The sequence below is a fragment of the Typopeltis vanoorti genome, chromosome 21 (assembly GCF_054136105.1).
Source record: "Typopeltis vanoorti isolate ZY-2024b chromosome 21, IOZ_Tvanoo_1.0, whole genome shotgun sequence".
Lineage (NCBI taxonomy): Eukaryota > Metazoa > Arthropoda > Arachnida > Uropygi > Thelyphonidae > Typopeltis > Typopeltis vanoorti.
Genome location: NC_143569.1, coordinates 40,967,818 through 41,111,996, shown reverse-complemented (window position 1 = coordinate 41,111,996; position 144,179 = coordinate 40,967,818). Strand labels below are relative to the sequence as shown.

General features: G+C 35.3%; 2 protein-coding genes and 1 non-coding gene across 3 annotated transcripts; all 3 read left to right on the top strand.

Annotated features, from left to right (window-relative positions):
• Positions 1 to 10,838: 10,838 nt before the first annotated feature.
• LOC150094766 (uncharacterized) lies at positions 10,839 to 16,436 on the top strand. Its single transcript, XM_090411662.1, has 3 exons — positions 10,839 to 10,895; positions 14,754 to 15,866; positions 15,978 to 16,436. The coding sequence occupies exons 1-3, from the start codon at positions 10,839 to 10,841 to the stop codon at positions 16,434 to 16,436; spliced, it is 1,629 nt and encodes a 542-aa protein (XP_090267788.1).
• On the top strand, positions 13,976 to 14,048 carry TRNAK-UUU (transfer RNA lysine (anticodon UUU)). Its single transcript has one exon. It is a non-coding gene; the product is annotated as a tRNA-Lys (tRNA).
• A 23,344-nt stretch (positions 16,437 to 39,780) lies between the features above and the next one.
• LOC150094765 (uncharacterized) lies at positions 39,781 to 138,230 on the top strand. Its single transcript, XM_090411661.1, has 6 exons — positions 39,781 to 40,123; positions 60,771 to 60,844; positions 77,597 to 77,770; positions 95,274 to 95,397; positions 113,502 to 114,610; positions 138,042 to 138,230. The coding sequence occupies exons 1-6, from the start codon at positions 39,781 to 39,783 to the stop codon at positions 138,228 to 138,230; spliced, it is 2,013 nt and encodes a 670-aa protein (XP_090267787.1).
• The last annotated feature ends 5,949 nt before the right edge of the window (positions 138,231 to 144,179 follow it).

Genomic DNA, 144,179 nt, shown 5'->3' with positions numbered 1-144,179 from the left:
CATTGACGACAAAGAACGCTTCCCATTCTGCAGTAGCCATGTCCGGGTGCATCTACAGCTCGCGGTCGGTTAGCCCGCATAACTGAATGTGTGACGTAAACGCATGACTGTTCATCCATATATAAAGTATAGAATTAGAGATTGGGGGGAAAGAAGAAAGGAAGGGACTCGTATGATGACATCATCGATGGTAGCAGAAATGACGGAATAATAAATTATTGGTGGGAAACCGAATTGGATATACGACAAAAAGCTCCTTATCATGTTTCTGGACACAAATACTATACGATACTTTATGAACAGATGTTTGTGATTCACCAATATATACAATCTCTTACATTGCGAAGACTTCTTGTTTAGAAATAAGCTGAGGCTACGATGTTAGTATAGTATATCTATACTAACATCGTAGCATTTACTTTTTTTTTTAATACAAAAATAGAGTTTCTGGAGAGAGAGAGAGAGAGAGAGAGAGAGAGATTATCTTTATCCTCAGTATGAAACCAATTTAAGCCTTCGTGGTTCAGTTGGTTTGAGAGCCTCCGTAGCTATCAGTATAGACGAGCCCTTTGGTCCGAAAGATCTGGGTTCGATTCTTTCATCTTTCAGAACAGGCAAACAATTTACAGACAAGAATATTTGGAGGCCTTTCGTATTACGGTTAAGAAATCCAAGGGTAGCTGGAAGGGTATGGGTGCTTAAGTGTCTGTTAAAGCTACTGATGTGCTTTCAATCAAACGGTAAGCTGGTCTCATACAGCAGTGCTTCCCAAACTTCTGGATGTCAGGCCCCCCTTTCGAAAATTTAAAATAATTCACGGCCCCCGCTCGAAAAAAAATCGTAATAGAGATATATTATTATAATATTTATTGTATTTATATTCAATACAAAACATACAGCGAATATTGCAAAAATCGAATGCAAATATTACATTTTTAGCATCTTACATACACATTTGACATGGCACATTATCTCAGATTTTTTATAGAGATAGATATATTGTTATTGTACATTTGCAGTACAAGCGCATGAAACATAAAACGATTAGTAATAAAGAAAGAATTAAAAACATAAAAAGAAGTTTAATAACGATTTAATGTGATGGATGTGTTTCAATACTGCTACACAAAAAGTCAATATCAGGTAAAATATTTGAAACTGCAATTCTTAGATTTCTGCTTTGAAATGAAACTTATATGAATAAGCATATATTTACTAATGTTCAATAATCACCGAAATACGCAGGAAGCAAAATTTGAGACTGCATCAATGTGTGATTTTTTTTCCATTAAAATATAAAAAATAACAAAAAAGAAATAATAAAAAATAAAAATTAAATATTTCTTCTAAGAGAAAAAAATCTACTTAGTCTTAAAACATTTTCAATTTGTTTTCATTATTTCACGGCCCCCCCCTCAACAAAACCTATCGCCCCCCAAGGGGGCCGCGGCCCACAGTTTGGGAAGTGCTGTCATACAGGGATTCAGGTTTTTTTAAGTTCCTCAGAACAATGGCATGTGCTTGTAGTCCTTCTTGTAGATCTCTATAACAGCAAAAGGTGTACCCTATTATCATCAACACTTCGGCTTGATTTCAATAAAATTCTAATGAACAATTTTAAAAAATTTCACGAAGAAATTTAAGGTTTAAAAGTTAATTTTTTATTCAGTTTTTATTACTTCGAAAACTTCATTTCCGTGGTCAGCGCGCTCATTTTAGTCTACTCATCCATATTATAAATGCCGAGGAATATATTGTTTGTATTTGCACTTGCGTAATGTTGTTAAAATTATTTTAACAACTCGATTCTTTTATGGGTGGGTATGTGCGCGCGTGCAAGCGTCTTAATCGCACTTGAGGAACGATTAACTTGGACTGGTATTTCTGTAACCCTAGATTCCACACGGCGTGTGGTACACAGAACTTTTGAATTTCTAGGTCAAAAATTCTGTTGACAGAATTCTGTTTCTGTTCCGTGCCGTCAGCCTTGGCCTTGTCTGTCCGTAACAAGTTTTTTTTTTTTTTTTTTTGAACGCCTGCTAAGCACGCCACCAAGAGAAACGAAGGATCATACAAACACACTGATAACGACCTCCATTTTTCCAAACACGTGCTGCACTGAGATATTCGTTACGGTTGTAATTACTGGGTAAACGATCTTTACGCCCTCTGGCGGTCAGATATTTTGGATTCCATTTTGGTAAGATTTAATTTTAAAGCAGTATTCGACTTCACCTTGTCACGCTTCGTTTCTCTAAATGAAGGGGCTAAGCAATAATTCTCATCATCTGCGTGTCCTTCAATGGAACACGAAAAATGATTTTGAAGATCTCAGTATCGTTAAAGCATGAACAACATCGTATTGAAGGACATGAAAATCCAGTTATCTTCATGTCCTTTAGATAATGGGATTTGGAAGTAAAGCTCAAAATAAGATGTCGTAGCAAACCCGATAAACTGTCTGCATGCAATATGTATACTAAATAAATAAAGTATTGATCGGGTGACCTTCACATTAAAACAATTTTATTTAAATTTAATAAGATTAGTTGATGCAGAAGAATGAAATCTGAAGGTCCGCATTATGATAATAAACCAGAGTAACTATGATGTTTGTTGTGAGCATATTTTGCTTATTAATTATTATTTTTTTAAATATTACATACTCTCTCAACTTTATTATGTATAAAGTTTTCTATAATAATAATAATAATAATAATAATAATAATAATAATAATAATAATAATAATAATAATAATAATAATAATTTAACAAGATTATTGTTGTTGTTGTTATACATAAATAGATATTATTGCTTCGTAATTTTGAAACAAAGGATTGTTTAGCGAATTTTAGCGAATCAATCACTGTTTCATCTATATTTTATATCTGCACTTATATTTATCTCAAAATTTTGAAACACAAATCCTGAAGGGGTGTTATTAATTGTTGCTCTAATCCGTATTGCTTAAAAAAAGCAAAAAAAAAAAATTAATTTTATGTTTTTGTGGTTGGAATTTTGCGTATTATTGCGTGTATAACACCCAGCGAGACAATGTTAACGAAATGTTTATTCAATCAATTTCCCATCTAGAAGTGGAGTTGTGCACTTTTATACGTTGTATCGTCTTCTCAGAAATTTAATTCTTTTTTTTTTCTTAGAAAAACTAATGTATCATATATTTTACTTTTCGTTTAAAAATAAACGCTTTAAATTATTTAGATAATTCTCTAAAATTCTAAGGATACATAATAAACCTTTTTAAAATTTTCATATAATCAAAGAAAAGCACATGATATAGTTAACCAACGAGTAACTATATCATGTGCTTTTCTTTGATTATATGAAAATTTTAAAAAGGTTTATTATGTATCCTTAGAATTTTAGAGAATTATCTAAATAATTTAAAGCGTTTATTTTTAAACGAAAAGTAAAATATATGATACATTAGTTTTTCTAAGAAAAAAAAAAAAAAAAATAACCAACGAGTAAGGATCATCCAGAAATCAATCGACCGTGAGATGCGGTGATTGATTTTCAATCCAATACCCTTGGAGGGTAATGGATAGCAATGCTGTAGCCAATGAAGTTCTAACTGAGGCTCGGCTATTGCTGTTACCCTCCTGCCATGATCAGAGCTTTAATTAATAGCTCAATAACACCTTATCCCTACACTGTCCTCTACAGATAACGGGGAATATGAAAAGCATTCTTGCTTCGCCCCTTTAAGCCAGTCCTTATAAGGACTATAAGGAAACCAACGAGTAAGGAGGAGATGCGGTGATTAATACCCTTGGAGGGTAATGGAAATGCTGTAGCCGACGAAGTTCTAACTGAGGTTCGGCAATTGCTGTTACCCTCCTGCCATGATCAGAGCTTTAATAGCTCAATAACACCTTATCCCTACACTGCCCTCTACAGATAACAGGGAAGATGTAAAGCATTCTTGCTTCGCACCTTTAAGTTAGTTCTTATCTTATAAGGACCAACGAGCAACATAATTAATGGCTTGCTGCTTATAACGATATATTCGTTTTAGTTCTGTATTGTTATACTTTTTATCTATATCCATCTATATATCAGTACAGAACTAAAACGGATATATATATCCGTTTTAGTTCTGTATTTTTATACTTTCTATCTATATTCATATACAGGTAAACTTCGTATAACGTGGTATACGCGGTTTAAATATGACGCGGTCTACAATTTCTAGTAACCCTTTATTTATTTATTTTTTCATATTTTTCAACGCAGCACTAAAAAATCAAAATTTATCTTCGTTATATTTGTGTCTGCCCATATCGCGCAAGTAGTTATAAGTATCGAATTTATTTTATTGTATCACTGAATAAGGTACTGTACAGAGGCTTTTGCAGTCTGTGTCATTCTCAACAAATAGTGCAATTAGAGACAGATGGAATAAAAACGGCGTTAACTAATAAATCACATGTCCCCTCTCACAGAAACTACGCTGTATAGACTTAAGTAAAACCATATGTTGCACCGAAACACAGTATCTAACTAAAAACTATTGTCCAATTTTTAATTATGAAATAAGTGTTTGTTTTATTGCATTTAAAATTCTGGATGTCATTATGACAGATCACAAAGGCTAACTTAAAATAAAAGACTACCAAGAATTGAAACATGCCATATAATGAATGCGTGAGTTCACCTACCAAGAAGCCATAAAACTCAATCAAGGGTTGAAACGTTTGTGTGAGTTGAGCCAGTCAGTAATGAGAAGGTCCATCGGAACGATAAATGACACCCTGTTGGGAATATGTTAAAACTAACAGTGAATGTTGTTATGACAGTTTCAGATGTTATGGAAATCGATTGAAGAGAATTAAGATTTCAACTCAACACTTGTCGGTTGCTTTTGTCTTTGGGTCGCGCGAAGTTTCCAAATACAGAATTACTCTACTGTTTTATAGTAACGCATCAGGTGATTACATGACAAAACCAATTTTTATTAACCGATCCGCAAATCCTCGTGCGCTGAAAGGGCTCGACAAGTCCACCCTACCTGTTTATTGGCGGGCCAACAAAAAAGCATGGGTTACAGCTAGCATGTTTGAAAATTGGTTTTTCAAGTGTTTTGTACCCGATGTAGAAAGTTACACAAAGAAAAAGAATATGGACTTCAAAATTCTACTAATTTTAGATAACGTACCAGGCCACCCAACAAATTTCAGCCGTCCGAATAGTAAAATAACTTTTTTGCTGCCTAATACTACTTCACTTATTTAACCACTCGACCAAGGAATAATATCAACATTTAAGTCACATTATATTCGGCGAACATTTCAATTAATTTTGGAAAAAAATGGAATCTAATCCAAACATGACACTGCTTCAAGCGTGGATAGAGTTTTCAATATAATTGTGTAAAAATTATTTCTCTGTCCATTAAGGAATCACAACACTCTATGTTGAATGCTTGCTGGAAAAAAATATGGCCTGAAGCCGTTCTGGAACAAAATTTCGTACCTCCAGGCCGAGCTACGTCGTATAATAAACGTCGCACACATTTTTGGTGGAGAGGGCTTTTGCGATATGGTTGAAAACAAAATTAGTGAATTAATTGATGGAGAAACAGATTTAAATGAGGAGGAACTGGTACAATTAATAGATGGCGTCGAACCAAATGGCGGGGAAAGTTCTGCCGAAAATTCTGATTGTGATGAATCCGTTAAAGAATTCAGTTTAAAGAAATCAGCAGAAGGATTGGACTTGGCAAGAAAGTTAGGAAGTTATTTTACGGATAATGATCCTTCAATGGAGCGTTTGGTAAAATTCACGAGACAATTGGATGTTTGTTTAGCGCCATATTATGAACTTAATAAAAAAATTGTTGCATAGTGGAAAGCAAAGTCTTATTGCTGACTTCTTGATAACTAAACCAGCCGAAGTATGGAACGAGAATTATACAAATGATGTCCAAGAGATTTCAAGTGATGACGACCTCCGGCCACTTAAAGAACGTCTACGAAATGTTATTTCTGAAGACAGTGATGACGATTAAAATATGCGCTTTATTTTATTGTGTCTAAAACAAGGAAATGTCTTCAGGAAGGTGAGAGACTTTAAATACTTAGGTTCAACAATGGAAGAAGATGGAGGAGCTGAGAAGGAAGTGGGATGCAGGATACAAGCGGGTTGGAGGAACTGGAGGGAGATGGCTGGAGTGTTATGCGACAAGAGGGTGCGATCAATCTGAAAGGCAAAATCTATAGGACAGTAGTGAGGCCAGCTATGACGTATGCTATAGAAACTGTGGCCCTGAGAAAAAATAACATTAGCAGGATGGAAGTAGCAGAGATGAGAATGCTTAGGTGGATGTGCGGTGTGACCAGAAAGGATCATCTGAGAAATGACTATGTCAGGGGAACAGTGAAAGTTACGAACTTAGGAGCGAAGATACAGGAGGCAAGGTTGAGATGGTTTGGTCATGTGATGAGGAGGGAGGACGAATATGTGGGAAGAAGGGTCATGCAGATGGATGTGCAAGGAAGGAGGAAGCGTGGGCTGCCAAGAAGAGATGGAGGGATCTGGTAGAAGAGGACTTGAGGATGAAGAACTTGGATGTGGTGACAGCCCAAGACAGGAGGATGTGGAGGAGACTCATTATCAACAGTGACCCCACTTAAGTGGGAGAAGCTGCAGAAGAAGAAGAAGAAAAAGAAGAAGGTATTTCTATTTAACCTAACATCCGCGTTATACGAGGGTTACCTGTATTTATTTCAAAATATACTTTTTATATACCCTTTTTAGTTCTATCTCGTTTTACTTTTTATATTCATATATTTATTTCAAAATATGTATTTTTAATGAGTATTATTTTCAACTTATAAATTAAACTTATTTGATCCATTAACTTTTATGGGGTTCGTTACATTGTAGCTTTTTTTTTTTTTTTTTAAGTTTCACATCAATTTTAGGGGTTAAATGAAACTTAGTTTCAGAAATCTCAAACTATTGTGTATTACGTTTCTCTTTATCAGAAGAAGTTTCAAAGTTAGTATACAATAAGTTAAAATCTAACTATATAAGTTAAGATCTCAGCGTTAAGATTTTAATAATAATAATAATAATAATAATAATAATAATAATAATAATAATAATAATAATAATAACTCCAATTAACATGTTTAATAATAAAGGAAGGAGGATTAAAATCAATGTTTGGTAATGACATAAAAGGTAAATAAAAAAGTAATGCCAAATGAAATTTCCGCCATTTCAAATAGAATGATAACATACGGGCATCCTGGAATGAACTAACCTACAACCAAGTGCGTGTGTGTGTGGGGGGGGTCATCCTTCCAGCTGCTCTAAAAGTTTCATTATTTAATTCACCAGAAGGATAACTCCTTTCACTTTTATAAGATTCTTTATTCTTTTCTGCAGCTATGTTAGAGCTGGTAGCAACTCTTCTGAGATTTTCGTGTAATCTGCTTTTACATAATATACTTTGTTTAAATTTGTTTGATACTTAATAGACTATTGGTAAATTGGATAAGAAATTCAAATGGAAAAGGTTAATCCATTCATTTGGGCTTTCCAATATTCAACAGCGTGGAGAACTGAATTTGAGTTCTCCATATTTGAGAGTAACCGTTTACGAAATTTTCGTTTACGTAATCCCGAGCGTAAGAGCTTCAACTTACTGCCTCACAACACATGAATTCCGGAAGAAACTTCACGCGCTTTTTAACCATTCCACCTACTGCAAACAACCTTAAAGGAAAGAACTAGAATTCTAATCGTTTACCCCTTCAGAGTGTTCACTGGACCTACTGAATCTATAAAATCTGTAGTATGAAGATAACAGAAGGAAAAACGTTTAATCTTCACTTTAGAGTGATCTTGCAACCAAGCTGTTTGTTGATGAATCAGTGATACCTAATGCTAAGACTGCAAATCTGACCTGACTACAAGCAGACTGTCACAGTGCTTTTTCAACGCTCATCGTACTACTCTTCAGACTCACTTTATCAGAAAAACCATCTTTGTATTTGTATAATTATAGTTATTATCTGTAGCTATCATGGTTCTGCTTTCTGTATTATTCGAAACCATGGGGGAAAACTGTCGGTGAAATATCACTAAAGTAATAATAATAATAATAATAATAATAATAATAATAATAATAATAATAATAAACTATAGCGGTATGATGCTGTCGTATATGCTGTGCATGAAAACAGTTAAAAATGTGGGTAAAGTAAAGGAGGAATAGGCCCTCATAACCCTCATGTTTGCACAACCATTTGAATGTATCTCAATCCGAAACCATAGAGCGACATTTTTTTGTTGCGCAATCCAAAATCATTGTTATAATACTATAATCTTTTATAAGAGTAAGCCATGTCTATGTATTTCTCACGCTTTAGGAGAAAACCAATATGACCGGGAGTGCACTTTAAAATAATAGATACTACATTTTCGTTCAGTCATTTCAATCCAAGTTAGGACAGAAGTGTAGTGCCTGATCATACACGCAAAAGATTAGCTTCAATAGTACAAACGTTCGAATATAAATGTAATATGCATTATAGAATAAAATTGAAAATTCCTGCACTGTTCTCTCCCCCCCCCACCAGTCATTTGACAGGTTACAGACAAGTATTGATAAAATAAAATAGCTCATAGAATTTTTGTGTACACATTTTCTACCAGAGACGCTCCACTAAACTTAGCAATGCTACTAAGTGCTCCTTTTTTAATAGCATGCATTTCCCCCTCTCCAGCCAAAAGGCTGCTGGTCAGAATCCTGCCGTGGGCATGGATGTTTGTGATTGTCTGTGTGGAAAAACTAATGGTGGTGGTGGTCGACGGTAGATGGCGTTGGTGTAGTCGCGGTTAGTTGTAATTGGTGGATTGAGTGGTGCAAGAGAGCGCTGTAGAGCAGGTGCCCTCCCCCGACGAGTCTATGGACTCCCTGGAGGTGTCAAATAATAATAATAATAAATATTTTGAAATCATGCGTCTTAAAAATATTCGCATATGACGATTCTGTGTGATTGATTTTGTAATGAAATGAGATAGATATCTGGTTCAGAGTAATTCCATTCTATATGCTTTTGGCATAAGAAAATTTGTAAAGTGCTTGTAATCATCGCTTAATTGTGCATCCCGTGCCCAAATGTTGTAAACGTATGGTATATTTAGTATGGTGAACCAAATAAGCAATAAATCCCTTTCTTCTAGCTTTGTATAGGTGAAAAAATTTATGACTTTCTACTATAATAGGAATCCATTATTTTTCTGTTAAATTATTTTATAAGTATTTTAAGGGATTATAAAATATATGACCTAAGATAGTGAGAAAATGATGACGCTACATTTTGCAATATATGCAGTTATCTTTGAAATAAATTTTAGTACAGTGTATATACCAGACAATAACAACTGAGCTTTATAGCATTTAAGCTATTATTTAATCCTTCATGCAATATAAAAGGTCTAAATGAATTTATGTAATTAATATGTGAAAAGATGAGCAATAAACCTGAATATTACAAAGAATTATAAGAAACAACATTAATAATTATATATATGATCATTGATAAGTGCTAAAAATCTTTGTAAATATAATAAATAAATAAATAAATAAAATAGGATTAATTATAAATATTATATTTATGTAGGTATATACTCTTAATGAATAAAAAGTATACTCGTAATGAATTTAAATAAAATATAATAAATAAATTATAGATAAGTGTATTATTAATAAAATGTTCTAAGAGACATGTTGCAAAAGAAGAAATGTTATTATTTATTTATTTTTAAATATTCCAACAAGCTGTTGCTTTTTCTAGTGAACACTGTTGAATAAAGTCCTCTATCACTTAACTGTAAAAAAAAAAAAAAAAAAAAAAAAAAAACGTTTTTCGGATAGATGGCGCCACCGTTAGTAACATGAAAAACATGAAAATGGCAACTGTATTTTAACGTCATAATTAACAATGAAATTGTTTTCAAAATCTTTCAGTTCCGTTTTGATCTTCATCAGTAGTCATTATCTCAGAAAAATAAATAAAAGCAAAGTATTTACAAAAGTATGCTCATATTTATAGAAACACCGATTTTCTCGTAACAATCTTCTGAAATATCTTGTCTAACTATACCCAAATCTTAAAAACACCCAATTAACACATCCTTCCATGAAATATTTGTACGCATTCCAGGAAACAGGTATACTGTTGTTACTCAAGTGTTAAGTAGAAAAATTGTCTATTGACACTTAGAGGTGTTGACGCCAGTCAGGCGAAAGACAACACTGGGAGTTCTAAACAGCCATCTCCCTCCTGTGCTTAAGATAATTAAACGGATCTTGATAATGAACAATGGACAACGACCCTTTCAGGAAACACTAGAAATGATGAAAATCACTTCCTTACTTAAAACTGGATTGTAATCATGCGTGTACTTGCATTTTCACACTGGCTACGGTTCTTGTTGGTATACTGCAAGTTGCTATCACATACACAATTTTAGTTGAACAGTGTACTGTTTAAGAAAAAAATGAGAAAAATAATTTAATAATCGCGAATGAGAAAACAGAGGTTTCTTTCTCATTTTTGCGATATCTGTTATAAAATTGGAGAGAGAGAGAGAGAGAGAGAGAGAGAGAGAGAGAGAGAGAGAGAGACTGGCAAGAGAACCAGTCATGTACTTTTCATGGTATAGCTGTCCGCTTATCTATTAAGTTTGCTTCGTCATGGTAGCAGCTCTGAGTAATTTTCACAACGGGGAGTTCTGACGTAACATTTTTTACTCTTCTTCCAGCTTTCCTGATGAAAACAACTGGATAACAGACACCATGACCAGCACTTGGATATTTGTAGCACTTTTAGCTATGTCGAATACTCAACATTTGGTAAGTTGCTTATGATTCTTCTTTAAATTCAGAATTCAATAGAATTTACAAAGAAATCTACCTGCTAATTTATATAGGTAAAATTGATCTCTAGACTAATCAGATTTACATGACGTCATAACATCTAACAGTGATTCTCAAATTACTTTGAACAGCGCCCCCTTTGTAAGCCATGAAATTGTTACTTATCCGAAATATTTAAATTCAGCTAATAATAATGATATTAATATTAGGCGAAAAAAATAATGTTAATTAATTGCTCTAATAAAGTGCATTATTTTTCTTGTAAAGTCTGTTCTTATCTAGGTGTCCTAGTAGGAGTACACTCATTTGAGAATCACTGATTTATTCATATATGACTTATAAAATCCTACGTATTTTATAATTGATTTTTTACAAGATTATTTATTATCTTTCTACTTTTATCAAAAGTAATTATTATTTTATTCAATTATTAGAATAATTAGATGTTTTTGGAATCTGGTGAGAAATAGTTAAAATGTGAAAAGAAAAAGATAACTAAATAGAATTTATGCAGAGATGAAACATTTTGTAAATATTTCTATATAAAAATATAGCAAATATAAAGTATATTAAAATTTGAAATGTAAAAGATTTTTAACTTCTTGTTATCAAAAATTTCATTAATTAAAATGATGCACCATTTTAGATTTATCATGCCAAAATTAAATATAATCATTTAAGTAACTTTAAGTAATTTCGATATCGATATCGTAGTCGAGTTGGAATGCAGTTTCTTGTCAAATGAATTTCGGATAATTTCATGTACTAAAGAAACTACAATTGAATATATAATGATTAACTCTAAACTTACTTTAACGTCATCATTTTATTCAACAGTTCATATTTATCCCCGATAATGCTCACATCTCAATATACTTGCATCATACCACTTTTTTTCTTCTTTGTAGCATCCAATGAATTATCCGTATTCTCTAGGTTCAACAATTCCACTTCACAGTCGAATATTTTACGGATACTGTGTCCCTTTTTTTTTTTAGTGCATCTCAGACCGGCATATGTTGAAGCTGTTAATTTTTTCTTTAATGATCTCTGCTTGACACCTGGAATCATGCAGTTTTGCTTGATTAAAACAGTTTGTATGGTTAAATGGTTAAACTTTTTTACGCTACTCAGTGTTTGGCGTGACGTTAATGTGGCATCAAGCAGAGTCTGTTAGTCATGGTGCTCTCTTTCAAGACATTGAACCACGAGAAATGTTTATGAAAATATAGTAATAGTAATAATCTAAATAATGACTGAAAATATATTGTTCATATAACATGAGCAAGCGATTTTTGTTATCACAGTTATTCATTTATCCAGTAATTAAATCTAAAAATAAATGTTGTTGTTGTTGTATTCTTTGTAAACAATACAAAATTTACACACGCAAACATATATGTAAGCCGACATTTTAATTTCAACAGGCCAATAACTGAAGGATAGAATAACTATAGGGCTCTACAGCAAAGCACCAATTGCTTTTAGTAAAAGCTAAGTTAAGAAGAATATCATATGCAATGTTTTTTTATATATAATTTCAGTTATTTTTTATTAGTTATGGAAAATCACATCAGTAAATGCCTTCCGTTTTCAGCTTCACGAAAAGGAGCTTTTTCTATTGATGTTCCATGACAGCTGTTAATTTTTCTGCCTGCAGCTCCCTAATTTCTGCATGAATGTTTTCCTTCAGCTGTTGGGTTGTCTGGAGCTTGTTCATATACACATTTTCCTTCAGGTAACTCCATAGAGGTAGAAGAAGTCGGGAGCCGTCAGATCTGGGGAACATGATGGCCAATCGAATGTTGATTTTCAAAATAATATCACACTATTTTGTTTCGTTGTTGGGTTGCGAACTTTTCCATGATTACTTTCTTAAATGTTCACTTAGAATACTCGAAAAAAAAAGAAAAGAAAAAAAAATGAATAATAATAAAAAAGTTATTCACATTTTATATCCCTTTGTGACTGACGGGCCACACTACGTCACACACCAACTCCATAATTTCATCAGGAACGCTACAAGAGAAAAGACAGCTTATAGTTACGGTAAGCTCGCATAATTTGCTTGGAATCATTCTACCAAATCGCGAATGGCTTCTGGCATTGCCGATTTCATAGGCGGAAGTTATTTTATTGCCATATCAACATTGTATATTGAAATATGTAAATACGGATAATAATATGTGCTTTCATATTTGAACTCGAAATCTACTTTATAATTTCCACAATCAAAAATCAATATCCACAAGGACTAATCTTTAAATTATTATAATTTTATCATATTTAATTAAATATAAATTAAGCAGCATTACTGTAAAAGCGAGGATTTGTCAGTGGGTACCCGATGTTGTTCGTTACGTCATAGGTTTGCTTTAATGTTTTGTAATTTCAAACAGGAACACAATACTGGGATTCACCTGCGATACAGATACGGAAGTATAATAATGTGAAAACCCACTTTCTGGTTGAATGTGGGACACTACCCCTATGCGTTTAGTGCAGACGAAACTGTAGACTGACTGATCGAAGGGTGAATAATCATTTGCCACATATGTACTTCTTGTAAATTTTCGTTTGTAATTTGGTCATTGGAGTTCTAATTTCATATTTAATAATAACTGAATTAATTTTAACGAACTGATACGTTAAAATATTAATACATTAAATATCTTCATATTATTAAGAAATTAAAATAAATACAGTTTACTTAGTATGGTTTGCAGTTTGGAAATGTTGTCTGAGATGGTTTCTAGAATTATTAGTTTTCCACAAATTAATTATATAAGCATCCTATAATCTATCTGTAAGATATACTTCAGATATTAAAATATGGTAGTTTTAATTTTATTATAAAATTAATTTTTAAATCCATAAAAACTTAATTTTTTTTATCTCTTCCTTTATTTATAAATTAGACCATACTCATAATGCAGACATGGATTACAGCAGTATAGCGAAATGTGACTTATATTTATGATAAAAGAAAAGATAAAAAAAGTTTCTCTGACTTATTTTTCTATATATATAATATATTAGACATGCTGTTCTTAAGTGCCCGGATGGCTCAGTCGGTAGAGCATTAGGCTTTTAACCTAAGGGTCCAGGGTTCAAGTCCCTGTTCGGGCGATTTTTTTTTTTTTTTTTGTACCCCCATTTTATCAATAAATGAATTACATTTATTGATACCACCGTAATGAAAAGTTCCATGTTTAGTGTCTAAAGCAAGATTCTGGATTAAGTAAAAACAAAACAAAACACAATTATAAAAAAAAAACATAGCCTATTCATGGTAGGTACTATTGGCGTACACATTTCCATAAGTAGTAGATCCACAAGTACACATAAAAACTGTGATTAAATTGAGGGGCAGTCGCAGGAGTTACAATATCAAGAATGAAACAAAAACAGCCCGCACACGATAAGAACATATCAATTTTCATATCATCCCCCTCCCGACATACATTTTACAAAATAATAATAGTAATCATCATTTTAATACTGTTGCCACTGCTACTACTACTAATAAAACTCAGTTTCTTAAAAATACCTATATGAAATTTTTAATATACGTAAACAGCTTTTTTTTGTTATTCAGTCTTCTGTTTATTATTATAGGCATCATTTAATTCAGTGTATTCACATGTCCAGCAAGACTCTCCACGCTTTTTCCTTATTCTGCGTTAAATCTTTTTAAGTGTTCTATCACTTTAATATTCACTTGTCTAAATTTATCCTTCATGTTTCGTCAATCATATTTATACATGTATTCAAACTTCGTTTATAACTTTAAATAAATTATTGTAAACTTATTTATTTTTCCTGTTTTCATAGGTTTTCGGCAAAGAGATTGACAGTGCGCAGGATCTACAGCAAGAAGAATCAGCCAGTCTTCCAGCAGAACACAGAGGAGATTACCTGGGTGGTGATGGTGACTTAGATGGTGGTCCTGAGACTCATGACATTTGGCCTAATGGTCGAGCTGACATGGCCCAGATTAAAGAACTGAATGTGAAATGTGAAAAGAACCACATGAAGGTATATATCGAGTTCGATCGCCCGTTTTATGGACTCGTATTTAGCAAAGGCCACTACAGCGATCCTAAATGTGTGCATCTTCCGCCAGGAACGGGTCATTTGGAGGCAAAGTTTGATATTTTTATGGGAGGATGTGGTATGACTAGTAGTCAGCAAGGTGGTTATGGACATACAGGAACAGATCATCATGGAGGATTATTCATTGAGAATACCGTCATTGTGCAGTATGATCCTCAAGTACAGGAGATTTGGGATCAGGCTAGACGTCTCAGGTGCACGTGGTACGATTATTACGAGAAAGCAGTGACTTTTCGACCTTTCAATGTAGATATGCTCGATGCTGCGATGGTTAATTTTCTTGGAGACAACATCCAGTGTTGGATGCAAATTCAGATAGGGAAAGGTCCTTGGGCTACTGAAGTAGATGGTATCGTCAAGATTGGTCAAACTATGACTATGGTCCTTGCCATCAAAGACGACGAAAACAAATTCGACATGCTTGTAAGGAACTGTATAGCTCATGATGGACATAATCAACCCATCCAGTTAGTAGACGAATATGGATGTATAGTTCGTCCTAAGATTATGAGTTCTTTCAATAAGATTAAAAACTTTGGAGTATCTGCATCAGTTGTGTCATATGCCTATTTTCAAGCATTCAAATTCCCTGATTCGATGAATGTTCACTTCCAATGTGTCATCCAGGTGTGTCGTTATGATTGTCCTCGTCCCCAATGTGCTGGTGATCTTGGTGGAGGTTATCTACCTGCTCCACGAGATCCATCAGCAGCTTATTCGGAACCAAAACCATCATATCAACAACCTCCTCCAGGTTCAAAACTTCCTCCTCCTCCTGCACTTCATCCATCAAATATAAAGAAACCTCCAATAGGACCTCAGCCACATGGGGTGGATATTACTCAGGGTGTAGCCTCATCTCCATCAATCACTCCTCATCCACCAAAAAGTGGATTACATGGAGAACGTCCATTGCAGAGTCATGGTTCTAGTCCCAATGAGTATCCTCCTGTGTTTTTCAACAGACAAGGGGATCAACTTCCAGCTAAAGGAAATGACGTCAAGATCTCAGGAGGTTATGGAGTAGGAGGTACTGGAGGTATGCCACGATCAAATGATGCTCTTGTTAGGAAACGACGTCAATCTTCAGACGTCACAGATATTCAGACACAGAAAGTTATTCAAGTAGTTGCTCCTGGAGATGTGGCATTCAGTTTGCCAACGGACGAAAAAGAAACTGTTGTTTATTCTAGCAGACAAGACTTCGATAGCAGTTCGATATGCATGTCTGTTCCTGGCTTTGCTGCAGGATTGGTCCTTCTCTTACTCTTGTTAATTATATCATCTCTTATAGCCGGTTTTCTCTTTGTTCGAGTGCGTCATCTGGCTTCAAAAGACGACTTATCTTCAGGATTTGAAACAACAGAATTTGTCAAAGTAGCTGTGCCTATTGCTCATTAATGTCTAAGCTCAAAAAATCAACCAACTGTGATGACCGAATAACCTCAAAGAGTTGTGTGTGTTTTTATTCCAATATCCAGCATTCCAACATATAAGGAGAGGAATCAATAACACCACAGTAGTCCCTTTACATGAGATTTGGAGATTACTTCGATTTTTATACTAAGGTTTCTAGATTTTTTTTATTTATTTCTGCCACAAGCAGGGACTTAGTTGCTGTTAAAATAAGAACTATATTTGTCAATAACCAAAGTCAAACTTTTAAACACTTCTGTATTCTTTGTCGACTTTTCTTTCACCTATTCTTCAGCAATCGCGCTCCAAGAAGAACTTCATAGAATGGTCTCAAGACATCAAAAATCCAAGTGGCTGGTTCACTGTTGTAAGGTTAGCTGCTATTCACAACAGCAGTGATACAAACTTCTCTAGAAAACGCATTTTAGCAAGGAAGAAAAGAAGGTTCCACAATCTGAATTTCGAGTGAAAATGCTATTTTTATTGTATATTTTTTTCAAATCTTTCCAATAGTTATTTGTTTATCTCGTTCTAAGAGATAAAGTTAAATAATTGTAGAAAGTATCAGCCTATGAAGTTACTCCAAGTATATGACAAATGAACATTTAATTGACTTTTTTCTAGATACGATCAAGTATATTGAACTGGATGTCGACAATCCTTTTGCCTTTAAGAGTGTGTTTGCGTGCTTAAAAGTTAAAAATGAGAAGAAGGTTTTGTATTAGTATGGTAATAATATAAAAGTTCATTTGTGTTTGTCTTAATATTATATTAATAAGTGTTTTTTTTTTTGCTTCTTGTTTATAAAATATATTTATTTGAAGTGAAGATGTCATATCGTAATTTACGCATTAATAGTGTGATGTATAACGATTAATGTTCGTGACTTGTTAAATTATTCATTATAATTTTAGAGTGATAATAGTTCAGTCACTTCAAGCACCAAACTCACTCTTGATTTCTGTTAATTACAAGAACTCTCGCGGGTAACGAGACTTCTCGTGCATTGCAAATTACGTACTTGTAAATGAGAAATTTGTAACTTCTGGAGTAATCTTTGTAAATACATTTTTTAAAAATGTGATGATGCTTAAAATAAACTGAATAGTTTTAACATTATGTAGTTGTATATTGATGTGTATAGTATTTGGATATGCAACTTGAATAAATACACTTGTTCAAGTGGCGTGGACAGAATTTATTTATTATCAGTTTTTTTTTTTTTTTTTTCTTTTGACGGAGTATCGAAACAATATTTTAGAATTCTTTTTTTCTTTCTTTTTTTCAAGTAGGAGAGAGAGCGGAATAGAGTAATTTTTTTTTTTATTAAATAATTTGTACTTCATTGATTGACCTATCGAATACGAAAAAATAATGATATAATTTTTGAAGATTTTGTAAGTGCTATTGGTGTGCGGTAGATGGCACTGTGTATAGATGATGAATAGTGCTATGTGTTAAGTTGGGGAGATGACTTGTTCAGTGTAGTAGTGTTCCTGAGATGATTCCTTGGAAGCGACAAGTTATAATAATAATATTAATAATAATAATTTTGAGATTAAAAGAAGTACTCCCTTCATTTACGTCTCTGTAATGATTTATAAATTAAAACCCAGGAATTACATTTTTAGTGAAAAAAAAAAAAATACGTATATTTGATGAATTAATAGTAGAGGGGAAAATTCTCGAAATATAAAACAGAATTTAATTTTTATTTTAAAGTTGTTAAAGCTTTAAAATAAAAAGTTTATTTTAGTAAATAACTTATTAAATTTATTAAAATTAAATTAAATTTAATAAATAACTTATTAAGTTTATTAAAATAAAAAGTTTATTTTAATAAATAAATAACTTGTTTTTCTAAACAAGTTAAAGCTTAACTTGTTTAGAAAAGTAAAGTGTATGAATTAACATTCAGAGGTGGCTCTTCCTAAATTATTATTATTATTATTATTATTATTATTATTATATTAAAACAGGCGTACTCTTTGCTCGGAAAAGACTTTTAAATGTCTGCATAAAAATTATTCTTGCTAGTGATAATTTTAATAAATGGCATTTTAGATCAGTTGCGGGCGGTGAAAATTTTAAGTGGGGGCGCTGTATATACAATATAAGAAAAAATAATTCATTTTCCTAATGAGTACCCAATTTATTAATAAGTAAATTTATATTATAAAAATTGCTTTATTAAAAATATTTTACCCTCACTATGAACACCCACCAATAATAAAAGTTTCGTACACAGAAATAACTCGCGCAAGCATACAATATATCTGTAGCTCAACTGACACTACTCAGCGAGCAGTGTCAGTTTCGACATTCCGTCACTGCGTTAGATCGCAGTGCATTTGTTTCGTGTAACGATAATTGAGAAAATATAATTCTTTTCATATTTTCAACAGTGACACTCGTCCTAATTCAGCTTTGGATCTATAATAAATAAATAATTATGTTATTTTAAAAGAATAAAATAAGATTTACCATAAATATTTCACCCTCACCATGAACACACACCAGTAATAAAAGTTTTGTATCTCACAGAAGTAACGCGCGCAAGCATACAATTTATCTTTAGCGACACTGCTCAACGAGTAGTGTCAGATTATTTTCGAATATCGACGAGTCTAGCCGGAACTGACCGAACGTGATAATTCCGACACTGCGTTAGATCGCAGTGCATTTGTTTCGTAATCTAAAGCGTTAATCGAACAATTCCAATTATTAACTATTCAATCAATGTCGAAACATAAGCTATAACCTTTAACATGTTGTATTTCATTTATATAATGTTGTAAGCATTGTTATTATTTATAAACACAAATAAAATTTAATTTTTTTGTTTTTTTCCTTGGGGGTGGTGCAGTGTCGCCGTGCTTATGTACAAACGGCCACCGTTTTAGATTTAAGGTGAGTTGTTTTGTTTCACAAGAAGGTAGCATGATTTTTTCCCTCAGAGAATTCAGAAGTTCTTAATTTCCCTGTTTCGGTAAAACAGACAAAAACCCACCAGAGAGACTACACACGTGCTAATAGAAAATATCTGTAATAAAAAAATTTAAAAAAATGAAGTTGGGTGGTCTGTAGAGTGTAAGTGGCCTTCTTTTTACGAACCTGTCAAGGCAATAATTATATTTATGTCAAGGCAATAATTATATATATTTTATTAATTACCATATATGCCAGCGTATAAGGTAATTAGGTGTATAACCTGATCCTCTCCACCCCCAAAATGTTTTCTTTTCAAAATGTTATTTAGTCTAAGATGTCGACCACAAATTTTATACTTAGCCACAGACAGATTCTTACACATTATTTTTATACACCATTTCATATAATATAGGCTTAGAAATATGTTTTTTTTTTTTTTTTTTTTAATGAAGGTGAATTAGCGGATATAATACGGAAGTTGCAGGCTTTTTCCCATCCGGAAATTCGGGATTTTTATTCCGCATACAGGCAAATCAGCCAGCAGAACACACGCAATTTACTGACGGCAATATTATTTATATTGGTTGGCGGTAGATGGCATTGTGTGTTGACGGTAGTAATAGGAATATTAAGTGGAAGAGACAGTAAGTTGCTGTGTAGTGGTGTAGTGTTTTAAATTCTGTTTTAAATCTATATGAAAAACACGAAAATTTTAAAGAGTAAAAGGAGAGGTTCTTCCATTTGACTTAGTCATGTCACTTCCATATTGGGCAAAGTTGTATATGTAGGATATATTTGTTTGTAAGTAACTTGTAAAGATATTTGAAATATTGATAGAATTCGGATATTTGAAAGCTGTTGTTTTTCAAGATCTGTTCTTTTTTTAAAAAATAATAATAAAAAGAATCGTAGTGTTATAGCTGAAATATAAACAGAATTCGGATATTGCGACTAAAATATAGAAAATACATTTAAAGTCTGCCGTTTTCCGAAATTCGTTCGTTTTTTTTTTTATTATTATTAATATTTATGTTTGTTTATTTACATACATACAGCGTACTCACTAATGCTAGTGAGTACGCTGTAAACAGAATTACAGTGGAATATAAATAGGAATCTGGTATTCGAAGGCTGCTGTTTTCCAAGGCCCATTTTTTAAATATTTATTTTTGTTATTTATTTCTTTATCTTTATAAGTGCAATATTTTAGATGACTAACATCAAGAAAGCATTAAAAAATCGTGAAGTCATAATTACGAAATATTATTAGAAACATGATGAATCAAACATCAAGAATATCAACTTCTTTTAGTGTTTTATGGTTAGTATGATTTTCATTCTTTCTGATTATCGATGCAGACTCTTATTCTTTCTGAATCGAATAGCTGATAAGAAACGAACCAACAAATATTCATCATGTTCTTTCATATCTAAAGAAACCAGGAAGAAATCAAAGTTGTTTCGGGTCGAATTTTTCATCGCTGAGGGCTACTGTGATTATATTCAGCAAATCAAACAGTAGCACGCAGGAGATGCCTGGGGTTAGTTTATAGAGTAATCCTTCTACTTATTCATCAGGTTGTCTCGCCTTCACTGATGATCCATAGAGCAAGTTTTAAACAATTGATTATCCCTGCAGGCGTAACTACTGACGTTACCCCGATGTCCTTTGTGGTAGATTATAGGGTACGGGGTGTCCCATAAAGGGGGATAGGGAGTTCAGATAAATCTTGATGTCTGTAATTATGTGAGTCAGTGTATCTACTTTGCCTAGTTCTGTAGTCTTTAATCTTTCTTCTTCTTCCTCTGGTTTTTTTTCTTCCTGTCAGCTTATGTTTAAAAGTCTGACACCCACAGTCATTTCAAATGCTTATTCAAAATGCACACACACACACACACACGCCATATTTCTGTAAAAGACATTTTCCTTGTAGCGTTCTAAAGTATTATGTATAAGTATGCAACTCAACTTTCATAACAAGTATTGAAATCACACAAGGAGTAAATGAATTTTCGATCCTGTGTCGATGTTTATATGGCGGCCTGTTTAGCCGAGTGGTTAAATTCTTTGTATATTGACCTATAGACTGAAACTTCGGATCCAATTGTGTTGTGGATATTTGCAAATCTCTTTAGGTTGTAGATGATTTTCATCGATCAATGTAAAGCCATCCTCATTACCAAAGTTCTGAAAGGGCTTGTAAAGTTCTTTGTTTGATCGTGCAGGGGGGGGGAGGAGTCTGGGGTTATATTACCACTTCAACAGTGGTACTAAGGTGCTACAGTATGTTTACAACCTATCGTCGACGAGATTGTCATAAAAAATAAATGGTTAAAAATGAAATAATTAAATTAATTAATAAATAATAAATACCACATAAGTATGGGCTTTCACTGTTTCAGTGTTCTTCGAGAATTATTTTATACTTCCACAAGTTTGATACTTCTACAGCGAACAGTCACTCACCAATTCTTCACGTGAACCATTCAGGCTATATATATATTTCTTCTTAAGTTTTCATAAACCATCAAGGTTCTTAGCTGTGCATTTCACAACCGCGACCGTCTCGACGATAAGGTCGCGGTTGGTCCTATGCCTCCCGTTGTGTCCTGTATCTGCAAATGCGTGTTCACGGGGACGGTTTGTCTGTTCTGGGGGTTAAAAATCCGAGTTTCCGGGTGAAAAAATCCCTACCTCCGTATGAGACCGGTTAACTCACCTTTAGTCAAAAGAGATCAGATAAAAGTTCCTCACGTCTTGGACGGGAATCGAATCCAAGTCTTTCCAACCAAAGGGGTTCGTCTATACTGACTGAGCTACGGAGGCGTTAGGCTTTTTTTTTTTTTTTTTTTTAACAACTTGATTATAAACTTTTGCAATTATTTACATCATAATGAATTATATATACAATATATACAATTGTTATACCATTATTTCAATCGAAGTTTCATTTTATATTATATCATCATGTTATAATGTAGTTGTTACATTACTGTTCTCTTAAAATGCCTTGACTTCCTTTACTTATAAACAGGAAATCTCATAACTGGTGGTTACATACACATTACTTTCTATTACATCAATTAAGGTATAATTCAGCCCTCAGGAAAATTGGGCCCTCTTCGTCCTTGCACTAGAACCAGTCATCAGAGCGGTCAACTCCAACAAAGAAATCAAGGGAACAAACATTCACGGGTAGAGCCAAGCAAAAATATTGGCATATGCTGACGACATCACATTAACCCTAGAGACGGAAACATCCATTGACGAGGCAATGAAATTACTAGACGCCTTTGCAAGAGCTTCTGCCCTGAAAGTAAACCTAAATAAATCTCATTGCATGCTAATAGGAAAATGGGAAAAGAACCCTGAGATTCCTCAAGGCATAAGAGCTCAGGAATACTTACCTGTTCTGGGAGTTAAAGTAGGCGGCCCAGAAACGTATGAAGAACAGTGGAAAGAACTCCACGCAGCTGTTGCGTGGAAAATAAATACCATGCGCCCAAGACAACTATCTGTAAGAGGAAAAGCGCGAATATGCAACATATATATATTTATCCTCTCGCATCTGGTACAAAGTGAACAACATCCTGTACCATGGGCAATGGGCAGACAAGATCCACAGGCTGTGCGCCACCTACATCTGGGGCTCCCGGTACGAACCGATGAGGAGAACAACGCTCTTTCACGAATTAGAATCCGGAGGTCTAGGTCTACTTAATATCCACTTAAAAACAGTTATCAACAGAGCGAAGACTGCAGAAACAGCAAACACTAAGTCATACCACGGATATGCAATAGCATTCCTAAGAAATGCCTTCCACACAAAATAATCAACACAATGCCAGAGATTCACGGAGGAGTTCCCAGAATGTTTACAGAGATGGCGGAGGGATACGTATTTGTAACAGAGCGCATCAACACTGAAACCTTAATAAGTCAAAAAACAAAAGCAACATACTACAAACTAAGCAGAACAACCATTCCCATACCACAACATAGAGAATTAAGAAGAGGACAAATCACACTCAGTCCGGTATTAAACAATATCTTCAAGTTCCCAATACATCCAAGGTATAAAACCTTCTTTAAAGTGCACCATGCCAGCCTACCAACCAAGATGTGGATAGTGGCTAAAGGTATACCCCTTGAAGGGCATGCAACATGTCAGTTTTGCCAGGAACCGGAAACACTATACCACCTAATGTTATATTGCAAGGAAGCAGAAGTAACTTGGAAAGCCGTTAAAAGATGGCTTCCCGAAATCAAAGTAATCAATGAAGAAATGTTATTCTGGCTAAAAGGAAAACATATAAACAGAGTGCAAATAATTGTTCTAATCCTAACGATGTACGCAATTTGGGCTCACAGGTGCGACCAAGCGTATGAAAGGGAAGACAGTCCCGGAATAATATCGAAATTACATCACTACATCCAGGAGGAGATCACCAATTCAGTCCAGTCCAGAAGAATGACTACAGAAGAATGGAGACACTTAACCTCCAACCGGACATCAGATGAACACTCCAACCAACAACAGAACGACACCTCACCTTCATCACTCATAGTGGAAATGGGGCAAATCGGAAGTAAATTCGGAAAGATACTAACTCTACCTCCATCAGAGGAAACAGCACCTGAGTCACTTGGAACAGATCTCCTACCGCAGGAAAAAAGAGTGCTCTCCTACTTCATTGCATGTGAATGTTATTTCGCTGTACAGATGTATATATATAATGATTTATCTTGTAGAATATATAGATTGTTAAATATATAATAAGTGTGCTATATAATTATATATATGGTATATGGTATGTAAATATAATTAACTGTATATTAAAAAAAAAAACGGAGGCTTTAGGCTATATACAAGGTGATCAAAATTAAATTATCCCTGTTTAAGGCATTGTAGAGCACCACCCAGTAATCCAAATATGGCGAAACTTTTCAGAAATACGTTGTGCGTCATGAGGAAGCGATATCTGAAAAAAAAAAAAAAAGTAGTTCCAAAAATCAACACCTAGGAGCGCTGTATGATGTACCAAATGTAGATGTAGTAACATTTTTATTCACTTCCATTCTGCATTCACGGGCTGTACTGTTCAGTTTGCTGCTCTTCCCGGTATGCACGAACTTCATTCTTTGTACAGTGTTTTCAATAGTAGAACGCAGCTGATCGGGACTGATATTGCGCACTTGCAGTGCTATGCTGTCTTTCAGCGCTGGCAAGTTACCATGATGATCCCGATAAATCCTGTCTAAAAAATTCCCAGTGCCAGAAGTCACAGGGTGTTAGAACAGATGAACGGGGGAATGCGGTGTGAAATACACAGCTGATCACTCTGGCTTCCGTGAAATGTTCTCGAAGAACCTCCTGTACGGATCGACCGATGTGCGGAGGAGCCCCATCCTACATGAAGATGATCGAATCCACGCAAAAGCGCTGCTGTAGATTTTTCGAGAAAGCGAGAAATTTCTGTCTTTCCTCAATTAAATGGACAGAAATAGAAGAAAATGTAATATGAAGAATAAACAGATGTTGCAATAAACTATTAGAATGCTATGATGAATTAGGCGAATTATAATAATATAATATAATGATAACACACTGATGACTGTTAATTGCATGTTTTCTTCTGACCAGTGCCTGCGCAGTCATGAGGAAATGATGTTTGCTTCCATAGCGCTAGACATCCCCAAAGAGGCTGCTATAAGTTCTATTCTAGTCACTGAATAGTCACTGAATAGAGGACTTTTGGCATAAAAGTCCTCTATTCAGGTTCGCGAATTGGTCGATTTTTGGCATAGGCTAGTGGGGGTTTTCTCCTAGAAACTTGAGCTTATATCCCCATACAATTCAAAAAATCAACTGTAAATTTCACGCTGTTTCAACACAATATCTGTTAAGATTTAGGATAAGATGAAGGCGCCTGTCTGTTGTAACCTCTCTCTTTCTTGAAAGCCTTGATTCATTAATCGCATGAGTTCAATAGCATCATGCTATTGAACAGCAGAGAACTCTCTGATTCCTTTAGGAATAAATTATGTTAGAAAGTGTGTGTGTGTGTGTGTGTGTGTGTGTGTGTGTGTGTGTGTGTGTGTGTGTGTGTGTGTGTGCTCTTTAGATCGAATGATTAATCATAAGTCACTTTCCCAAGAAACAAGAGCCCATTTTTTTTTAAATTGGAGTAACTTCTTTAGGCTTTTTTATAAACAAAAACAAAAAAGTTTCGTACGCATTTTTTCTTCCAAAAAAAAAAAAAAAAAGCAGATTGTCTCTGGAATACATAGAAATAGGAACAGTATTTCTATTTCACATTTTCTTCACATTTTAAGAATGTGAAGATGAAGGGGAGGATAAAAAGAAGAATAAAAGTCTTTTATATGAATAACTTGCATCTAATTTAATTCATCGGTGGTTATACTTTCATTCTCTTGATAACAAATTTCCTAATACTTTCTGACATGTATTAAGAAATTACATAAAAAAAAAAAAAGCAGAAAATGCCCAGTGTGTTTCCAGAAGAAAAAATCCTAGTTGGCTCTGCCAAGGATCAACTGTCTCAGGAAAGATGAAAAAAGTTTCTTTAATCGCGACTAGAATCTGAGCTTTAATTGTCACGGTCTTTCTCTGAGCAGCCTAGCTCTATGGAAGTAAGCAATATTTCCCCAGAACTAAACAGACACTGAGAACAAATTAATTAGTGCGTTATTAACAAACAAATGAATCAGAAAGTTATTAAAGTGCAAGTTGTTAGAGAAAATTTAAGGGAAATTCCAATTGGAGACAAGATGCATGATAACTGCCTGTTATAGTTTGGTTATTTGCAAAGAAGATTAGCAGACGGGACTAGAAGAATAATAGGGTTACAGCTATCGATATCAAAGAAGGCGAAGTTCCAGAAAGAAAGATATAGTTAGATATGATGTGTAACATTGAAGGTTAGATGTGTAACATTGAGGGTTATGTAAAGATATTAATAAAAACAAAAACTGGTATTGGAGGAAATCAAAACCTTTGTTCGAAAGATCACGACAAGGCACAAATTAACGTTATCATTTTGTGTTATACTAGAAACACAAACGCTTATTCTAAAAGGGAGTAAGTTTTCTTCCTGCAGTTGGATAAAAAAAGCAACTGCAGATAATATTTTAATAGGTGTGGATTTGTTGTAACATTTTTATTCAAAATATCGAAAATTTGCAGTCTTACAACCAAGAGTTGATAGATCAGATAAACCAGAATCCTCCCTTGGATGCTAAACCTGATCTTCTTTTCTTGTCAGTTGAAACGTGGAGTATACATGCTAGTAATGTTACATAAGGCAATGAAAATTATCCAATACGTAAGACTCAGATCACTATATCAGAAATAAGAATTTACTGCAGTTAGTAGCAAACGGTGATGCTATTTATTCTATGAGCTAAACAAGAGATAACCCACTTAACTGGAATTGGTGATTAGGTCAGAAAATTCCAATATAGAGAAATAAATGATATGGCGTAACTTCGATGGTCTTCATCTGCTTAATTTAACATTTACAGTCCTCATTAAGATTGCAAATGTTAATTTGCAATAAAATTACAATAACAAAGACAACATCGAAGGAAATCGAATATCCATTAGAAGTACAAAGAACCACCATAACTCAAATCCAGAAGCTTAATACTGACATGTCAAAGAAAAAACTTTTTTTTCTCTGTGATGACTGCCTGTAGAGTTCTGCGGATGTGACATTTGCTTCTAAAGCACCAAGTTGCCAGAAGAATGGGTGGATTATTGGTTCGATTGTAGTCGTCTAGAGACATTTTTTCCAGGACTTTCTTCGTCCAGTTTAGAGTCAGTCGATGTTTGATATGGGCAAGTCGAGTTTCCTAGGAACTCGGAGTTTTAACTCTGCCTCTCAAAAATCGACCATAGAGCACACGCCATTATTGTATGGCCCTAAATCTTTTCATTCAGCCTCTCCTGAAAAACCTTGATTTATTGATAGCTTGAGCTAACTATTAGTGAAAGATTGAAGAATATAAACGGGATTCTGCCGCTTTTAAAAACGTGTGTGGGCTAAAGTAGCTCTGCTACTCCATTTATCAGAATTTAAAAAAAGTACAAAAGAACTTTATCCCAGAAATGGCGCTACTGTATCATTGATTTACTAAGACGTCTTGTGAGTGAGATCACAATATATACATTGTAACTCGCACTCACAAATGGTCTTAGTTAACTGATGTTATGTAAGTGTTAATGAGTAGACCAAGCATTCTTAAGCTTTTCAAAATTCCTATTCTGGTTTTTATCTATTTTATACCTTATTTAGAAAATTAGTGTTGCACTGTGAAATAACGTTTGTTTCTGTAAGTATATCTTGTCCAAGGAAAGACAGTTATAAGTTGAACTTTGGTCTTTGGCAGATATGTTTTTTTTTTATCCAAGAAAAATGAGTTTTAATCGCACATGCAGCCAAAAAGTCGGGAACTCAGCGTAATTCAGATAATTCAGATAAAAAGTATACTTGTGATTGGATTTGTCATTCTCTCTTTCTCTCTCTCTCTCTCTCTCTCTTTGTTTCTCTCTCTCTGTTACTCTGTTATTCTCTCTCTCTCTCTCTCTCTCTCTTTCTATCTCTCTCTTTGTTTTTTCTCTCTCTCTCTCTGTTTCTCTCTCTCTCTCTCTCTCTCTTTCTCTCTCTCTCTTTGTTTTTTTCTCTCTCTCTCTCTGTTTCTCTCTCTCTCTCTCTCTCTCTCTCTCTCTTTCTTTCTCTCTCTTTGTTTTTTTCTCTCTCTCTCTGTTTTTTTCTCTCTCTCTCTGTTTTTTTTTTCTCTCTCTCTCTCTCTCTCTTTCTCTGTTTCTCTCTGTTTCTCCTTCTCTCTCTCTCTCTCTCTCTCTCTCTCTCTCTCTCTCTTCTAAAAGCTTTGATCAGCTACTTAAGATTTTCAAAAAGTTAGGACTGGAGTTCTGCTTATTCTTTGGCAGTAAAAGGTAACAGAAGATTTAATCTATCTATCTCTATATATATTTATTCTTATAATCCAATTCTTGTAAAATAATATCGAAAGCCATTGCCAACAAACTTAAACCCGCTCTGAGCGAAATAATAAATAGGCATCAGAGCTGTTCCATCCCTGGAAGATTTATCCACGAAAACTTACACCTCATAAGGGATCTAATAAGCATAGCCAACAACAACAGTGAAACAATGGGTCTCGTAACACTAGACCAAGAAAAGCTTTCGACCGCATTGAACACCTATACCTCTTCAGCTGCTTGAAAGCTTTTGACTTGGCTCAGGCATAATTCATTCTATTAAGATGTTGTATGACAAGGCACACTTTTGAATGAAAATAAACAACAGGCTTACCATAACTGTACCATACAGCAGAGGTACTAAACAAGGTTATCCACTTTCGGGTCCTCTTTACACAATTGCCATTGAGCCCTTTTTGTGTAGACTCAGCATGCTGCTTAGGACATCCCATCCTAAACTTCCCTATCAAACCATAACCCTCACAGCATATGCTGATGATGTTACAATCATAGCCCACAAAGATGAGGACTTCCATAACATACGAACAGCATACCAACAATACCAGGCAACCTGAGGAGCCAAACTAAACGCATATAAAACCAGAGGACTGTGATGTGGTAAATGGACCAATCGAACCGATTCCCCAATGTCTGGTAACTGGTCCGCAGAGGGAAACAAATACCTGGGGATTTACCTAGGAAACACGCCCTCTTATGTGTATAAGAACTGGGAAACACTAAACAAACGTTTCAAGCAAGTACTAGGAAAGTGGGAAGCAATACGAGCCTCTGCCTCCACAAGAGGGAGAACAATAATTGTCAACCAAATAGCCACCAGTGTCCTTTGGCATATACTAAAGATTCTCACCCACCAGTGCAATTCATCAAACAAATAAAGTCAACCATCTATCGATTCATATGGAACAAAACAAACTGGCTTTCCTACTCCAAGCTATGTACTTCTCTCAAATATGGAGGACAAAACTTGACCTCCATTGACAACAGGATAACAACGTTCTGCACTCAATTTCTCCTTAATACCCTACAACAGGAAATATCACACAAATGTATCACTGAATATATTTTCGCTTCTGCCACTAGAGGTCTATCTCTCTCTCTCTCTCTCTCTCTCTCCACAACCTTAAGAATGACAACCGTCCACGTGCCAGTAATCTAACAAACTTCTACAAAGATGCCCTTCTACGATGGAAGAAGCTAAACCTCCAGCACATAGTGAAGACAGCATCACTTCCTGAAATCCTCATGGAACCCATCTTCCACAACACGATGGTAAGAAACCCGATTACTCAGAAAGAGATTTTCTTTCCTCCATGGAGCTGGGGAAGTGTGAGGATCTTGGGAGACATTCTTTCTCCAAGCCTCACCTGGCGCTTTCCAAAATCGCTCGAAAACCTGGAATACGGGAATCAGGCTGAGCAGTTACACACCGTAAAGGCCGCTATGCATGATAGCATAACGGAAGTGGGGCTTATCCCTCTGAAGTCAGAAGATCCGGCGCCTATCTTTCTGATAAGAACTAACAATTCATGGAAGAAACTTACACTCAGCAACACCAACAAAATCTACAGCACTCTAACACAACAGTCGAACCAAAGCACCTTATTGGAAAATGCTGCACCGTCTCATCAAACACTATTTCAATGAGACCTACCATATCGCACAAGAGCCATTAAACCTGAAGCAGATATTCAGTGGAGAATGTGGCACAATGTATAACCCACTCCAACTATATTGCGAAAATTTAACTCAGATGTCTCAGACAACTGCCTGTTCTGCGACCAATCAGGAACAGTCCGGCATATCTACTTGGAATGCCCAGTCAACACCCAATTAATCAGGGAAACGTCAGCTCTCACCTGTGGTAGTCTTCATACAGAAGAGGAGTATTTCAACTTGTCCATGTAGAGTCAAATAATTATTCATTCTACAATTACCTCTTCATCTCTGTGAAAGCGGTAATATACAGCTTCTACCTCAGACATACAAGACCAGACAGCACAGCAACTTCACAGAGAGAGGTAGCTGACCAACTCCTTGCAGCCTTCAAACAAAAGGTGAGAAGTCGGATCCTAAACGAGCATCACCACCACAGGTGAAACAACACCTTAGATCTTTTCCACCAAGACTAAAATCCACGAAATCAACTCCTGGTTGAGTAGGAAGACTGCATCATAGTCCACTTTCCAGCATAGAAGTGGCATCATCCCCTCCCAAGGAAAGGGGGAAGAAAGATTTTTTCGTGCTTAACATTGCGAATATTAATCAGCTGTCAACCTCATGTAAATATTATTATTAATATTGTCCTATAGTAACTGTTATGTTCTTACACATACATGTTAGATTTTGTTCTTATACAGTATTATGTCAAAATAACTGTTAATGGCTTTAATTAAAAAAATGTAATTCACCTTATAACTGATATTTCGATGTAACATACCTCAACAAGAGTATGAGCATGTAACCTCTTTGTCTGACTGCAGAGAACCAAAAACCGGTTAATGCTGTATTGATGCTGTACATTAGAGGTTTATGTTTACAATAAATAAATAGTAAAAAAAAAATCTTATAATCCAGCAATTAATCTTGTCACCAAACAATCAAATCATAAATTGAGTCGTGGCTTTATACTGGATGAGGAAATTCATAACTATCTAATGACATTCAAAAGTATTTACGTTCTGAGGGTAATACTGTACCCAGACGGTCAGAAAACAGAGATGTTATGTACTCATCCAACCGAGCATTCCTCAGTTATTACTAATACAATGAAAAAATATCATATACACTGCTTGAAAAGAAGTCAACTGACACCCCATGGGCAATGTGCATAGTAACACTAACGAGTCACGTGTTTGTAGCCTGTATAATTCGAGGAATGTGATTCCCCAAGTCAATACAATTGTGTCTGGGTGAAATAGATGTGAGAAGGAAACTCACGGAGTTTAAATCAAGCATTATGATAGAATGCCATGTTGCAGCCTATCAGTGATACATATTGAAATGGCACAGTGAGTCAACTGCAAGTGCTACTCGTGGTGAACGACTCACCACACTCACCGAACGTCACTATAGGGTGCAACGAAGGATAATATGTAAAAACCGACATTCGTCGGCCGATATATTGAATGTGGCGTTCCGGGCAGCGACTGGAACACGAATCTGCTCAAAAACATTCCGAACCGAGGCTCACCACATGGGTTTCTACGGTAGGTCAGCAACAATATCCAAGCCTATTACCCGCACCAACATGCAGCATCGTCTTCAGTGGTGCAAAGAGCGTGTATAGTGGAGAGCTGCGTTATGAAGCGAGAAATCACAATACACCCTTATCGATCAGATGAACGGGCGCGAGTGTGAAGGATTTCCGGTGAACATCTCTTAACAGAGTATGTAACTCCAACTATGAAATTCGAAGGAGGCAGTGTGATAGTATTATTATTATTATTATTATTATTATTATTATTATTATTATAACGGTGTCTCCATGGAGTCAAAAGACTCATCGCGGGAGACCCCACGATGACACACTAACCATTATTCACACAATACCTATCATACTTCTCCTTAAATTCATTCACAGATGAAGCATTCACAACCACTTCTGGCAACGCATTCCACTCCTTCACAACCCTCCAAGTAAAAATCTAGTCCTATGACCCTTGTTAAACACACTCGTATATAATCTCCAGGGATGACCCCTCGTTCTCTCCCTTCTTCCTGCACTGGTCTTAAAAATCTCATCAGCATCAATCCTGTAAAATCCCTTTAATAAGTCCAGGAGAAAATCCCTTTAATAATTTATATGCTTCTTCTATCATATCTCCTCTCCTACGTCTATCAGCTAATTTTTCCAGCCCACAGATCTTTAATCTATCCTGGTAGGGAATAGCCCACAGACCTGCAACAATCTTTGTAACTCGCCTCTGAATCCTCTCCACCATTTCTTCATCACCAAGAAATCCAGGTGACCAGATCTGTGCACAATAGTCCAAACGTGGTCTTATTAATCCCTTATAAAGTGGAATAATAACTTCCTTATTCCTGCTTGTTAGTGTGTTTTTCAACAACCATGTAATTTGATTTGATGTTTTGGAAATCTTTGCAATATGCCCTTTAAACTTAAGTTCTCTGTCCACAATGACTCCCAAGTGCCTTACCTAGTCAACTCCTTGCAGTTCAGTTCCGTTAATATAGTAAACAGCATGTGATCTCATCCTCCCGAAGTGCATCACCTTGCACTTAGCCACGTTAAACTGACAGCCATTTACTTTAGTCCATATCGCCAGCCTATTCAAGTCATCCTGCAAGATATCTATATCATCTGAATTGACTATTACTCTTCCTAATTTCGCATTATCAGCAAACAAGTGGACATTTCCCTTCAAAGTATTCCAAATATCATTGATGTACAAATTAAACAATACAGGACCAAGCACTGAGCCTTGAGGTACGCCACTAGTCACTTGCCTTCTCCTGGACTCAGCTCCTCCTTAAACCACTCTTTGATATCTATCACCAGCCATCCTCTAATCCAAATAACCATCTTCGAATCCATACCCATTTGCTCTAATTTATGCAACAGAGTTCCATGTGGAATCTTGTCGAATGCCTTTGCAAAGTCCAGCAGTATCACTGAGTAAGGATTTCCTTTAACCTACCTTTCGCAAAACCATGTTGTTCCTTATAAAGTGTCATATTGCTGTCCACCAGATCCTGAATTCTAATTTTTACCAATTTCTCCAAAACCTTAACCACCACTCCAGATATATTGATTGGTCTATAATTTGCAACCTCAGTCTTGGAGCCTCCCTTGTGCAGTGGAACTATTTTCCCCTCTTTCCACTCTATTGGTACTTTACCACAACTGAAGCTTAAATTAAACAGCCTGGTTAGAGGAAGCGCTAATTCTATTGCACATTCTCGTAATGGGCCGATATGCCATCTAACAAAATGGCAGTGTTAGCATTAAGGTTCAGTAATATATTAAGCACCTATATTTCGTCTATCTCTATACTCTCATCAGTCAATGGCACATTTGAGATTGCACTATCGCAACCAAGATAGTACACTTTTGCAAAATGATCACTAAGCAACTCAACTATTTGATTTGCTTCGGTTATTTCTCTATCATCAACACTTTTTAAAGTAATCTTTCCATGGTTATTCTTCCTTTTACTTGCCACATAGCAAAAGAACTCCATAGGGTTTCTTTTGGATTCATCAGCTAGTTTCCTCTCAAAATTAGCTTTGGCTTTCCTTACCGTACAGGTGACTCTCTTTGCTTGTACATTATACTGCTCATGGGAATGCTGATCACCGTTTTCTTTATACTTCCTCCACAACCTTTTCTTTATCTGCAACTCTTGCTTAATAATATTATTCATCCATCTTACTCCTACTTGATTTCTCCTTCTGACTGGGAATACACGTATTCAGCTTTCTTTAAATACTCCTGGACAATCTCCCACGCATCATCAACATCTCTCACCTTTAAATTCTCATGCCATAGCATTGATGAAAGTTGACTTCTCAGCTTGTCATAATCTTCAGCATGGTTGTGCTTTTCTTTTTGGATTGGCCTCGGACCTCTGTTTGTGCCCAAACATTGAACTCAGATAGATAGCTGAACATTCTTGACAATGCAATGGTTCCTACTTTCTGGAGTTTCTACGGAATTAACCATTGACCATTATCTGTTTCAGCAAGACAATGCACGATGTCATAAAACTGTTACTCTAACTGAATGATTTGTGGACATTAACATAACAACATTTGACTGGGCTCCACAGAAATCTGATATGAAGATTATTGATCATCTGTGGGATGAACTGTGGAGCCCGGGTGAGGTCAAAGGACGTCTTCCCCACAACAGTTCAGGACCTGATTACATGCCTATAGGAAGGATGGTGCAAAATTCCACTCGATTGCATACTCTTATGGAAATTATGCCCGTAGGATTGCTATAATCATGAAGAAAAATGAGGTCCTACATCTTATTAAGGATGGAGCCATGACTATTGTTTCTCACACTATGGTTTGCGTTAACTTCTTTACATGCAGTGCATGTAAAAGAAAAAAAATGAGCCAAGAAGTGACTGTTTTATATCTGGTCCACACATGAATGTGTGGATCAACGCCTATAGACTACAAGTCCAAGTGGCGGCTCGTGGCTTGAAATTCTGGAGATGCTGTAACTTTCGAAATATACATACACACTGTAAGTACAGTGTATATGTGTTTGGATAAAATATCAAAATTACTGTTAAAAAAAAATTAAACATGAAAAAATATTGTTTATTATCGATAAAATTATACAGTTTGGTATAATTCAAAATTACTTAAAAATAAAATCAATTCCTTTAATTGTCATTAAAGGAATGGATTTTCAATTTTTGGACATTAAATTAAATCTTTTAATTGTGATGTCCAAATATTTAAAGAGACGGAGTAAACACGATAAGCACACTACGAACACTATACTACTGGCGCAAACTGCATGTAAACAACTTGGAACTGCGCGCGTAGCAAATACAAGCAATATGACACTGTGGCAAACACAGTGCTGCTAGCGTGCTTCGCTCTTCTAAGTGCTACAAGATAGATTTTTATTATTTTTTATACAAAATAAGAGAATTGTATAGGATTGTTGATGATAAAATTAAATATTACAAGCAATAAATAAATTAATAAATATATTAATTTATTTATATTTGTCTTGGTCACGCGTCTCTATAGGATCCAGAGACGAGTGACCAAGATGATAGACGGTCTGTGGAATGAACCTTATGAGAATAGGTTGAAGATTTGTGGGTTGCAGAGATTGGACGATAGGCGAAGGAGGGGTGATATGATTGAGACATTCAAATTACTGAAGGGTTTCTATAAGATTGATCCAGAAGATATTTTTGAAAATATGACTGGTGGTGGGAGGACTAGGGGCCATGCATGGAAGCCGGGCAAGAGCGTGATTGACAAGGGTGTTAGAGCTAGGTTTTTTACTTGGAGAGTGGTGAATGAGTGGAATAAGCTTCCAGAGTCTGTTGTGGGTGCTACGACCGTGAATGAGTTCAAGGCAAGGTATGATAGATACTGTGTCAATGTCGAATAGTTGTTCTTGACATGATGTTAGGGCCTCCCTCGATGAGTCTGTCGACTCCTTGCCCGGAACAATAATAATAATAATAATAATAATAATAATAATAATAATAATAATAATAATAATAATAATAATAATAATAATATATTTATATATCGAGAAAAATTGGGGGTGCTGCAGTTTCGCAGTGCCTATGCACGAGCCGCCCCTGACAAGACCTATAGCAAATTAGTGCTGTGTGTGTGGGCAAGAGGAAAAGAGAGGAGGAATCTGTTCGCATTTTGTTTGAACAGCTGAAGGATGTATTCCTTGGGGAAAGCAGAATGGGAAGTCTATTTGAAAGAACAGATGTAAATGGAATGAAAGAGGAAGCAGTAAAGTTGGTATGTTGAGTTTCAAGACAGACTGTAAAAGAATGTAGGTCAGTAGTGGCTGATTTTGGAGGAAATTGGAGGAATAATTATTGCCAATTTAGCAGTAGAGTTTGTGCATGAAAATATCTGTAGAAGAGGCACATGTAAGAAACTGAACGTATGTGAAGGAGGGAATGAAGTGGATTTGTGAGAGACAGGGAGGGCCTCTCCGTCATTAATTAGCTGAAATCCCCTCTTTTCGTGGCTGCAGGAGCCATAGTTGAAATGTGTTCATACCAGAAAAGATCGAAGATATACGTCAGTCCAAGAAGGGATATCTGATCTTGTTTAGATATCTAAGGTAAGTTGAAGGGATGTGAGCTCATTCTTGCGACAGATCAAACAGGACTCAGTTTTGGTAAAATTGAAGTCTACAAGGGTATCCTTGTCCTAATGTGATATATCTTGGATGTCGCAGTTTAGGCTAATGGTTGTAATAGATCTTGAGATTTTAATACTTGAGCACTAAGAGGTTTGTCAAATGAATAGGAGGAATTGAGTGTACTGTAACAGCAAAGCTATGGATAGGATTGGAAGTCTGTGAGAGCAGTTTATTTATATAAAAACGAAGAAAGCGGGTGAAAGAATGAATTCTGAGGTAATCCTGCATTGGAATGGGAGAATCTGAGGAGAAGAAATAGTCCGCTATGACACCAATTGAGCAGCCACTGAGAAAACTGGCGATCTTGTTTCAGAGGAAGTCAGACGATAGGATGCAGTTTGTTAAGTAGCCCCTGACCCAAATTCGATAAAATGCCTTTGAAATCACGTCAGTTTCTCAAGAATTTTCCATGGTTTGAGTCCAGAAGTGAGTGGTGAAAGCAAGATCAGTTGTAGATGACAAGTAACGGAATCTGTACTAATTAGTTGGTAGATCTGTATGTGGTTCAAGGGTTGTTGTTGGTCACCTTCTCCACAATTTTAAAGAGAACAGAAGTGACAGCAGTTGGACGGTAGTTCGCTGGTTGAGTTTTATCACCTTTCTTTGGGATGGGCTAGATGTGGACCTCTTTCCATGTTGTAGGGTAGATGCTAGTTGAATACGATATATTGAAGAGGCAATACAGGATAGAATACCAGATGTCTTGTTTGTGTCCAAGTTATTAAGGATTCTTCGGATTTCTTTCTGGCAGAAGAATATGGATAACATGGAGAGTGAAGTTCATGGTTGAGTGGAGGCAACCTTACCCAGGTCATCAATGCAGGAATTGGAAGAGAAGGTTGATGCTGGTGATTTGGTCTTGTCTTTATTTGAAGTAATTATGCTATCCAGATGTGAGAGCAATGGAAACCTGGATGGGCAAAAGATGCACTCAAGGGACCAGAAGACGCAACAACCATTTGGGCAGGAGTCGAGTTTGCAACATTTGGCTCTTTCAGAATCTGATTTTGATTATAGGTGATGATCTTTAATAACTGTTGCGAGCTGCAGTATAGACGGATTGAGCAGCTGGACTTTTGTTGCTGAGCCATTATGCAGTAGTTTTTTCTTTTGCTGCAATGGTACACTTTTTTTGAGAACCAAGACTTGAATAGTGGCTGAGAATTTGGAGTAGAAAAAGTTTTGAAAGCCTTCATTCCTGTGAAGATGATTTCTGTTATTCGGTTCGAGCAGGAGTTTGGATTAGAAGAACTGAAGCAGTAGTCTGACCATAGAAAGGAGGAATAGAAGTGACAGAGGTCGTTTCATTTGGCACTCTTGTAGTGCTAATGAACACGAGACTGAGAACTGGTGGGTGAAGATTGTTCTGTGGCAAAAAAAGACTTGTATGAGGTTGTGATCTGAGCTACCCTGTGGAGAACTTTCTTGGAAGGGGAGCTTGTTGTGAGGAAGAGGTCAAGGAGGGGTTGTCAGGTATTCTGGTAGGGAGATTCGTGATCTGTGATAAGTCATTGCTAATGCTAACTTACTTTGAAGGGGAGCTTGTTGTGAGGAAGAGGTCAAGGAGGTGTGACAGTAGGAAGTCGAGCTTTAGAGAGATAGAGATAGTTGAATAGGTCTGAGTGAAGAGTGAATAGAGAGTGAGAACATATGAAAATGGCAGGTTGATTTGGGAGGAATATTTTGAGCCATAGCAGATCAAACACTGGGTGATGAGAGGTTTTGCAATCTCTGTCATTATATGTCACTTCTGATAAATGAACAAGTGCCACCCTTGTGATAGAAAGAATTGTGTAATGTGTAGTTTGGGCAGTAGTGGCTGTTGAGGTTGCCAGTTGGGATTTTGATAGGAATAGTAATTCTGGTTTAGATGATTATAAGTGGTGGTGCACATCGTTTATATTGCTATTTAGGCCACCGGTGTTGGTGAAGTGGATGTGGATTTTTTTTTGGTAAGAATTAATGTTCGTGGCGATTTTGGGACTTAATTGGTTGGATTTGTGATGATGTTTTCTATGGTTGTATTTTTTGTTAAAATAAATAAATCAGCTAACACCTTTTATTCCCTTATAGAGGGAGTAGAACAGGTCTTTTAACCCTATCTAGCTTATGAAGACTGAGTGGGCAGTTCACTCCACCGGCAGCCACTAAGAGATAGCCGTCCCAAGACTATACTAATTATGAGTGATACACAGTGAAGAGATGGCTAACAAGTAGAGCCATCTCGTGGTCCCTTACCCTAACACAATAATTTTAATGTCTGAAATAGTGTGGGTTCTACGGTCGATTTTCTTGAGTTTACGGGACGAAAAACCCGACTTACACGGAGCAAACACCATCTTGCCCATAGCAGAGATCGAATAACTCGGGAACCGGTCGAAAAGAGGCTTAGAAAAAGTTCCTGTAGTCGGAGACTGGTATCGAATTCCCAACGCTCTTTCTTCGGGCGGCCTAGTGCCGAGGAGAGCAAGCACCACTTCCACTGAGCTACACAGGCTCTGTAATCAAACTCTCATAATCCCCAATAATCTTTGTAACTTCTTTGCACCCTCTCCACAGTTTCTTTAGCACCTTGGAACTCGGGAGACCAAATCTGAGCACATAATCCATGTGCGGACTTATGATGGCCGTATATAGAGGTCAAATGACTTATGGTACTTATCCTAAAATGCAAGGTTCGCTTCAACATCGCAATTAGCATCTGAGTATTTGCAACTTTTGTTTGACCTTCAAATTCCTATCGACCATTACGCTAGGATCCCTAGTCTCATCAGTTTCTTGTAGCATAACCCAGCTAATATCATATGCCGCTGGAAATCAAATCATTTCAAGTGCATAACTTTACACTCACTAACATTAAACTGATAGTCATTTTCGGTGATCCAAATTTCCCCCCTGTTCAAATGATTTTGTAAGTGCTGTATATCAGTACCATCCTTGATTGCCCTGCCTTCTTCCCATCATCAGCAAACACATCTGTTAGACTCTTACTAATGTCATTAATGTATAGATTGAACAACAATGACCCAAGGACTGAACCCTGAACAAAATAATAAAAGGGAGGAGAAAGGGTTTATTTTTATTTTAAAGTAACTGTCATTTGTTAATAATAAATTTTAATTTCAGATCTGTCTGAGGCGAATGACCATATGAAATCTTGGAAATAAATTTATGTTATTTACGTCAACTAATATTTCATTTTATCAGTTATTGCTATTATGAGTTATGTTCTTGGTGCACAGGTTATTAATTTTTATTTACTTTCGTGGTTTGATAAAAAAAGTACCACGCTTACATTTTTTTTTTAGAAAATAGCTATTGAATATCAGAAAAATCCACAGTTATTAGTTATTAATTAAATTCTCGTAGATTATAATGAAATGTAATATGTTGATTAGGAGTCGCTTTAATTCAAGATGTTTACAATCAAACTCTTCGTAAACGCGGGAACTTTGTAGATATGGCGACGATTATGCGGAATAGTGAAAGGCTTGGTTCCAAAAGATCTAAAACGAAAAAAAAAATAACTTTAAGTGATGTGGAATGTCCAATATGTTTAAGTATACTTATCGAACCGGTTACGATGCCTTGTACTCACGAAATGTGTATGTCATGTTTCCAGAATAATGTACGTAAGATCAACCTGGCTTGTCCTGTGTGTCGAAGACGCATATCGAGTTGGGTTAGAAAAGCAACCCGTGAAAATACTTTACTTAATCAGAGGAGATGGAAGGAAATAAAGAAATATTTTCCTGATCAAGTAAATAAGCGACTTAATGGTACAGAAGACAACTCAGATGATGGTGAGTTAAACTACAACTGTTATACATACGCGTAAATACAAGACTGCAAAACTGTTATGCAATATTTTTGCTGTGTGGATAAAAAATATTGATGTAATACATAACTAAATGATTTCATTGGTCTGTGCTCTTATATTTTTCTCGTACAAATTATACCATTTATTGAGTTATATATATAATTCGTGCTCTATTACAAGTTTCCAAGTCAGGTTTACACGTAGGTGCAGTTTCTACACTTATATATGAAAAAAAATAGGGCTATAATCGGGAAAATACGATGCAGTCAGCAATGTCAAAAGTAGGCAGCCGTTTTTACATGTTTACATTTTAGATATAGAGAAAAATGCGTTATTTTATATTCTCTGTGCAACATGGTTGTTAGAGGAGATAGCATCTGTTCTCCAGACTGTAGGACATGGGTTCAAATTCCACTGTGATATAAATGCTTGTGAATGCTTTTAGGTGGTACATTAATTTTATATATTAATGTGAGACCACCATCCTGCCTATGAACTTGCGAAAGTTCCATTATTGTTTTCTAGAGCTGAGTTGGATTATTTGATTCTTATTTCACCTAGAGTGCTGATGTATTATTAATTGAAAACTTTTTGGTGGGTAGGATTGACTTAATAGAAATTAGAAATGAAACGAGGAAATCTGTATTGTATTTCAGTTTTGTAATTTAATCTAAAACATTAGGTTATGTTCCTGTGAGGATCTTGTGATTCTCGTGTGATCCCAGGATCCTGTGAGTGGTATCCAAATAAGCGAGCTTGCAGATGATGCATTGGATACCATTCACAGGATCTTCTGGAAGAAAACCACCATGCTCCACCATTAGTAAATTTAAAAAGGAAAGACTGTTTTTGAATCTGCAGTGGCACTCAGAAATCAACCTAATTTAAATAATATGGATGCATGAAACTTCCCAAAATTTGGGAAACAATAATCGTCAGAGGTCCCAATTTACATCCTAGGCTGCCTACAAATGCCTATAGAGGATGCACCACCTAGATAGGACTTTTGAGTCACCTACGTGTTTCATTGAGGATTGTGTTGTCTGTGTATGTGTATTATTTGTACTCCCTGAAGATGTACCAGTGACTGAGATGAAATATTGGAAGCATTAAAATTAGTTTTTAATCCTTTCTTAGTGCTGTCAGTGCTCTATTAAACCTCCAACATGACTAAAACATTAATTTGATCTACATAAAATGTTTATAAACACTTATCAAAACTATTACAGAAAAGTTACATTAAAGAAAACATACAAGTTTTTGAACATTTTGAATTTAGTTTTGCAGTTTTGCTTTATGTACATATTTAATAAACAGGATTTGCTGTTTATTTTTTCGTATACTACATTTGTCCCATATTCAGCATACAGGAACTTATAATGTCTGTACTTATGCAATGGGTATTTCCATCATTCTTTTGTAAAGGACATACAAAGTATATTTTTTCCTTTAGAAGGTAAGTTAACAATCAAATGATGTTGCATTTTGGCTTCTCTGACATAGTTTGTAAATTTTTTTCTATTATGGATCAGTTGAGTGAAGAGTGGTATATTGGAGAATGATCAGAAAGGTGATAGGTTAGAACATCATATAAGGGATGCTGTGTGGCAAGATGGGATGCACTTAATATGGGAAGGGTAGAAGAGTGAAATAAGATAAATGAATGTTGCATCTTGAATTGTTAATCAGAATTGGATAGTAATTAAAGTATGTAAGGATATCTGTAAAACTAAGGGGAGGGCATAGTGCATTGTTTGAATATTAATGCCCAAGCTTGTTGTAAGGAGGAGAGGACTGGCATAAGCAATTTGACTTAGTCAAAAATTATAAAAGAACTTACAATGGTATGTAAGAGAAAAAGAAATAGAATTTAAGGGGGATTCACAATAGGTGCAACTTGCACTTTATCGTAATTATTAGACATGATGTTGAGGAAAAAAAAAAATCTTGTACTTATTTTCAGCTGAAAATATCTTATAAAGGTTCTTTACATCTTAGGTAGGATTCAGACCTGGATCTTTTTAAGAGCGTCACTGATACAAATTTAAGTGCCCGGATAGGGATCCCATATTTTTGAAACCAGACACCAGGCCATTTAATAAAATTGAGTGGTGGGTGATAAAAGAAGAATAAGTTTTGCACACATCACACAATAAATAAAATGTAGAGTAAATTAATATTACAACACTTAGATAACTCAGATAACAAAATTTTACATACTGATACAAAAAATAATAATTAAATAAATAGATAAATAAAATAAAATAAATAAAAATAATCCCTGTATTTTGTGTTTTTTAATAAATGAAGTAAAATCTATTTTTATTACAAAACTTAGTGTTTTATTTTGCAAATGATTATTCTAATTTGTAAAGTGAACTTTATGTAATTATTTAGTAATTTTTCAGAAATAATTATGTTATATTATCATTTGTGTATGTACTTGTGAACAGCTAAAGCTAGTACAGTGTTTGACTCTAGATGTGAGCATATCTCTTTTCCATGTAAATAAAGATTCACATGAAAAGGGAGAAAAATAGTAATAAACTAAATATAGTCTACAACAGTATATTGCTTTGAATTGAATATATTGATGTGGAGTTGATCATATGGAATAAATGTGAAATTGGTTAATTTTATGTCTTCTTATATATCCTAAAAGAAAATATATTTTCTGAAAAATATTTTTTATATAAAAAAAAAATTATGAAAAAATGTTTATTTGAAAAAACATTTTTGTTTTAGGTGTTTATCAGAACTTTCCAGACCCCCTCCCCCCCCACCAGAATTGGAATGTGGTTGGGAAGCATGACATCAATATTCTTGTGACATGGGTTACTATTGGATGTGATGAGTACAGTTTCAGTGAATGCATTTAGGGAGAGAGAGGATGTGATAAGCTTTGAGTGACATAGAAGGGCTTTCCTACAATGAGTCCTTAGACTCCATATAGTAGCAACATTATTGTTTTTATGCACTCTAGAAGTGTTCATAATAACAAGAATAGCATTTCTACCAATTGCAATGCTGTGTTGTATTTAAGGATATGCTTGGGAGGAGGATCTTTCTTTATGGTACTTTCACTGTCTCCTCACCCACCACTCAGGAAATGCATTCCAACCACCTACCATTCTCCATGTAAAAACCTATTCCTCTCCCCTTGATCCTTATACAGATTCTAGAGATGGTCTCTTGTTTTCCTTTTGTCTCCACCCATTCTATAAAAAATCTGATCCACATTAATCTAGTAAAAACCCTTTACTAACTTATGTCTCAATCATTCCCCCCTCCCTGTCCACTCAACTCATCAAATTGCATTCCCTGAATCTCTTTTCTTACTCAACATTCCAAAGATCAGAAACCATCTTAATCAATTAGTTCTGAATCTTTTCCAACAACTCTCCATCCTACTTCAGGCCTAGATCCCTTATCTCCTCCACCTCTAAGATATCCAAACCAGTCTTAAACTCACAAATCCCATCTATGCTTTCTGGATTTTAAAACTTTACATTTTGCTTCTTTTACTGAACAGGCATCCCTGCTCATTTGCCCATTCATCCAGTCTTTACAAGTCTACTTGCAATTTTACAACATCTGTTTACTCCTTGTAGTTCTTAACTTTGCATCATCTGCAAACAGCTGTATAACACCAATTAATTAAGCAGACTAACAGCCAATCTCCAATCTACTATACTAATCTACTATCCTACACCATCTGTTCCAATTTAATTGTCAGCTTGTTAACATGATTATGATCATCATCCTTTCAGGGATTTAGGCCCACTGACCTGTTCTGGTCTCATTCCATCTTTTCCTTGATGGTCCCTGACTGTATCTTCCAGCAGGGTAGTATCAAAGTATCTTTTGAGTAGTGTTGAACTGTCTGTTCTTCTTTTGGTATTTGTATATTTTGTCCAATACTAAGCCTGCTTTTAGTTCTTTATGTATAATGAATTTAGTTTAATCCTTTATCCAAGTGTAAGCAAACAAAGTTTGTGCCTGAAGTATCTTCAGGACTGAGGCAACTCGTGGTAAAGATGGACTAAGCTCTCATCACTTGTCTTAGTATCTCCCATAATGCAAAGCACATCTCCTTATGGGCATATATAATGCTATGCATTAAGGGAAGGGCCACTACCCAGACCGGTTTCGAGCTTTATTGAGGTCTCATCAGTGGGAACCAGACCCAGAGGCGGTGATACTAAGGTGGAAGTAAAGTAAAAACTTACAAGTTCTTTATGTATTTCTGTGGGTTTTTTTTTTTTGTTGTTGTTGTTGTTGCCAGAGAATATATATTCCTGTCCTTCATAGGAATTTCATTTCTCCACTTTCCATTCTTTTTTCATTCATTTTTTTCCAGGTTTCTTAGCAATTATCTTTAAGGTGTATATTGAGCTTTGGAGTTCATCTTTACTTCTTGCTATGATTATTTGATCATCTGAAAAAAAAACAACAACAGGATATCAAGTACATTTTCATGATCTGATTTCGATTCTGGTTTTATATTTTACTTTCATTCTTTACCATTTCATTGAGCATAATTGATGGACTCCTCTGTTTATTGATTTCCATTCTGCAACCTTTTCTCATTGATTCTTACAGTTATTTGGTTGTTTGATATTTGTTAATTATTATTGCAGATACTTGATACGTGTTAATTATTACTGATTTACAGCTGATTTGGAATGTTTAGCTTCTTGAGTATGGTCCACAGTTTGTTCCTTCAGACTTTGTCAAAGGCTTTCTAGTAATCTACAAATGCTTTGTATGTTTCTATGTTGAATTCACAATGCTTCTTCATTAAGATTTTTAATGTTATATGCTGGGTCATTACCTGATCATCCTTTTCAGAAGCCATTTTGTTCTTTACAAAGTTATCATTATCATCATCATCATCCCAAGACCCCATGGAGTCAAAGACTCATCTAGGAAGTCCTTTTATCATACACACAGCTTATCATACTTCACCTTAAACACACTCAAATTCTCTGCAGACTCCACACTCTCAGGCAAGGCATTCCAATTATTCACAACTCTGCATGCAAAAAACCTGCTTCTCATCCCCCCTCTGCTCACACCCTCTTATACAGCTTTCAAGGATGACCTCTGGTTCTCCCCTGATCTCCAACTGTTTTCTGTAAATATTGATCCTATAACAACCCTTACCAACTTGAAGGTCTCTATCATATCACTCCTCCTCGTCCTATCCACTGGACTCTGCAAATTGCATCTTCTCAACCTTTCCTCATATTTAACATTTCAGGTATTAGATTAGAAACTACCTTAGTAAGTTGTCTCTGGACCTTTTCCAACATCTTTTCATTCTTTTGAAAACCAGGTGATCAAATCTGCACATAGAAGTTCATGTGTGAATAGATAAAATTAGTTCACATAAAGTTTATCTTCTATATATTATTTGGAGTTCTGATGTTAATAGTCATGTATATAACCTATAGCCAGTATTTAAGATACTTATTCTCTGTGGTTCTCAGTTGCATTTATCACCTTTTTATATATTGGAATGATAATGACCTTATTCCAACTTTCTGGGATTTTTCCCTTGCTTCCAGATATTGTTACATAATTTTAAATCATTGATGAAAAGGATGCCTGTATATTTAATAAATTTTATATTTGTTCTGTCTTCACCAGGAGATTTTCCTGATTTACTTGGCTGTATTATTTGTTGCAATGTTATTTTTTTCACTGTATAGTTAGTAATTAGCATTATATTAGTTTTAGTTTCATTTCTATTTTGTCCTAAATTTTGGAAGAAGTCCAGCCAGGTTTTTCTCTTTGATTATTTCAAGATTTGTTTTCTTTTACCTCCTATTTCATATTTCTTAGAATTTAGTATGCATTTGGTCTCTTCGTCAGTTTCAGTTTTACTGTGAAGTGATACCATGTTTCTGTTTTTTTTCCCATATATATATATATTTTTTTTTGCTATTGCTCTTTTGCGTTTATAATTAATTTCGCTGTTCTCCTCCCAGTTGCTTATTCCCTTCTCCTGTTCCATTTACTTTTTTGTTCCAAGGACTTCTCTTGCTGCATGTAGTAATATGGTTTTTAAATTATTCCACTCAAATTTGATATAATTTTCATTTATTTGTTCTACTTTTTCATTTATTCTTTGTAAATAAAGTAGTTAATACTTTTGTCATCTAAAAGACTAGGGAATTTCTCTTTGCATTGATTTGGTTTTAAACCATTTTGGGGGATATTCTCAATTTTCCTTATAATAGATAGTGATCAGATTCTATTTATCTAAATACCCTGCAGTAGTTAATACTTTTGTCATCTAAAAGACTAGGGAATTTCTCTTTACATTGATTTGGTTAATTTTAAACCATTTTGGGGATATTCTCAATTTTCCTTATAATAGATGGTGATCAGTTCTATTTATCTAAATACCTTGCTATCTAGTATCATATTAGCTATTTTCCTATTACTATTATGTAGTCTATTATGCTTTTTTTTTGTTTGTGTTTCTTGTTTCCTAAGTGAATTTATGGCAGTCTTTATGCTTTAATTTTCTTTGGTAATTTATATTATATAACCTATAGAACATGTTCACCACGTTTAATACAAGTTCTCCAGCAGGGTGAGTCTTGAAGGAATGGAAGATGGAAAAAATTGTTCCACTTCACAAAGGGAGGAGGAGGAGGAGGAATAATACTGAGGCTAAATTGTAGGCTGTTCTATGTATTTGGAGATGTTAAGGTGTTAGAGAAGTTAGTGGTGAGGACTAGGATTCAGAATTGGGTTGATAATAGTAGTATACTTTGATCAGCATAGGGTTTTTTAGGATCGGGGAGAGGTTATGCACTAGCAATCTGCTTACATATTACAAGGTGACAAATTCACTAGATAAAGGAGATGCAGAAAAAGGGCGCTAGCGAGCCAAGCGCTGCGGATGTGATTTGAAGAGCTCCTGATTCAGATAAGTTTTACTAGGAATAATTAAGTATATATGCGTAATTGTTTGAGTAAGAGCAGCTGTAAATGTTGTACGCTACCGGTATTATTAGTGTGGGTGATTTTTCTTGCCTAAACTAAATTACGAAATCGTTATTATTAGACCTAGTAACCTACAGAGAAAAAAAAAATGGCGGTGGCATTGTCATTCCATGATTTTAATTTAGATTTCAGTCGTTTTGTTAAGTGTGAGGTCTGTTATATGTATTCCTTCGATTACATAAATGATTTGTGGATGTTTAGTGTGGATGGAAGAAGGGTATGTGCGAAGTGTGACCTGAACGAGGAACTGATGAATGCAAATATGAAATTGATGACAGAAAGTGTTAGTACCGATTGTGTCGTGAGTGCACGTTTGAAAGAGAGGGATGGTGAGAAAGAGAGGCGAAAAAATGTTAAAAAATCAGGGGAAAAAAAGAGCGATTTGAAAACCGTAACGGATGTTAAAAGGGCCGAAAGTGAGGCAGAAAGAAACAAAATTGAGAGAACGAATGAAAGTAGAAATGGCGTGATGCAGAAATCGCAAGTGAAAAAAATCGAAAGAATAAATGATAGCGAAAAAAGAATGAATGATGGCGAAAGTTGGACGCATATTGGACCGAAAGTACTGAAACAAAGAAAGATGAATGACAGTAAAAGTGAGAAGAATGATAGCGAAAGTTGGACGCACGTTAGTCCGAAAGTACGGAAACAAAGAAAGATAAGATAAATGAGAGTGAAAGTGAGAAGAATGATAGTGAAAGTTGGACGTATGTTGGACCGAAAGTATGGAAACAAAGAAGGATGAATGAGAGGGAAAGTGAGAAGAGGGGGTCGAGAGTTAGAAAGATTTAATGATAGAGAGAATGTGTCACGAGATTAGGAAGGTGAATTGGATTGGATGAGGCAAGAAATGAAATGGATGCGGAATGAAATTAAGAGAATTCAGGTCAAAACTATTAAAAAAAATCATGATGGCATGAAAGAGTTAACGAAAGATGAGCAAGTGGCGTTATATGGTGACTCCATTATTAAAGGTGTACTAGATGATAAAATGCACAAGGTATGTTTTCCAGGCAGCAAAATGAGTAGAGTGATTGAGGCATTGGATATGAGGCGGGAGCGAGCAAAAGAGTTAATTGTATTAATTGGTACAAATGATTTGAGAGAGAACAAAGAGCATGTCAAAATGAATGTCAGGAGACTGCTTGGAAAGATAAAAGAGAATAGTGTGACAGGAAGAGTAGTCAGTGTTTTGCCTAAGTATGATTGTGGTGAAATGAGGCGGAGAGCAAGGATTATGAATGATATTCTGGCTGAAATGTGTGAGGAGATGGGAGTACAGTTTGTTAATGTGTGGAATGAGTTTGAGGGACGAAGTGAGCTGTATGGGAGTGATGGACTGCATTTGAGTGGTTATGGTGTGAGTCGCTTGGAGAGACTGCTGCTGGAAGGTAGAGAAGTAAATAGAGAGAATGACTCAGATCGAGAGGGGAGTGATGTGGAAGAGCAGGAGAGTAAGACAGGAGAGATTGAAGAAGTGGAAATGAATGGGGAAATGAGTGGTATGAGTATAGAAAATGAGAGAATGGGTGTACAAGAGGAGCAGGGAAACGGGGAGGCTCAGGGTGGACAGGGGTACACAGCGTGAGAAAGGTGGATGCTCCAAGAGGAGGTGAGAGCATGTGTAGGCAGGAAAGAAATGGAATGACCTGGAATCAAGAGGAAACAGATGGAATTGCAAAAGGTTCTGAAATGAAGAAGCAGAAAGGGAAATGGCCACAGTCCAGCATGGAGAGATCACATCGAGTGGGTGGTATCAGTGGAACTAGCTGTTGTGTTTGTATACCAATGCTAGAAGTATAAGAAACAAGGCGGATGAAATGGTTGCACTAATTGCATCTGTGCACCCAAAGATTGTCGGAATAAGTGAGACATGGTTAGATGAGGACGACATCCTGACAGGAATAGAGATGGAAAGGTATGATGTGTTTCGTGAGGATAGAAGGGGTAAAAAGGGAGGGGGAGTGCTATTGATGATAGAGCAAGAGTTATGTCCATACAAGGTAGAGATGCAAGAGGGAAACAGGGCCAGTGGTTTTGAGGCAGTATGGTGTGAGATAGAGGTGGATAGAATCAAATACTTGGTGGGATGTTATAGACCTGGTAATGTGGATGGTGGTGATAGTGAAATGTATAGTCAAATAAGCCAAGCAAATAAAAAAAGGGTGAACATTATGGGTGATTTTAATTATGGCAATATAGACTGGAATGAAGAGATAGCAACTGGAAGTAAAGAAAATGAGTTTTTGAGGGATAACTACCTCAGACAGTATGTAACAGAGGGCACACGAGGATTAAGGGTCTTGGATTTGGTCATCTCATCGGAGGATGTAATTATAAATGAGGCGTGAAATCATCCACAAATTGGTGAAAGTGACCATGAGGTGATTGCCAGCAGTGCAAGGATCCCTGTGAAAAAAGGGTATATGTAGAACTACAAGGGGGGGGGGTGATTATGAAGAGCTCAGGAGACAGCTTGCAGGTGTAGCATGGAATGAGGAGTTAGCTGGAAAAGAGATCAATGCAGCTTGGGGGATTTTCAAAAATTATTTAGTAGATGCAATGTCTAAATGTATACCACGGGTGAGAAGGTTAAATAAGGTCGGTGTGAGATGGATGAATAAAGAGATTAAGCATGCGATACAGAGAAAAAGGGCATTGTGGAGGCAGCATAAGAGAAGTGGAAGTAACCAATTTCGTGAGGTCTACAAAGACCAGGCAAGGAGGGTGACTTGGTTGGTGAGAGTAGCTAAAGAGAGGTATGAACAGCAGTTAGCTAATGAAGCCAAAAAGAATCCTAGGGAGTTCTTTCAATATGTAGCCAGCAAAAGAAAGAATGATTATGGAAGGATGACATTGATTGGTGGAAATGGTATAAAGACAGCTGATGCAGAATGTGTAGTGGAGATACTTAATGAGCAGTTCGTAAAGATCTTTCAGTCTTGTGAATGTGACTTCATGGAGAGATTGAGAGCGGTTGATGATGGGGAGGAGAAACTGACTGTAAGTGAGCAAGAGGTATTTGGGGAGTTGAGTAAACTAGATATAAATAAGGCTGTGGGACTTGATAATATATTACCACGTATTCTGAAGGAATGTGCCAGAGAGTTGACACCTGCCTTGACATATTTTTTTAATATGAGTCTTGCACTTGGTCAAGTCCCTAAAGAGTGGAAGGAAGGCAAGATTGTGCCACTTCATAAAGGAGGTGACTGAACTCGAGCATCAAACTATAGGCCTATCTTTGTGTCAAGTGTTGTGGTTAAGTTGTTGGAGAAGCTTGTGAGAACTAGGATCCAGAGTTGGGTTGACAACAATGGCATAATCTTTGATGGACAGCATGGATTTGCTAAAGGAAGGTCATGTTTTAGTAATCTACTTACTTATTACAATAAAGTGACTGCTTCCTTGGACAGAGGAGAAGGATACACAGTAATATACTTGGATTTCGCAAAGGCTTTTGATAGAGTACCTCATGATAAGTTGACAGTCAAACTAGAGCAGATGGGGTTGGATATTAGATTAGTACATTGGATTGGAGACTGGCTATCTGATAGGTATCAACAAGTTGTGTATGGGGGGGTGCGATATCCAGGAAAAGGAAAGTCACTAGTGGAGTGCCTCAGGGGTCTGTTTTAGGGCCATTACTATTTAACTTGTATATTAATGATATTGGCAAAGATTTGGATGGAGATATTCAGTTGTTTGCAGATGATGCAAAGTTGGGACGAACCATGAAGTGTAGTGAAGACGTTGTGGCCTTACAGGAAGACTTGAATAAATTGAGTGATTGGGCAAGCAAATGGGGATGTGAGTTCAATGTTGCAAAATGTAAGGTTTTAAAATTTGGAAAACAAAGATGGGATGCAGAATTTATGCTTGGTGAGTATATATATTGTTGGAAGTAGAGGAAATAAGAGATCTGGGGGTGATAGTGGATAAAGATCTAAAATTTAGGGGACACATCGCCAAAATTGTGAAGACAACACAAAGACTTCTGGGAATGATGCGGAGGACACTGACATGTAGAAGTAGGGTGATTCTTGTTCCATTGTATAAGGCTCTGATTAGGCCACACATGGACTATTGTGCCCAGATTTGGTCACCGGGTTTTCAGAAGGATGAAGAGATGTTAGAAAGGGTCCAAAGGTGACTGACTAAGGTAGTTTCTGACCTCTGGAATGTTGAGTATGAGGAAAGATTGAGAAGATGTAATTTGCAGAGTCTGGTGGAGAGAAGGAAGAGGGGAGATATGGTAGAGACCTATAAGTTGGTAAGGGGTTGTTATAAGATCAATGGTGGAGAAGTTCTACAGAGAATAGTGGGAGATCAGGGGAGAACCAGAGGTCATCCCCGGAAACTGTATAAAGAGGGTGTGAGTAGGGGAGTGAGAGGCAAGATTTTTTCGTGCAGAGTTGTGAATGATTGGAATGCCTTGCCTGAGAGTGTGCTGTCTGCAAGGAGTTTGAGTGTTTAAGACACGGTATAATGAGATGTGTGTGTGTGTGATAATACCTCCCAAATGAGTCTTTGACTCCACGAGGTCTTGTTTAATAATAATAATAATAATAATAATAATAATATACAGCGGTATACAGGTAACCCTCGTATAACGCGGTACTTATACAACGCAGTTTCGATATAACGCGGTCTACAAATTGCAGTAACCCTTTATCTTTTCATACTTTTTCACCGCGTGACTTAAAAATCAAATTTTATCTTCATTAAATTTGTTTCTGCCCATATCATGTAGTTATAAGTGGCGAATTTTAGGGGAAATATCCTTTAGTATGCATGTACACCAGTTGTTTACTGTATAAAGTGTTAATTATTGTTGAAAGTTGTCTTTGTTTTCTGCCAGGAAAGTGCATTAAAAATCATAAGTGTGTTGATCTTCTCAAGCTGAGCACTTCATTTTCTTCTGAGTTACATACAATATGTAATGCTTGTTTTATGTAAAAAAAAAATATTTCTATAGTAATGGCCACATAGAGGGCTTTTGCAATATGGTTGAAAATGAAATTAGTGAATTAATTGATGGGGAAATAGATTTAAATGAGGAGGAACTAGTACAATTGATAGATGATGTGGAAAGTTCTGTTGAAGATTCTGATTGTGATGAATCCGTTAAAAAAATTCAGTTTAAAAAAATTAGCAGAAGGATTGAACTTGGCAAGAAAGTTAGGAAGCTATTTTACGGATAATGACTCCAGAACGGAGGGCTCTGGAAAATTCACAAGACAATTGGATATTTGTTTAGCTTCATATTATGAACTTAATAAAAAATTGCAGCATAATGGTAAGCAAGGTTTTATTACTGACTTCTTGATAATTAAACCAGCTGAAGTATGCAATGAGAATTATACAAATGAAATCATCACTTGAAATGCAAGAGATTTCAAGTGATGACGACTTCCGGCCACTCATAAATAAAGAACATCTATGAAATGTTCATTTTTTTATGTTTTTTTTATTAAAAAAAATTATTTCTATAGTAATGGCCACATAGAGGTCTTTTGCAATATGGTTGAAAATGAAATTAGTGAATTAATTGATGGGGAAATAGATTTAAATGAGGAGGAACTAGTACAATTGATAGATGACGGGGAAAGTTCTGTTGAAGATTCTGATTGTGAAGAATCCGTTAAAAAATTCAGTTTAAAGAAATTAGCAGAAGGATTGAACTTGGCAAGAAAGTTAGGAAGCTATTTTATGGATAATGACTCCAGAACGGAGGGCTCTGGAAAATTCACAAGACAATTGGATATTTGTTTAGCTCTATATTATGAACTTAATAAAAAATTGCAGCATAATGGTAAGCAAGGTCTTATTACTGACTTCTTGATAATTAAACCAGTCGAAGTATGCAATGAGAATTATACAAATGAAATCATCACTTGAAATCTCTTGGATTTCAAGTGATGACGACTTCCCGCCACTCGTAAATAAAGAACATCTATGAAATGTTCATTTTGAAGACAGTGATGACGATTGTAATATGCACTTTATTATGTGCAATGAAGTTTATGTACAATTTGTAATTTTATAAATTTATGCTATATATTTGTTTCATAGTTTATGTTTTCTTAACTTACATGAATTACAAGAATTAAATAAAAATATATTTTTGTTGGGTATGTCATTGTTGTTTATATAATTAAAAAAAAACGATTTCGGAACCTAACTCTACGTTTTCTATGTAATCCGAGTCTCGCATAATGCGATTTATATAATGTGGCATTTCTATGGAACCTAACATCCGCATTATACGAATGTTACCCGTACTTAGATTTTTCAAAGGCTTTTGATAGACTGCCATGTTTTGCTGTCTGTATGGCTAACACATTATCAGGGATTGCTTATCATAAATAAAAACACAAAAAAAATTAAATATTTTCCAACAGCAGTTAATATCTATAAGTTGAAAAGACTGGAATGATAGTTTAATCAAAAATATCATTAGCTAAGCATGTTACGTGCAGTCTCTTCATTATTATGTAAACTCTCTATGTGATTGCTGACATAGGAGAGGTCTTTAATGTTACATTAAATAAGACATTGACTACCAACCACGAGATAATTCGTAGTAGGCGATCTGGCCGAGAGGGCCGACTACGAGTGAGCTCGTAGTTGCTGGATTTGCCTTTTAAGTGCAGCTGAAAGTATATTCATAGTATATAAGTGTAGGCTTCTGGGAGGAGAGCAAAAAATCAAGGCTGGCGTGCATGAACAGAAATTTATTCATACAGTGAAAATCAAATACAAAGTAATAGAACAATTTTATTTTTTGTGATATTTTTAAAAACAACCTTCCACACAAAGTGCTGGCTTCTCTTCGCAGGCTGGACAATAATAACGCATTTCTTGTCATTTTTCAGCTTGGGTACAAATTCGACATGGCTTTGTCAGATGCAGTTTTTTTTCGGTAGGTTGGATACTCTAAATAATGAACTTCTTCCGATCTAACTTTCTTTGAAACTGGTAGAATCTCTTTTCCAATCAATGCTTCGACGAATGCTTCTCTAAATTTTATAACTTTTATGTTAGAATTAGTTACTTTATGAAAAAATATGAACGCATTGTGTATATATATTTCTATAATATGTAATGCAATTTTTTTTGGCCATCTAATGGTTTTTCTTAGAGCTGAGTAGTATGACAGCATTTGATCTGATCGGTCAATGCTGGACATTCCCTTATTATAATCTTGAATTATGTTTGGTTTCATCAGAAAATTTCCATTGCAGTTGGACATCTCTACCATTTCAACAACATGCATGTTAGAAATATAAAGTACTTCTCGTACTTTTTTTTTTCAATTTGCGATTTACCACCTCTATGGGATTTCCCTTTCTGTTATTACATAGTGTTCCACACACATAAGTTTTTCATGCAGTCAATAATTTCGTAAGAGTAACAGAATTATAAAAATTATCCATATATAATATGCACCCCCCTATCGAGATATTCCTCCAGTAAGTGCAAAACAACTGCAGTAGTGTGACCCAAATTATGGTCAGTTTCTTCAGATTTACTGAGTCAATTTTTATTTTCATAACAAGACCATCACACAGTTCATAAATATTTGTCCATATTTGTGTTTGTTATTTTGTATATACTGACAGAAATTTAATCTTCCACGGCACAGCATCATTGATTCGTCGATACAGATATTTTTATCTGGTACGTAGTTTTGGTGCATAATATTATTAAAATGATTCAATATCGGTCTTACCTTGTATAGTCTGTCGGAAGATGGTATTGAGTTATCAGCAAAGTGAAAATAACGCAATAACAACTGGAATCTATTTTGACACTGATATGTGATCGCTAAAACATTATATTATAAAGTGGGTTTCTACTCCAGTAATGCTCTATTACTGGAGTAGAAAAGAACAATGGTTCATTTATAATAAAAGTCCAATAAAAACTGTCATTTCTGTAACGCTGACATCCTTCTATTGTGATACCCTGTGAGATTTTCTTACTCGTGGAAGTTTTTCAATTTCTTGCTCAGCATATAAATTAGTTTGTTCGACCAGTAATGCAAGAAACTCTTCTGAAAAAAATAAGTCCACCAATGTTTGTTTTTCAATTTCTTGCTCAGCATATAAATTAGTTTGTTCGACCAGTAATGCAAGAAACTCTTCTGAAAAAAATAAGTCCACCAATGTTTGTACTGTAAAATCTGTTGTGTCCAGTTTCAAACCACCTTCTCTTGGAAAATAAATTGTTCAGGATCTTGTTGTATTTCGGTCCACAAATAAATGTTTGTATTTGATGTTGTTGCTTGGGAAGTATCAGGATTATCTTCAGGCTCTGGGACGACTTCATCTTCGCTGTCCTCACTCTAATCCTCAGAAGGTTCATAATTGCTACTGTTGTAACCGTCCTCGGCAAAAATCTTGTCAAATTCTGACTCACTTAGATTAGTGTAGTACTCAAGTTCTTCTTGAGTCAGTGGTCTTTTCTTCTTCTTATTATTATTATGGGTATTTCCATGGAGTCAGTAGACTCATCGCAGGAGACCCAAATTATCAAAACCATATCTATCATATCTCTTCTTGAATTCATTTACAGAAGAACTCACAACTGAGTCAGGCAATATATTCCACTCATTCACCACCCTCGGCGAAAAACCTCATTCTCACACCCTTGTTAACCACACTTTTCCTTAATTTCCAGGGATGACTTCTTGTTCTTCCATCACTATCGCACAGCTGAAACATTTCCCCCTGCATCAATCTTATAAAAACCTTTTAGTAATTTAAATGTTTCTATCATATCCCCTCTTCTCTGCTATCAATCAACCTCTGCAATTCACAAGCTCTCAATCTATCAATGTAGGGAGCATTTTTTACATCACTCACCAACTTAGTCGCTCTCCTCTGAACTCCCTCCAAAACCTCCTCAACTCCAAAGAATCCAGGTGACCAGACCTGAGCACAGTAATCCCAATGTGTCCTATGTGCAATCTTGGATACCTCAGCAATGTGTCCCTTGAACTTCATCTTCCTATCCACCAATAAGTCCCTAGCCTCATCAGTCTCTTGGAGTACCATTTGATCAATGCAGTACGCAGCTGGTAATCTTTTAATCCCAAAATTCATAACTTTACACTTTTCCACATTGAACCGACATTCATTATCTTTTGCCCGTTTTGCCAGCTTATTTAAATCATCCTGCAAACTCTCAACATCAGCTTGATTTTTTATTGCACTACCCAACTTTGCATCATTAGCAAACAACTGAATATCTCCTATCCATATTGTGGGGTTATAAATATATATTATAATGAGGAGCGAATTGTGCATAAGCACTGTGGAACTGCAGCACCCCCAATTTTTCTCGATATATAAATATATTTATTAATTTATTTATATTTGCTTGTAATAATTAATTTTATCATCAACAATCCTATACAATTCTCTTATTTTATATAAAAAATAATAAAAATCCATCTTGTAGCACTTAGGAGGATGAAGGACACTGTTCCGCTGTTGTTTATATGCAGTTTGCGCCAGTAGTAGAGTGTTCATAGTGCTTATCGTGTTTACTCCATCTCTTTAAATATTTGGACATTACAATTAAAGGATTTAATTGTAATGTCCAAAAATTGTAAAGCCATTCCTATAATTACAATTAAAGGAATATATTTTATTTTTAAGTAATTTTGAATTATACCAAACTGTATAATTTTATTGATAATAAATAATATTATTTCATTAATAAATAATAATATTATTTCATGTTTAATTTAATTTTGATATTTTATCCAAACACGTATACACTGTACTTGCAGTGTGTATGTATATTTCGAAAGTTGCAGCACCCCCATGATTTTAAGCCACAAGCCGCCACTGATTATAATAATAATTATAAAACAAAATTCTCAAGAAAGAAGTAAATGTAACATACTCGACTAAGTTTGATTCACTACTGACGAATTTACACACACACAACACTAACTCTGCTTTAGCGAAACAACGACAAGTCGAAGCGTGTCTGAGTACAAATTAACTAGTAGTTGTCTACTGTGAAGAACTTTCTGTTACATATGCCAACTACGAGATGACTCGTGAGACCTGTTTTCCAAAAAAAACTTTCTGTATGTTTTTTAGTGATTACTATGCATTATAATTAGGGTTTTGAATAATATGATATCATTAAATCAAGTTAATTGCCGTGGCAGCCAACGTGTTAATGACTTCGAGATGTGAATGATCATTCCTTGACTTCTATTTAGTGTGCCTTTTGAATGAATTACTAGAACTCCTCGAACAACCAATCGAAGTAATTCTCTTTTAAATAAGTCATGGAGAATGCTTGCTAATTTACCATGTGATGTTCTTTGAGGATGTGTACTACAAGTCTGCTTTATTTCTTCCCGTTTGTTTTCATCGTCGTCCATATGTTCTTTGTTGTGGATTTCAAAACTTCTCCCAGTCTTCAAACCAGTCAACACCTTAAGAAAGCTTCGTAAGGTGTTGACTGGTTTGAAGGCTGTTCTGGAACAGATAAGATACCTTTGTAATTAATTTCTGGATTATCACAGGATGTGAATCTTGAGAAAATAAAAGTTTAGTACCTTTTTTTGAGTATTCATTTTGGAGGAACTGATAAAGTAGGATTCGAGGTTTTTTTTTTTTTTTTTTGTTTGATGTCATCATTTTTTAGTATGTTTAAAGCTCTCAAGGTTTTGGTCATACCTAATTTTGTTGAGGATAATGGAATGAGCTTGCTTGTAGGTACTTGCCTGTGTGGGTTTCTTTCCTGTAGACTTCTAATGATAATCCTCCAGTGATGATGTTGTTAACAAGGATGTCAACATTTGTCAATTTTTATTCCTATGCTAGCAATCATATGCAGAGTTTACACAAAAATGGAGAGACTGCATGTAACATGCTTAGCTAATGATACTCATGATTAAACTATCATTCCAGTCTTTTCAACTTATAAATGTTAACTGCTGTTGAAAAATGTTTAATTTTTGTCATTTTTTTAAATTATGTTGCCGTTAGCCAAACAGACAGGAAAACATGTAAAGCAAATACATTTGATATAAATAAATGATTGTATACAAGTTAAAAACCTGGTAATTATCAATCGAGCAAATCTACTCGTAGTAAATCACAAAATGTATTGTCTTGATTGTCACAAAATGTAATGTTCATGATACAGGTACATTCCTTAGAAAAACTTAAATGCAAGAAAGTATCGCTTTCCAACATACTTAATTTCTTGAATAATTGCAGAGATAACTCTGATTCCTGCATTTTTAAGAATAAAAAAAAATATACATTCTGCCAAAGTGCAAAAGATAGATAAGACTTATTCTCAGCTGAGCAAAAAGCATATCATCTACATGATACTCTGGCTAATTTGATATATCCAAATACATGGAATGTCATGATAGCATACATTCAAAGAAGGTCTCAAGAATAGACCAAGATTGCAAACATAGATTGTCAGAAAAATTCAAGTATTTATATAACAGAGTTCACAAAAACAGAACTTTTTGGAATTCTAATAAATTTGTATTAAATTTTTCAAAGTATAATCTTACTAATATAGAAGCTTCAGTTTTAAACAAAGACTTTAATCATGCCATCACTCCAAGACACATCCTGGCCAGCCTGGTTGGTTGAGTGGTTAGCGTATCTGCTCTTCAGCCAACAGACTGCGGGCTCGAATTCCGCCAATGCCAATGGAGATTTGTGATTGCTGTGAAAATACTAGTGGTGGTGGGCAGTAGATGGTGTTGGTGTAGATGATGGTGTTAGTTGTAGGTGGAGACAGAGAGTTGTAGAGTAGGTGCCCTCCCTTGATGAGTCTTTGAGCTCCTTGGAGGTATCGCATAATAATAATAATCCCAAACATAGACATTATGACTAGTGTTGAACACGCCACTAAATTCTGTTATTTCGTGAAAAGGCATTATCCACAAGATTACTTAGCGCTTCAGTTTTATTAAACAATCACATGCCAAAAAATAATTTCACAGCTTTAGAGAAAGAAGCTTTGAGAAGTTTACATAACAATGATGAAATCATTATATTAAGGCAGATAAAGGGAATTCAGCAGTCATTTTAAATAGTGCAGATTATGACATCTAGATTGCTTCCATGTTATTGGATTTTTCCACATATTTGGAAATGGACCATGATCCCACTTGATCATCATACGTAAAAACAAATGATCTAATTTCTGGTACTTTTGAATTTACAGAAGACCTTAAAAGACCATTGAAAAATCCAGACACCTGCTCACTCTGAGATTATATGTTGTACTCAAAGTTCATAAGACAGACATCTCTCTCTATGTCCAATAGTTGATGGTAGAAGCTCTCCAACATATCTTCCCTCTTACACTTATCTGTAGAACATACAGACTCCTGTTTAAAAAACTTGCATTTTGTCCACCCACAGCACAAATGTACTATAGATTTACTAATAATCGTTTGTGGGTGGGAGCACCATAAAAGATAAACTTTCAAACATTCAAATTTCCCCATCAGATAAGTCACTTTACATGTGGTTTCATTATTTACCATTGTATCTGTTGAGGAATCAGTAGGTGTACTTGAAAACCTATTTCCTCTAGACATCACTACATTTTTAACATTGTCTAAAATCTTTATTCTTCACTTGAAAAATTTTACTACCAAATATATGCTCTTATAAAAATAATATATATATATATATATATATAAATATAAATGGATGGAACACGTTCAAAATATGAAAACAAAAAGATTACCAAAACAAGCCTTCAAGTACAAGCCATTAGGAAAAAAGAAAACGAGGAAGTCCTCTTAAATGATTCAACGATGACATCTAAGGCCGGAACAAGCCATGCTAGGCCTAAATCCTTGATACGCATGATGATGATGAAATATATGCTCTTGCAATAGGCTTCTTCTATTGCCTCTGATTGCCAACTTATACATGGAAAAATTTGAAGAATCAGCTAATCTCTTGGCTATTTTGAAGTATCGGCATATATCCACCATACATATGCCGATGACATTGCATGAATTTTTAAATTATAGTTAGAATTTTCTGTCATGTTTAATGATCATTTTCGGAGCATCTGTAAAAAAAAAAAAAAAACAGAATAATCAAAAAACATAAGAAGAGCCTGTTACAAACATCAGATATTACAGGCATGAAGAAAGTTCATTCTGTATATACCATTACAATCCAAAGCAAACACTAGAATCAGTTTTGGAAGACCATAAAGATTAATTACAGTGATGTTAAGATATTTAGTAACTTTGCTTCCAGAACCAAGAATTTGGGTTAGTTATTTAAAGTAGACCAATGAATCAAAGCTTCATTGCTCTTTAATGCTTTTATGTTGCACTTTAATATTTTTTTAATGGACTCTGTTTGTAGAAGATAAAGCATTATCTTCAGATTGACAACTTTTTTTTTTTTTTAGTTTTGTGTGAGAGTTAGAATACTTTGTCTCATTAGAATGAATACAACATAACTGCCCTTCTGTGAGAATATAATAATGCTGATGTTTTGTGTGTGTGTGTGTGTGTGTGTGTGTGTGTTAAGCACTTGAGATAATTAAAATAATTTTTTTTAATTTTGTTTTTCAAGAACTGGGTCCAGTTGAAGTGAACATTAGCATGCCAGGAGAAATCAGAAAGGAATATGAACAGCAGTTAAAAAAAGTAAGTATACCTATCTGTTAATTTTTATTTTAGGATATATACTATAGAAAGGTAAAATACTTTCTACATTTATATCTCCTCCTGAGATTTTTATTTAATAAGGTTAAAACACCTTATGGTAACTTGTTCTGGTAAAATACTTATAAGCTCTGTATTACTAAAATCTTGGTATTTCTAGCCTGGCTCCCACTGATGAGACCTCAATAAAGGTCGAAACCGGTCTGGGTAGTGGCAACTTGCTTTTAATACAAAGCATCATTAAGATTAGTGATCAGAGCTTATTCTACTTTTACCATGAGTTGCCTTAGTCTTGCACTATGTGCAGGATCAGCTAGACTTGCAACACTTGCAGGCGCAAACTTGACTTGTTTGTCTGTTTGCTTACTTGGGAAAATGGAGTAAAACTAGGTTTAAAATAGCTTGGTATCTTTAACATATATATATAATAATGATATTATATAATATCATTATCAGCCATTTTCTGTTAGTGTTGGATGAAGGCCTCCCCCAAAGTCTTATCTATCTTGAGCCACTGAGTTCCTGCCATCTCTTTAATATCATCCTCCCATCATCACTTTGGTCTTCCTATAGCTCTCTTTCCATTCCTAGGATACCATTCTAATACCAACTTTGTCCATTTTTGAACATTACTTCTTGCAATATGACTGCCTATTGCCATTTGGATCTTTTAATGGCTGTTATGTCTCTCACCCTAGTCTTAGCTCTTGATTCAAGCAATGCATTTTCTATCTAGAACAGTAATACTGAGTAATGATCTTTCCATTTTCCTCTGAGTAATCCTCATCTTATTGGTTCAATTTTTTTTTAGTTAGAGTCCATGTTTCACTTCCATTATGTCATGACTGGAAGTATACAACTGTCAAATAGTTTTCTTTTAAGGTAGATTGGGATGTTTCCTTTGAGTGCTTCATGGTGTTTTCCAAAGGCTATCTAACCAAGTTGAATTCTATGTATAATTTCTTCTTTACAGTCACCCTCTACTTTAATCTTTTGTCGTAGGTAAACATAGGAGGTTACTATATCAATTTCCTGGTGTTATTCCATTTGTACTGGCTTTGTGGTAATGTATTTATTATACATTCTTTTTATTTTGTCCTTGTTTATATTTGATTATTTCTTTTTACTTTCTGCATTCAATTCAATTTGTTGAAGTTCTTCTGCAGAGTTTCCTAAAAGAACAATGGCATTAGCAAATTGTAGGTGATTTAGTTCTTTCCCATTTACCATAATTCCTCTACTTTTCCAGTCGAGGTTTTTAAAAATTTCTTCTAGGGGCTGCTGTAAATAATTTAGGTGAAATGGCATTTCCCTGTCTAACTCTCTTTTTTATACGAAATTTCATATCTGTTCCTAATTTAAAGATGCAGTTACATTTATATATATATATATATATATGACTAAATATGTCAATGTAAGTTTTTTCAATTCCTTAATTTTTAAGTGCTTCTAAACTGTCTAATGTTGAGATTGAATCAAATGCATTTTCAAAATCAATAAATGCTGGACCTAATGGTTTTTGGTATTCATTTGTCTTTTCAGTTAAATATTTGTCTTATTATATATATTACATGTATACGATCAATGATGCTGTAATTTTTTCTGAATCCTACTTGTTCTGGAGGTTGGCAAAAATCTAGACTTTTGTATTGTGTTGCTAATGATTTGTGTAAAAATTTTGTATGTTGTTGAAAAGAGATTGATAGGCTGGTAATTTTTAATATCTTCTTGGAAGTTTATTTTGCACTTGGTTAGACTTTAATAAATTTAGTTTAAAATCCTTTATCCAAGTGTAAGCAAACAAAGTTTGCACCTGAAAATATCTTCAGGACTGGGGCAAGGTGGTACATCAGTAGGCAACTCGTAGCAAAGGTGGACCAAGCTCTCATCACTCCTTGTCTCAGTATCTCCCTTAATGCAAAGCACATCTTCTTGTGGACATGTATGATGCTATGCATTAAGGGAAGGGCCCACTACCCAGACCGGTTTCGACCTTTATTGAGGTCTCATCAGTGGGAGGCAGACCCAGAAGTGGTGACTAAGGCAGAAGCAATGGAGAGGTCATATTTACCTATATGATGAGAGTGATGAAAGCTTGGTCCACCTGTGCTGTGAGTTGCCTACGGATGTACCACCTTGTCCCAGTCCTGAAGATATTTTCAGGCACAAACTTTGTTTGCTTACACTTGGATAAAGGATTAAACTAAATTTATTATAGTCTAACCAAGTGCAAAATAAACTTCCAACATCTTTCTCTAAATCCTGAGTAATTTAATAATAAGGTGGTACACCTGTTGGCAACTCATATAGGTAAATATGACCTCTCATATTGCTTCTGCATTAGTATCTCACCTACATGACAAGCATTGCAGAGAAATTCTTCACAATCACGGATAATCATCCAAATCAGCTAGTTCGACAGGCAGCAGACTACAAGCCCTCAGATTGTTTCAAACATAAAAAACTGAAATCCTCGAAAGCTGATACAGCCTCAATGCTCACAATGAGCGGGTAAATTACCCACAATAATCTCATCACCCACAATCTAAAATCCAGATGAAGGGATAAAGAGTCAAGGACTCAGTCCATTAACCAATTAAGTTCAGTTCATTAGTATCTCCACGTTTGGGTCTGCCTCCCACTGACGAGACTCGATAAAGGTTTGAAACTGGTCTGGGTAGTGGCCCTTCCCTTAATGCATAGCAGTATGTATGTCTGCAAGGAGATGTGCTTTGCTTTATGGGAGATACTGAGACAAGAAGTGATGAGAGCTTGGTCCACCTTTGCTACGAGTTGCCTACAGATGTACCACCTTGCCCCAGTCCTGAAGATATTTTCAGGTGCAAACTTTGTTTGCTTACACTTGGATAAAGGATTAAACTAAATTTATTTAATATCTTCTCTTGTCTACCTTTTTAAAAACTATAATAAAGATAGTATTATTCCAACTCTTTGGTATTCTCTTCTGTCTTAGGGATGGTGTATAAATTTTACTTAACATAGTAATGAATGGTGCACCACTTATTTTCAGAACTTCTATTGGTAATTCTTCACCTGGTGTTTTTCCATTACTCTTGCTACCCATTGTATATTGAACTTTTAAAACATCAGGGCATATTTCTTCCCTTTCCATTTGGGATATTACTTTTTTTTTTTTTTTTTTTCATATTGGTTTAAGTCATTGGAATCATCATACAACTTGGCATAAAAGGATTATATTCTTTTTATGATCTGTTCTTTGTGTTTAATTAGTACTCTGTTTCATCTTTAAGGGTTATTAATTTATTTTGTCCTATGGACAACTTTTGTTTTCTATTGTAATTCTAATTCTCCTTGTCATGAAGTTTCTAATTTCTTGTGTCATCCTTTTTTCTTATTCTTTTATATAATTGTTGTTTTTATATAAAATGTATGTATACATGTATTTATATAAAAAGTTATTGTGGTATATATTGTTTTATATAGCTCTGAGAATTCTATTCTACTTCTCATGTCTAGATCTCTTTTCATTTCTCTTTCTGAGAAGGTTTAGAGCTTTATCAGACAGTTTTCTCTCATCTTTCTTTTGGTTAACACCAATCTTTTTGGCATAATTAGTAGGGTCTCAGTTATTATTTAATTAATATTATGAAACTCTTCTATCTCTTTCCAGAAGTGCCTCTTTGTTCTTAATATGTTTTAAAATAATTATTTTAAATAATTAGGAGCCTGTGTAGCTCAGTTGAAGTGGTGTTTACACTCCACAGCACTTGATTGCCTGAAGGAAGACCTAGGTTCAAATCTAGTTTTCCACTAGAGGAACGTTTTCTAAGCCTTTCTTTGACTGGTTCGTTTCGGATCTCTGGCACAGGCAAGCAGGTTCCCCCCCAGAAACTCTGGTCTTTTGTCCCGTAAACTCATCAAAATCGACCATAGAACCCACACTATCTTAGACAATAAATGTATAGTGTTAGGATTAGGGACCATGAGATGGGAGCACTTGCCAGCCTCCTCTCTTCACCAGATACCAGATACTGTTAGTGATAGTCTTGGGCCAGCTAATTGGCTTCTGGTAGAGATTGAACTGTGCTCTCAGTCTCCAAAAAAAGTTAGATAGGGCTAAAATGGCCTCGCTACTCCCTGTAAGGGAATCATAGGTGGTAGCATGTTTTTTTTTTTAATAATTTAAAATAATTATATAAAATCATATATAATATACTAATATATATTATTATTATTTGACGCCTCCAGGGAGTCCAAGGACTCATTGAGGGAGGGCACCTGCTCTACATCTCCATCTCCACCATTCAATCACCAACTGACTGCAACTACACCAATGCTATCTACTGCCGACCACCACTGGTATTTCACAGACAATCACAAACATCCATACCCATGGTGGGATTCGAACCCGCAGCCTTTTGGCACCTAATTTGTGTGTGTGTGTGTGTATATATATGTATATATATATATATATATATATATATATATATATATTTGTTTAATTTGCGTATCAGTGATATAGGAAATGATTTGAAGGAAATATTCAGTTGTTTGCTCATGATGCTCAATGGTAAATGAAGGTGATGCAGAGATCCTGCAGGAAGACTAAAACAGGCTAGCAGTATGGGCAAAGATAAATGGCAGCCAGTTTAATGTGGATAAGTGTAAGATGATGCACTTTGGGAAGAGATCAGAAGCTGTGTACTATATTAACGGAATTGACCTGCAGTAACTGATGAAGGCCTGGGTCCTGATTGTGTGATAGAGTTGAAATGAGGACATATTGTGAAGGCAACCTAAACAGCAGATCAGATTATGTGGTTGTTGAAGACACTAACAAGCAGGGATAGAGAGGTTATTGTTTCCCTTCATTCCCAGATTTTCTGGAGATGAAGTTATGAAGAGAATCCAGGGGTGAGTGATAAAGATTGGCAGGTGTGTGGAATGCTCCCTATGAAATAGATTAAAGGTCTGTAGTCTTAAAACATTAGCTAATAGGTGAAAAGGAGGATACATGATAAAGCGTTTAAGTTATTAAATGGGTTATATAGGATTGATGCTGAAGACTTTTTTCAGTACATGGCAAGAAGGGAGAGAACAAATGGTCACTAGTGAAAGTTGTGTAAGAGTGTGGTTAGCAAAAGTGTTAGACTAGATTTTTGCTTGGAGAGTGGTGGGGTGGAATGGGTTTGTTTCTATAGATGGTGTTTCATCAGTCAGTTAGTTAGGAGAGGTATGATAGGTATTGTATGAATAGTGGATCTCAAACGTCTTCTGACTCCATGGAGATATCTATAATAATAACTTTTTTAATCACTTGTTAATAATGTCCCCTTTCCCAATTACTTAATCCTCTTTGTTCCATTAGGAATATTAGGGTGAGATAATCAAGATCAGGATAATAATAATTATTATTATTATTATTATGAGGAGAGAGAGATTTGTAGTGAATATAAATCACTAACCAATAATAAACATTGCCTGTATATACTGGTAGCTTTATACTAGAATGAAAATGACTCTAGTGAAAAACATCCCCTCTCTATAGACATTATTGAACAAATGCAAGCAAAAAAGAAGTTTTATTGCAGCACTACAGTGCAGAGAGACAGTAGACTTTAGTATAATTAGAAACATTTGGAATGAAAATGACTGTTTAGTGAAAAAACATCCTTTATTGCACAGACATAGCCAAATAGCGCAGAAATCTTATTTGAGCACTAAATATGTTACATTATCCTGACAACCTATTTCAAAATAATTGATAAGGGAATTTATTCTAAGAAGTTTCAACCATCTCACATCCTTCTCTCATATTCTTTAATCTCAAGAAAGATGGAACAAATCTCAGTTATCAGAGTATTTCTGAGAAAAACCAGTATTAAATCTTTACCCCCCCCTCCTGTGGAAATCATCTGGAATAATAAAAAAAAAAGATGGAAATAAGAAATCAAGAAGTTTTATGCAAAATCTACATTTTGAAACCCATTCCCATTCATGTGTCGTCTTTCTATCTAGGAGGTTGACTATCATGATGTGGCTCATGGTTAATTATGGGCATACCAATTAGAGATGCACTTTGATACAGAAATATGTGTGAAATGTCATATTACAGGAGTTTGAATTTTCTTTTGTAAATAAAACCAAAGAAAGCATACAGTGCTTTGTTATTTTTGACAACTGTAGGAGAGATAAGAATAGAAACGGTACCTCTCATTTTGATATTTGCATTCACCATTCAATGAACCTGCATATAAACTCATTGCAGGTTCATTGAACTGGTAATTAAAAACATGTGCATTTTAATTTCAAGGAGTTTCTTCCCATCTTCCTTTCCCTTTTTCAAAGCAACTTATTATTAATTAACTTTTTTTTTTTAAAAAAATCGTCGGTTGTTGAATATGCTGTCACAGCTCATAATGCTAGTATGTGCAGTGTATGCTAGTTGTGTGGGTGGGGGGGGGGACTGCTGATTTTAATTATTTGCTTTTGTTTTGTTATTTTTATAGATAATGTAGGATGATATAATCATAAAATGGAAATATTGCTAAAAACATTCATTGCACTTTATATACTATGTACTTTACCAGGTTTATAAAACCACTGATTTATATAGTGCAAATATTCAAGAGCATATATTGTTTTTCTTTTTTATGACTTGAGATAAGATTCAAGTTTAATTTTGCTTATGTTTTTATAACAGAGTGACTGCAAAGTTGGATAAATGTTATCAAATGTCAGTACATTTGACAGGATTCCATGCTAGTATACAAATTTTAAAGGAATGGATATGCAAAATAGGCTTGTAGTATAGATAGGAGAGACTAAATGATAAGTATATGTGAGTATTGAGGTATTTAGTCTTCTTAAGAGAAGGATGGTGACTAGTGGGGTATCACAGTATTCCATACTTGGACCTTTGTTATTTACCTAGTATTTTACAGTCATCCCTTGACTTACGTCCGTTCGAGTTACGTCCTTTCGAAGATACGTCCGTGATCCCATAAGGGTATAAATAACATTTTTGACTATACTTTCAAATAGGATGCAAGTGAGCGTAAGGTAAAGCATGCACAGTGGCAACAGCGCTTTCAGCGGCAACCTCCCTAGGCAGTCGGCACGTGTCTTCAACAGTTCCTCTGTTGATTTTGTGTTTGGAAAATGAATTATTTGTGTATTAATTGTTAACTGTTTTGTGCAACATGGCCCCTACATGTACAATCAAAAAACCTAGTGAAGAATCACAGAAAAAGAGGCGAGCAATTGATCTTGAAACGAAGTTGCAAGTATATGTTATAAAGTTAAAGTGCAAGTGCAAGTGTTAAAGTGGAAGCCTGTGTAGCTCAGTGGATGTGGCGTTTGCATACCACAGCGCTTGGCCGCACGAAGGAAGACTTAGTTTAGAGTCTAGTCGGCGACTAGAGGAAATTTTTCTAAGCCTTTTTTTCGACCGGTTCCCGAGTTAGTTGATCTCTGGCACGGGCAAGCAGGTTTTTCCTCCCGGAAACTCGGGTTTTTCGTCCTGTAAACTTAAGAAAATCGACCGTAGAACCCACATTATTTCAGACATTAAATATATTGTGTTAGGGTTAGGGACCACGAGATGGCGGCACATTTGAGCCGTCTCTCTTCACTGCGTATCGCTTAATTAGTGATAGCCTTGGGCCATCTATTTCTGATTGGATACCAGTGGAGATTGAACTGCCCACTCAGTCTCCAAAAGTTAGATAGGGCTAAATGGCCTCGCCTACTCCCGTATACGGGAATAATCATGAACATTATCACATAACATAACATTTCCATACATTTTCACATTATGATGTGAAAATGTATGGAAATCTGCAAGTGCTGAGAAGGCTGCCAAGGAGTTTGTGGAAAAATTGGATAAAAGGCGTTAGCTGATTTTTTTTTTTTTTTTTTTTTTTTTTTTTTTTTAATGCAAGTTATAAAGCAACATGAAGCTGGTAAGCCCACCAATGTGTGATCACACATGACTTCAGATAGTCTCATTCTACAGTGACAACCATTTTGAAAAATAAGGATAAAATCGTAGAGGCTATGAAAGGATCTGCTTCCATTAAATCGATGACAAGGTCCTATCGGTGATATAAGCTACTTGCATCATGGATAGAGGACCTGAACCAAAAGCTCATACCCCTTATCACTATGACCATAACTGCTAAGGCACTAAATCTCTTCAACATGTTGAAGAAGAAGAAAGTAGGACCCGATCACGACTACAAATTCAACGCATCTTCCGGTTGGTTCATGAGATTCAAGCAGCGTTTTGCGCTGCTTGAATCTCATGAACATTATCACATAACATAACGTTTCCATACATTTTCACACCTTAATGTGAAAATGTATGGAAATCTGCAGGTGCTGAGAAGGCTGCCAAGGAGTTTGTGGAAAAATTGGATAAAATTATTACGGAGAAAAATTATTTGCCACAGCAAATATTTAATATGGATGAGTCGTCCTTCTTTCGGAAAAAAATGCCCGAGCAGACATTCATCCACAAAAAGCTAAAATCTATACCTAGTTTCAAAGCTCTTAATGCTTGTATTACGATTATGTTAGGAGTAATGTGGCTGGATATAAACTTAAACCATTTGTGATATAGCACAGTGAGAATCCACGAATCTTCAAAACATTAGGAAGCATACTCCCAGTTCATTATCGGAACAATGAGAAGTCGTGGATGACTCAAAAATTGTTTGAGGATGCCTCAATCAACTGTTATGCGAGTGAAATAAAAAGCTGTTGTGTGAATTAATAAAATTTAAAATTTTATTAATTCTAGATACTTCTCCAGGTCATCCGTCTTATACTTATAGGGTGATCTTCACCAAGTTCAAGGTCATGTTACTCCCTCCAAACACTACTTCATTGATTCAACCGATGGAACAGGAAGTTCCTGCAGTGTTTTAGGCTTATTATCTACGGAGAACTTTTTCACAAGCCATTTCTACTACTGAAGGAAATGACCAGACTCTCATTCAATTCTGGAAAACATTCAATATTTATCATGCTATTAAAAATATTGCTGTGGCTTGGGATGAAGTGACCTCTCAATGTATGAGTGGCATATGGAAAAAGACATTAAAAGGTTTGTGCACGATTTTGGAAGTTTGTAATAGTGGGCCCAGCAAACAATCTGAATCTTGAAGTGAATGATGATGACATAATTCAACTCATAGAAAGTTCCCCTGAAGAGTTGACCAACTAAGAACTGGTCGAATTCTTCAGAGGAACAACTATTCTTCGGAGGAAGGGGCTTAAATGTTCTCAAAATGGTTGAAGATGTGGACCCCCAATGTTGAATGCTACTTATTAGTAGAAAGAAAGTACATGATGCATTTGCTTGCTGTAAACAAATTTATGATGAAAAGAATAAGAGGAATAAGCAAAGCACATTGGACATTTTCATCAAAAAAAAAAATAAAGGTTACACCACAGGAGTCACAGTCTGATCGTTCACACAGGGAAGGTAATGATGATGTGATTGCAGAGGAAGATTTGGGTGATTATTCTACTGTTTTATAGTGGCAGTAACACATAGTACAATTTTATAATAAGGTTTAAAATTTAAAATGACTGTATAATTATTATGGTTAAGTCCCTAACCCCTATAACTCTGTTGATTTAATATATCGACTTAAGTCCTGCCGGATGGAATGGAACCCCCCGGACATAAGTCGAGGGATGACTGTATTGATATTACAGTTGGTCTAGATAGTAACATACAATTATTTGCTGATAATGCAAAGTTAGGGAGGAGGATGATGGAAACATATCTGATACAGAATCCTTGCAGGTTAATTTGAACAAACTGATTCTGTGGGTCAATGTTAACCATCCAACTGATCTTGACATGGTCAATTGGTTAAAATTGCAGTACCATTGCTATTCCATTGAAATAATATGGATATAAAGTTTATACTGATTGATATATTCATCCACATGGATATTTTGGTGGTTAATGAGTGTAATTTTAACATTGCTAAGTGCAAATTGATGCATTGGACTGAGGACATTCTAGGCTGAGTAGTGTATTAATAGGATTTGATGCAAGTGATTGATGAAGCTAGAAAGAGAGAGAACTAGAGATGCTAGTGGATAAAAAAAGTTTAGAGGCTACATAGCTAAAGCGGCTGTCATCATATTCTTTTAATAAATTTAGTTTATATAGATTAATCCTTTATCCAAGTATAAACAAACAAAGTTTGCACCTGAAAATATCTTCAGGACTGAGGTAAGGTAGTGCATCACCAGGCAACTCCGAGCAAAGGTGGACCAAGCTCTCATCACTCCTTGTCTCAGTATCTCCCATAATGCAAAACACATCTCCTTGCAGATATGTATACTGCTATGCATGTCTGCCAGAAGAAGGCCCTTCTGGGTAGTGGCCCTTCCCCAAGGGAAGGGCCACTACCCAGACCAGTTTCGACCTTGATTGAGGTCTCGTCAGTGGGAGGCAGACCCAAACGTGGAGATACTAAGGCAGAAGCAATATGAGAGGTCATATTTACCTATTGGAGTTGCCAATAGGTGTACCACCTTATTATTGAAATTACTCTGGTTTAGAGAAAGATGTTAGAAGTTTATTTTTCACTTGGTTAGACTATAATAAATTTAGTTTAATCCTTTATCCAAGTGTAAGCAAACAAAGTTTGCGCCTACCTTATTGCACTACCTTACCTCAGTCCTGAAGATATTTTCATGCGCAAACTTTGTTTGCTTACACTTGAATAAAGGATTAAACTAAATTTATTATAGTCTAACCAAGTGAAAAATAAACTTACATCATATTCTTCATCATCATCATCAAATTCCTGACATGTACCCTCATGGGGGTTTGTACAGGATATGATAGTACTACATGAAAAATTTACATCATTACTAACTTCCTATCTGCAATTTTCCTCCAAATCAGTCTGTTACTTGTCAAGACTCCTACATTATCAGATCTTATATTTCTATCGTCTAAGGCACTTTGTACCATATCAATCCACCTATATCTTGGTCTTCCTCTGGGTCGTTTTCCTGCCAACCTGGCAGAGAACACCTGTTTTGCTAATCTATCCTCGCCCATTCTATTTAAGTGACCATACCATCTGAGATTTGCTCTGCTAACGCATTCCTGGATGCTGACAATGTCAAGTTCTTCCCTAATATCCTCATTTTCAATATGATATTGCCATTGATGCCATCTGTTCATGCCTATAATCTTTCTCAGGACTCTCCTATCTGTGGTCTCTAGTCTTTGGTCAAGTGTTTTACTTCTGACCCAGCTCTCAGATCCATAAGTTAAAACTGGTTTGAACACTGTCTTGTATACAGCTAACTTAGCGTTTTGACTAATTTCTCTTTTATTCCATATGAATTTATTCGATTGACTTCCTACCATACCAGCTTTATTGATTCTGTTGTCTATTTCTATATTTAATTTATCATCTTAACTAAAAATCGTGCCTAAGCAGCTGAAATGTTTTACTTGTTCCACTGGTTCTCCGTTTCAAAACACAGTTAACATTTTCAACAATTCTACCTATTTTCATTGTCTTTGTCTTTTTAATGCTGACCTTTATAGTATATCTATTACAACAGTTATTCAATTTAGTCAGGGAATCTTGCAAACTTGTAGCGGATTTATTTAGAAGTATAACATCTTCCGCATAAAGCAAAGAGCTGACATTAACATCTCCAATTCTGATATCATGTTTAATACCACTTTCCTTCATAATATGATCCATATAGATAATGAATAACAGAGGGGATAATGTACATCCTTGTCTCACACCAGATTTAATATTAAACCATCTTCCTGTACTTACTTCAATTCTAACTGCTGACTTACAACTCAAACAAAGACTAAGTATTGCTTGATATAATGCCCCATTGACACCATATAACTGTAGCGTATTGAATAGCTTCTCTCTTGGCACCTTGTTGTATGCCTTTTCCAGATCGACAAAGCTTAAATACAGATCTTTGTTATATTCCCATGCTTTCTCAACTAATTGTCGTAAAGTGAAGATCTGATCCTGACAGCCTCTATTTGGCCTGAATCCAGCTTGTTCTTCACTAAGCTTTTCTTCCACAATTCTTCTCAACCGTTTCTCAAGTATACTGGCATAAATCTTGCCTGGAACACTCAGCAGGGAAATCCCTCTGTAATTCTCACATTCAGTTTTATTTCCCTTTTTATATATGGGTACTATTACAGCTCTACTCCAATCATCAGGAATTGTTCCTCTGTCCAGGCCTTCTGAACTATGCTGTGCAGCCACTGGAAGACTGTTATACCACTATATTTCAGCATTTCTGGTCGAATATCATCTACTCCTGCTGCCTTTTCACATTTCAAGCCTTTGATGGCTTTTTTACTTCAAGTATGGATACGTATTCATGATTGTATGGCTGTTGAGTATTTTTTACCACTGTGCTATCACTGCTTGTTTCATTTAGCAATTTTTTGAAGTAATTACTCCATACTTCAAGGATATCTTTTTCTCCTGTTTTCATGTCACCTTTATCATCTCTAACTCCTTTTACAGTATTCTTTCCTCCATTTCTAAGCTTCTTCAACAACCTCCAGAATATCTTACCACCTTTTTTTTTTTTTTTTTTTTTTTTTTGTGAAAGTTTATTTTTTACTTGGTTAGAGTATAATAAATTTTGTTTAATCTTTTATCCAAGTGTGAGCAAACAAAGTTTGCGCCTGACTGGGGTAAGGTGGTACAGCACCATGGCACTCCTTGCAAAGATGGAGCAAGCTACCAACACTCCTATCTCAGTATCTCCCATAATGCAAAACACATCTCCTTGCGGATATGTCTAATGTTATGCATTAAGGGAAGGGCCACAACCCAGACTAGTTTCGACCTTTATTGAGGTCTCTTCAGTGGGAGCCAGGCCCAAGTGGAGATACCAGGCAGAAGCATTAGCAGGTCATCTCTACGTATAGGAGTTGCCAAATGGTGTGCCACCCTTTTTTTTTTAATAAAAAAGGGTGGCACACCATTTTTTTAATAAAAAAGCCCTTCCCTTAATGCATAACATTAGACATATCTGCAAGGAGATGTGTTTTGCATTATGGGAGATACTGAGATAGGAGTGTTCGTAACTTGCTCCACCGTTGCAAGGAGTGTCCAGGTGTTGTACCACCTTACCCCAGTCCTGAATATACTTTCAGGTGCAAACTTTGTTTGCTTACACTTGGATAAACTATTAAACTAAATTTATTATATCTTACCACCTTCTTGATATTTATTTTCTATGTTCTTGCCAAAGTCCTCCCATGACTTTTGTTTAGCTAGTTTTACACAGTGTTTTGCTTTCTTACATTTGTTTCTGTATTCTCTAAGAGCAAAAACTGACTTATTTGCTAGGAACTTTTGATATGCTTTCTTCTTTTCCTTCATTGCCTCTTTAACTTCCTGTGTCCACCATGGAGTTCTGATTTTTCTATCCTTGCAGACAACCTCACCACATGCCTCTCTGGCTGAATCAATCAGGATTTTCCTCAAGGTTTGCCACTGAATCTCCAAGGTTTGGTTCTTGTTCTCAAACTCTCTCATTTTTTCTTCAATAATCTTTGTGTATTTTAGTCTACAGTTCACATCTGTGAGCTGCTAAACTTTTATTCGCTTTAAAACTTTCTTACAAGTTATTCTTTTCAATATGAAATTAAATTTTATCCTGCTCAAAACTAAATAGTGATTGCTTTCAATTTCAAATCCTCTGTACAATCTGGTGTCCTGCACCAGGGAGAAAACATCACTATCAACAATAACATAGTCAATGAGACTTTTCTTATTCCTTGCCTCTTCTCTCCATGTGAATTTGTGCACATTTTAATGTTGGAACATGGTGTTAGTAATAACCAGTCCATGTCCTGAGCAGAAATCCAACAGGTATTTGCCATTATTATTAGCTTTGCTCTTTTCTCCAAATTTTCCCAAAATATTTTTGTATGTCTGACAATCATTTCCTACTCTGCTATTTAGATCCCCAACAAGGACCAACTTTTCCTTTTTCATTGTTTCAGTTGCTTTTTCTAAAGCATCAAAAAATTCCTCCACTTCTACCTTGGTAGAATCTTCTGTGGGACCATAGGGACAAATAAGTCTCATTGTCCAGTTCCCCATTCTGATATTTGCCCACATCACTCTACTTGAGACTGCCTGCCATTCAAGAAGATTAGCCTCGTATTTTGTGTTGAATACTATTGCTACTTCTTCTTTTCCTTGATTGTCATTTCCTGAGTATAATATTTTGTATTTATTGCTCAGAAAGATCTCACCAGTTTTTGTCTTTTTTTTGTTTCAGTCACCCCTATTATATCGATCTGGTACTTATCTAATTCTTCAGATAGCTCCATTTCTTTTTCCATTCAGGCTTCTTATGTTGATAGTACCGATCTTTAACTCTGGTGATGTTGAGTTGGGGTGTGCTTTCAGATTTGTTCCAGTAACTGACTTTTCGCTGTTCGCCCTAGTTCCCTGGCAAAAACAACAGGGGCCTTGTTTAACCGGGCGACGCCCCGGCTGGCATGAAATTTTGTCATGTTGTACCGATCATTTTCTATATTGATTTAAGCCAATAAGAATACAGTTTGGTTGGCTAAATCCCAAATTGCCAGCCCATCCTCGTTCGTTCAGTATCCAGGTAGATACCCAACAGGGTGTACCACGAGAAGGTGAGGATTGGACATTAGGTCAGAAGCCCTAGTCGGTTCTCCGCATTCCTTTAAAGGCTATGTGGAGGTCTCCTCTCAGTTATACAGCTTTGACCCTTAAGCACCCCAGCTATGCTTGTTTTGCCATTAATTATATATACTCTTCATTCTAACCTTGTCTACTAAATTTCAGGATCGTGCATTTTCAACAATGAACACATCTAATTTCTTCCACTTATTGTTTCTTGTGTGTTATTACAATTTTAACATTATGTTCCTGAGCATGTCTGTGACTGAAACAAAATATTGAAACTATTAAACCTGTTGTTTAATTATTTCTCTTTGTGCTATAATTATTCCATTCAAGTGTAACATGAAAGTGGTAATGTGTTGATTTTCATTAATATTTAATTATATTAAGTGCTATTATGTAATGTAGAACATATTTAACAAATTGTTGTACCATCAGAGCATTTCTACATAGGAAACAAAAATAAAGCACTTATAGATCATCAAAGGTGAAATCATGAACACTTAAACAGAAATTACCCATTGCATAAAGAGGACAAATTATTGAAACTTCTGCAATTCTTGAATCAGAGCATCACTAGATTCTATGTCTCCATAAGAATATCTGCAAGAATAATGCATGTCAATTGGTTGGAAAGAGGAACTTTAATAAAAGATTTTCAGTTGAAGGTGAGTTAATTGATCTCAGATGGAAGTGGCAGGGTTTTTTCTCCCAGAAACTGAGATTTTTACTTCTGTGAAATTGACAGACTGGTTGAAAAATAGGTACAATTAACAGACAGTATATTAACTTTATTGCCTTAGTTTTAGTTGCCTTGGCCATTATTCAGTTCATTTGTTATTAGATTCTTTAAAGAGCATCTTTCAAAATGCGATTTGTTTCTGTGCAAGCGTTTTCTCCATTTGATTCTTATGTTTCCTTAATAGCATATGGTCTGCCTAAGCCAGACTTGGCACTTTTTTTTTTTTATTTTATTTTTTTAAGAAAATAATTATTAATTATAATTATGTTCTTTGATTTCAATTTTAGCTGATCTATCAATTTGTCCACAGTGCAAATTAAAGGAACAAGAGTTGTTTGGTGAACACTTGGGTAAGATAGTATTTGAATTTGTTAGTGAATTGTAAGAAATGGTGCTTTTTATTTTATTATTTTTTTATGTTAGTACCATGGGTGGGGCAAAGGAAGCCCTACTTCAGAAACAATGACCATGGAACTGTTCAAAATTATTTTAAGGTTTCCACTAAACGCTTTTTAAAACTTTCATTGCATAGTGTGAGACTAACTCTTTCTGATCTCATAGCAGACAGTGAAAATTATATCTCTTGATAATTTTTTACTAGCTGTTCATAGATTCCTTTAATGTAAGATATTGTGATTCTTTTAATATTCAGATCCAGAAAGATTGTCTTTATGATCATTGGGATCATATCCATTGCTGTCTAAAGAATTGCATAATCTGCACAAATAAGATTAGCTCTGCGATTTGGCATCTTAATTATGATGGGTTTTTCTCTATGCATAACTGATTTAAAAGCATTTTCTTACACAATGGAATATCTGACTGTCCTATTTTTCTTTAACAATTAACAGTTGTTAACCACCTTACCAGCCATTATGGATCAAATATGCATCCTCATACGCTTTGTATCCGTCATATATTCAATGTAATATCAATGGTATTACAATTTTAATATGCACTTCACATCCATGATATCCTTGACATCTATAGATGTCTTGGCCGGTAGCATGGTTAAAGAACTTTCAGTTAACTTGAACTTGAGTATATGAGTAAGGAGCAAATGTAGCAACCTGTAGTTATCTTTTTAAATATTTATGCTTCTGATAACAACTGTAATAATGGCTGCCTTGTGGTTTGTTATAACATGCTATATATATTATTAAGAAATTGGTTATTTAGTGGTTATTTAGCTGTTTACATCCTATACTTTGATAGTCGTGTTCAGCATTGAACATTTTTTGACAAATTAAATGAATTTTTGTTTTCTGTTTGCTTAATGGTTTGCTGCAATTGTAGTTTCAGGAAATAGAGGCACAAGAAAGAGAATTGGAAAATAAAGCAAGTGAAGAGTTTATTAAGAAAATTCAGTGTGAAGAGGAAGCATTAGCAGAAAAAATGAGGAAAGAACAACAAGAAATCGCTGCTAGTGATGCTCGTTTGCTTCATGGCTTGGTCACAGAAATTGCAAAGGTAGACCTAGTAGAGTAGATCTTAAAGAAGTAACTTAATACTAGTTGTCACCTTATTTATTTATATTATTTATGTTATTTGTTATTTGTTGACTTTCAGTGATGCATTAACTGATTCAGCAACTGAAGTTTCATTTCATATTTCCTGCTGTTGGGTTGTTAAGAATCATAACCAAGTTTTTTCTTACATGGCATTTTTTGTCCATTCCTGTTCACACAAGTCAAAACTGTAGCCATTGTAATTTTGAAGGTTTAAAATGACAATGCATGCAATTTTACAATTTCTGAGCAGTGTTTGTTATATACCACAAACAAATGTTAGTTGTTGAAAGTTTTCCACTTGGTTATACTATAAATTAAAGATACCAGAAATTATATACTTGGTTTAATCCTTTATCCGAGTGTAAGCAAACAAAGTTTGCACCTCAAGTATTTTTCAGGACTGGGGCAACTTGGTGGTATGACTTCATATCACTTGCCTTAGTATCTCATAATGCAAAGCACATCTCCTTGTGGACGTCTATAATGCTATGCATTATGAGAAGTATGTAAAAATATGACTTCTACATTACTTCAACCTTGGTATCACCTCTGGGTCTGGCTCCCACTGATGAGACCTCAATAAATATTGAAACCGGTGTGGGTGGTGACCCTTCCCATAATGCATAGCATTATGCATGTCTGCAAGGAGATGTGCTTTGCGTTATGGGATACTAAGGCAAGTGATACGAAGTCATACCACCTTTACTGTGAGTTGCCCCAGTCCTGAAAATACTTCAACCACAATTTGAAGCCAAAGAAATTCAGTTTGGGACTTTCAGACACCTGTGTGGAAGTTCCAGTGTGGTCACGTATCAGATGGGGATATGTGTGGTAAGGCACATTTGTCTCAAGCCACTGTTGTGTGGTTCTTGCCTTGTGTGCAGTACCTGAGTCCTGTTGAAAGGTCCGCTGCCTATGAAACAAGGTGATGTTCAGGGGTTGTTCCACAGGTTTCAGCAATGGTGTCTTGATACACTTGGTGGAGGTTTTGACCCCTTTCTCACAGAAATGCAACTTGGATACCCCTGATATGTCCCCCCCCCCAATCAAAATCATCATCGATGCAGAGTGATGACTTCTCTGGTGCTATGGTACATGCCGTGCAACCATCCATGGCATATTCCCAATCGTTTTGGCAATTAAATGACTTCCCATCTGTGAAGAGGATATCTCTGTGTCTGTTCATATATTGCTAGAGAAGTGCTTGATTTTATCATCCTCAACTGCATAAGGTTGTGGTGTTAGGAAGTGTCCAGTAGAACGATGATAGGGTTTCATCCTCAGGTCATCAGTTAGTACATGTGACATCATTCTCTGCAAAAGTTCATCTCTTGCAACATTACTTTCTGCATTCTTGCAGGATTATGGCAGAGCCTTGCTTTCACAGCCATCACAAGCTGTTGCATCCTAATGCAGCATGGTCTTCCTGTTCTTTGGTGCTCAGATATGTCTTCTGTATCAGTATAACAGTTAATAGTCTGATACACAAACATCCTGCTGATCATGAAAATAATAGGTGGTTCATTCCAACCATTTGGAAGTGCTATTACAGCTACGTGATTCCCATAATCTCCTCACTACATGTTAATCCATACTGCTAGACATCTCTCTCTACTGATAAACATGCAAATGTTGTCTGCACACAGCACCACAAATGGAATTGGGCTTGGGCAATTCTGTGGGCAGTGCAACAGTGTGGAAGTTTTAGCAGTATTTATGGCAAGACTGTGTATATGGGATTAATTTTCCTTCTGTATTAAATCTCTAACAAGGACCATCTATTCCTTTTTTCTTTATTTCAGCTGCATTCTTTAATGACTTGAAAAATTCTTCTTTCTTTTCCTTCTGTGTTAAATCTCTAACAAGGACCATCTATTCCTTTTTTCTTTATTTCAGCTGCATTCTTTAATGACTTGAAAAATTCTTCTTTCTTAGTAGAACCTTCTGTGTGCCCTTAGGCACAAATAAGTCTCATTATCCAATTGCCCATGTTGAATTGCCATTCAAGGTTTTCTTCATGTTAGTGTGGAACACTAGTACTACTTCTTCCTATCTTTCTCTGATCACTGTTTCTTAAATATAATGTTTTACAGTTATTATTTAATAGTAACTCACCTGTTTTAGTACTCTTCATCTCAGTAACACCAGTTATGTCAATGTGTGCTCTCTAATTCTTTTTCCAGTTCCACTTTAGTTGATACTTCTTACATCATCATCAAATTCCTGATTTGTATCTTCCTCAGGGTGTGTTCAGGATATTATGATAGTGCTATATGAAAAAATTACACCATTACTAATTGCTGATCAGCAATTTTCCTCCAAATTAATCTGTTATCTGTCAAGACTCCAACATTATCACATCTTATATTTCTGTCTTCTAATGTGCTTTTTATATCACACCATCTACATCTTGGTCTTTTTCCTGCCAACCTGCAAATAACACGTGCTTTGCTGATCTTTCCTCTCCCATTCTGTTAAGCGACCATGTCATCCGAGATTAGCTCTGCTAACGCATTCCTGAATGCTAACAATGGCAAGTTCTTCCATATCCTCATTTTTAATATGATACTGCCATCTTTTCACTCTAATCTTTCTTAGAACTCTCATCTGTGGTTTCCAGTTTTTGATCAAGTGTTTTATTTCTAACCCAACTCTCAGATCCATAAGTTAAAATTGGCATGAACCCTGTCTTGTATACAAGACAGTATTCTGACTTGTATACTTGCGAATTATAAATGGTCAACTGCCTTAACTAACAACTGCTGCCATTTATTTATTTCTACTAGATCTTATTTCTCATGCTCTGTCGTCTAACAGATTTATTTGTTTTACAACTTCGCCAATTAGACTATGTATTGAGTGCAATATTATAAGATTTTAAACTAAAGCCAAAACTGATATTGTTAGCATTCCCTACTTATGTTAATCTTTACTGTTAGTTAGTCGTGACTTGATTATTGATCACCTAAACTTTATCTTATGCAGGTTTGAAGTTTTCAGGATAGTGCATTGACAGAATCAGTCCAATGTATTGTTCACAAACTATTTAAATCAAAGAGGAGTATTTACACTTTGATTCATATTAGCATATATATACAGTTTGTTACAATTCTTTGTTTTCAATTCAAACTTAGTTCAAATTTACTTAAAGCTAAATCACAATCTAGATTATCCTGCCAGTCATGTATACACAAACTGACAATAAAGCATACTTTACCTTACCTATCCTCTTTGCTCCCTGTGGAGCATGGGGCCCCAACCATCTACTTCCATCTGACTCTATTCAATGCTTCTTTTTTGATCTCTTTCCAGGAACATCCCAGCCATCTTGTCTCTGTTTCTGGTTCTCTTCTCCATGTTATTTTGGGTCTACCTCTTTTTCTCTTGCCCTGGGGATTCCATTCTAGTGCAATTTTTGCTATTTCTTTATCTGGGATCCTGATTGTGTGACCTATCCAGTTCCATTTTCTTTTAGTGATTTTATTTCTGATGCTGGTTTGACCTGTTCTCTCCCAAAGTTCTATGTTTGTTATTTTATTTGGCCAGTATCTTCCTCAAGTATTTGTTTATATAGACCTGTATTTTATTTATGTTTTCCTTTGTTAGTAACCATGTCTCAACTCCATATGCTAAAACTGGTTTAACATTAGTGTTGAAGAATCTAATTTTGGTTTTTAATTTTGTTTGTTGTTAGTTGGATTTCTCTGCTACCGTTCCATCTTGTCTCGTTTAGATCTAGTATTTCTTTTTTTTTTTTTTAATCTGTCCATTTCTCTGGTTAGTAAATTAGCTTTTCCACTTTCATACAGAGTCCTAATATTCCAGCATCCAATTTTGGTTAAAAGTTTTGGGCTAAAGAGGTTTTTTCTTGGAGTTTTCTGCCTGTCAGCTTCCCCAGTGGCGCTTTCACTGGCTTGCTTCATTTTCCCCAGTACTTCTCCTTCTTGGTTTTGTGTCAGTTTTCCAACAATGGTTGAGGTTTCTGTAGCAATATGTTTTTTTTCCATATTGTGGAAAAAACACAATACAACCCTCCTCCTTTCTCATCCCGGCTTGGAACTGGCAATGGCAGAGTTCTTCCTCGTGCGAGTTGTCGATTATTCCATGCCCTATAGGACCCTTAACATGGCGGCATGGCAGCTGACCCAGGTAGAAGACTCAGAAATCTACGGCACTTCTGTTTAGATTCGCGGAAGCAGACCTCATGTGGTGCCAGACCCAAACTAGAGAAGGTGAAAACCTTAAGACAAAGTCCTTCTCAATGTCTTGCCTTATAAAGGCCTGGATTTCTGCTGTACGCATGCGCAAGTCTCTTGAAACTTCCATATATGGTATGTGTTGACATTTGACCATGATGACATCATACTTCATGCATCTTTTGAAATTTCCATATATGACAATTCTTAGAATTCTTCACTATTCTTAGAATTAGACATGAGTTAACAGTGTTATATAATGACTTCATGCACTACATTATTTTAACAAAGGCTCGTGATTAATTTGTTACAAATACAAGATTATTACAGACAAAATTTGACATTTCTTTAAGAGCAATCTCCTTAGAAAAATATGTAAAAGTGAACATGATAAGTTACATAGTTACATATAATGAGAGATTTTACAATATCAAATTCTATATTGCTCTCTTGTAAGGCACTACTCTATAGATATTGGTCTTCCTCTGTGTCTTTTTCTTGTGATCATAACATTCAGTTTAACTGTGTAACCTTAGATTAGTTATTTTCATGTGTTATGTTGAATGCAAAAATTGTCAAGTTCCTTCCTACTATATTCACTTTTAACCTCCCTATTGGGCAAAGTGGATTGAATACATGAACTATTTGAAATATTCAAGAATAAAAAAACATGAGCAGCTGTATGTCTTTCATCTTGCAATTATACTACTCTGCAATTAATTCCTTAATATTAGAACCATTCAAAGATGTAACAGAATTGCAACCTTTGAGATCACTTGAATTAAATTGTTTTACTAGGAATTTCATATATCAGAAATTGTTTTTCAATATTTTGACATTTTGTTTTGCATTTTATTTATTTTGTTAGTTTGCAAGATATATAAAAATGAATTTCACATGTGTGAAAACACAATAACATAAAATATATCTATTTTGAAATGTGAAATTAATCTTATCAATAATTTTATTTATTTTTTATTACTGGAAATGTTCGATAGTTTATTCTTCAAATTCTATTAATACGAGGCTAATCTTCTTGAATGGCAGGCAGTCTCAAGTAGAGTAATGTGGGCAAATATCAGAATGGGGGAAACTGTACAATGAGACTTATTTGTACCTATGGTCCCACAGAAAGCTCTACTAAGGTAGAAGTGGAGGAATTTTTTGAGGCTCTAGAGAAAGCTACGCACACAATGAAAAAGGAAAAGTTAGTCCTTGTTGGCGATCTAAATAGCAGAGTAGGAAATGATTGTCAGACATACAAAAATGTTTTGGGAAAATTTGGAGAAAAGAGCAAAGCTAATAATAATGGCAAATACCTGTTGGATTTCTGCTCAGGACATAGACTGGTTATTACTAACACCATGTTCCAACATTAAAATGTGCACAAATTCACATGGAGAGAAGAAGCAAGGAATAAGAAAAGTCTCATTGACTATGTTATTGTTGATAGTGATGTTTTCTCCCTGGTGCAGGACACCAGAGTGTACAGAGGATTTGAAATTTGAAGCGATCACTATTTAGTTTTGAGCAGGATAAAATTTAATTTCATATTGAAAAGAATAACTTGTAAGAAAGTTTTAAAGCGAATAAAAGTTTAGCAGCTCACAGATGTGAACTGTAGACTAAAATACACAAAGATTATTGAAGAAAAAATGAGAGAGTTTGAGAACAAGAACCAAACCTTAGAGATTCAGTGGCAAACCTTGAAGAAAATCCTGATTGATTCAGCCAGAGAGGCATGTTGTGAGGTTGTCTGCAAGGATAGAAAAATCAGAACTCCATGGTGGACACAGGAAGTTAAAGAGGCAATGAAGGAAAAGAAGAAAGCATATCAAAAGTTCCTGGCAAATAAGTCAGCTTTTGCTCTTAGAGAATACAGAGACAAATGTAAGAGAGCTAAACACTCTGTAAAACTAGCTAAACAAAGGTCATGGGAGGACTTTGGCAAGAACATATAAAATAAATATCACGAACGTGGTAAGATATTCTGGAGGTTGTTGAACAAGCGTAGAAATGGAGGAAAGAGTGTTGTAAAAGGAGTTAGAGATGATAATGGTGACATGAAAACGGGCGAAAAAGATATCCTTGAAGTATGGAGTAATTACTTCGAAAAATTGCTAAATGAAACGAGCATTGATAGCACAGTGGTAAAAAACACTCAACAGGCATACAGTCAGGAATACATATCCATATTTGAAGTAGAAAAAGCCATCAAAGGCTTGAAATGTGGAAAGGCAGCAGGAGTAGATGATATTCGACCAGAAATGTTGAAATATGGTGGTATAAAAGTCTTCCAGTGGCTGCACAGCATGGTTCAGAAAGCCTGGACAGAGGAACAATTCCAGATGATTGGAGTAGAGCTGTAATAGTACCCATATATAAAAAGGGAAATAAAACTGAATGTGAGAATTACAGAGGGATTTCCCTGCTGAGTGTTCCAGGCAAGATTTATGCCAGTATACTTGAAAAATGGTTGAGAAGAAAAGCTTGGTGAAGAACAAGCTGGATTCAGGCCAAATAGAGGCTGTCAGGATCAGATCTTCACTTTACGACAATTAGTTGAGAAAGCATGGGAATATAACAAAGATCTGTATTTATGCTTTGTCGATCTGGAAAAGGCATACAACAAGGTGCCAAGAGAGAAGCTATTCAATACGCTACAGTTATATGGTGTCAATGGGGCATTATATCAAGCAATACTTAGTCTTTGTTTGAGTTGTAAGTCAGCAGTTAGAATTGAAGTAAGTACAGGAAGATGGTTTAATGTTAAATCTGGTGTGAGGCAAGGATGTACTCTGTTATTATCTATATGGATCACATTATGAAGGAAAGTGGTATTAAACATGATATCAGAATTGGAGATGTTAATGTCAGCTGTTTGCTTTATGTGGGCGATGTTATACTTCTAAATATATCCGCTACAAGTTTGTAAGATTCCCTGACTAAATTGAATAACTGTTGTAATAGATATGGTATGAAGGTCAGCAATAAAAAGACAAAGACAATGAAAATAGGTAGAATCTTTGACAATGTCAACTGTATTTCGAATGCGTAACTTGTGGAACAAGTAAAACATTTCAGCTACTTAGGTACGATTTTTACTGAAGATGGTAAATTAAATATGGAAATAGATAACAGAATCAACAAAGCTGGTATGGTAGGAAGTCAATTGAATAAATTCATATGGAATAAGAGAGAAATTAGTTGGAACACTAAATTAGCTGTATACAAGACAGTGTTCAAACCAGTTTTAACTTATGGATCTGAGAACTGGGCCAGAAGTAAAACACTTGACCAAAGACTGGAGACCACAGATGTGAGAGTCCTGAGAAAGATTAGAGGCATGAACAGATGGCATCAATAGCAATATCATATTAAAACCGAGGATATTAGGGAAGAACTTGACATTGTCAGCATCCAGGAGTGCATTAGCAGAACTAATCTCAGGTGATATGGTCACTTAAACAGAATGCGTGAGGAAAGATTAGCAAGACAAGTGTTCTCTGCCAGGTTGGCAGGAAAATGACCCAGAGGAAGACCAAGATATAGGTGGATTGATACAGTACAAAGTACCTTAGATGATAGAAATATAAGATCTGATAATAGTGGACTCTTGACAAGTAACAGACTGATTGAGGAAAATTGTAGATAGGAAGTTAGTAATAATGTAAATTTTTCATGTAGTACTATCATATCCTGGACACCCCTTGAGGGTACATGTCAGGAATTTGATGATGATGATTAATTACTACAGAAGACAATAAAGCAATCTCTTGATTAATGCACGTAATGCATTCTTTAAAACAGGTGCATTATTCAAAAATGCACTAATCGAATATAATAACCTATGGGAAAAAGTAAAATTCGTTCGTCAATTTTTTTTTTTTTTTTTTTTTTTTGATCCTTAATTTTTGTTTATAAAAGAATTAGGGTATATCACAGGGCCTAGTTAAAGGAAAACAATGAAGCTGAAAGACAATAAAACATATTCAGAATATAAATTTATTATAAATTATCTACTTCTTAACAAAGAATTGAGCTAATGTAGCTTGGTAGGCATTTTGTTTCCTTTTTTCATACAACTGATGGTATGATCCTATTGCCTCTTCTACTCTTCTGCAAATTTTATTGCTCTTTTCACCAGGGTAAGCCTGTAAGCATTGCACTTTAAAAACTTCGGTTGTATGAAAAATATTTTCAAATTGTTTCTGTGAAATCTCTTTAGGCTTGTCAGTGATTAAATTTTCTTCATATTCTTCAGGATCTTCCTGCTGTGCATCTAACTTTAGCAGGTCGGAATCACTCAATTTCTCAGAATGAGATTTAATTAACTTAGATTCATTTGAAAAGCCTCTAAAATCATTTCACAATGTGGAAGAATGTGATTTCAAAAGGCTCGCATATTGCTAGCAGTAATTTCATTCGACTTTGCACCTTTATAACCAGACTGGCATTTTTTGGATTTGGCCAGAAAAGTCTTGGAAGGCATGTGCTTCCAAAAAGGGCGATTTTCATCGACATTAAATATTTGTTGGTTATAATAGCCCGCCCTTCTTACACAGTTGTCTTCAAAATCTCTGGATAATTTGCAGCCATCTCCTGATCTGCACTTGCAGCTTTGCCTGTGTAGGCTATTTCTCTTTTTGAAACACTTAAACCACCAGCACTAGTGTGGAATTCTTCTTTTCCGTCATTGATAGACCTTTCTTTCAAGGTTACAAATAGACTTAATGCTTATGATTTAATAAGGGCAGTGCTTAGTGGAATCTGTGGATTGGTTACAATCTTCAATCCATGTAGAAAGAAGTCTCTTAAATTCAGTGATTATAATACTTGGATTTTGAGTGCATACCTGGTGAACTTGTATGCAGCTTTACCTTTCTCTTTGTATTCAGCAGCTTTGCTTAAAATTTCTCTTATAGTTGATTCACCCATGTTTGTGTTCTTGTCCTATCTTGCTCTGGACTCTAGTTCTTCATTTTTCTTTATTATTTCAAGTTTTTCTTCCAATGAGATTACTTTTCGAATCATTTTCACACTTCCACCTTTTTGTTCACTAATTCTTTTACTTATGAATGATGAAAGATTGGGAAAATACTTTTTGGGAAAAAATGAAAAACAGTAAGGGAAAACAATTGCAAAGGAGGCACAAGATATGATCAACAAAATGCTATGTAATTAGCAGACGACATAAATTTTGACAGTAAATTTGGAACATAGTTTACATGGAAATAGTGTAGTATGCCATTAAAAAATAACTTTGTAAAATGTTTTAAATTGGTTACTAAATTATTTCATCCTGGTGAGCGATTTTTTAAAATAGCTAGCCATAAAAAATGTATAGATAGAAAAATTTTAAAATCTGTAACATTTCTTTTTAAGATGTATTTAGGTGCGCTAATTGAATTTGGATATAGAAAAAAAATGACGCACTAATCGGGGGTGCATTAATTGAGGGATTGCTGTATAAACAAAAAATGGATGGAACATTTAAATCAAATGGACAACAGCAGACTACCAAAAATATTATACTGATAAAATGAAGAACGCTTATGAGCACAGTCCAACCATAAAAAAACAGTCAAAACAGATAAACCCAGAATTTAGAAAAAATGTGGAAGAAAGCGACTAGAAATTAAAAAATGACATCGACGAAGATTTAACAAACTTTAACAATCAATTAACAAACTGCAAAGAAAGAACCTCGTATGAACTTCCTCCTAAGACCAGGTTGTTCTTGCCTGTCAGCAAGAACAATAGAACTGTTGAAGAAAAGAAGAATATTGAAAGATACATGAAAAGACCATCTAGAATATAAAATTATTTGTAAACAATTGAGGCAGAATATCAAAGACGACTATAACATATATAGAACAACAAAATTGGCAGAAGCAGCTAGGCTCTGCAGTAATCTTAAAAAAAGTAGAAAAAGAAATAAGTCTAAAGCAACCACTACTGTCAGCCTTCATAGACAATCAAGGAAACAGACACACAAACAGAGGTGAAATGGAAAAAATAGTAAAATCATTTTATGAGAACCTTTACTCATCTAAATAAGTAATCACAACTCCAGTACCAGACGAAAATTCGGAAAATTTGAAAATACCATCTGTCTTACCTGAAGAACTAAAAATGGCTATCCACCATATGAAAAATGACTGATCACCAGGAATTGATGGTATAAAATCTGCTGAATTAAAAATGGGTGGACAAATACTCTTTAAAGCTTTAGCAGAAAGGTTTTACCCAATCTATACAATTAAGGAAAGTGCCTACTGAATGAAAAACATCAAAGACCATAATTCTGCATTAAAAAGGTAATAAAGAAGACATCAGTAACTACAGACCCATCTGTCTATTAGCACACACATATAAAATATTCGCCAGAGTCATCCTAAACCGGTTACAAACCTCCATCAACGAAAATAGCTGCAAAGAACAGGCTGGTTTCAAAGAAGGCTTTTCAACAATAGATCACATTCAAACTATTACTCAGCTAACAGAAAGATGCAGAGAATACCAGATCCCACTTTGTTTTCTTTTTATAGATTTTAAAAAGGCATTTGACACTGTTGAGCACAATGCAGTCTTCCAAGCTTTAATAGAACATGGCGTAAAAAAAGCATACATCCAACTCATAAAAGATATCTACAAAGAAGGCACAACAAATATCACCCTTTTCAATCACCCGATTAAAATTTACTTAAGTAGAGGAGTACGTCAGGGTGATGTCTTATCACCTAATCTCTTCACGTCTACTCTGGACAGCATCATTCGAAAAATTGACATGAAAGATGCAATAAACATTGATGGTAAAATGTTAAATATCCTATTATTTGCCGATGATGTGATATTAATATCTCACTCACCTAAACTCTTAGAATCAATGCTGAATAACATAAGCCAAAACTGCCAAAAAATTGGATTGGAAATACCCCTGGACAAAGCAAGATGGATGAAAAACAAATACAGTCATACCCCGACTTATGCGAATCCGGAGTTACATGGTTTCTTATATGTACTGTGTATGTATTCCCATCCCACTTCACGCTTCACCACTAGTCGTATCTTTCCGGCACCGCCGCATTCGGCAGTGTCGCACATGCTGTGAACAAGCAATGGCGTGTTTCGCGCGGTCTCCATTCATGCACGACTTTTATAGTCTACAAACCTTACGATTGTTTAATGTTATGTTCTTGATAAAAATTTTATCACATAAAAAATAATAATGTCGTCCAAAAGAATCAAGTCCGATTTTTCTACAGCTAGCAAGAAAAGAAAAACATTGACTTTGGAAACAAAACTCAACATTATTAAGGATTTTGAAGTCGGGATGAAAATTTGTGAGCTAGCAATGAAGTTCGGTCTGCACGAATCCACAGTAAGAACGATTATAAAAGAAAGGTTTACAGATTTTGGAGGACATAGATTCTAATGAGGAACGAATTGTAGCCACAAGGCAAGGAATAAAAAAAAATCATTAGCTTGCTATGAAGAAATTTTGCGTGACAAGAAAAACCCATTATGCCATCAGACGAATCTATTAGATGTTATGAAACCATGACATTGAAATAACTTTCTTTTTTTTTATGTACGAAAAACTACAATTATGATTATATTTCTTAAAAAATATAGCTGTTTTTGTAAACCTTTGATCCCAATTATATGTTTGTATATATAAATTCATGCAAAATTATACCCCGAGTTACGCGAATTCGACTTACGTGCTTTTTGTTGGTCCCACCTACCGTGTAACTTCGGGGTATGACTGTACTGTAAAGATCATACAATCGCTCTAGAATCTCACCCCATTGAAAAAGTTGAAGGATACATCTACCTCGGCCACTCCATAAAAATGAATAATTATATATCAAATGAAATAGCAAGGAGAAAAAGAGCTGCTTGGATAGCCTTCAACAAAATAAAATCAACAATTACCAATCAAAACATAGATATAGAAATAAGAACCAATCTTTTCAATAGTCACATCTTACCAGCATTAACTTATGGCAGTGAAACATGGAACACAACTTTAAAAGAAGAACAAAGCTTAATAACAACTCAACGTGCAATAGAAAGAAGAATGTGCAATATAAACAAAATAGACCACATAAGACGCAGAAATCAGGAAGAGGTCTGGACTCACAGACATAATAAAAGCAATCTACAACAGCAAAAGAAGATGGGCAGGACATCTCGCCAGAATGAGAGACAACAGATGGACAGTCAGAGTTACAAACTGGTATCTGAGAGAGATACCAAAAGAAAACCTGGAAGACCAGCCTTAAGGTGGGAAGACCCAATGATTAAGAAAGTCGGAAGAAAATGGAGAACAAAGGCCAAGGCAGGAATAGCTGGACTCTTTACGACCTGCAGTCATGGAGAAATCCTGACTGAAATCACAGGTCCATCAAGGTAATCAAGGTAAAATAAGTGGAAAAAGAAGAATCAGAAGACCAAGAAAGAGATGGCATGAGACTGGAACAGGCCACCTGGCTTAAAATCCATGTTAGGAAGAAGAAAGAAAGTCTGTGGTTGTCATCATGTTTACAGTTTTAGATTTATTGTTATTCTGCTTTTATGATCAGCAAATAATGTTAAACATTATTACTTGCTTTCTGATTTAGAGATTTTTACATATCACAAATTTATATAAAGTAATTCAAAAAACCAGAATTCCATATAGCTCAGTGGATGTGGTGTTTGCACACCACAGTGCTTGACTGCATGAAGGAAGGCTTCTTGGTTTCAAATCTAGTCGGCGACTAGAAGAAATTTTTCCAAGCCTTTTTTCCACCGGTTCCTGAGTTAGTTGATCTCTGGCACGGGCAAGTGGGTTTTTCTCCCGGAAACTCGGGTTTTTCATTCCGTAAACTCAAGAAAATCGACCATGGAACCCACATTATTTCAGACATTAAATACGAGTGTTAGGGACCACGAGATGGCAGCATTTGTTGAGCCATTCTCTTCACTGCGTGCCGCTTAATTAGTGATAGCCTATTTCTCATTGGGTACTAATGGAGATTAAACTACCCACTCAGTCTCCCAAAGTTGGATAGGGCTAAAAACGGCTTCGCCTACTCTCTATATATGGGAATAAAAAGGCATTAGCTGTTTTTTTTTTTTTTTTTTTAATTCAGAAAAACCTTGACCTTTTAGCTTAAAATGTAACAAATGATTTATTTTTTTTTAGAATGCTTATTTAACTTATAGTATCCAGTTCTTAGCTGCCATAAATATATTATGTGGAAAATGTCTGAAGTATATCATATTCATATTAAATCAAAATTTATGTTTATTTTTATATATTCCCATTACATCCCCACCCACTTATTTCTAATTTGACAGGAAACAAATTAGAAATAACTGTTTTGTCTAATTTCTTACTAGTTTGAAAATTTTCAGAGGAAGTATTTTACACAGTGCTCAAGCAAGTTCACAAGGTGGAGTATGACCAATGGATTGTTATTTCCTTTCACAGATATGAGCCACATAGAGTGACACCAATACAACAGGTGGTAAATAAATTAAAATGATAAAAAAAATAAAATAAAATTACATACAATAAAATGCAATAAATAACAGAAGAAAAAAGGTGTTTATTGTTTGCTATTTATCAGGATGAGCTTCTCTCAAATGTTGACTATGGATAGACATTGTTTCAGTTTAAGTTAGGGTGATAAAAATGCCTCTGCACTCATTTTGAACAACCCCTCAAAACTATATTGATGTAATAGGCATGTCTTGGACTAGACGATATTATGGTTATTGCTACGGCTTATTGTGGATGATCTAAAACTGGGTGTTCTTGCAATTGTTTTTCAGGAGTAAGAATGAAGATAAATCACATTGAACTTGGTAAATGCCAGAGATTAAGAGAGGAGAGCCTTGTTTATATTTTGTGGTGGATAACCAGGAAGAAATTTTATTAACAGGAAAGAATGTGAGAATTTAAAGTATCTTTGAAATTGATTCAGAGATTCTTACGATGTATTGGAGTCGGGAATCTCCATGCAGGATCCAGGATGGACAGACTTGTGTCAAAATTATGCCAAACTTATGCTTAACAATAAAATAATAGAACAAGTTATGGAATTCAGTTACCTAGGAAATATAATCTTGTAATAGAATACTGATTCTCAATTGGAAGGAAGACTACAAATTTACAATAGAATGAATGGCATAATTAAAAGAAATTTTGGAAAAACACATGCAATATTAGTAACAATTTTTCATGTGGCAGTGAGTTTGAAGCCATCTGGTGTGATGTGGAGTCTAATAAGATTAAATACACAGTAAGGTGTTGTTGCAGACCTGGTGGATCATTTGCTAGTGAAGAAATGCATCGACAAATAAATACAATGGACGCAAAAAGAGTAATCATTATGGGGGACTTTAATTATCCGAACATTGATTGGATAGCTATGAAATCACATGAGAAGAATGAAACTGAATTTATTCAACTGTTACAAGACAACTTCCTCAAGGAGCATGTGACAGAAGGAACTTGAGGTCAAAGAGTGTTAGATCTGATTATAATGTCAGAGGGGGTTTCAGTTAAAAACATAACTATTCTCCCTCCGGTTGGTGACAGTGATCATGTGGTACTCACTTGAGAAGTGTCTAAGTTTAAGAATATTCCATTCAGAAAAGGGTACATGCCAAACTACAAAGCAGGCAATTATGACCACCTGAAGGATATGCTGGGTTCTGTGCCATGGTATCAGTTATTGGATAGGAAGGATATCAACACTGCATGAGAAGTGTTTAAAAAATACTTAACTGATTCAATATCAGAATATGTTTGTAGAGTATGAAGAATAAATAGAGCAGGAGTGAAATAGATGTGTAATCTAATTAAGCAAGAAATTCATAAAAAAAAGATGATGTAAAAAGAATATTATGTGCATAAGGATGATGTCAGTTATGATAATTATAAGCAGCAGGCCTGAAGAGATACAAGTGTTGTCTGGAAAGCTAAGTATGAGTATGAAAAGAAACTGGCTCTGCAAGTTAAAGAGAACCCAAAAGAATTCTATCGTTATGCTGCAAGTAAAAGAAAGAATGAATTCGAAAGAATAAGGCTACTGAATGCAGATGGTATGCGGGTGACTAATGAAAAACTGAATAAGTTTTTCATCAGTCTGAATAAGAATTCTGCAATAGGAACTGATGGGATATCAGCATAGATTATAAAAGATTCAACTGAACTGACTATTCCTTTGACCAGGCTATATAATTTGAGTCTCAGAAAGGGGAAGATTTCACACAAATGGAAAGAATGTATTGTAATCCCATTGCATAAGGGTGGTGCAAAGACCGGTGTATCCAACTATATAGAAATTTTGAAAAGGTTGGTAAGCATTTGCATTCAGAAATGGGTTGACTCTATACTTTGCAATGAACAGCATGGGTTTACTAAGAGTGTGTCATGTTTTAGCAACTTGCTCACATTCTATAATAATGTTACCACTGAATTAGACAGGGGGAACGGATATACCATGATACTTTTGAGTTTTGCTGAGGCTTTTGACAGAATACAGCATGGAATACTGTTGCATAAATTGGAGAATTATGGGAATGGATTATAAACTATTGGCATGGATAAAAGGATGGCTGACTGACAGATATCAAAAAGTATATGAGGGGGGTTGAATCTGCAAGATTCAAGGTTACCAGTGGTGTTCCTCAAGAATCAGGTCTTTTGTTCATTGTTCTTCAATCTGCACATTAATGACATTGGGAAGGATTTGACATGTGACATACAGTCTGAAAATGGCTGTCATTTCAATGTGAATAAATGTAACATCATGCACTTTAGTGTGATTAGATACCCAATGTCATATTATACTGGTAGAATTATGCTTGAAGAAACTGATGAGGCTAATGATCATATAGCAAAAATTGTAAATACAACTCCTAGAATAATGGCAATGCCAAAAAGAACCTTCATATGTAAAGATAAAGAAGTCGTTTTGCCTCTTTAACAAAGCTGATATGACTTCACCTGGTCTCCGTTTTCCATGATGATTCTGATAGAGTGGGGAGAGAGAGAGAGAGGGACAGTGTCAAAAATGATATCAGGATTGGGAAATACAAATTATGAAGACAGATTGAGAATTTGTAGGCTGCAGGCACTAGCAAACAGGAGAAAGAAGGATGGTGATATGATTGAGACTTACAAACTTCTGAAAGGTTTATACGGAATTTCAGTAATGGAATTTTCCTTTTTATGAAGGTGGGGGAAGGATACAACAGCATCTATGGAAGTTGAGAATGAATGCTGTCAAGAAGGGGAGGGTAGGGGCCAGATTTTTCTCTCATAGAGTAGTGTGTGATTGGAATGGGTTGCCTTTGGATGTTGTGTGTGCAAATAGTGTGAATCAACAATAGGTATGACAGCTCTTGCAAATAGTATGGCCTCCTTTGATGAGTTCCTGACTCCCTGTAGGTTTCTCTCTTAATAATAACAATATATAAAATTGATAAAAAATAATAAAAAAAAATCTTTAGCCCATTCATGGTACAAAATGTACTATAGGTTTGCAAATAACTTTTCATGAATGGGAGCAACATAAAAAAAAATCTCTGTTCATTCATTTTAAATGTTTCATTTAAATTTTAAGCAAATTCTGTAGAAGTAATTTTTCAAAAGCAACTGTTAGATTGTGTTGTGAGTAGCAGCATAGCACAAAATGAATAATTGGAAAGTAACTGGTAAGTAAAATAATTAATTGGAAAACAGAGTAGCAGCATAGCACAAAATAAATTATGGTGTTTAAAGAGGTTCAGAAAAAGTAACTAATTGGAAAGTAACTAGAATTGGGAGGTAAATTAAAAGAAAGGATTTGGAGGGTAGAAAATTTTTCATGTTTTTTAATTTGCAATCGTTAAAACCTACCAAATTTTGTTGGATCTTTTTTGTAATAAATATACAGTTGTGTTAATTTTGAAATGCATAAAGCTGTAAATAATTGTTAATTATTTTGAAACATTTAGTGACAGTCTTCAATGTTTTTTGATAAAACAGCAAGAATTTCTTTATCTTAATATAATAATATGATGCAAGAAACTTTCTATGTATCCCATAAATGCTTTAATTTTGCAATGAATTTTAAAATTATTTTTATTGTAAAAATGGCTGCTGTTCTTTTGATATCCAAGTTATATATTTTATAAGATTGTATTGGAGAGATAATTAAAAAAAAGCATATCTAAAGTTTATTTCAGAGACATTTTAAATGAAAAATTTATTATTTTCAGGATGATAATTTGGATGAAAGTGGCTTTATTAATCAATTTTTGGAATCTCAGAGTCATCCACCAGGATGTTCATCATGGACTATGGAAGACAAACAACAAAAAGGAAAACCATCTACTGTTTTAGGTATGTTTCTTATAAATTTTAATTTCCTGCCAGATTTCTGGCTAATTGCTAGCGATCGAGTGATTCTTTCGAGATATTCTTAATATCCTTCCATGGATTCAGTTAATAGACTATATGGTAGAATTTGCATAAGTGGAATCTAATAAAATTGATTGGTTTATCCTATGAAGTTGTTATCTAGATATATACAATAGTGAATTGAATTAATGGCATTTTGTGCAAAGTGAATTTGGGAAAAATTGAGATAAAAAAAAGTTTTTCCCTAATTTGCTTTAATTAACATAGAAAAAAAAGAGCAAGAAAGCTTAATTATGGATAAGAGTCACTAAAACAAAACCTTACCTAAGCAGAATTGAAGAGAGACACTATAATATGTGAAAAATCAATGAAGAAGGGGGAACTAGCAGGAGAATTAAAGAAATACAGTGCTGGTGGAATTGGTGTTACTGACACAAACAGTTCAATGGGTGGATGTGTCTAATAATAACTATTGGGTATAGTCAGTGAAATATTGTTGTAGTGATCAGAGAAAGGAAAGAGTAGAAGTGGTAAATAAACATTATGCGTGAAGATAAATTTATATACATTAAGTGGATATTAAATCCAACATAATTTCAGAGCTGAATACAGAAACTATAAAAGTTTCGTATTTGAAAGTTGACCAGAGAGCTTGCGGGAATACACTCACCGCCATACTACGAGTTGCCCTAGCTGAACCTAATAGCAAGCACGCATGCTGGAGCACCCATATGGTCACCTACTATTGGTCCATTTTAATAAGGTTTCACTGATCTGACAGCTGTTTCAAACTCATTGGTTTTAGTCAGAGATCAGGCAGAAACCTAAGAGCGCAAGAACTCTCAGTACTAAGAAACTCGAAGTATCGGAGAGGTGTATTTTCCGTAAGCGAACTCTCGATCAGTGCATAAAGTATTTACTAAAATAAAGAGCCAAAAGGCTTCAATTCGGCGATGCAAAATTATATAAATTAAGTGGATATTAAATCCAACATAATTTCAGAGCCGAATACAGAAACTATAAAAGTATTCTGCCGCTACAAATTATTGTAGCGGCAGAATGACGAGTAATAAAAGAGGGGTGAAGTGAACAACAATATGGCTTTATTGCTTCTGCCTTCTCTTGCTTCAGATTTGAAGTAAATATCTACATTTCAACCAATTGTTTGTTTGTTTGTTTTTTATTATTGAAGATTTTCCTCCTTCAGCCAAGGCTCAGTATATGTTCAGAAATGATAAGTGATACTTGGACAAAGGGTGTCCTGTGGTAACCCCAGTATTTATATATTTTTCAGAAACGTTTTTTTAATAATGGAAAAGTGGCTTAGAACTAGGACTTTGAAAAGAAAAGCAAACCAAACATGTGATGCTAACCCTAATTGTGATACACCTGTTGTAATGGTGAGTAAATCTGATACTATTAAAGTAGAAGACACACGCAGTTCAAAGAAAAAATACAGTAGGAAATATAATAGTTCATATTTGGATTTTGGGTTTACTTGATGGGGTGATGAAAGTGAACAGAAACCTGAATGTGTTTTGTGTTATGAAGCGTTGCCGAACGAGTGCATGAAACCTGCAAAACTCCGACATTTAGAAACTGAACATTGTGATGTGAAAAATAAGCCAGTTGAATTTTTTCAATGACGCTTAGGGACATTAAATCATGGGAAAGATATAGTTTCGGCCATGGGTTCGATTAATAGCAAGGCACTGGAAGCATCCTATCTCTTAATTTTGCGCATGGCAAAAACAGGGAAACCTCATTCTATCGGGGAAAATTTGCTACTTCCAGCTATAAAAGATGTGGTAAAAACTATGTTTAGCAATAAGTTCCTAAAAGATGTTGATTTGATTCCTCTTTCAAATGACATTGTTGGTCGCAGAATTAATGATATTTCAGGTGATGTAGAATCTCAGTTAATCGAAAGAGTTAAGAAGAGCTCTTATTATGCGTTACAAATAGACAAGACTACTGATGTTACAAGTGATGCGCAGTTAATATGCTACGTAAGATATGCCCATGATAACAACATTCATGACAATATTCAGTTTTGTAGAACTTTGTCATTCCAAACAACTGGAGAAGAAATATTTCACTCTCTCAATAATTACATAATACACAAAGGGATCCAATGGGAAATATGTATGGACTTCTGTTCAGATGGAGCTCGCTCTCTTACAGGCAGGTATAGTGGGGTTGTATCTAAGATCAAGGAAGTGACACCGGATATGAATTGGGTACATTGTTTCATACATAGGGAAGCGTTAGCCTCCAATGGAATGGCACCAGAATTCAAAAGTGTGCTATACAATGCTGTAAAGCTAGTTAATTTTATTAAGGCTCAACTGTTAACAGGTTATTTTCAATACTCTGCGATGAAATGGGCATTGAATATATACAATTTCAGAATGAAGTTCGCTTGGAAAGCAAGCGAACTTCATTCTGAAATTCGCTTGCTTTCCAAGGGCAAAGTACTAACAAGGTTATTTCAATTAAGGCATGAAGTTTTATTGTTTGTAAATGAACATCATTCTGATTTTGCATCATTCCTTCTTGACGAAGCATGGTTATCAACACTATCCTATATTTCAGACATTCTTTCAAAATTAAATAAACTAAATCTCTCTCTTTATGTAAAAGATAGGCAACTTGCACCTTTTCCAACATTGGAATCCTTTTTAGTGGAAAATTATATTTTTGTTCATTCTGAGTTTCTGGAAAGGATTTGTGACCACCTCAAAACTCTGAAACAGAATTTGGAAACATATTTTCCAAATAACTTTTATAAGAAATTTCTCTGGGTTCGCGATCCATTTCAGGCTTACAGTCATGAGAACGACCTCTTGTTATCGAAAAAAGAACATTAATTGAGCTTTCAAGTGACAGTGGGCTTAAAATGCAATTCTGTGATCTTGGTTTTGCTTGATTGTGGATCTTGCCTTCAGTGAGAAGTGAATTTCCCGAATTATCTGAAGAAGCATTGAAAATCGTCATGCAGTTTTCTACAACCTATCTTTGTGAGAAAGAATTTTCATCGCTCCTTCAAATAAAAATAAAATACAGAAATCGTCTTAGTGTGTATGTGTGTGTGCTGATCTTCGACAAAAGTTGACCAATATTGAGCCAGATATCCAGCAACTCTGCAAGGGCCGAGAAGCTCAACCATCTCATTTAAAGTAAGTAGTAATGTAACATCATATTGTTTATTTGTTTAGTAAAAATTAAAACTTTGTTCTATGATGATACACTTTTAATTGTTTACTTTCAATTTAATCAATTATGGTTCCATATGTATTCAAAACTTGCTTTTAGATTTATTATGTGATAAATGGCACAGTTTTTCCCAAATGTTGGTAATATCCACATAGGTTTTTTTTAAAAAAAAAAAATTACATAACTTAGTGGTCCGTAGAATTGTTTTAGGCATTTTACTGGTCCTTCGGCTTAGAAAGGTTGAGAAACGGTGCATTAGAGAATTAATTATGGCATAATCAAAAAGAGTATTAGTACATTTATGTATACAGTGTGACATGTTGACAAATATAAAATTACATTTAAATCAGTTATCAATCACTCGACTAATGAAATCTTGTAGCATATTGCAGTATCCTCAGGCCAACATCATGAATTTAATTTGTGCTGATTTTCATTGACATATCCCATTCTGATCACCAAAAATTTATAATATTGTTATAAGTACTTACGAGTGAATGCATATTTTTTCTCCTTTGCTGGTAGTTTTTTTGTGTACATCCTGGAGATCGCTTTGTAGGCTGGAGGTAGATGAATCACTATCTGTTGCGTCACAAACACCTTCAATAAGAGATTTCTTAACACCAAAATTAAACAAAGTTCTTGTCTCTTATTCATATTAAAATTTAAATCTGTAGGCCTATTACGTTTAAAAAATCACGGCACTACGGTTTCGAAACAAGTACTTTCATCCTAAAATACGAACTTGCGAAGAAAATATTCAGTATTAATAGATTTGAGAACCAGATACAGACTACTTGATCTTCAATTTCAGTGGAAAAAATTTTCTATACATTTGCAACACAGATGTTATTTCGTCGTTTTGAGAAGAGAGGATACTCTGTCCATTGTTGTAATCAGCTTGCAGCCAATTTTTATGACCTGTCATAAACAGTAGTATTTCCTTTCCCGAATTACTTCCATGTTAAAAATACATGGCTTGGTCACTGAAATCACAGAACACTTATTCACTTTCCGCAGAACACTGGTGTTTTGTGGAACACAATTTGGAAACCCTGCCCTATCCGAACCTAATAGCAATCGCGCATGCCGAAGCACCCGTATGTTCACCTACTATTGGTCCATTTTAATAAGGTTTCACTGATCTGACAGCTGTCTCAAAACTCATTGGTTTTCGTCAGAGATCAGGCAGAAACCTAAGAGAGTGAAAACTCTCATTATAGTTCGCCCACCGTTTGTAGGTCTCTGCTTGGTGTCTTGCCAAGAATAGTCGATTCATGCTGAAGGGGAGAAAGAAATGAAGGACGTACGAATTGGTCACCAACACGCGAAATCACGTGCTTTATAGGTAAAATTTTCCAACTGTTATACAAGCAACATAGGTAACTACAATTATCATAAAAGAGAAGTTAATTTTCCAACCTGTAATAATAAACAACTCATACCCCAATATGGACTGATTACACTATTATCGGAATGGATTCCCCTTTTTCTGACATACGCAGAAGTGTCGAAGGATCTCTAATCGGTGGGCGAACTATACTAAGGAACTCGAAGTGTCGGAGAGGTGTATTTTCCATAAGCGAACTCTCGATCATTGCGTAAAGTATTTACTAAAATAAAGAGCCAAAAGGCTTCAATTCGGCAATGCAAAATTATATAAATTAAATTGATATTAAATCCAACATAATTTCAGAGCCGAATACAGAAACTATAAAAGTTTTGTATTTGAAAATTGACCCGAGAGCTTGCAGGAATACACTTGCTGCCTTACTACAAGTTGCCCTAGCTGAACCTAATAGTAAGCACGCACGCCGAAGTGCCCGTATGGTCGCCTACTATTGGTATTCCTGCAAACTCTCTGGTCAACTTTCAAATATGAAAAGATCCCCTCTCCTAGAGTCTGTTATGCAGTGTTGGACACAGCTTTTCACAAATCTTCAACCTGTCCTCATAAGTTTCATTTCATAGGCTTGTTACCATCTGGATCACTTGCCTCTGGATACTCTCCACCTCCTCCTCATCCTCAAGAAACCTAGGTGACCAGATCTGTGTACAGTAGTTAAGATGAGGTCTTACCAAGACACTATAACAAGGTATAATAACCTGCTTGTTAGGGTATTCTTCAGTAACCAAGTAATCTGATGCTTTAGCTACTTTTGCATTATTCCCTATCTACTAATACCCTTGAATCCCAGGCTTCATCAATTTTCTGGAGTATAGTTCCATCACTGTGGTATACAGCTGGTAATCTTTTCTTCCCAAAATGCCTGACCTTACACTTTGCCACATTAAACTGACATCCATTCTCTTTTGCCCAGATTGCCAGTCTATCGAAATCATCCTGCAAAATTTTAGCATCTTTATTAATTATTAGTCTACCCAAGTTTACATCACTGGCAAACAACTGAATAGTTCCTCTCAGATCTTTTCCTATATCGTTAATGTAGAAATTAAATAGTAGCAGCCCAAGAACAGCTCTGTGTCATGTCACCAGTCACAATTAGGACTCAAATCCTAAATAAACTAATCTGATATCTCTCTCCATCCCCCCCCCCCCTATTATCTACTTCACCCCATGTGCTGCAATTTATTAATTAGAATTCCATGTGGTATCCTGTTGAATTCCAACAGTACCACTGTAAACCCATTTATCCAACTCAGCTATCACTGTATTATAAAACATGAGCAAATTACCGAGGCATGACCTACTCTTCACAAAACCCAGGCCCCCCCCATATACTATCCCATTTCTCTCTATTCATTCCTGTATTTTGCTCTTGACCAACTTTTCCAGTACCTTGACTATGATTTCTGATATGATCGGTTGGTAATTTGCCACATCTGTCTTGGAGCCCCTCTTTATGCAATGGAACTATTTTCCCCTCTTTCTATTTCCTTTAGGACTAACCTAGAGCTGACTTAGATTAAACAATGTGGTCAAAGGCACTGCCAATTCCTTAGCACCTTCTTGTAAATTTTGAGCTGATATACCATCTAATCCTGCAGCTATTCACATCATGAATGCATGATGTGAATAGCTGCAGGATAGCTGCACCTCCATTTCCGTTACCTTAGTTCCAATATAAGCCTTTGCCTCTCTTGTTACCACAATATCTCCACTTTTGTAATATACTCTTGCAGTGTTGACCTAGTAATTCCACTATTTTGCCTGATTCAGTTACCTCCCTACCATTAGCATTCATGATGGAGTGAATTGATCACATCACAAATCTAGGGTAACTTGAGTCACTTTTAGATGTTAAAGCCAGAAGAGAGTTTATGTAGGATTTGATCATTACTTAGTGACAGCCAAACATTAGAGCTAGAATAGGAGTTAAGAAAATTAAAAATCAAAATGGAATGCTGAGATATGTTTAAATTTAAAAACGAATGAAATTAATAAAAAAGGCAAAATTTTCTGGTATGATAAAGAATAGATTTCAAATTCTGGACAATGAAAAACTAGAAAGTAATAAAGATAAAAGCCTAGAAGACATGATAGGAAGGAAATTTTAAAAAAATTTTAGGATCATATATAATGAGGTGGCTAGCGATTGCTCGTGTGCTAAGAAGCGCGTGCGCACACACACACACACACACAGGGTGTCCACATTGGACCTCCCTGGTTTCAGTGGTGTTTATACTACTTAAGTATATGGTCCATGATGTCAAAATTGTACAAATGAGAAGGAACACTGACCAAGTGCTAAAAAAATCAGTACACTTCCACGTCTGCTCCTTTAGTAGCACAATGTCAAGTCGATAGTCTACCTCCAACCAGGTTCTCTGAAGCTTGTTGGGGTGATGGAGGACACAGCAGCAAAAATGTGATATTTCAGGTTCTCTAGGCTGTTCGCTTTAGTTGCATAGACAAAAATCAAGTGTGGGTAAGATCTGGCAATGATGGTGTGCCAGGGAATCAGTCCTCCGTGCTCGATTGACTGCTGAGGGAAGATGCTGTCAAGAGTTGCACGGACCTCCAATGCCAGTGTTGCTGGTCACTATCCTGTTGAAAGAGGATGAGCAGATGCAAGCCTTTTGAGTTGTGGAAAGACAAAATTTTCCAGCATGTTGAGATTAATCATTCCATCAATATTGCTTGAACAGTGGATTGGAGTATTTGTAGTTCACATGACGCTTTCCTAATGGATTTTGTCAGGTTTCACGCAAAGGTCTCATGAATCCACTCTACTTTCTCTTCCGATTATTGATTGCTTACCTCCTCCGTGTTGTTTCGAAATACTTCCTGGTTAAATTTTCTTTCCACAAATGGGGTACTCTTGGGGGCGGTGCTGCTTTTTTGTACACCTGACAGAACTTACGCTGCACTGCTTTGATTTATTTCAGCTCATCTAACAGCACAAAACTTGTGCTTTCTCGACCCTTGATACCATGTTTAAAATTACAGCAGCCCTGTCCAGCAGTGTCACCGCATCGCGATGCTGGAAAAAATCTGGATGAAACTTTGAACAACCCAAACCTTTCATATTTCATAATTTGATTTTTTACCATTCTTTGAAACTAGGGAAGTTCAATGTGGACACCCTGTGTGTGTGTGTGTGTGTGTGCGTGCGTGCGTGCGTGCGCAAACTTGTGCTTTCTTGACCCTTGATGCCATGTTTAAAATTACAGCAGCCCTGTCCAGCAGTGTCACCGCATCGCGATGCTGGAAAAAATCTGGATGAAACTTTGAACAACCCAAACCTTTCATATTTCATAATTTGATTTTTTACCATTCTTTGAAACTAGGGAAGTTCAATGTGGACACCCTGTGTGTGTGTGTGTGCGTTATTTTTATTCTTCTTCTTTGAGTGCCATCTCCTATCGGAGGTCGGCGACCACCTTGGCAAATTTTGAGCAATTCTCAGCTACTCTGAGCAGTCTCTCAGAGTTCATACCAGTCCACTGTCTGATGTCTGCCAGCCAAGGCAGACATCAGACAGTGGACTGGTATGAACTGTTCTTCCATTTATCTTCCCTTTTATAATCAGTTGAAGTATCTTATATTTTTCATTACGAAGTAGGTGACCAAGATATGCAGTTTTCCTTCTTTTTATGGTATCTAAAAGTTCACGTGATTTCCCCATTTGTTCCAGTACTTCCTGATTGACGTTTTTGCTATCCATGGGATTTTTAACATTCATCTGTATAACCACATCTCAAAGGCATTAAGTCTTTTTATTGATGTTCATTTTGAGGTTCAAGTTTCTGCATCGTACAGCAGTACAGACCATACATAGCATTTAACCATGCATACTCTAAGCTCTAAGTTTAAACTGCGGTTACACTGTGTTGATTTCATCAAGAGAAAATTTTTTCTTGCCTTTTTATTTTTTTTATTAATTTTTATTATTAATGATTATTATTATTATCACGTGACACCTCCAGGGAATCCAAAGACTCATTGGGGGGAGGGGGGGGGCACCTATTCTAGAATTCTGTCTTCACCAATTACAACAAACCGCAACTACACCAACGCCATCCACTGCCCACCACCACCACTAGTATTTTCACAGACAATCACTAACATCCATGCCCATGGTGGGATTCGAAACCGCAGTCTTTTGACTGGAGAGTGGATATGCTAACCACTCGGCCAACCAGGTCAGCATACATATTGGACGTTTTTGCTATCCATGGGATTTTTAACATTCATATGACATTCATATAACATTCTTAACATATATATATATAACAAATATATATATATGTTAAGGGTGCTTAAGGGTCAAAGCTGTATAACTGAGAGGAGACCTACACATAGCTTTTAAAGGAATGCGGAGAACCGACCAGGGCTTCTGACCTGATGTCCAATCCTCACCTTCTCGTGGTGCACCCTGTTGGGTATCTACCTGGATACTGAACGAACGAGGATGGGCTGGCAATTTGGGATTTAGCCGACCAAATTGTATTCTTATTGGCTTAAAAACCAATATAGAAAATGATGGTACAACATGACAAAATTTCATGCTGGCTGGGGCTTCGCCCGGTTAAACAAGGCCCGTTGTTTTCGCCAGGGAACTAGGGCAAACAGCGAAAAGTCAGCTACCGGAACAAATCTGAAAGCACACCCCAACTCAACATCACCAGAGTTAAAGATCGGTACTATCAACATAAGAAGCCGCCTGAATGGCAAACAAATGGAGCTAGCTGAGGAATTAGATAAGTACCAGATCGACATAATAGGGGGTGACTGAAACAAAAAAGACAAAAACTGGTGAGATCTTTCTGAACAATAAATACAAAATGTTATATTCAGGAAATGACAATCAAGGAAAAGAAGGAGTAGCCATAGTATTCAACACAAAATACGAGGCTAATCTTCTTGAATGGTAGTCAGTCTCAAGTAGAGTAATGTGGGCAAATATGAGAATGGGGAACTGGACAATGAGACTTATTTGTGCCTATGGTCCCACAGAAGATTCTACCAAGGTAGAAGTGGAGGAATTTTTTGATGCTTTAGAAAAAGCAACTGACACAATGAAAAAGGAAAAGTTGGTCCTTGTTGGGGATCTAAATAGTAGAGTAGGAAATGATTGTCAGACATACAAAAATATTTTGGGAAAATTTGGAGAAAAGAGCAAAGCCAATAATAATGGCAAATACCTGTTGGATTTCTGCTCAGGACATGGACTGGTTATTACTAACACCATGTTCCAAACATAAAAATGTGCACAAATTCACATGGAGAGAAGAGGCAAGGAATAAAAAAAAGGTCTCATTGACTATGTTATTGTTGATAGTGATGTTTTCTCCCTGGTGCAGGACACCAGAGTGTAAAGAGGATTTGAAATTTGAAGCGATCACTATTTAGTTTTGAGCAGGATAAAATTTAATTTAATATTGAAAATAATAACATGTAAGAAAGTTTTAAATCGAATAAAAGTTGAGCAGCTCTCAGATGTGAATTGTAGTCTAAAATACACAAAGATTATTGAAAAAAAAAAAAAGAGTTTGAGAAGAGGAACCAAACCTTGGAGATTCATTGGCAAGCCTTGAAGGAAACCCTGATTGATTCAGCCAGAGAGGCATGTGGTGAGGTTGTCTGCAAGGATAGAAAAATCAGAACTCCATGGTAGACACAGGAAGTTAAAGAGGCAGTGAAGGAAAAGGAGAAAGCATATCAAAAGTTCCTAGCAAATAAGTCAACTTTTGCTCTTAGAGAATACAGAGGCAAATGTAAGAAGGCGAAACACTCTGTAAAACTAGCTAAACATAAGTCATGGGAGGACTTTGGCAAGAACATATAAAATAAATATCACGAACGTGATAAGATATTCTGGAGCTTGTTGAAGAAGCTTAGAAATGGAAGAAAGAGTGTGTATTAAAAGGAGCTAGAGATGATAAAGGTGACATGAAAACAGGAGAAAAAGATATCCTTAAAGTATGGAGTAATTACTTTGAAAAATTGCTAAATGAAACGAGCATTGATAGCACAGTGGTAAAAAAACACTCAACAGGCATACAGTCAGGAATACATATCCATACTTGAAGTAGAAAAAGCCATCAAAGTCTTGAAATGTGGAAAGGCAGCAGGAGTAGATGATATTCGACCAGAAATGCTGAAGTATGGTGGTATAAGAGTCTTACAGTGGCTGCACTGCATAGTTCAGAAAGCCTGGACAGAGGGACGAATTCCCGATGATTGGAGAGCTCATAGTACCCATATATAAAAAGCAAAATAAAACTGAATGTGAGAATTACAGAGGTATTTCCCTACTGAGTGTGCCTGACAAGATCTATGCAAGTATACTTGAAAAACGGTTGAGAAGAAAAGCTTGGTGAAGAACAAGCTGGATTCAGGCCAAATAGAGGCTGTCAGGATCAGATCTTCACTTTACGACAAATAGTTGAGAAATTATGGGAATATAAGAAAGATCTGTATTTAAGCTTTGTCGATCTGGAAAAGGCATATGACAAGGTGCCAAGAGAGAAGCTATTCAGTACGCTACAGTTATATGGTGTCAATTCGGCATTATATCAAGAATACTTAGTCTTTATTTGAGTTGTAAATCAGCAGTTAGAATTGAAGGAAGTACAGGAAGATAGTTTAATGTTAAATCTGGTTGTGAGACAAGGATGTACATTATTCCCTCTGTTATTCATTATCTATATGGATCACATTATGAAGGAAAGTGGTATTAAACATGATAACAAAATTGGAGATGTTAATATCAGCTCTTTGCTTTATGTGGGCGATGTTATACTTCTAAATAAATCCGCTACAAGTTTGCAAGATTCCCTGACTAAATTGAATAACTGTTGTAATAGATATACTATAAAGGTCAGCATTAAAAAGACAAAGACAATGAAAATAGGTAGAATTGTTGAAAATGTTAACTGTGTTTTGAAACGGAGAACCAGTGGAACAAGTAAAACATTTCAGCTGCTTAAGCATGATTTTTAGTTAAGATGTTAAATTAAATATAGAAATAGACAACAGAATCAATAAAGCTGGTATGGTAGGAAGTCAATCGAATAAATTCATATGGAATAAAAGAGAAATTAGTCAAAACGCTAAGTTAGCTGTATACAAGACGGTGTTCAAACCAGTTTTAACTTATGGATCTGAGAGCTGGGTCAGAAGTAAAACACTTGACCAAAGACTAGAGATCGCAGATATGAGAGTCCTGAGAAAGATTAGAGGGGTGAACAGATGGGATCAATGGCAATATCATATTAAAAACGAGGATATTAGGAAAGAACTTGACATTGTCGGCATCCAGGAATGCGTTAGCAGAGCTAATCTTAGGTGGTATGGTCAGTTAAATAGAATGGGCGAGGATAGATTAGCAAAACAGGTGTTCTCTGTCAGGTTGGCAGGAAAATGACCCAGATGAAGACCTAGATATAGGTGGATTGATATGGTACAATGTGCCTTAGACGATAGAAATATAAGATCTGAATGATAATATTGGAATCTTGACAAGTAACAGATTGATTTGGAGGAAAATTGTAGATAGGAAGTTAGTAATGATGTAAATTTTTCATTTATTACTATCATATTCTGTACCCCCCTTGAGGGTATATGTCAGGAATTTGACGACGACGACGACGATGATGATGATATGTTAAACTTGTGAAGAAATTATATTCGGTGTTTAATCCTTTATCAGAAAACAAAGTGTGCATATAAAGTATCTTCACGATTAGGCTACTTGTATATCATTACGATTAAGAGAGACCTTCAGGACATCAGGAAATTCATTGACAGAGGCCACATGTTACCCTCACCAGCTGTCATGCCTGTTCTTGAATTTATTTAATTGCATTACCTGCGCCCACCACATCTAATGGTATTCCATTCCAATCACACACCAATGTGTGACAGAAAAATGTAGCTCTCATCCCTTTCTTGATGACATTCATTCTTAAATTCCAAGGATGACTTCTCCTCCTTTTCCCACCCTCGATAGAATGAAAAATTCCATCTACCGATATCCTGGATGATCCTTTTAGAAGTTTGTAAGTCTTAATTTTTTAAAAGTTCGTTTTAGCATTGCAATTATCCTCTGAATTTTATTTGCAATCTTTGGTATATGGCCCTTGAACTGCAACTTCCTATATACTAAAACTCTACAAGATCCCTAGCCTGATCAGTTTCTTCTAGCATAATCCCATTATAGTACGACATTGGATATCTCATCACATCCAAGTGCATTTACATTTATTAACATTGAACTGACAGCCATTTCACCATGTTCACAGTTCCATCCTATTTAAATCATTCTGCGAGTACTGCATGTCAGCTTCATAGCTAATTACTCTGGCTATCTTTGCATCATCAGCAAATAGCTGTGTCTCCTGTCAAGTCCTTTCCAAAGTTATTAATGTAGAGATTGAATAACAATGGACCAAGGACTGATCCTTTTAGCACACCACTGGTTACCTTAAATCTTGCAGATTACCTCCTCTCCCATATACCATTTTTTGATATCTATCAGTGAGCCATCTTATCCAAGCTAATATTTTATAATGCAATCTCATATTTTCTAATTTATGCAACAGTCTTCAATGCTGTGTTCTCTCAAAAGTATTAGCAAAATCCAAAAGATCATGGTGTATCCATTCCTCTTGTTTCAACAGTACCATTATTATTTAATGTGAGCAAGTTGCTCAGACATGACCTTCTCTTAGTAAATTCATGCTGTTCTGAAGTATAGATTCTCTGTCAACCCATTTCTGCATGCGAACCGACTTAATCTTCCAAAATCTTCACCACCATTCCAGAGATACTGATAGGTTGAGTTGGCTACATCATAAATGCATCCTTATGTAATGGGATTGCCATATGTTCTTTCCACCCCATAGAATCGTCCCTGTTCTGAGACTCAAATTATATATCCTGGTTAGAGAAATAGCTGACCAGTTCAGCTGAACATTTTTTCAGCATCTGTGCTGATATCCCCCCCCATCAGCCCCTATTGCAAATTCTTATTCAGTTTGTGCAACAGTTCTAGTACCTTCTCCTCCTTACACACCTGAGTTTCTTCATCCAATGAAGAGGTAGCAGCGAGCTTTTAGCAAAATGGACCCCTCATTAGTTGAACAATTTCTTCTGCATTTGTCACTTGCAGTATCTGCATTCTGCAGTTATTCTTTCATATTCATTCATTCTTTTACTTGCAGCATATTCAGAGTACATCCTTTTGGCCAATTTTATTCATTATGAGAAGGGCCACTACATAGACTGGTTTTGGCCTTTACTGATGTATAGCACAGGAGGTATCTCCCAAAAATTCTGAGTGTAAATCTCACTGAATGACCAAAAGGATCACTTCATGAAACTCTCGTTGGTAATTCTACTCAGTTAAGGCAAAAACCTACCACCAAGCAGAACTGTTCTATTCCCCAAAATCAAAACCATAGACAAACATTATTAAAATGTCATCAGTGAGAGCCAGACCAGAAGAGATACTGAATTTGAATTAATGCAGAAGTCATATATTTTCCATATACACGTAGTGATTTGTGTATCAGCTTATTATTAAAATACTCTGTATTGGAGATAGTTGTAATTTTTTTTTTTTTACTGGTTATAAATTAAATTAAACTTGCAAAGGAATTATATTCTTAATCATTTCCATGGGCATAGTTAAGCAGAACTAGCATCTATTATGCCTCCCATTTCTGCCAGATTTACAGGCACTCTTACTCGTATTACAGCTGCTCAGCATCTCTTTACAGTTGAATTGCATGCTCACTGAACCTGCTACTCCCAGTAATCTTTCATTCCCTTCACCTCAATTATTTGGAACAGCCTCTGCCATGAAGCATTTCCAAAGGACTACAGTCTCCAACAGTTCAAGAAGAATATCAACAGATTACTCTATTCCTGACCATGCCCACACACGTCACATGTTTGCTATAGGCTCTTCTTCCTTTCATATGGGAGAAATTAAAATAACAACAAATCTTTAGGAGTTAATTGTAAACAAGCAAAAGTTTGCATGTGAAGTATTTTCACAACTTATTACTCGTATATAGAGGCTAATGACTTCACATTAATGGCCTTATATATATATAAATTCACTTTTTCTTACTTTGTTTTTCCCATAGTATAATGATTTCCATTTTTTGTGATTACATATAACTCATTCTAGAAAAAGGAATTGCATTCTTCACATACTAAATTATACAAAGGTTGTTTAAAATTAAAGCTCAGGCTAGTCACTCATTAAAACCAAAGGAGAGGTTACTTAAATCTTGTAAAATGTCTGCTACATTGTATACAAAAATTTCAGTAATATATGTGTAGTCTTATTTTATTTATTTTTTAATGTGAATCCTGCCTCTTACATTTTAGTTGGGTGGAATCATGTTTATGTGATCTGGAAATGCCACTCTAGAAACCAAACATGGTACTTTTTCAAGCCAATCCATGCCTCTAATGTGGTCTCATGCCAAGTGATAAGATATATAGGGAAATAAAATATAAAATAAGGCTGAATAAACTTGGTATGTGTGTGTTACTTCACATAATGTAAGAAGGGTGAGAGTCAAGCATTCAGTATAATTCACTTCACCAAACCCCATCCATCAGTTTTTAGAAACTGATGGATGGGGTTTGGTGAAGTGACACTTAAATAATGTTCAGATCTTTTTAAAATTTGACAAACTCCTTATTGCATCCTGTTTTTTGTATACACTGTGTTGATGCCATTCACTATTTTAAAGATGTTCCATTATACTGAATTTCAGTTGAATAATATAATAATTATGTTATTATTATCTTCTGATGTATTAAAATAAAGAACTTTTATTATTAAAAGACCAGAAGATAAATGATAAAATATACAAAGAGCCAGCAAGTTTCACTAGCCACTGTCTAGCATTTTCAAGACTGAACTGGTGTGAAAACAAATGCATTAAGTTACATTTCAAACACATACGCTTTAGTAACTGTTAGGCCGTTACATTTGATCATTCTGTTTGAAGGCGTGCATGTGTTCGAAAGCTTCAGTCAGATTCCGGTAGATGACCACGTGTTGTGTAGTTTTTTGCATACTGTAATTCTGTTGAACTCAGAGAGAGATGATGAGATTTTTCCATATGTCTTTAAGAATAATACCCTGATTTCTATTTAAATTATTGCCTGTGCGTAGTACCACAGCTGCTTCTTTTAAAGTTCTGTATCTGTAATCATTCTCGATGTAAGGCATAGAACTGTTTTTCCAATCTATAACGTGATTTGATGTTGAGAAATGATGAGCTAAACCAGATGTGATGATTCTATTATGATTGACATCCCCCACATGTTCCTTCTGTCTTATTTCAAAACTTCTGGAAGTCTGACCAATGTAAGAAAGGCCACACGTGCATGGAATTTCATATACTCCAGGACATTTGAAGAAAGGTACCTCATCTTTAGGTGATCTTAAGATTTGTCTGATCATGGTAGTTGGTTTAAAAACCACTCTGATGTTATGAGCTTTTAACATTCTCGCCAATTTTGTGGAAACTGAATTAATATATGGAATGACAGCTGTGGACACATATTGGGGCACCGTAACACGTTGTTGGTGGTTGTCTTTAAATAGCCATTTGTTTAAAATGATAGAAGGGTATCCATTAAGAGATAGAGTGTTAGCTATTAGTGACAGTTCTCACTGCACATCTGTTTCTTTTGAAATAGATCTTAAGGCTCTATTACGGAGCATGTGAATGATGCTGTGTTTTTGTGATCTATGATGGTTGGACAAATAATGTAGATATCTACCAGTATCTGTGGGGTTCTTGAATAAGGACACTACATCAAGACTAGCTTGATGTAGTGTCCTTATTCTTAATGAAAGGAACAATTAGACACACAGAGACCTATATTAAAAACTCTCAACAATTTGTAGAAAAAATCAAGAGTATTAAAATATCAGAAACGGACATTATGGCTAGTCTTGATGTAGTGTCCTTATTCACTAATGTACCGATCGTAGAGGTGGTTAACATTCTGAAAGATCTTTTCCCTCAAGACATCACACAGCTGTTTCATCATTGCCTGAAATCAAATTTAACAACACTGTATACAAACAATTGGAAGGTCTAACCATGGGTAGTCCTCTGTCACCACCATGTGCAGACCTTTTTATGGAAAAACTTGAAAAGGATATTCTTTCCACCATTGTACCGAAACCATCAATTTGGTGGAGATATGTCGATGACGTGTTCATCATCTGGAAAGATACCATGGAAAACCTTCTCGTGTTTCTGAACAAAATCAACTCACTACACAATAAGATCAAATTCACTATAGAACTAGAGAAGAACAAAGAACTTCCTTTTCTTGACATCCTAGTGAGGAGAGAAGATAACAATTTCCAACTGTCCATTTACAAGAAACCCACAGATACTGGTAGATATCTACATTATTCGTCCAACCATCATAGATCACAAAAACACAGCATCATTCACATGCTCCGTAATAGAGCCTTAAGATCTATTTCAAAAGAAACAGATGTGCAGAGAGAACTGTCACTAATAGCTAACACTCTATCTCTTAATGGATACCCTTCTAACATTTTAAACAAATGGCTATTTAAAGACAACCACCAACAACGTGTTACGGTGCCCCAATATGTGTCCACAACTGTCATTCCAAATATTAATTCAGTTTCCACAAAATTGGCGAGAATGTTAAAAGCTCATAACATCAGAGTGGTTTTTAAACCAACTACCATGATCAGACAAATCTTAAGATCACCTAAAGATGAGGTACCTTTCTTCAAATGTCCTGGAGTATATGAAATTCCATGCACGTGTGGCCTTTCTTACATTGGTCAGACTTCCAGAAGTTTTGAAATAAGACAGAAGGAACATGTGGGGGATGTCAATCATAATAGAATCATCACATCTGGTTTAGCTCATCATTTCTCAACATCAAATCACGTTATAGATTGGAAAAACAGTTCTATGCCTTACATCGAGAATGATTACAGATACAGAACTTTAAAAGAAGCAGCTGTGGTACTACGCACAGGCAATAATTTAAATAGAAATCAGGGTATTATTCTTAAAGACATATGGAAAAATCTCATCATCTCTCTCAGCTGGACAGAATTACAGTATGCAAAAAACTACACAACACGTGGTCATGTACCGGAATCTGACTGAAGCCTTCGAACACATGCACGCCTTCAAACAGAATGATCAAATGTAACGGCCTAACAGTTACTAAAGCGTATGTTTTTGAAATGTAACTTAATGCATTTGTTTTCACGCCAGTTCAGCCTTGAAAATGCTAGACAGTGGCTAGTGAAACTTGTTGGCTCTTTGTATATTTTATCATTTATCTTCTGGTCTTTTAATAATAAAAGTTCTTTATGTGTATAAATGTTAAGTGTTATTATATACATATTTTTTTTGTTTCATAGTTAAGGGAGACTCTCGATACAGTGTGGAAAGACAAGACAGCATTATCTTGGAAATGCATCACTTCAAGCCAATTAAAGTAGAACCAAGGACTCCACCAAAGAAACTTCCTAATGGACAGTTCTTTAAACCAGAAATGATTCACTGTAAACCACGTTGTCTCAAGTTCAACTCTAGCAGCTCTGATAGTGATCATGATAACAGATCTTGTATTATTAAACTCAATGCAGACCGCACATTACATGAAAACTTGAAAGTTAAACCTTTCCAATTCGAAAGCTCTGTTTTAGATAAGGTGAAAAAGGATGTGGCAACTGAAACTAGAGATATTACAGAGGACTCATTGTCATACAATAATAGTATGTCACTTCTTGGTGAAGATGAAAGAACACCTTTTAAACCAAATAAAAGCAGAAAACAGAAACACGATTCTCCTTACTCTTGTAAAGTAAAAAAGATTAAATCACACATTAAAGAAAATATTGAGGTGAATTGTGTTAATGCATTTCACTGTAGCCAAAAGTTAGCATCTGAAAAATTGCATTATGAGAAGGATTTGAAGAAAATTATTTCAGCAAATAGCAATTCATTGGGTAAACCAAGTGAAATAGATTTCATGAATGGAAATGATAATGTTACTCGTAGTGGCTTGGCTTATAATTCCAACTTCCGAGATATTTCTAGACATGGCGTATTAAAGAGGAGAGGCTCAAGTACAGCATCAGTTGAACAATTTCCATCTTTATCAAGAGATGAAAGAAATAAAACTTATTATGAACACTATAATGAGTTGGAAACATACAGCAAAGAAAAAAGAAATACAAATAAAAGAATTACATTTCCTGTAATGACACATGATAATCCTCATGACTTACCCTGTGACACTCATCAGAATATTTTGATGCCATTGGTAAATCATTCCAAAAAGAATCTTAGAAAGACTCTTGCTGAAAAAAGACTTACAAGACAATTAAAATTGGATTATTCCACAGCATTACAACTTCAAAAATTCTATAATAAGGAATGTACAACTTATAAAATAGATAGAAGAAAGGGAACAGATGGTGAATATCACTTGAGAAATCGAGATCACAATAGAAGAGAATTTAAAGTAAAACGGATCTCCTCTAAAATTTAGTTGCTTTTTTTTTTAAACCACAAAATTTTTAAAAATTTATAATAACAAATATTCTTAATCATCCCATTGCATGTAAACAACATGATCTGTATCCAGTGAGGTAATTAATTCCATTTTAGAAATGTTTAATATATAGAGCAGCAATCAAGCAAGTGCATATATAGTTTCACACATACAACCATAGCACATATTGAGAAAAACTTCAATTTTTTTTTCCCCCAAAAAAAACAACATATAGAAATAACTTTGAAGAGAATATGAAGTCATAGTTCAGAATCACAAGTTCAAGCTTGTTTTCATTTCAGGCTGTTTTCTGTACATCCTCATGTACAGGGTGACCTAAGGAATTTTGCTAAATGCTGATATACATGGTGCTTTTTTGTGTACTGTGATTTGTTATTAGAAAACTATGCAGGAATGTAGTCTGGATGTTATGGAACTGTGTATTGTGTTTTGCAAGTAGACACTATCAAAAAAGAAGATGGCAGTTTCATCCTGTTGAAATAAAATTTCCAGACAAAGCACCTGCTAAAGGTGTATGCATTGTCCATTAAAAAAATGTTTGTTGAGATTATTATCTGGACATTTCCATAGAATCCTAAGATTTTTCATGGGAAGCCCACACTAATCATTATTCACATGATGCCTATCTTATCAATTTTTAAATTTATTCCTTGACATTGCACTCACCTAAACTACCTTTGGGAATGCATTCTGCTTGTCACCACTCTCCAAACAAAAAATAATCTTTCCTCATATCTGTGCCAACCAACTCTTACTCTAGTTCCAGGGAGTTGATCTCTTGTTCTCTCCCCTCTTGCAGTGTTACAGTGTGCTGAGCTATTCCTTCTTCATCAAACTTATAAGCCTTCTAAACTTTCTTGGTAAAATATGTTTCCATCATATCCTCTCTTTTCAACCAAACTTTGCATTTGAGGGTCTGTCTTCATCGTGAGTGTTCCATTGATCTTTCACTATCTTTTTTTTTTTTTTTTTTGAAATATAGCTGACTAAATCTGAACACTGCAATAATTTTCCTATTTTTCAACATCCAAATGAACTTTTGTACTGTTTTGCTCAATTTTGTAATCTCTCCCCTAAACTTTAACTCCCTATACACTGCCACCAAATCTCAGTTTCATCATTGTAATACATAGTTTTTAATCTTTTCAGTGATTACATGAAATAACTATACTTCTTTGCCACGTTGAACTAGTAACTGTCATCCTTTGCTCACAGTTTTAATCTGTTTAAATCTCTGTAGGAAACTCTACATTATTACTTATTTATTCTTTGTCTTCTCTAAAATAAACCACAAACAACAGGATATTTCTAAAATTCTGAAATCTTCCCTTGTAGTATTGATATAGGTAGCAGATGATTTTCATTGCATAATGTGATGACGCATGTTTAGTCTCTTTAGAGTAATGGTTTCTGGATTATCTATTCCTTATCCCACCCATGTGGGCCATTATGGTCTATAAGTTTACATCCTTTTTTGTGGGTGGATGATTCACATAAAACAGCAGCAGCATTCTAAGTATAGAGCCCTTTGGTCCACTCACTGGTCACTTGCCTCCTTGATTCTGCTCCACCACATACTACCCTTTTCTATGAGCCACCCTCTTATTCATGCAGGTAGCTTCATTTCAATGAGATATATATACGTTGCATGTATAGTTTTGCAATATGTGGGAGTGGTGTTGAGTAACTTAATGTTGTTAGCTGTTTTATATTAAGGATGCCTTATCACTAATGGATGAAATTTCATCAATATTTTATTCTTAAAATAAGATGTTTGTTGTATATGCTCTTGTAAGAATATATTCTGAATTTAAGAAGGGAAAAGAAATGTGTAAATTTAATTGAAGTACATGTACAATAGATGTTGGAATAATATCATGTAATTTTATTTTCATAAAAATAAATGTAAAATGAACTGTATATATAATCTGTATATAAGTTGTCTTTTGTTAATGGTCATTTGATGGATAAAATAGTTCTAAGCAACATTTATGTCAGTTATGTATGTTAGAGTTGTATATTCATGACTTACAGAATGCTTTTGTTGGTATCTCATATGCAGTATAATTACTGTATATACATATACTGCTTCCAAACTATTATACTTTATAATATTATTCCAATTTAGACTGGGCCTTAAAAATATTTCCTTGATATCATGCCAATGAAACATTTTACTGCTTTACCCACTTGATCGAATTTATGCTTTGTCCATTTAAAATACAGTCGAATCTCACTATAACAAACTAATATGGACCAGGAATAATTTATTGTATTGGATAGTTTTATTACAGTGAATTTCTTTCAGAATGACCTGTAGATCTTTGGATAGGAGTTTTATGTACTTTTTATAGCGAGCAAGTTGGTTGTGTTGGTGTTTTTTGCAGCAACTGTCGACTGTTAGCATTTCTATAGCTACATTTTTCTTATGATTTAATTTTGATTTTTCAACACATAATCAGAAAACAGCTTACTTTTATATTTAAACACTCTATTTAAGTGGTTAGATGCTCTATTGATTGGAAAGACCTAGATTTAGACCCTATTAAGGATAAATGTTTTTTTCCTGCCAGCAGAATCTTCATGCATCCATGGCACGCATATGTCCCTAACTAGTTGTCTTCTCAGTAATTCAACTAACTACAAGTATATCCATTAAACTAGTGTTTAATTGTAGTACATACTGATTTGAATTTATAGTCATCGTCATCATGCATATCAAGAATTTAGGCCTAGCGTGGCCTATTCCGACCTTAGAAGTCATTGTTGAATTTTTTAAGAGGACATCCTGGTTTTCTTTTTCCTAATGGCTTGTACTTTAAGACTTGTTTTGGTAGTCTTTCTATTTTCATTCTTTGAACGTGTTCCATCCATTTATGTTTATATTTTTTAATTTTTTCCATTACTGATTATTGATTTAATTCTTTCATAATTTCTTCGTTTCTTTTGTGATCAAATAGAGTGTACTTTGCAATTTTTTTCATAAACTTCATTTCTGCTTTTATTAATCTTTGTTTGTCTTTTTGTTTTATTGTCCAGATTTCACTTCCATACAATAAGACTGGTAGGGCAAATGTATTGTATACTTTTAGTCTGGTTTGTTTTTGAACTAGGTTTGGTTTAAATATAGAGTTAATTACACCTGTTATTTTTAAATGTTTTGCGACTTTTAGGTTTATATCTTTTTTCATTTTCATATGTGATCATACATCCTAGGTAGTTTAAATGAATTCGCCTATTTTAAGATCTTTTTGTCTATTACTATTTTAGTTCTTACTGGATCTTGTCCTTTAAAGGCCATAGTTTTTGATTTTTCTGTTGATATTATCATACCATAATCTTTGGCTATCTCATTTAGATCTTAAATAGCTTTCTGTAAGTTATCTTCAGAATTTGTAATTATTATTTGGTCGTCGGCAAAAAGGAGAGTGTTTATGTTTAAGTTCACAGTAAGAGAAAGTTTAATACTATGGAAATTTTTATTCCATTTTATTATTATTTCATTTAGGTAAATATTAAAAAGAGTTGCTGAGAGGGGACATCCCTGTCGGACCCCTTGGTTTATCTCTCTCGTATTGATAGCTCATGATTTAATTTTATTTGTATTTGATTATTTTCATACATACTTATGATAGCTTTTAGGATATTATTTGGTATTTGTCTTTCTTTTAATATGTTAAATAAAATGCTTCTTTTAACTTTGTCAAATGCTTTTTCAAAATCAATAAATGCAATATGTGTTTCTAAATTGTATTCTCTTCTTTTCTCTATTATTAATTTTAGGCAAAAGGCCGGGTCTATACATGATCGTCCTTTTCTAAATCCATTCTGTACTTCTAAAATAAAGTTTTCGGAATATTTCATTAGTTTGCTATTTAAAATTCTGCTATATATATTTTGTAACAGGAATTTAGTATACTGATACCTCTATAGTTTTTAGGTCATCTCTACTACCTTTTTTAAATATAGGAATCACAATTGCTTTTTTCCATTCTATTGGGGGGTTACCAGTTGTATAGATTTTATTTAAAAATAATAGGAGTCTTTCTTTGAATCTTGTTCCTGCATATTTATATAGTTCTGAACCTAGCTTATCTTCTCCAGATGATTTTCTGTTTCTTGGTTCTTTCAGGCTGATTTCTAATTCTTCTTTAGTCATTTCCTTTTCATTTTCATTAAATGTTTGCCAGTTGTCTTTTTTCAAATATTTATCTGTCCACAATTCTGTGTAGAAATTTAGAAATTCTTTTAATTTCAATTCGGTGTTTAATTTTATGTTTTCTTTAGTATCTGCATTTAAGTGTTTCAGAATCTTATATACATTGGGTCTTATTTTATATAAATCATGTTCTAAATTAAAAAGAAATTTGTTCCATGATTCTCTGTCTTTTTCTGACTTCTCTTTTAGCTGTGGCTATTATTCTTTTATATTCTATTTCATCTTCTAATCTTTTACTGCTTTACCATTTATGATAGGCTTCTTTTTTCATTTTGATTATTTCTTTGATTGTATTATCCCATATCTTCAGTTTTTTTCCTTTTATTGAATTTTTTGGTCTTTCCTAAGCTTTCATTTGCTGCTGCATTTAGCATCGTTTTTATATTAAGCCATTCTATTTCTATTTCTTCTATTTTATCTAGATATTGGTTAATTCTTTGTTCATATAGCTATTGTATATTTGTGTCATTTAATAGTCTAGTTTTATAAACAAATGTTTTAAAATTTTCTTGCTGTTCTTGTTACTTGTAGCCATTTAGGTGGTAATATTAATTTTATTTTAACAAGGAAGTGGTCACTACTTATTTTATATCCTCTGTGAACTCTGACATCTAATGAAAAGTTTGTCTTTTCATTTAAGATAAAATAATCTAATATTGATTTCTATCCTCTTGCTGCCCAAGTATATTTATGTATGTCTTTATATTTATAGAAAGAATTCATTATTTTTAGGTTATCATAAACTACAAAATCAATCAATTTTTTACCATTCCTGTTTAGAGTATGTTCTCCATATATTCCTATATTATTATTAAGAAGACTTGCATTTAAGTCTCCTGCTAAAATTACATAATCATTTTTATTTATTTTATTATATATATTTTGTAGCTGATTATAAAATTCAATATTATCCTGTTCTCTTCCTTCTTCTGGGGCATATAAACCAATCATTGTTAAATAACCTCTATTTTTATTCTAGCTTCTATTATTCTTTCATTCCATAGTTTATAATGTTTTAACTGTTTTGAAAGAGAGTTATGAATCCAAATCATGACTCCTGCTTGTGCTCTTTGGTCTCTGTCAACTCCACTGTATATCACATTGAATTTATAGTAGTATGCTGATATTGTTTTTACTGTTTTAATATTAGAGCCTGCAAAAATGCAATATTTCTGTCCTCTGCCACTAAGATAGTTGAATAATTTTCAGTTATCAGATACGCTTTCAGGGATGTGCATTCCACACCAGAAAATTTATCTATATTTTTATGTATCCTGTACTATTAAAAATGACTTTTTTTTTTTTTGTATCTTGCACCATTAGAAAGAAGAAAACTACGTTGCTATAATAAAAGTTCAAAAGTTAATAAAAGGAAGCAAAAAAAAAAGAAATTTCACATGAAGAAACTGAAAGGCAGTCCTATTTGAGTTTGTACATAAACTATCTTTGTTGTATGACTTGGTTCCAAGGAACAGGTTTGAACCTATGTAAACTATTATTTCAAAATCCATAATATTATGGATCTAGGTGTAGATATTGGTTACCAATAAATATGTATTTACAGGTAATGTGTATAACACTAAGTAAATAATAAGTATCAGAAACAAGAATTTGAAAGCTTTTTTCTATAGTGAATCCCAGCAATTGAAAATTAAATTATTACCAGAATCCTGTATACCACATAGTTGTATAGTAGTTCCAAAGAGGCAGCTGATCAAACTTATGCAGAGAGAGAGAGATGCTCCTTTAGCATTAAATGGTGTCTAGCATTCATGGTATGAGATAAACATTTTATGAGTAAATAGATTGATTTATTCCACAGCATTTCAATTTCTCTATTGGGGTCATTTTCAGAAAAACATGCACAGTTTTTGCAAAATAACAGTAAAATAACACTATATGCAAAAGACAAACTGCCATAAATATATCCTAATTCTTGCTATTTTAATTATTATTAAGGTCAACATCTGGCATTAGAATTTTTTTGCACTGATGGACAGAAGATTTAAACATGCATAGAGTTCTTCTGCAAACATGGCCAGACTGCATCTCTTTGGTACCTTCAGTGCGGCTCCATACCATTGCCAAAGTTAGTGTGAAGTTAAATATTCTTTTTAATATAAAACAAATCGTAATTACATGAAATGGCAGTGTTTAGAGATGAGATTTAATTAATTTAATCTCTGTTCGACTTCGCCATTTGTTTAGATAGGATAATATTATTAATTTTTATTCAATCTATCCTCAGTTTTATGAGATTTTCTCTATAACAATTACATATTTTTCGGACCATAAGACACACCTTTTTACATAGAAAAATCGACTTAAAATTAGGGTGCGTCTTATGATCCGAAAGTAACATTAAAATATGAATCTTTACACTGTACCAAAGCTGTTAGCGAAGTTCAATTACTGGCACAATATGTTAATAAAATTAGTAAGTACGCCACTGAAGGTAGGTACCTAAGTTATTTTGCTGCATGTGGGTGAATCACCGATTTAGAATGTCAATAGTCATTAGTGTGTAAATATATGTGCTTTTGTATGGTTTATTTGAATTATTTTTATTTTCAGATTAGAAAAAATGAGTGTAAAACAAAAAAGACCTTCATATAACGTGAGTTATAAATTAAATGTGATAAATTATGCAAAACAATATGGAAACAGAGCAGCATAAAGACATTTTGGTCCACCACCAACAGAATAAATGGTTCGTGAGTGGAGAAACAAGAGGAACAATTAAAACTATTATGAAACACAAGAAAACATTCCATTCGCATCTAGAAAAATGGCCAGAATTAGAAGTACAAATGAAAAATTGGGTAACAAATCATCGAAACATGGGAATATCTGCTTCTATGAAAATGATAATTTTTGAAGCGAAACGATGGACAACTGCTAATGGAATTTTAGATTTTACCGGATCACCGTCTTGGTGCTTTAGATTTATGAAAAGACACGAGTTATGCATACATACAAAAACGACTAGCCCAAAAAATGCCAGCTGACTATGAAGCTAAAATTATAGCATTCCATAGATTTGTCATATCAGCGAGAAGGAAGTTTAACTTGGAGCTTAACGAAATTGCGAACATGGATGAAGTGCGTCGAACTTTTGATGTTCATTCAAATTGGACAGTAGATTCAAAAGACACCAAATCAATAGTGATCAAAACAACAGGTCACGAAAAAACTCGCTACGCTGTAGTTTTAGCTTGTTGTGTGGATGGAACAAAACTACCACCCGTGTTAATCTTCAAGAGAAAAACGTTACCGAGAGATGAAATTCCTCATGGCATTATTATCCACGTTCAAGATAAAGGCTGGATGGACGAAACACGAATGAAATTATGGATACAAAAGATATGGGCAAAACATCCAGATGCGTTGTTTAAAAAGCCTGCAATGTTAGCGTGGGATCAATTCAGAGCATATAAAACAAAATCAACCAAGAAGCTTCTAAAAGAAATGAATACAGAATTGGCTCATTCCTGGAGGCCTTACAAGTCAATTACAACCCTTGGATGGATCTATTAATAAACCATTCAAAAATTTTATGTGGGAAGAGTGGAACAAATGTATGTCAAAGCCAAATCACGATGTTACAGCAACAGGACGTATGAAACGGCCAACAATTTCAGAAGTATGTACTTGGGTGAAAAATTCATGGGAAGCTGTGAAAGAAGAGAAGATTATAGTCATTTAAAAAATGCAGGATAAGTAATGCAATGGATTTTACCGAAGATGACGCAGTTTTTGAAAGGAGTGACAACAATAATTCAGACGAAAGTAATACGAACAGTGACATTAACGAGACCAGTGATAGTACCGAGAGTGAAGATGAACTGAATATTGCTAATACAAATGATTGTAACAATAAATAAAAATTAAGTAAAAATTTGTAAATATCTTTATATAAAAAATATTTTTTTCTAAAAATCGTCTCATAAATTTGGGGTGCATCTTATCGTCCGAAAAATATGAGTGTACCTATATATGCACAATAGTTCACTCCGATCGGTGCAGTGACTTTAATTCTTTCTTTCAGAATCCAAAAAAAAAATCACTGACTCAAGACCAAATACAAAAATTTGACATTTAATAAAACAAATACAATATATATACACTTCAAACAAAATTACATAACTACAAAATTAATTGGATCCAAGGCCTTTTAAAATAAATTTACAGTTAAGAGATCAGCCATTTTCTAACTCGTCTATTACTAATATGTTTAACATATACTTCATCTCATTTACTATACTAAACACTTTGTTTACACAATAACAAAAATATTCATAACCAGTTTCTCTGTAAGGCCCTCATGTAGCACACATTAATTCTTTCTGACTCTGAAGTGTAGATATTCTGAATTCACTTAGTATAAACACTTTCACTTCATGCAATTTCCAATCAGCGTTTCTTCGAACATTCCTTTAGAACGTCAATAGAAATATCTTCTTTTATTTACCAATATTTATTGAAAGTCTTAACTCCTCCACTTTAAAAAAAACTTGCAGTTCTACGATTCCCTTTTCGGAATCCACTATTAATCTTCCAATCAGCGTTTCTTCAAACATTCCTTGAGAACGTCGATTGCAATATTTTCTTTTATTTACCAACGCTCATTTGACAGTCTTAAATCTTTAAAAAAAACTCATAACTCTATGATTCCCTTTTCGGAATCTACTATTAATTTTCCTCCGACTGTCACATAAATTTAAGTTCCTCCGAACCTAAATATCTGCAGGCCTGCGTTCTCTTTTCTTTCCGAACGCTCTCTTGTCATTCCTTGTTACCTCAATCAATCACCCATCAAACCCCTCGACGAGCATGCGCACTCCATGAAAGTGGCAAGCAAGAAGTTAGGTATAATGTCTGACATGTTGCCTCCATTAGCGACAAGAGAATGTCTTAATATCTTAAACTACAATAAAATTTTTGAAAGTAACTATCAAAATCCAGTAAGTACATACATTTTTTAAATACTTTACATTTCACTTTGACAAAATAACATCAATGACAGGCACATTGCAAGTGCTGATAATGCGTGTTATGAAACCAAAACTAATAAACATACTGTAGTTTGCCCACCGTTTGTAGGTCCCTGCTTCATGTCTTTCCAAGAATAGTCGATTCATGCTGAAGGGGAGAAAGAAATGAAGGAAGTCCGAATTGGTCGCCAACACTCGAAATCATGTGCTTTATAGGTAAAATTTTCCAACTGTTATACAAGCAACATAGTTAACTACAATAATCATAAAAGAGAAGTTAATTTTCCAACCGGTAATAATAAACAACTCATCCCACAATACGGACTGATTACCCTATTATCGGAATGGGTTCTTTTTCTGAGATGCGCAGAAGTGTCAAAGGATCTGTAATCAGTGGGTGAACTATAACATGAACAATTTGTAAAAATATTTGGAATTTTAAGTTGTGATTATTTTTACAGCAGTATGCTTGATGACACCATCTGAAATTTTTTTACTACACTTGGTGTCACAGTCTGTCTTGATCTCGCATTACTATTTCCACCTGTGTTGTTGTCAGTTAAGCTACTTTACCTACTGCTCCATGATTTCAAACAAATTTTGAAATCATCGATTAAGATTACACTGATAATCTTAATCGATGATTTCAAAATTTGTTTATTATATATTTCAGATAATTTTTTTTGTATAGATATAACTATTTTTTTACAATAAATGAACAAATTAAAAATACATTTTTTTAAAATTAAATAGTGAATTAATTATTTAATTTGCAGGTTTGAGATTTTCAAAAATTAAGTTTGCCTGTTCTGTAATTATGAATGCTGTAGATATTGAGTCAAAAATTGTAATTTTTTTAAAATTTTTTTTATGAAGTTTTAAGTTACCAACCAAATTTGCAAGAGTTGTTTTGCAAATAAGACACAATGGGTTTTTTTGTTATCAATGAATGCAAAATATTGTTCTCATTCATTCCTAAAGCTTCTATTTTCTTCCTTGTATTTTCATATTTTTTGGCACTATAACAAAGAATTTTCATTATTAACTAAAATAAAATAATATTAAAAAGAAAGCCAAACTCGATTAAAAATACGAAATTAGGTAATATATAAACTATAAAAGTACTTAATTCGACACTATCACACAAAATGGAGCAGTAGGTAAAGTAGCTTAACTGACAACAACACAGGTGGAAATAGTAATGTGAGATCAAGACAGACTGTGACACCAAGTGTAGTAAAAAAATTTCAGATGGTGTCATCAGAAGATTAAGCAAATAAAAACTATTGCTGAAGTGATCATTCAGGTTGGACAGTATCTGGAAAACAACTGCTGAGTCACTGATGAAATTATATACTTTTAAAATATCAGATAGTTGATATCAGTGAATAGGTTTGGGTCCTGGTTGGTAAACTAATAGTACTGCTACAGTACCACTTTTTAGTTCAGATTTTTTTTACATATACAGCCCTAGTATGCTGATTTGTGGCTCTGAAGCTTGTACTACTAGTTAAAAACATTGCTTGAAGAATATACACTGGATAAATACAAATCAAGGAAATATTGATGTCAAAGCATAGGATCCTATTTGTGCAGAAAAAAAACAACAACCATAGCTAGTAAAAAACTGGAGAAGAGGCTTAGAAGCCTCAGATGGGCAGTGAGAAACCAGTTGAGTAGTGACATCAGAAGTCAATTTCTGTAGGAAGGGTGGATCGGAGTGCTCTTCCTTGATATGAGTAGATCAGATATTTGAGACCTTGAGGTCATGATTCCTGTTAATGTCAGGAGAATTAATGTTGACCTCACTTGCTTCATTGTAGAATTTACAATCAAACCAGAATCTGAACTATTACAGAAGTCTTTTCCATTTGGTTTGATAGTGCATTTTGATGGCATAGTCAGAGAGAGAGAGAGAGACCTGACTTGCCTTAGTACATATATCTGATATGCTTAAAGAATACCTCCTCTGTAATTAGGGTTGTTTGTTCTGTTTCATGAATGTGTGTTATTACATGTGTGTTCAGGAACATGTAATTTTATAGACTCATGAAGGAGGAAAGTCTTTAGAAGGGCTGAACTTGTATAAACTTTGGTTGGTATAAAGTAGTTCTGGTATCAAATTTATGGAGATTGGTTTTCTCACACACACTTTATATGTGGAATTGCTTAAAAACAATAATTTTTATGTTTATTGACTTAGTGTGATTGGAGTTATGAAATTTTTACTAAATGATTTAAGGAAATTACAACGTCAACTAGGATATACATTAAAATAAATTTTAATATACTTCAATATTTCGGCAACGTCACATTGCCATTTTTGAGAAACTTAAGAACAAGACACGTGCATGCAGGCACAACAAGCGGTGAGTGAGGAAGAAGCAGGAAGCTATTATTTCTCCTAAAGTCCTAATGGTATCCCCTAGCGGGCAATGTTGGTATTCTTGGGCGATTGGGCTGAAGGTCTTCTGATGTAAGTTTCCCAAATTTGAGGCCATCTCATGCAGCCAAATTTGTTGAGGTTTGGATTGTTTCTTAGGTCTGAAGCTGATTCCATGAAAAGCCTTTCATATTTGTATTTACTATGATGTATTATCGTGGCTTTCTTCCACCGTATTCTATGGCAGGTATCCAGCGCATGGTCAGCAAGACCAGAGTGGCTGTATTGATGAAACTGGATGTGGTCCTTGTGTTCTGAGATTCTGATATTGGCTGTCCTGCCTGTTTGGCCAAAGTAGGACAGCTTACAGCTGCAAGGGACCTGGTATACACCAGGTAGGTCTAGGGGGGGGGGGGGGAGTTGGTCTCTAGTAGAGCAGATAAGGGATGCCAGTTTTTTATATGGTCTGTAACAAGAAGTTAAGTCATGTTTTTTTTGGGATTTTTGTAAGTTTTTCAGAGGTGCCTCAGACATAGGGTATGGTGATGGATTTAGAGTAATCCTTGTTGTGAGGGGGGGGGGGGTTGTGGTTTACTGGTTTCAATATTTTTTTTGGGGGCGGGGTAGCCATTGGCTGAGAAAGTGTTGAGAATGTGGTTTAGTTCTGTGGTTAGGGCATTGTCATTTGAACAGATATGTTTAGCCCTATTGTGTAGTGTCTTAATGACTCCATATTGTTGCGAGGAGGGGTGGTGGGATTGTTGGTGAATGTATCTGCCTGTATGGGTGGGTTTTCTATAGCCTGAGAAAACCAAGGTTCCATCAGGCTGGCGGGTGACTAGTGTGTCTAAGAAAGGAAGGCAGTTGTTTTTCCGCAACAATATGGAGTTATTAAGACACTACACAACAGGGCTAAACTTATCTGTTCAAATGACAATGCCCTAACCACAGAACTAAACCACTTTCTCAGCCAATGGCTACCCCCCCCCCCCCACTCACAACAAATTAATAACACAAAGTTTTTGAGTATGGTAATGCTATGGGTCTTTTATAGGTACTGTCCAGGATCGATTTGTAATATGCTTCTCAATAGACGGAGAGACTTTTCAGTGAAAAGTGACTAAATAGTGTAAAGCAGGGGTCAGCAACTGGTGGGCCGCATACAGCCCAAACGTGTATTTTCGGCTGCCCATAAAAGGTAGACAGTACTTACATGGCATGTGGCCTGTATGTTGAATTATTTAAATAATATATTTTATAATATGAATAATAAATTAAAAATAATTTTATACCTTTACTTCGTGATATTGCCATGCAACTTGGCAGGAATCAACCATGTGAGTCCTGAGTGGAGATAACAAAGGCGACTTCATTCGATGACAACCGAGATTTTGGCGCACTTTTGCAGTTGCGTTTCCTAGTCCGTCTTTTAATATAATTCAATAACACCAACTATTATTTTCAGAGGATATATACTTGTTAAAAAGAATTTCAAAAATGGGTTCAAGAAAACGTAAAATTGCAGATAAAGGAAGAAGGTTTAATGATGGATGGAACCAAGTACTTTATGATAACCGGGGTAAGCCCCTTTCTCATAAAAGTATTGCTGTTATGAAAGAATATAATATCAGATGTCATTATGAGAATGTCATACTTTATCTCGTACTTTAAATATTTCTGTTTATTTTTAAGATATAATAAAAAGTGACTAAATAGTGTAAAGCAGGGGTCAGCAACTGGTGGGCCGCATACAGCCCAAACGTGTATTTTCGGCGGCCCATAAAAGGTAGACAGTACTTACATGGCATGTGGCCTGTATGTTGAATTATTTAAATAATATATTTTATTATTTAATAAATTGATAACTTAAATATTTTTTTCGCTCACTATTTTCTGCTAATTAAACGCTTGCGGCCCGATTATATTAAAAATAAAATTTGAATGTGGTCCGCGAGTCTAAAGGTTGCTGACCCCTAGTGTAAAGCAAGAGAAGAGATTCTTGTTGTACTAATTCTTAAGTGAACTGAATACATTTGCTATTTAGATGGCTGAAGAATATATTGATGATTCCATGTAGAGGTTAGACAGAGGAGAATGTGAGTTTGGAGATTGGAGTTCTGGGCTAAGGAGAATGGATGTCAATTTAATGTGACAAAATGTAAGTTATGCATTTTGGGGTGAAAAGATTAGCAGCAGTATGCCACATTGGTGGAACTGTACTCCAGGAGATTGATGAGGCCAAAGACTTGGGAGTGTTGGTGGATAGGGAGATGAAGTTTAGGGGACACATTGCAAAAGTGGCTAAATCAGCTCATCAAATCACTTGGTTGCTGAAAAATACTTTGACGAGCAGAGACAAGCAAGTTATTGTTCCTCTGTACCGAGCCTTGATAAGACCTCGTCTCAACTACTGTGCCCAGATTTGGTCACCTAGGTTTCTTCTTGATGGGGAGGAGGTGGACAAGATCCAGAGGCGAGTGACCAAGATGATAGCAGGTCTATGGAATGAACCTTATGAGAACAGGTGGAAGATTTGTGGGTTGCAGAAATTGGGTGATAGGCGGAAAAGGGGAGATATGATTGAGACATTCAAATTGCTGAAGGGTTTTTATAGGATTAATTCAGAGGATATTTTGGAGATCAGGACTGGTGGTGGGAGAACTAGGGGACATCTATGGAAGCTGGGAAAGAGTGTGGTTAGCAAGGTTGTTAGAGCTGGATTCTTTACTTTTAGAGTAAAGAATCTTTACTTTCAGAAAATAGTTCAGGCGCAAACTTGTTTGCCTACACTTGGATAAAGGAGTAAACCAAGTATATAATTTCTTGTTATCTTTAATTTATAGTATAACCAAGTGGAAAAACTTCCAACAACAGAATTGTATATGCTCTTAAGGACAACCTTGATGTGAAAATCAAAATCTCTGAGGTATAAATCTCTTCAATTATCTCAATTTCCCATTATGAATGCTATAATGGGAAATTTAAAGAGAAAGGTGACATGCAGGCACACGAACGGCATAAAGTACAGGCCAGAAGGGTAACGAGTGTGGTAAGAAAAGCAAAAGCAGATTATGAAAGGAAACTAGCTATGCAAGCTAAAGAGAATCCCAAACAGTTCTTTAAATATGCTGCAAGCAAAAAAAAAAAAAAAACTATACACGGCAGAATGATTTTAAGGAATTCTCTTTAAATTCCTCCACAGTTGTTTCTTTTTTTGCAGCTCAAGCTTAATGGTGTTATTCATCTATTTGATCCCTACTTGTTTTACTATTCAGACCCTACGTATACAATCAGCCATAACCTCCTGTAAATGCTCCTTGACCACTTCCCATGCTCTATCGACATCCAGCCCTTGCAGTTTTACATGCCATGGCACTGAACCAAGCAATCTCCTAAGCTTGTCATACTTGCCAGCACGGTAATTCCACATATACCCTGTCTTAATCGAAAATTCCACACCTTTAGCCACCTCCCAGGTGGCTAAAGGTGTGGAATTATGATCACTCTCACCAGTAGGTGGCATCATGGTCATATTCATTACAGTCAAATTCTCAGATGCTATTACCAGGTCAAGCACTTTCAAACCCCTAGTATTTTCTATTACATGCTGTATCAGATAGTTATCCCTTAATAATTGAATAAAATCCAGTTCCTTCCTCACGTGTCCTCTCTTCCTTCCAATCAATGTTACCATAGTTGAAATCCCCCATAATAATTACCCTCCTTCCACTCATTTCTTCAATTTGTTTATGCATACTATCTCCACCGTCTATTCCATCACCTGGTCTATATATGCAACAACCAACTGTATATTTTGCTCTGTTAGTCACAATCTCACACCAAATAGCCTCAAACGAGCTCTTTTCACTATCCTGCAATACAACTTCAATTCTCCTTGGCTGCAGTTCATCAGCTATCATCAATAACACTCCTTCCCCCATTTTATTTTCTCTGTCCCTCCTAAACACACTATAACCTACACATTCTATCCCACTAACTATATCCTCTTCCGTCAGCCATGTTTCACTAATGCCAATAACCTGTGGCCAGGAAGAGCCAACCAAGGCCAAAAATATTTCCTTCTTGTTCCTAATACTCCTGGCATTAGTCTACATGAAATGCAGGGGGTCCCTTTGTCCCATCCCTATCTTGATGCGTTATTCTAACTATCCCATTCCGATTACTTGTCTTTAGTACTGGCTCGGGTACATTATATACATTCTGAGAGAAGGTCACTACCCAGACAGGTTTCGACCTTTGTATAGGTGAAGCGGGCTCTAAAAATAAGACGATCCCGAAAGATTGTCCAACTCAGCATTGTTCCACTCGGTGACAAGCTCACCCCATCACTGAGAAGAACTTCTCAGCGTTGGCTCTACCCAGTGGCAGGCTCACCCCACCACCAGGCAGAGCCATAATCTCAGCAGTGGCCCCCACTCAGAGACAGGGAAAAATCCCCAAGCAGAGCCTCTCATGGCCAGGCCTGAACCGGTTTTGACCGTTTTTTGAGATCTCATCAGTGAGTAGGTAGACCTAGATGTAATACTAAGGTTTCAATAGTCAGAGCTTATATTTTTACGAGTTGCCAAAAGGTGCACAAATAGAATTACTGAAAGTAAGAGCCAACAGGCTTCACTTTGGCAAAGTAAAATTATTCAAAATTAAATGGATATTGAATACCATTATTTCTTAGCCGAATGAGAAACTCAAAGATAGAAAATCTAATCTAAGAGTTTCATGCCGAATATAGAAAACTATAAAGTTCTGCGAGTCCAAGCTTAAGCCAATACCTGGTAGTGCAATGTCAGGGAAACTTGTAGTAAAGGTGGATTTTCAGTAATTGTATTTGTGCACCTTTTGGCAACTCGTACAGTAAAGATATAAGCTCTGACTATCGAAACCTTAGTATTACATTTAGGTCTACTTACTCAAAAAAAGGTCGAAACCGGTCTGGGTAGTGACCTCTCATAATGTAGAACAGTAATACATCTCCTAGGAGCTGCGTTTTACATTATGAGAAAATACTAAGAACAGTAATCGGAGCTTGCTCCACCTTTACTACGAGTTGTCCTGGCATTGCACTACCAGGTGTTGGCTTACGCTTGGACTCGTCGAACTTTATATAGTTTTCTATATTCGGCATGAAACTCTTAGATTAGCTTTTCTATCTTTGAGTTTCTTATTCAGCTAAGAAATAATGTGGTATTCAATATCCACTTAATTTTGAATCATATATAGAAGCTTATAACTTCACATCACTTGCCTTCATATCCCATGATGCAAAGCACATATCGTTATGGGTATGTATAATGCTATGCATTATGGGAACGGTCACTATCCAGACTTGCTTCAACCTTTATTGAGGTCTCGTCAGTAGGAGCCAGACCCAGAGGTGATACCAAGGTTGAGGTAATGCAGAAATTATATTTTCATATAAAAGTTGCCAAAAGTGTCACATCTTATTAAAACTTCCAACAACTATCTCTAATGCAGAATATTTTAATAATAAGGTGTGACACCCTTTGGCAACTCGTATATTAAAACATGACTTCGGAATTACTCCAACATTGGTATCACCTCTGGGTCTGGCTCCCACTGATGAGACCTCAAGAAAGGTTGTAATTGGTCTAGCCTGGCTCCCACTGATGAGACCTCAATAAAGGTCGAAACCGGTGAGGGCCATTATGAGTTCGCTTTCTTAAGGTTTTTGCCTTAAGGGAGCAATTTGAGTCTCCCGGGGAAAGTGTTCTCCAGCACGGCCCGGTGAGGGGCTTTGTCGGTGAATGCTTTTCTTCGGAATATGAGCGGTTCTGCTCGGTGGTGGTGGGTGGAAGGCCATCACTGAGTAGAGCCAACGCTGAGATGGACGGTCTTTCGCCCACAATTGAGTGGCCTAGGGATCGTCCGAATTTTTAGAGACCGCTTTACTTATTCATAAGGTTGTAATTGGTCGGGGTAGTGACCCTTCCTATAATGCATAGCATTATACATACCTGTAAGAATATGTGCTTTGCATTATGGGATACGAAGGCAAGTGATGTGAAGTTATAAGCTTCTATATACGAGTTGCTCCAGGTCCTGAAAATAGTTCAGGCGCAAACTTGTTTGCCTAAACTTGGATAAAGGATTAAACTAAGTATATAATTTCTTGATATCTTTAATTTATAGTCAGTAAATTTTCTTCAATTGCTTAAAAAGATGTAGGTTTTTTATTTTATTAACTCCCACCCATGTAAGGTTGTGAACCTATAGTACATTATCACTGTGGGTGATCTATATATATATATATATATATATTTTTTTTTTTTTTTTTTGTAATATTTAATTTATTTTTACATAGTCCAGAAACCCTGCTCTAAAGAACAAACTTTAAACTTTAGGAATGCGGTTGTTTCACATCAGCAATGAAGTTCATCTCTTGCTTACTTGTTTGGTGGGAGAGTAGATTTTTTTCCAAGCAGTTTAAATGAGGATGTGCTGTGCACTTATTTAGAAGAACTTTCTTGACTTCCATTGTAGTTCCTCATCCCAGCTCAATAACCATTTCATAAAAAGTTCAGAAGTCATCCATGCATTCTTGTTAGCGTGGCACAGAACTGGTAAACTCTCCATTCTAAGCCTTTCAAAGCTCATATTTTAGAAGTTTTCTCAATAAGCAACAGCTTTCATTTATTATTTCATTACATGTTTGAACGACATAATGCATATATGCAATCCATTGCTTTCTTTGAATCCAACAGGGTTTCATGTTTGCACGAGGGCGGTCTGAAAAGTTCTCGGCCTAACAATGAAAAAACAAATTTATAACTTCAAAATATTTTTATTTTCAATATAATCTCCCTTAAGAATAATACATTTATTCCAGTGATGCTCCAGCACCATTATCCCACCCCTGTAGTGGTTTTCAGTAAGATTTGCAAAATACCTTTCTTCAGCTGCAATCACCTCTTGATTCGAAGAAAAATGCTGACTAGCGAGGAAGAGTTTTAGTTTTGGGAAGAGATAGAAGTCAGAGGGAGCCAAATCTGTGGAATAGGATTCCAACAATTCATAGTACAGATCCCTTGATTTTCCGATGCCAACACCTTTGTGGGCAAGTGCAATGTCCTGATGAAAGATGATTTTTTCCCTTCTGCAAACCGGGTCTTTTATCACAAATTTTTTCATCTAGTCTGGTTATAAGATCGGAATAATATCCCCTGGTTATTGTTTTACTCTTTTCAAGATAATTAATAAACAAAATGCCTTTAGATCCCAAAACACCGATGCCATGACCTTTCCTGCTGATGGAACCGACTTTGTCTTTGGCCTCAACAACTGGCTTCTGTCCACTGTTTTGACTGCTATTTGGATTCTGGTGTGTAATGGTGAATCCAAGTCTCATCCATCCATAATAATAAATCGATGCGTAAAATCGGTTTTATTCTTTTTAAAATGCACTGTTCAAAGATCTTCATGCGAGTGCGTTTTTGATCTGCCGTGAGCAAGCGCGGAACACATCTTGCGCAAAACTTTTTCATGCAAAATATATCCTACACGTTCTTTTGAAATGCCTATAGTCTCAGCAATTTCACACTTTGACTTGCTGGTCATCCAATATCATATCATGCACTTGATCAATGATTTCTGATGTTATTACACTTTTTGGACAACCTTCACGTGGATCATCTTCAAGGCTGGTACGGCCACGTTTAAACTTGGTACCCCATTTCTTAATTGCCAAAAACGAAGGAGACGAGTGCCCATAAACTTCTATGAACTTCCAATGAATTTCTTTTGTAAACCTTCTTTTACAAAGAATTTTATAACCACACAATACTCAATACTCACACGAGCTGTTTCGGAGTATAAAAGTTTCGGCGGGAGTTCGAATCGCTCTCTTATCTCTTGTCATCTCTCATCGCTTGTGTCTCGTCTCCAAGGTTCATCGGCACCAAGTTTCCCGCAGGAGAGCTATGTAGAGCTTGCCGCCACGTGTAGCAAGGATCTCCCCTTGCTATGCATGTTACATCGGTCAAAGCTGCAACTACAATGTGTTCAAACACATTAGGAGAAAGAGCCGCTGATGAAATCCACGTCAGCGTACAGGTCTGTGCATGAGTGCTTTTCGGTTCGTGTAGAACAAAGGAACAAGGGAGCAAAGCCCGCCATCAGAGAAGGTACAGTGAACAGATCGGAATACCTAGTCAAAGCAAGAACGGTAAGCGAAGATTTTCTTATATTAATGTAGGATTGAAGTATCCGTGGAGTAAAGAAACAGAAATTAAGAACACACGCCATTTACGTGTTGTGCCATAAGAACAGTCTGCAATTTAGACACTTTTGTCTACTGTTAAGAAGAAAGCATATTAGGCTCCAGCCGAACAGGAGGCCGAGGTCCGGACTGTTTAAGTGATTTAAGAAAAGTAATGTCATACGTTCAGAAAGTAGTTAACTGTTAACAGATATTTTGGGGAAGAGAATTAAGTAGGATTAAGTACTGCTGTCCTAGAGAATTACATATCAGATTTATTGAATTGTCTAGTATTTATATGTTATGTTTCATGTATGATATTATCAGGTAACTTAATTGTGAGAGTCTGAGGATAGATATATGTACAGAAGTGAGGAATTTATGCTCACTAAGAGATCATAGTGCAGAAGTTTAAATGTGTTTAATTAAGTAAGGGGAACCCAGACTCTTTTAAGGTTAAGAATTTAAATAACATGTATACTTGTCTTTGTGAAATAATAAATGTGTTTCTTTTTACATAATCAATTGAGTTTGTCATATCTTCTGCGGATTTGAATTACCGTTTGGAAAATTTCGTACCTTGCATTTAAAGGGGAAACCAATAGTGATATGTGAATAGGGACCACGACTGCATGTATCTTGATCCCTACAATTTTCTTTAAGTATTTTAGGTAGTGTATCAGATTTTAGTTGCCGGCTGGCGCAGTCTTTAATCTATACAAATTTGTCGGCAACTGAAGTCTAAGAAAAGGAGATACTGAAATTAACTGTAAATTTAAAGATAAAGAAAGTAAAGGCAATTAAAGATAAAACAACAAAATGAAAAAAGCCCATCTAAAGATTCCTCTCATAACAAAAAAAATCGAACTCAAGTCTTTTCCTCCAACTGCATTCACTACAGAGGCAGTTTAATTTTCTCACAATACTTTATCTTTTATTACAGAATACAGTTACTTTTGTTAATACCATATTCATTAATATTGCTGAGGTCTGATGCAGAAAAATCTTAAAATGACTTTCACAACTTACATATGTAACAAAAATTATATATAATTTATTCAAAAACTCCAATATATTTCATCCAGTGATATGTAGATATCATCAGCGAGATGGACTGTTAACTACATCAAAAAATGGATTAAAATAATGAATCATATATAGACATATGCTCGTGTCTTAGGTGCAGCTGAAGTATATGATATTACACTATTAGAGTTCAAAGGAAGAACTATAGAAAGTTGTGTAGCTAAAAATTATTTAAAATAATTATTAATTAAAAGACTAATTTATAAACAATTACGAGGGTTTCAAAAAAGTAAGGTAACTCTTTTTTTCTCGAAGATGTTTATCAATAGGAAGTTGAAATTATACACCAAGAAATAAATGAACGTGCACTACTTCTCCCACGCAGTCTAAATTTATTGATGCAGTTGTCCTGATGATAGATCAATTTATCAATACCAGTACCTGATACTTCTTCAGGTATTTATCAATACCTGAAGAAGTCCATGCCAACACTCAGTAACCAACATCACGCTGCCTGATGAACTTCCTCATCCATAGTGAAATGCCTTTCAGAAAGGTGTTTCGTGAGGCACCAAACAAATGGAAGTCTGAGCTATGGGGAGGGGAATGTGACAGAGTTTCCCAACGATTACAGTGCAGCCACTCACAAATGGTGTGTGGAATTGTATTGTCATGCACCAAAATCATACCACTTGTCAGTAATCCTGGTCATTTGTGTCGAATATCGACTTTCAGTTTGTCCAACTTGTACAGTAAAGCTCTGCACTGATTGTTCCTCCCTTCAGCAAGAAGTCTACCACACAGAATGCCTTGACAATCCCAGAATACTGTGGCCATGACTTTTCAGTCTGTGGGAACAGATTTTTTTCCACACAGGATATTGTGAATGTTTCCAGGTCATGGAGTCTTGTTTGCTCTCCAGGTTAAAGTGATGAACCTATATTTCATCTCCTATGATTAGGTGAGCGATACAATCCTTGCTTGTATCGCAACAGATTCTCCAGACATTCCTATGCATGTTGCCTTCTGCTCCTCTGACAATTGTCAGGGCACTCAGTGGGGCACACTTTTTGAAAGCCAAGGACATTGTTAACAATTTCATAAACAGTGGCACTTACACTTGTGCAATTTCACGCAGTTTCGCTTGCTGTTCTTTGAGAACAATGCCCTTAATGTGCAAAATGTCTTCTGTCTTGATTAATGAAGTCCTGCCGCCCGATATTGATCTTCAATGTCACCACAGCCCACTTTAATTGCACCAAAAACATCCGCTTCTTTGACATCACCTTTTCCAACCAGGTTAGGTGAATTTCACTTGGTGAAGCCCCTTTTGCTTCCAAAAAATGAATAACTTCACGGACACCTGTTTTGGACCACACTTGCGATGTAACTACCATATTGCAACTGGAATTAGCTGTGAGGCGACGGTAGTGTCACACTGCAGTGGTGGTCGTTTTGAATGTTATTAACGGATCTATCTCTCCACCATGTTTTATCTCACTCCCTTTCACCATTATTAAGGAAAAAAGTGTTACCTTACTTTTCGGAAACCCCTCGTAATAGCGATCACTTCCCAAAACATGGATCTGGCAAACAGTCTGACTGGTTTAGGTTTGGATGGTTTCATGTATTTCAAGGAAAATACAATCGAATTTGAACTTATTGGAATGAAGAAGTTTTGTGCCTAGTGCCAAAGAACTGTGCCTAGTGTCAATGGCATGAAAAAAAAAGCAAGGTCAGACTTGTCAGATTCCAAAAATGTAATATAGTCTTGATGTTCTTCAATTCTAATCATACCAGAATGGCCAGTTTGTCCAGAATAGGAAATATTACATGAGCAGAGGTAGTTGATAGACACCTGGTAAGGAAAGAGGTGATAATGTATCCTTTGTTAATGGTAGAATTCCTTCAAAACATCTCAGAAATTGTTTTCCTTCTCAATATATAATAGAAAAATCTCTCTATTCGAGACTATTCTACTTATAGGTCCCTCACATCTAATCCTCCCTTTAGTCAGATAAACAGACTTAATTATCTTATCGATAATGTTTCTAATTGGGATGAAGAGCAAAAGAAAAAGCTTGAAACCTCCTTTGGTTATCTACCTAGATTGTTCGGTTTTTCGAAAGTTCATAAATTAGGTGTTCCATTCAGACCAGTCATTTACTGTATATGATGTCCCACTTATCTAAATACTTATCCAGTACTTGCTACTTTGAGTAAAAGAAATACTTATATAAAAAACATTATGGACTTTAAAAATAAAATTTCTGATCTTCATCTAGACAATTTCAATATTATGATTAGTTTAGATATTGTATCCATTTTTTTTCTAATATATCTTTATCAGACACCATTGCATTACTTCAAGAAGACTTTGCTTCATATGTGCTTCATAGGACAATCCTATTTCTCCTACTATTGCCAACTTCTTCATGGAACACTTGGAACAACATACCTTTGATAACATTTCACTTAGACCTGCACATTTGTACAGATAAGTGGATGATATTTTTGCAATTTAGAATGACTCTTCCTCTGAGTTGCAGCAGCTTCTTTCCAAAAAGAATGCACTTCATCCCAGGATCCAGTTTACCTTAGAAGTAGAAGTAAATAATCGATTAGCATTTTTAGATCTAGTTCTTCAACTAGATGGAAGCTTAGAGTTTTCATTTTTTTGGAAGAAGACTAATACAGGTCGCTATATCCAATGAATCTCACTACCGCTATCCTAGTTAAATTTTTTTTAAAATATTTTTTATGTTGGACCCATATACAGGAGGTTGGCTGGTCAATTTATAGTACGTTAGTACTGTATATAGGTGGTGGGTTGCGAAAGGATAAACTTGTTTACATTAGATTTCAACGCCTGTATGTTGTATTTCTTGGGAAATACGTCTGGGGGAAGACGGTTCCACAATACTGCAGTAGCAGGGATGAATGAGGAGGAAAAGAAACTTCTGTGGGTTTCGAGGTGTACTGTGAAAGGATGTTGGGCGGTAGTTGTACGTCTTCCAATGAGCTTAGTACAGGGTGGTAGAATTATTGATGCTGTTTCAGATGAACATTTCCCATGGAAATATTTATAGAATATACAGATTGCGGAGACAAGAATGCTGGAACTATTAAGACTTTTTAGTGCAATAAATTAAAGATGCCAAGAAATTATATGCTTGGTTTCATCCTGTATCCAAAACAAAGTTTGCGCATGAAGTAACTTTACGATTGGCTACTTGTTTATAGAGACTAATAACTTCACATCATTGCCATCGTATTCCATAATGCAATGCAAATGCCCTTACGGACATGTATGCTGCTATGCTTTATGGGAAGGGCCACTACCCAGACTAGTTTTGACCTTTAGGAGCCAGACTCTGGATTAGAGATGTTGAAAGTTTTTCATTTGGTTATACCATAAATTAAATTAAAGATGCAAGAAATTATATGCTTGCCTTCATCGTTTATTCAAGCGTAAGCAAAGTTTGTGCATGAAGTAAATTCAGTACATTGTGTACGTTCTTTATGTTCTTCATACTTTACAGAAAGAATTTCAACATATTAAATCCACCTTTTTATCAAAGGGTTTAAGGACTCTTTCTTCAAAAATGCTTTATGGTATCTCTATCTCTTCCAGTATGGAAGAAATAACTTGCATTCCTATCCTTTATGTGCAAGACATTTCTGAATGCGTAGTGAAAGTTTTTAAACCACTGAATATTTTTGTTGTCTTTTGCCTCATAGAAAAATTTCCACCTCTTTCTCTCTTCTCTTTAAGACAAGCTTTGACCTCTAGGTTTTCTAGGCATCTGCCAGATTCCTTGTTTTCAGTTATCTTAATTTGGACAAACCGGAAGATCTTCTTTTATTCGTCTAGAAGAACACAATTCTTATATGAAATATCATGAGCCTGAATAATCTAGACTTGCTAAGCATGCTATCTGCACTAAGCATTGTTTATTGGAACAAAACAAGAGTCCTTTATAAAAGTCATTTCCTAATAGAATGTTTTTATAAGGAGACGTGAAATTTTACTTCATTGCCCCTAACTTAAACAGATTCCATAGTTTACATCTATCCCCCTTTATGACAATGTATTCTCCAAATTTTAGTGCCTTTTAGATCAACTAATCTTTCCTAATTTTATTTACATGTGTGTATTTATTATTATTTTTAATTAGAAATTATTAACCATATTTAATTATCTTACATTAGCTGCCTGGATGTTGCTTTTTAGAATTGTCTGTTACTGTGTGCCATTCCGTAACCCTGCACTGAAGATGCCTGTGACACTTAGGCAAACACTTTATAATAAATAAGTTTTTTACGTGAATTTTTCTCTATTTTTATATATATTTTGATTATGTCCCAATCCTCAGATCTTTTAACGTCACATCGCAAAGAAAACAAAAGCACACCTTCTTTGAGTTGAGATCTCACTTTTTTTGTGCTCGTGCAAGTTATACAAAACAAGGAGGATCCTAACTGGTCCAAAATGGCAAGTGTGCTGAGCTGGATAAGTGCTGACTGCACTCTCTCCATTTTAATCTTTTATTTTTTTCTAACATGCATTTCAACAATATCAGAAGCCTAAAAAATATTATTGCACAGACCCCTTCATGGAGTCCTAAGACTCATGGTGGGAGACCCAGTTGGCACAATATCTGTTGTACTTCTCCTTGAAACCATTAACAGACAAAGCACTCACAACTGACACTGGCAACCATTCATTCGCCACTCTCCAAACAAAAAATCTAGTTATCACTCCCGTAATAACCACACTCTTATCTAACTTCAAGGGATGACCTCTCATTCTTATCTCTCTAGCCAAGTGCTGAAATATTTTCTTTGTATTAATCCTATAAAATCATGTAATTAACTTAAATATTTCTATCATATACGCGCATTTTTCGCAAATTAACCAACTCACTATTGCAACTCAGAAACAGTCAATCCACAGAAGTATTCCACAGATCAATCACCATCTTGGTCACTCGCCTCTGGATCCTTTACACAACTTCCCTATTCCACAGAAATCCAGGGGGTCAGACCTGAGCACAGTAATTCAGATGCATTCGCATCAAGGCTATAAAAGGCAATGATAACTCCCTTATCTCTGCTTGTGTGTTCTTCAATAACCAAGTAATCCTGTGAGCTACTTTTAGCAATATGTCCTCTAAACTTCAAATCTCTGTCTATTACTACTACCCTAAAATCCCTGGCTTCATCAATTTTCTGGATTACAGTTCCCTCAATGTGGTACACAGCTTGTAATCTTTTTATCTCAAAATGCATAACTTTACACTTATAAAAAAATAAATCAGCTAATGCCTTTTATTCCCTTATAGGGAGTAGGCAAGGCTTTTACACCTTATCTAGCTTTTGAAGACTGAGTGGGCAGTTCAATCTCCACCAGTAGCCAATCGGGGATAGCTGGCCCATGTCTATCACTAATTATAACAGCCACCAATGAAGAGGCTGGCAAACAAGTGCTGCCATCTCTTAGTACCTAACCCTAACTGGATATGTTACTGTCTGAAATAATGTGGGTACTACGGCCGATTTTCTTGAGTTTACCTGCTTGCCAGTGCCAGAGATCGACTAACTCGGGAACCGGTCGAAGAAAGGCTTAGAAAAAGTTCCTCCAGGCGACTAGACTTGAATTTCAGTCTAACTTGAGCGACCAAGCACAGAAGACGCAAGCACCACTTCCACTGAGCTACACAGGGTATTTTTCCACATTAAATTGAGATCCATTATATTTTGTCCATACTGACAGACTTTAAATCGTCCTGCAAGTTCTCCAAATCGCTTTAATCAACTATTACTCTATCTAATTTCGCATCATCAACAAACAACGGAATACAGGTATCCCTCGATTAACGCGGTTAATTAATCCTGCGATATTATCGCATATATCAAAATCGCGTTAATCAAATCTAATAATCAATGGTAAAAATTACAATTCGTCCATCATCGATTACTGTATTAATAATTCGTTTTATATGGAACTCTTTTAGGAAAGATAAAAAATGAATGCAAAGTAAATATTTAATAAATACTTGTACCTACATTATTTACTGCAATTTGTTTATCAAAAGAAGTTATCAAAAGTCGTTTGAACAGTTTTCGTTTTTTTTTCTTGTCGCCATAAATTCTACGATAACAAACAAATGACTCTTCAGACCTCGGCAAAGAATCAATAAAACATAAAGAAAAAACACTGCCAATATAATACATGATGGTACAAATTAAGTGGATATTGAATCCAACATTATTTCATAGCCGAATAGAGAAACTACAAGAGTTTTGTGCCGAATATATAGAAACTATAAAAGTTTCGGCGGATGCAAGCATAAGCAACCTTATGGGCAACTCGTAGTAAAGATGGAGTAAGCTCCAGATCACTTTCCTTAGTATTTTCCATAATGTAAAGCACATCTCCTAGAGGACATGTATGATAAATAAGCCTTTGGCTCTATTTCAGTAATACATGATGTTTTATTTATTTTCAGTCCCAATCTAGAAATTATTGAACAATGAATTAAAAAAAAAAAAAACTAAACCATACTATACTGACATCGGAGGTCGCGGTATCTCTCAGATACAATTTACTGTCAAATATCACAAACCTTTACATAACGTGTTAAACCAAACTGACAGCAAAAAAACAGAGCGGAATATCACTCGTAACATATGAATGCACAGCTACTCATGACCTCCAAGCTATACACTGAATTGTGTAACAATATTATATTAAACATTTAAACCATATTCAATATTAAACATTTTGAATGCATCTGTCAGATCAGCTGCGAGCTCTGCAGGGTTAAAGGCGCGTTGATCAAAACTCTTGGTGCGTATATCAAAGGATTGTCGCAATTAATTTCGCCGCGTTAATCAAATCCCGCTTTAAGGAAAACCGCGTTAAGCAAGGACTACCTGTATTTCCTTTCAGATTATTTCTTATATCATTTAGGTACAAATTAAACAGTAGTGGTCCCAGCACTAAACCTTAGAGCACATCACTAGTCACCTGGATTCTGCTCCATATACCACTTTTTGATATCTGTCCAGCAGTCACCTCTTATTCACATAACCAGTGTCATATCCATCCCCATTTGTTCTAATTTGCATAATAGAGTTCCATGTAGTATTCTGTCAATAGGCAATCATATAGGAAATAAGCCTGGAATTCCCAGGCTTATTTGATTTACTGGCTTTGATCTCATATCAGACTGCTTCAAATGAACAGCCACCCTCCCTGTTGATAATGATAAACTTAGATAAATTACAAACCTGGCGATTATGATAAACTTAGGAGCCAACTTGGAGCATTACCGTGAAATAAGAAACCACATGGAATGAATGTTATTAGTGTATGGGAAGCTATCAAGGACTGTTTGAGTGAGACAGTACCAGAGGGTATACCCATGGTCAGGAGGATAAACCGAGTAGGGATTAAGTGGATGACAAGCAATATAAAAGCAGGAGCTGCAAAAAAAAAAAAGAAGGCATTGTGGAAGGAATATAAATAAAAAGGTGATCAGCATACTCAAGAAATATAAGTTACAAGCAAGAAGGGTAACTAGTATAGTAAGGAAGGCTAGACCAGATTTTGAAAGAAAATTAGCTAAGCAGGTCAAAGTAAATTCTAAAGAGTTTTTTTCTCTACGTATAAAGTAAGAGAAAGAATGATTATGGAAAGATAAATTTATTCAGTGCTGATGGTAGGAAAGTGACAGATGCAGAAGAAATAGTTCAGTTACTAAGTGATTACTTTGCAAGAGTATATAATCCAGGTGGTAACTTTGCAGTTACTGATGTGACAGAGATTTGAGTACTCAATATATTGAAAAATATCAATGTGAATACAGCGATGGGCCTGGATGGTGTGTCAGTTCTAGTACTACGAGAATGTTCAAGTAAACTGGCTAGTGCCTCTGACGAAGTTGTTTAGTCTGTTTCAGATCTGACCAGGTTCCAAGCGAGTGGAAAGAGGGTAAGATAGTTCCATTACAAAAAGGCGTCTCCAAGACAGAAGTAATAAACTGCAGACCAATTAGTACATCTGGAGTGGTGTTGAAGTATTGGAAAAGTTGGTTGTAAAATTCAGAAATGGATGGAGAGGAATATGATACTCTATAGAGGACAGCTTTGTAAAAGGTAGGTCCTGCCTCAGTAATTTACTCACCTTTTATAATAGATAAAAGAAATGTCCACACCATGTTACTGCTGGACTTTGCAAACGCATATGACAGAATACCCATTGAAAATTATTACAAGTTGGAGCAAATGGGAATTGATATGTGGCTGATAGCATGGATGTGGGAGTGGTGGCTGATAGACAGATTTCAGAAGGTGGCGTATGATGGAGTGGAATCAAGACGAATGAGGGCAACTAGTGGAGTGCCACAGGAACCTGTAGTAGGACTACTGCTCTTTAATTTGTACATTAATGATAAAGCGGAAAATTTGAAATGGGGGATATTCAGTTGTTTGCTGATGTAAAATTGTGGAGGCCAATAGTTGATAAAAGTGATGTAGATATTTTAAGGATGATTTAAATATATTGGCAGTGTGGGCAAAGGACAATGGTTATCAATTTGTTGTACAATGTAAGGTTTGCACTTTGGGATGAAAATATTATATGCTTCGTATCATAT

Coding starts and splice junctions, on each gene's coding strand:
- LOC150094766 (XM_090411662.1), top strand. CDS start 10,839: ATGACCAGCACTTGGATATTTGTAGCACTTTTAGCTATGTCGAATACT. Junction 10,896..14,753: donor TGTCGAATACTCAACATTTG/GTAAGTTGCTTA, acceptor CTGTTTTCATAG/GTTTTCGGCAAAGAGATTGA. Junction 15,867..15,977: donor TAGGACCTCAGCCACATGGG/GTGGATATTACT, acceptor AGTCCCAATGAG/TATCCTCCTGTGTTTTTCAA.
- LOC150094765 (XM_090411661.1), top strand. CDS start 39,781: ATGGCGACGATTATGCGGAATAGTGAAAGGCTTGGTTCCAAAAGATCT. Junction 40,124..60,770: donor AGAAGACAACTCAGATGATG/GTGAGTTAAACT, acceptor TTGTTTTTCAAG/AACTGGGTCCAGTTGAAGTG. Junction 95,398..113,501: donor AAAACCATCTACTGTTTTAG/GTATGTTTCTTA, acceptor TTTGTTTCATAG/TTAAGGGAGACTCTCGATAC.